Genomic DNA, 129630 nt, shown 5'->3' on the forward strand with positions numbered 1-129630 from the left:
ATAGTAGTTCATTTTCTGCTCTTGGCGTCTGCACTGATTTTGTTTATTGAGTATACTGAATGAATTCCTTAGTCGATAACCATTAGGAACTGATGCAGTTTTATAGTAACAGATATCCCACCTCTCCCGGAAGTTCCAGGAGTCTCCTGCATATTGATAGCGGCTCCCTGGCGTCCACAATTTATATACAATATCCAGGAAGTCGATTTTTTTGAGAGGAAGAGGAAGAGCAAGAGGGAGCATCCTGATCGGTCTCTCTCTTTGTGCTAAGTAGACCTACCAGTTTTCTCTGTGGGCGGGCTTTACAGTCGACCTCAAAAATAATGACAGTGTTGCTCGCTGCGCTGTTTGCAACAGTGACTTCTCTATTGCCCCTGGTGGGTTAAAATGTAAAAGACATGTTGAGGTGAGTGTAACAGGTGTCATTTGTTCATTAGCATAGCTGACGTTATTTAAACTAGCTGGGTAGCTGCTAAGGAGCTACTCTATTGATGTCCTACATGATGCCAAACTCCCTGTAGACTTGCTTAAAGTTGTAATAGAATTAAAAAAATTCCATGATTAATGTAAGTACATATTTTAATGTCAGATTTTCTGCATATCCCCAACTTGGTTTACAGATTAGACAAAATCACTAAACAAAGTATTACATACACCCTTGGAGGTTGACCGGGGCGGGGGGGGGGGGGCGTGGGTGCAGGGGTGCTACCTCCGCGAAATGAGTTTTTGCAGGGTGTAGTTATGTAGTACTATTGTTAATATTCTAATGTGTTCTGTACTTCTTTAAGTACATAATGTTTTACTCCATTTGTAACTTTTTTAACGATTTTCATCAAATTTTAGCTAATTGGGGCAGCTGCTTAATTGGGCCAAAATGTACTGGTTCTGATGTGTCCTAGTTAACCAGAATCCAGTGTATTTCCCAAATTCAGCTCAAGGAGGACAAAGGGGGCAGATACAAGGAAACACCACCACATGCAGATTCTCATCCAAGTCATAAACTATCTCGCTTGAGAAATATATTACTATTCCTTCATTATTGTTCATCTGACAATTCTTCTCTAAGACTACGTTGATGCCTTCTTTGAGACTATGAAGAAGGCTCACCCAACTTTCTCAAGGATGATTACAGGATGGGTGATAAATTGCCAATATGCTTCCATCCTGAAACTTGAATGGAAAAAGAAAGCGATAAAGCCAGTAGTGCAGTGGTTTTTGCTGTCCTTTCTCAACACGAGATCACTCCAAGTCCTATTTCAAAGGCTTCAGTGTCAGTCATGAGGGAATAAGGTACTCACTTGGAGCTATCTTACCAGAGGCCAAGTTTCCTATGGTACTATTTGAAACTGAGCTGAGTTGGACCCCAAGACTTCCCAATTATTAACATTAATTTGGCATTACCAAACGTAAAGTTAAAGTATTTTTAAAAAATCATTTTGCACTCTTTTGGGAGCTACTGAGAGTGAACTGAGGGCAACGATTTGCACATTGCGGCATTTGGAGGACTCTATAAGACATTCTGGGGTTTCTGAAAGTGCTATAAAAATGCACGCTCTTTTTCATGTGGACAAGACTCAAGCGAAGAACCAAAGTTCTAATGTTGAGCAAGAATGTGTTAAATACCGTTTGAGCATTTATAATTCCACCCAGCTCTACGCGGTACGACCTCCCGCCCTGCCCCCGGCGGCCTGGGAGCTGTCAACCCGCCCGTTCATTCTCGCGTGACTTCGACGTTGATCGTGATGAGATACCGGAAATGACGCTTGTTGTGGCCTGCTTGAGCCGGGACCTGGTGGCGACTATTCGTGGTGTGTTGCTTAGCGGCGGGTAATCAGTGATTCACGATGGGGGATGCTGTGGCAGCCGCCCCTGACAGGGAGATGAAGGTAAGTTGTGAACATCTGGTGAAGGAAACCTGTTGGAATTCACGGACGGGGGTAACAGGGAGTTATGATGATGGAGTGACGTGCTATGAGTGTGATGGATGAAGCGAGTAACGGATGAGGAGTGGGGACGAAAGCGTGGGTACGGGTGATGGTGCTGTCCTCGAGTGTGATTGTTGGCGGACAGAATGTGTACGTTAACACATTTTGAAATCTGCGTGGTTTACTTTCTGTTCACAGTTAACTACTCACGAGGACCAAGTTAATAAACAGTACTAAGTAGTTTTTGAGTAACTTGAGAAGAAACTTTATAATCTGCGTAACAGGGAAATAGTGAGCTATTGATTAGTTATTTCTAACTTGGGAGCAGCTCTGGGTGTACTAAAAATGTAGGTGAAGCTGCAGCAGAGGACTGCACGCATGATTATCAGCAAGACAGAAGAGTAGAAAATACTTAATGATCTCTCAAGTAGTGGATCAGATAAAACATCCGCAGTAATGTCATATCTGTAAACCTTGTCCACCATTATGAATTATGGTGGGTAATCGAACAGCTGGTTGAGGGAGTAGCCTCCATGAATATTCCCATAGTGATGGCAGGGCCCAGAACGTGCGTGCTGCAGACCTGGCTGTAGTTCTTCTGCTTTCTTTTATGGTGGGGATCTCAGGAGCAAGCTTAAATTTCACAAAAACTGGTGTTTAATCAAATTGATTCATTCAGTGTGATATTAAAAATTGGTTCGGAGCGCTGGATACAGTAAAGGCTATGAGAGGAGGCAATATTTCAGTGGCGATGCTGAAGATTTGCCCGCAAGCCTAGTGATTCCAGTACAGTTACAACACTGGCATCCACCCAACAGTGTGGGACATTGCCTTGATAAACCATATGCACAAAAAACACCCCAATCCAGCTGATTTTTGCAGGATCAGTCTTCTCTCAATCATGGCAAAGTAAAGGGGTAATTATCAGTGTTACCAAGTTGCACTTATTCACCAACAACCTGTTCACTAATGCCCACTTTTGGATTTCTCTGCTAAAGACCTTATGTGATTCTGTATATGACCAGGAGGATTGTTGTAGCCAAATGCTGCTCAGATGGAAAACTGTGTGGAACAATGCAGATGAAGTTTAATCCTGACAAGTGTGAAATTAGGCATTTTGGAAGGTCATGTATGAATGTAATTTATGTTCCTTAAGGTTGTCATAGTTGAAAGGGCTATTAAATGTTCCCAATGGCCTCAAATAGCCTCTGACAGCCAAGTCCAGCTCTTGGCCTTTATGTGTGGCTTAACTACCAAGCCCAGTGGAACCATTTCTACTGACAGAAGACAGGGAAAGGCAGGTTACTAGTGCCTTTAAACCAGTTGCTTCAGGCAGATGGGGCTCATAAGCTGTGCCTGGCAGCTGGACCAGGAGCAGGAAAACTCTGATCTCTAACCACCACTACCTTTTGGCTATACTCACTCATGGGGAAGGCTTCAGGAGTAAACACCGAGGGAAAAATCCAGAGTTGGAATCCTTAACGTTGTCCTACATTAAGTTCAGTGATGACTGGCAACTCCTGCGATGCTGCTGGTGCCAAACTGTATCAGTCTTTGCTGTTCCTTTGGGTTGATCAGCTGTGTGGAGGGGGGGAGCCTGCTATGTGGACAATGGCTTGCTCTCCATATCAGACTGCCCTGGCTTGTTTGTGTACTAACTTGCATATCACATAGACAGCTGGCACGCAACATCCATGGTCAATAGAGGGCCTCATATACGAAAACGACAAGCACAATAAGTGGTAGGACAGTGAGTAGTGTAGGATATAAGTCCATTGATCTTTGGAAATGGCAATAAAGCAAGCCAGTTTATTTGTATAGCACTTTTCAAACACAAGGCTGTTTAAAATGCTTTACATAGAACAATATATAAATTTCAAATTTCAGATAATATATAAGAATAAAATCGCACAAAGCTAGATATGATAAATAGAAGTTACAGTGCAGAGATTCTAATTAAAAGCTACAGCGAAAAGCAAAGTTTTAAGCCTTCACTTGAGAGATCATTGTTCATTTAGATAGCCAGAGGCTTTTTCCGGGGCTGAAATGACTAACACGAGGGGCCATTGCTTTAAGGTGCTTGGAAGTAGGTACAAGGGGGATGTCAGAGGTAGGTTTTTCACACAGAGAGTGGTGGGTGTGGAATGCACTGCCAGCGACACTGGTAGAGGCGGATACACTAAGGTCTTTTAAGAGACTTCGATAGGTACGTGGAACTTAGAAAAATAGAGGGCTATACGCTGGGGAAATTCTAGGCAGTTTCTAGAGTAGGTTACATGGTCGCCGCAACATTGTGGGCCAAAGAGCCTGTAATGTGCTCTAGATTTCTATGTTCTATGTTTAAGCTTTGATTTAAAAGAGCTTAAAGGGGCAGATTTCAGATCCCCTGGACGGCTATTCCAGATATGTGGAGCATAGTAACTAAAAGCTGCTTCACCATGTTTAGTTTTGTCCCTGGGGACAGTAAGTGGACCTGCCCCGGATGACCTGAGAGCTCGGGAAGGTTCATAATGCAGCAAGGGATCAGACATGTACTTTGGCCCCAGACCATTCAGTGCTTTTAAACCAGTAGTAATATTTTAATGTCAATCCTCTGATGGACAGGAAGCCAGTGTAGTGATCTGAGAACTGAGAAAGGTTGCAGGGTGGTGAGGAAGCATACGGGATGCAAGTCCAATCGAAGTCGAGCTACAACTTTATACAACAGTGGGTAGACCATAACTGTAGTAATACATGCAAATTTGATAGCCCTACGAGAAGAAGGATTTGGTTACAGTGAAGTGGAGGCAGAAGAGGTTCATCAGAATATTTCATTTATAAGGACAGATTGGTTTGGTTTGCTTTCCCTGGAGTGGAGACGGCTGAGGTGCCCTGTTAGAGGTGTACAGAATTGTGAGGGGATTGGTAAGTAGAGTAGATAACAATGGGGGTTGTCTAAAATACGAGGATATGGTGTTGCAGGAAAAGGTTTGTGAATCCTTTGCAATTATCTGGGGTTTTTTTTGCATTAATTACTCAAATTGAGGTCTGATCTTCATCTAAGTCACAGTAATAGACAAACACTATCTGCCTAAAGTAGTAACACACAAACAATCGTACTTTTCATGTCCTTCCATGAACACTATTCTTGTTCAGTGTTTTTCTTCTCGTGGACACATGAACAGAGACTTTAGCAAGTTCTAGAGATTCCTGCGGGTCTTTTGCTGTTACCCTTGGGTTTTTTTTTCACCTCCTTCAGCATTGCACATTGTGCTCTTGGTGTGATCTGTGATCATTCCTAGGGAGGGTAGCAACAGTACTGAATTTCCTCCATTTGTAGACAGTTTCTCTTACTGTGGACTGATGAACACTCAGGTCTTTAGGAATACTTTTGTAGCCTTTTCCAGCTTCATGCATCTCCACAATTCTTCTAAGATCCTCTGAAAGTTGTTTTGATCGAGGCGTGGTGCACATAAACAAATCTTTCTTGAGACGAGCAGGCTCTGTCAGTAACCTGACTTTGTGTATCCTTTTTATAGGGCAGGGCAGTTCTACAACCCACACCTCCAAACTCATCTCATTGGTTGGAATACCTGACTCCAAATGTCTTTTGTAGAAGGCATTATCCCAGAGGTTCACATACTTTTTTGAACCTAGACTGTGATTGTTTAAATGGTGTACTCCATATTGAGGAAAAGATGTACAATTGTTTGTTAATAGTTTAGCAGAATGTGTTTGTATTATTCAGATTCAGTTTATTGTCATTTAGAAACCACAAATGCAATGCAGTTAAAAAATGAGACAACATTCCTCCAGAATGATATCACAAAAGCATATGACAAAACAGACTAGAAAATCCACATAACGTTAGGCAATCCCCAGTCCAGAGTCCGGAGAGGCTACTGTGTATTAATATCGCGCTACCGTCTTAGCACATTCCCCGGAAAGGAGCTCCAAATCCACCAGACAAACAAGACCAATAACTAAAGCTACAAGACCTGCACAAAACCACATAGTTACAACGTATAGTTACAACAGTGCAAACAATAGCATAATTGATAAAAAACAGACTATGGGCACAGTAAAAATAGTCCAAAGATGTTAAAGGACTATAGATGAAGATCAGACCACATTTTATGAGTAATCAAACCAGAATGGTGTTGGTGCGTGGCCTAGTGGGCAAGGCATCAGACTAGTAACCTGAAGGTCACTGGTTCGATCCTCAGCTGAGGCAACGTGTTTGTGTCCTTGAGCAAGGCACTTAACAACACATTGCCCTACGATGACACCGGTGCCAAGCTGCATGGGTCCTAGTGCCCTTCCCTTGGACAACATCGGTGGCATGAAGAGGGGAAGGCCTGCAGCTTGGGCTACTGCCGGTCTCCCATACAACCCTGCCCAGGCCTGCGCCCTGGAAACTCCAGGCGCAGATCCATGGTCTCTCGAGACCAACGGATGCCACACACAATGCAGAAAACCAGGTAACTGCAAAGTGTTCACAAACTTTTTCTTGGAACTGTAGATGTAAGATTAGATGTAGAAGGTTTTGGTAGGATCTGAGGAAGAAATTTTTCATACAGAGAGTCAATGGAATCTGGAACCACCTCAGTGACAAGTTATTTAGGTAATGATGTTAAAACTGTGCACTGGGTGTGAATTAATTTGGTTTCAAAGGTAAGTTTAATGTCAGAGAAATGTATACAATATACATCCTGAAATTCTTTTTCTTCGCAACCATCCACAAAAATGAGGAGTGCCCCAAAGAATGATGATGATTAAATGTTAGAACCCCAAAGCCCCCCCCCAGCTCCCCCTCCCACGCATAAGCGGCAGCAAAGCAGCAATCTCCCCTCCTTTACTGGCAAAAAAGCATCCGCAAGCCCCCCCCCCCCCCTCCCCACCCCACCGAGCACTCAAGCGTGCAGCAAAGCATCAATAAAGACACAGGCTTGCAGTACCTCCAAAGACTACTCGTTTACTCGGTAATTTGACATACTGCAGGTTCTCTCTCTCCCTAATAAGGGAAAAAGAGGTGTCCCTGTTTCACAGTGCAAGGAGAAACATAGCAAAAAAACTCACTGATTTACGATGTTAAGTCTGTTGCATCGCTTTTTCCGAGCTCTGTGCCCAAAGAAATTAGGTCTCTGGGCACACAGCCAGCAGCCAGCTCGCTGCTTTCGATCTTCCCTGTACTCCCACGACACACCAATTTCCTTCGGAGGCACCGACCTTGAGTCCGACCGCCTCCAGAGCCACGAAATCCCGGAACCCTGAAGGCGTGCTAGTCTTCCAGGCTGCGTCCTTCGTATATCAATTAGCAGCCAGTCGTGAGACCCCGAGAGCGGGTCCCATTCCTGCAAAGAACTGAAGTCAGCAAGTAGCTCCAGGTCAGGGTCATCAAAAGAACCCTGAAAGGGAAAAATAGAGATATTAAAGCTAGAAATAGAGCTGTTTCTGAAGATGTAAGCAAAGGAGTCACCGTTAGGCTGCACAATTTACATCATTTTATTCCTGTAGTCAGTTTCTTTGTAATGAATACCAAAATACCATCAATCTTACAAACTTTGACTTTTTCCTTTGTTGATTGCAGCAGTTTTTCCCTGTTCAGTTTCATCAATCTTCTCTGATGTTTTGGTGAAGAATTCTGAAAATGCTTTTCCAGCATGCGCTGGTTTTATTTCAGTTTCAGTAAAGGTTCTAAGGTAGTACAACTGCTGCAACAAAGCTGATGTGACATCGGCTAGTAATTGTACAATCGTATAATGTTGATGATTGCCATGCTATCATTTATATCAGTGTGAACCTTTTGACACTGCTATCCAATTTGTCCTTGTTTTATCCGAAGGCCCAGCAACTTATACCAATGTATTTAATCCTCATGCATGGATTGTCTTGTTGCTTTGATGTCCACTTTAAGTTTTAATGGTTTAGTGAGTGTTGTAATGCTTGGTGTTTGAACATGTCGAACTTCCTTCTGCAGTACTTCATGTTTCGGCAAATGAAGAGAATCCGCGTCTTTCAGTCTCCGGATGAATTGCCGAAGGACAGAGTCAATCTCCTGGTCGTCTCCAATACTTATGGACTCACCTTTATGGGAGGCAATGGAGGCCTAAAAATTATCAGTAGTGAATACATTGCTTTGGCTGACAAGGAAGAAGGAAGTATAAATGAAATTAGTAAGTACACTGAGAATCTTTATTTCAGTATAATGAGCTAGACTGTGAAAAGCTTGACTGCTCCCTTTTAGCCAAGAGTAATGTGCATGCTTTGAGAAGGTTTTCTCTCAGACATGGGCACTGCACCTTTTGAGAGGGTGCTTTGGCCTCAGAACTACCTGCACAGGCTCAGTGGGGTTATTAAGATACCCCGGGAATTCTGAAAAGAGACTGCAATGTTTCAATTTATTGGATTACAGGGAAATTATTTGATTTATAGAGCAAGTACAGCATAAGAACAGACTTTAATGTTGTCCTGAACTAATTAAGTACGTGATGTCCGATTACACTAATCCCTATATCCTCTATTCTCTGCATATTCTTGTGCCTGTGTAAGAGCGTTTAAAATACTTTAATTGTATCTGCCTCCAGCACTACTCTTGGTAGTGCTTTCCAAACACCTACCACTCTGCACACGTGTATATGAAAAAGCCCTAGACATCTCTTTTTAACTTTCCCTGTTATGCCCCTAGTATTAGACATTTCAACCCTGGTAAAAAGATAGCTGTCTATCCTAATTTTATAAACTTCATTCAGGTCTCTCTCCCCTCGGTGTCGATTGCCTCAGAGAAAACAACCATTATTTGTTCAAGTCTGCTTGTAGCACATTGCCTTTAATGTAAAGTTTGAGGCAGATATAGTCAGGTCACTTTATTAGGTACCTCCTATACCTGACAAAGTGGGCATTGAGTGTACGTTCACAATCCTCTGCTGCGGTAGCCCTTTCACTTCAACATTTGACGTGTTGTGCATTCCGAGATGCTCTTCTGCACACCACTATTACAGCGCGTGGTTATTTGAATTATTGTTGCCTTCCTTTCAGTTTGAGCCCATCTGACCTCTCTAATCAACAAGGCATTTTCACCCAGAGAATTGCTGCTCGCTGATGCTTTTTTTTCACACCATTCTCTTTAAACTCTAGAGACTTGTGCATGAAAATCCCAGGGGGTTGGCAGTTTCTGACACTCAAACTACCCTGTCTGGCACCAGTAATCGTTCCATGTTCAAAGTCACTTGGATCCCATTTATTCCCCATTCTGATCTTAGGTTTGACCAACATCTGAACCTCTTGACCATGTCTACATGCTTTTATGCATTAAGTTGCTTCAGATGATTGGCTAATTAGATATTTAAATTAGCAAGCAGGTGTACCTAATAAAGTGGTAACTGAGTGTAGATGGAAATACAGAGGTGAGATTACAATCAGATGAGCTGTAATCTCAGTGAATTACTTTAATTCAAATTATTTGTATGAAGAAATTGAGTGTTGTGTGTCTTAAGTCTTCAGTTTCCATTTTTGGGGAAATAGCAGTTGTGTAGGCAGGATCAGAAAATGTCTGTCCACTCTGTTAATCCATCTATACTCAAATGGAATCATTGAGGGAAAGAAAGTGTGTAGTCATTCATTTTGGGTCTGACACAGAAACTAGATTTTCCTCTTAATGGGAAGTGTGGGATAACAAAATTAGTATTGGTACAAATTATTCATTTTCTGTGTCTAGTTCATAAATAAAATGGCTTTTAGGATATCATGCTCATCTCAAGACTTGTTGTGTTTGGAAATCAAAAGTGAGGAAGTGATGCTGTAGTTGCATAGAAAATTAGTTAGAACCACAGAAGTTGTATTGTTTTTGTGAAGCTTCTCAGGAAGAATGTTTTCCTTGGACTGATATTGTGCAGGTTTTGATTTTGGGGTTTAGAAGGTTGTATTGGTTATCAGAGGAAATTATGTTTAATATGATAGAGGCTCATACAGAAAATCACCTCCAGTGCCCAACTGAAATTTAGGACATTTGTCTTAAAATTAGAGTGAGGCCATTATAAAAGACCAAGATTTTTGTTGAATTAGAGTAACGTAGTACATAGAAACAAGGTTGGTTATTGAGATGAATTGAGTGCAAAATAGGGGTAAAGAACCAAATTCCACCTGTTCTCATGTTGAGTTTTGAAACTTGTAGTGTGGAGGCAAGCTGTTTGCCCCATTGTTTTCATACGAAACAAAATAGAAATATTGAGACTAATTCCACTTCTCAGCTCTTGATCCCTAGTCTAGTGGGTGACATTGGATCCATTGTATAACATTTTAAATATGATGAGACTTCCTGTCTCCATTGAACTTTCAGGTGGTGACATCCAGTCTCTCACTAATGTTGGCTGAATTTCTTTTTCTCAACTCTCCTTTCATCATCTTTCTTTAGATCTAAACCCATTACTTCATGATATCTATGCTGAGAGAAATTGGTTATTACAAATCAACCTCTCTTAGCCTCTTAATTTTATACACAAATTTTCACTTGGTATTTTTAAAAAAACAATGCTTGAGATTGCATTGTCTCAGAACAAATTTGCAGCAATTTGGGTTATTAGACTGTGAGGCAGTTTTGCTGAGTCTGGGTGACAGTGCTTATGAGGCCAGGATAGATTAAGTATAGAGGGGAAAGGAATTACCATCGTAAGTCTGCTTATGCCCACAATGAAGCATTGAGATCTCTCACTCACGTTTTTCTTTAAGAGGAGCAAGTTAGTGGAATTTCTGTTTCTCCTAGGCCACCAGCTACTTAGATAAAAGACGACCCTGGTGCTATACTATATTGTTTCTGTATCTTGAAGCTGTAATTTTGTCTCTATATAGCTGAGTCATTGAACAGGTTAAATCTTTTTGTGTTCCAGTTGAAGATGCACCTTTTATGTCAGTTAGTATGAAGTTCCCTGTGCACCACATTGCTCTCAGCTGTGATGAATTCACCCTTTCTGTTGCCATGGTGTCAGAAGAGCATGGACTGGTCATATGTTTCTTCGACGTTCGAACATTTGTAAACAAGGTGGGTGCTGGTTTCCTTCATGTGAACATAAACTTGCCGTCATTGCACACTTTCCTTCATCTAATGCCAGCAAAAGTAATCCATCGTACTTCCATTCACATGTTCCACACATTGTGTTGTGGCTGCTTTCATTGGTTAGAATGTTTTAGAACAGAGAAGTAGGCCATTGTTTCTGTGCTGGCTCTTAGCTATTACTGTCTGTTCCACCCATGTGAAACAGTGGGGCAAAAATAAGAAGTCTCATCAGTGTGTCATATTGGAAAGAAATAGCTAGTAACGGCTTTTTATTTTAAATGTGATTATGAAACTGTTGTCTGTAACTGGTTTATGTGTGTATTTTAGAGAAGAAAACCACTGCCTCTCTAGAAGTAATTCCAATCTTGCACCAACCTTGTTCTTTAATTGGCTTCTCAAGTGGTTGTATTACATGGGTGACGAAGTTGCCTTATCAGCTTCATTGGATTCACTCTCTGGGGTAGGTTGGAGAGTGAATACAAGCTATATTCATATTTAAAAGTTAGAAGGGTCGTTGGGTCTGAAGAATTATTTAATATTTGCCGCGCAGGACAGAGTACTGATCTTTTTCAGTATTTGTTCAACATGTGCTCTTGTCCTCCTTCATCGAACTCAAGGGCTCCCACACAGTATTGGTTCATGGCATAAACATGGAAATTCTAATCCCCTTCCCATGCTCTTCTGTCTCTTTCCTCCTTATGTTGGATTGTAAAAGAAATAAAAATCAAATTAGTGAAGGGGTAAACAGCTTGATCATCTATAAAAGAAATTTATATTGAGCTTAAATTCTGAATGCCAGTTAATTTGAATGTCTTATAATATATGTATATTAATATGTCTTCTTATCTCAGTTGCACTACTTTGATGGTTGATATTCAAATTTTTTAAGTCCATATGCACAGAGCTCCATGGCCTTACCATTTCTAACTCAAAGTTCAAAGTAAATTTATTATCAAGTACATATATGTCACCATGTGCAACCCTGAAGTTCATTTATTTGTAGGCATACTCAATAAATCCATTATAGAATAATAACTATAATAGAATCGATGAAAAACTGCATCAACTGGACGTTAACTGTTGTGCAAAAGACAACTGACTGTGCAAATACAAAAAGAAATAAATAATAAGTAACTAAGCAATAAATATCGAGAACATGAGATGAAGAGTCCATAAGTTGTGGGAGCAGTTCAGTGGTAGGGGTGAGTGAAGTTATCCCCTCTGGTTCAAGAGCCTGATGGTTGAGGGGTAGTGACTGTTACTCAACCTGGTTTGAGTCCTGAGGCTCCTCTACCTTCTTCCTGATGGCAACAGAGAGACGAGAGCATGACCTGGGTGGTGGGGGTCCCTGATGATGGATGCTGCTTTTCTGCGACAGTACTCTGTGTAGATGTGATCAGCGGTGGGGTGGGCTTTGTCCAAGATGGACTGGGCCATAAACACTACTTTTGTAGGATTTTCCTTTCAAGGGCTTAGGTGTCTCCGTACCAGGCTGTGATGCAGCAAATCATCATACTTCCACTACACATTTATAGAAGTTTGTCAAAGTTTTAGTTGTCATGCCAAATTTTCACAAGCTCCTAAGGAAGTAAAGACACTGCTGTGCTTTCTTCATAATTGCAATTACTGTACTAGGCCCAGGACAGGTCCTCTGAAATGATAACACTGAGGAATTTAAAGTTGCTAACCCTCTCCACCTCTGATTCTCCAGTGAGGACTGGCTCATAGATCTCTGGTTTCCTCCTCTTGAAGTCAGTATTCAGCTTCTTGGTCTTGCTGACCCTGAGAAAGAAGTTATTGTTACACCACTCAGCCAGATTTTTGTTCTCTATGCTGATTCTTCTCCATCGTCTTCTCCAGCACTGCAGTCGTTTGAGATCAGTGTGTTCTAATTTTTCTGTACCCTTGCTCTTCAATATTTCTTTATTGCTTCAACACTATGAACTTGGTTCTACTATCTTAAGTTTTCCTATTATGAGATCAGAATTTGAATGCTACAGGAGGAGGCTAGTCAGACCATTGCCTGCTTCAAGTTTAGTTTCTCCCACCTAGCACTTATCCCTGCAAGTGTAAGTGCTACACCTGTCCCTACACCTCCTCTCTTACCACCATTCAGGGCCCCAAACAGTCCTTCCAAGTGAGGCAACACTTCACCTGTGAGTCTGTTGGGGTCATCTATTGCTCCCAGTGCGGCCTCCTCTACATCGGCGAGACCCGACACAGATTGGAGGACTGCTTTGTTGAGCACCTCTATTCCATCTGCCACAACAGACAGGATCTCCTGGTTGCTACCTACTTCAACTCTGCTTCACATTCCCATTTGGATATGTCCATACATGGCCTCCTCTACTGCCATGATGAGGCCAAACTCAGGTTGGAGGAGCAACACCTCATATACCATCTGGGTAGTCTCCAACCCCTTGGTATGAACATTGAATTCTCCAATTTCCAGTAATTCCCTCCCTCTCTCTTCCCCCATCCCAGTTTCACTCTGCCTCCTCCTCCAGCTGCCTATCAACTCTCATGATTCTACCTTCTTCTACTACACAGTGCTTTCCCCTTACATTCCTTCTTCACCTTTCCTGCCTATCCCCTCCCTGCTTCCCCTCCCTCACCCTCTGATTGGTTTTTCAGCTGGCACCTACCACCCTTCTCCTTCCCACCCTCCTCCGCCTTCTTTATAGGGCCCCTGCGCCCTCCCTCTTCAGTCCTGACGAAGGGTCTCAGCCGGAAACGTTGACTGCTCATTTCCACGGATGCTGCCCGACCTGCTGAGTTCCTCCAGCGTGTTGTACGTGTTGCTTTGACCACAGCATCTGCAGTGTACTTTGTGTCAAGTTGAGTTATTCCTTTACTCCAAAACTCTACAATTCATTTTATTTTAAGGGTGACCCAATGGCCTGTTCAAAAACCCTTGCCAGTTCCATCAACTTCCAAATTTGTGTTAGTCCTTAAACCTTACTGGTCAAATTTTGGGTCATCTGTTCAAAGATCTTCATATCTAGCTCCCTGTAAACTGTCTGATTGTACCACTGTCAAGTTCATTCTGCGTGTGTGTTTTTATGCAATAACAGCAGTTTTGTTTTTATCGTAGGAGAAATCTCAGAAGCGACCATTTTTGTACTACAAGCCAGGAAAAAACTGTACAGTGTTGGATTTAAAATGGAATCCCGCAGTGATTTCCATCTTGGCAATCTGCATGTCAGATGGAAGCGTAACAATATTGGAGGTTACTGATGTTGTTAAACAACATGCCAACCTTCCAGCCACAGCTGGCATCACTTCATGTAGGTATTGTTTATTTATATGTGACTTGTTCCTTTTTCGTGCCTTGTGGTGCACTGGGCAGCATTTTTTTGCCATTTCCTTAGCATTTGTCTGTTTTTAACAAGGCTGAGTTGCTCGCTCGACACTCTCGCCAGCATGGATGGAAAGTGTGAAAGAGACTGGCCAGATTCAAACCCGGGGCCATTCGCTTTGGAGTCCGATGCTGATGCCACTGCTCCACTGGCCAGCTTTATACGTTACTTGGCACTCCTTAATAGGCAGTATACACCTTGATGTAGTGGGTTAATAATTTGATTTCAGAATTTTTCTAGAGTACTTACATTATAAAGTGTAAGCCATATATGTCAAACTCAAGGCCCGCGGGCCAAATCCGGCCCGCAGTGGAATTATCTTTGGTCCGCGAGATAATATCTAATTACTATTAAAGCTGGCCCCAGTAATCGAAGCGCCTATGGCGTATGATATGGCTAATGCTGAGTTTATTCAGGTACCAGGTTTTCAGGGTTTTTAGTGTTTATTCGGCAGTCTTGCTTGGCAGTCTTCTTCATAAGAAACGGAATTTATAAAGTGAAACACTTTGTAGTTATAGCAGAGACTGAGACACATGAGAGCAGGCTGAAAAAATGGAGGCAACGAAAGCTGCGTTCGCACGCGTCCAACTGATCCGGCCCACATGAAGCTGCATTTTGCTCAATCCGGCCCGTGACCTAAAATGAGTTTGACACCCCTGGTAATGTCATTGTGTTCACTACTTGTTGCTTCACTAGATTTTGTAGTGCATTTGTAATCAATCTTCATAATCTTGAATATTTTGAAATAATTTAAAGTGGAACTATGTGTTTGCATTTCTTGCTAAGCTCAACTCAAATTCCTTGAAAATACACAAATTGAATGAAGCAAAACTGATTTAATTCAACCACCACTTCAAATTACTGGCCACATGAGTAATCTTGGACATGAAGCCTCATATTACCAACCTCATCTAGGAGCGTGCTGTTGTAAAACGTAAAGTGATTAGGCTGAGATTGTAATCCATTGTTGGAAATTTAACATGCTGTCTCTGTCTTTGCCCCTCCACTTAACTCTCTCTCTCACCTCCCACCCCAATCTTGCCCCTCTTACATCTCCTCTCTCTAGTATGCTGGAGTCCAAAAGGGAAGCAGTTGGCTGCTGGAAAACGAGATGGAACAGTAGTTCAGTATTCACCAGTAAGTGGGTCTGCTTGCTCATATCTTCTAGTGAGTTTTTACTCTTCTCTCTAAGTCTCTGCATCCTCCCTCAGACCCTTGAAACCTTAACTCTCCTCCAATTCTGACCTTGTCTGTTATTTGTTACCTTTACTATCAGCTGCTTATGTCCCAAGTTTTTTTGGAATTCTGTACTGTACCCTTTTTAATTCCTTTTTTTAAGGAACATCCATGCAATTTAGACTAATTCTCTGAACTTTGGGATATTTACAATTCTCAATAAATATATAAATGTGTTTCAGTTGAGAATTGTAGGCAAAATCACATTGTGAAACATCCAGACTAATACACTATTCTTGCTTAAAGTTGAGCAGTGAAAAAATTTGTCTTGCATTACTACAGTGCATTGAGGCAATAGAAGGTAAAACAGAGTGTGGAATAAATGGCCACACATCGTGAGAGTTTAAGGAGTAGGATAGGGTGGAGCACCAGTGTTCAGGATAATCATGGTGGAGGTGTTGACCCTATCCTTATTAATTGCAATCTGTTATTGGAAAGTCAAGGACCCAGGAACTAGTTGCAAAGGGAGGTGTTGAGTCCAATTTCAAGGAACTTGGAGGTGTGTTTGTTTGGATTTATAGTATTGAAGGCAAAGCTAGAGGAATGCAAAGCTGTGGGGTATAACTTAGGATTGGAGATGTTGTCTTCAGGGTTGATGCCATCAATGCCTTTGAATAGAGTCATTTTAGCAAAAATCTAATACCCTATTCCTTAGAAAATGTTTTGAGACCATGTATCCATCAATGCCTTTGAATAGAGTCATTTTAGCAAAAATGTAATGCCTTATTCTTTTGCAAGTGTTTTGACCCATGTATCCTTTGAAAATTTCAAAATAGGTGTTGTAACCTTTTGCCATGTGAGGGTGTTAGATGAGGAACCAACGTGGTAGATGTTAATCATAGGTTTGATGTGCTTAATGCTTCTGTATTCTCTTATTGATTCCTTGAGTTAGTTCTTTCAAAATGATTGCAGAAAGGAGAGAGGTTGAGAGTGTGTTTATAAAGTGATATGAAGCTGCAAATAAAATAGCTTCCTGCAAGAGTTTATTTTTGTTTTGATAGTTTCAATTGCTTTTCAATTTATGGAATTCCATACATATTTGAACCTTTTTATTCCTGTCAACCAAGCAGTTCTTTATCTATATCCATACCTTGTTCTCAATACCATATACTTAAAAATTTGAATGCCAATATTTTGTGGGACCTTTTGAAAGGAACAAATAATCTGATCTTCTGGTTCTTGCTAATTTTTTCTCTTATTAGTGATACCTTCCAAAAGAAAGTCCGGTTTGCAATTTTTGTACTTTCAACATGATAGTAATTAACAGTTTTTATTTTCTTTGTAGATGTTGCAAGAAAAGAAGGTTATCCCTTGTCCACACTTCTACAGTTCAGATAATCCAGTTAAAGGTGCGATGTAGAGAATCATAGTTGTTTTATTTGTTATGCTGGGTCTCTGAGAGAGCTTGCTCCTTTCTTTCTGTAGGTCTGCATTGTTTTTCATCTCAAGTATTTAAATTGGTCTCTTTAGAAATGGTTTCCATCACTCTTTCAGGAATTATATGCCATTGGCCACTAAGTAGAAAGATTTGTGCTTGCATGTCCAAATTCTGTTAGGTTATCTTGAAACTGTTGGTGGACCTGCAGAGCTCACCTTTTTACTCCCTTCAAAGTGAGGTCTTTAATTTCTCCTCTATTTGCTCTTCATTCCAAAATGTGTTGTTCTTACTGACTTAATTGTATACAATGGTAAAATACTTTAATAATGATGTTGTACAGACTGTGGGGACCTCTGCTGGCAAAAATTTGTTAATTAGTTCTGTCTCATTTTATTTTTAAATCATTGTAGATTTCTGATTTTGAGCATCTGATTTATTGAAAATATCAGCAATTTCCCCCTACTGTGACTTTGTGAATAGAGATCTTTCAGTCCTTTGAATCTGTTTTGTCATTCATTTAGTTGTTGGCTGTTCATTGAAGGTAATATTCTGGATCAAATTTTATTAATATTTGCATACTTCAGTATGGTAATACAGCTATTTTGTATGCACACACAACTGACTGAGCTTTAACTATTGAATTCCTGAGTGTCAGGTCATTTAGTTAAATCAATTCTATCATTAATAACAGCATTTACTAGTTCGTTCTGCTGTTGGCCAACTGCACTGACATGCCATTGCTTCTCTCACTTTAAATTTAAACTTTAACTTTGGACTTGGATTCAACTATTGGGGTAGCACAGTAGTGTATTATGTAGGATAATGCTATTACAGAGACCCAGGTCCAATTCCTGCCACTATCTGTAAGGAGTTTGTATGTTTTCTCTGTGATCGCACAGGTTTCCTTCAGATGCTCCGACTTCCCCTCACATACCAAAGACTTACGGGTGAATAGGTTAGTTGGTCGAACGGGTGTAGTTGGGCAGCGAGGGCTTGTTGGGCTGGAAGGGCCTGTTATCATGTTGTATTTCTAAATAACTATTTAATTTGACATGATGAAGCAATAATATGAGGCTATATAATTAATGCTGTTAAATGATGTAACCTCTCCTCAATTTCATACTCCTTATTCTCTCCTTTGTTTATTTGTCAGCATTATGAATGTAATCTGTGTATAATTTGACATGTACAGTATATGCTTAGGACAGGTTGAATGGTGCTGCCAAAGAATTATAAAGATGATATCCAGAGAGGTGATGAATTTAGTCAAGGAGAAGAGGGAAAAGTATATGAAGCTTCACAAAGTACACTGCAGATGCTGTGGTCAAATCAACACGTACAAAAGCTGGATGAACTCAGCAGGTCGGGCAGCATCCGTTGACTGCTCAGTTCAACGGATGCTGCCTGACCTGCTGAATTCATCCAGCTTTTGTACGTGTTGATATATAAAGCTTCAGAAGTTAGGATCAAATGAAGCACATGAAGAGTACAAAGAAGCCAGAAAAGAGCTGAAGAAGGGAATTAGGAAAGCCAGGAGGTATCATGGAAAGTCCTTGGCAAATAGGACTAAGGTGAATCCCAAGGCATTCCAAACATCAAGTGCAAAAGGATAACTAGGGAGAGGGTGGGACCCCTCAAGGAAAAAACTTAAAGAGAACTTTGCTTCAGTATTTACCAATGAAAAAGACATAGAGGACCAGGAAATCAGCGCTGAGTGTATAACTTTGTTGGCGCGGTTAGAGGTCAAGGACGAGGATATGTTTGGTTTCCTACTGAGTGTTAAGGTGTTTGACAAAATCCCTCATGGGAGACTAATCCAGAAGATTAAGATGCATGTGGTCCGTGCCGAATTGGCTATTTGGATTCATAATTGGCTTGTGCATAGAAAACAGAAGGTATTGGTTGAAGGGAATTATTTGAGCTGGAGGTCTGTAATTAGTGGAGTTTCACAGGGACCTCTGCTGTTTGTCGATGTATATAAATGACCTGGATGAAAATGTAGATGGATGGGCTGGTAAGTTTGTGTATGATAACCTAGATTGGTGGGGTTGTGGATAGTGCAGAAGACTGGCAAATAATGCAGCACAATATAGATCAGTTGCAGGTATGGGCAGAGAGTTTAGCCCAGATAAAAGTGAGGTGTTGCACCTTGGTAGGGCAAATGCAAGGAGACAGTACACTGTTAATTGCAAGATCCTTAGCAATGTTGCTGGGCAGAGAGATCTTGGGATCCAAGTTCATAGCTCCTTGAAACTGGCTACACAGGCAAAAACAAGAGAAAATCTGCAGATGCCAGAAAATCCAAGCAACACACACAGACTGCTGGAGGAAGTCAGCAGACCAGGCAGCATCTATGGAAAAAAATATAGTCAACGTTTTGGGCTGAGATCCTTCAGCAGGATAGGTCAATGGGGTGGTTAAGATGACTTATGGAATGCTTGCTTTTATTAGTCAAAGCATTGAGTGCAAAAGTCAGGTGGTTACGTTGCAACTTTACAGAACTCTGGTTAGGCCACATCTGGAGTATTTCATACATTTCTGGTCACCTCACTAAAGGAAGGATGTTGAGGCTTTGGAGAGGGAGCAGAAGAAGTTTACCAGGATGCTGCCTGGTTTAGAGGGCATGTGCTATCATGAGAGGCCGGACAAACTTGGGTTGATTTCTCCAGAGCAGCGGAGGCTGAGGTGAGATCTGATAGGGGTTTATAAGATTATGAGAGACATAGATAGACAGGGAGTATCTGTTTACCAGGGTTGAAATGTCTAATATCAGAGGGCATGCATTGAAGGAGAGAGGGGGTAGATTCAAGGAGGATATGAAGGGTAAGTTTTTTACTCTGAGTCGTGGATGCCTGGAATGCGCAGCCTGGTATGGTGGTATAAGCAAATACGTTGGAGGCTTTTGAGAGACGTTTGAATGGGCATGTGGATGTAAGGAAGGTGGAGGGATATGGACATTGTGTAGGTATGAGGGATTAATGTTTGGGTGTTTTTGATTTGCTTTTTAGGCTGGTTGGGCACAACATTATGAGCCAAATAGCCTGTTCCTGTGTTGTTCTATGCTGTTCTCTGATTGTCTGTGATTGTTCTGATGTGAGAATGTAGGTGTATTTGTAACATTAGAAATCGCAAAGTCACATATCAGTGTTTCATTGTTTGTGTTTATTTATGGAATTGGACAAGTGCAAATTAAAAACTGTCAAATTTATTTTAATCCATCGTCGAATCTTCTAGCCCTGACGAAGGGTTTCAGCCCGAAATGTCGACAGTGCTTTTTCCTATAGATGCTGCCTGGCCTGCTGCGTTCCACCAGCATTTTGTGTGTGTTGCTTATTTTAATCCATATAGTTGGCCACTGGTAGGATTGAACAGCTAAAACTAATTGATTTCATGCCACAGGGATTTCAGTAATTGATTAATAGATTTGAAGATGACATCTGTCGTGAAGATGTACTCAGCAGAACTTGCGGCATTGGCCTGAGTTAGGTTAGATCAGATCAGAAAACCACAGACTTAATTTTAACTGTAGTTCAACTCTGTTTTAGTATTTGAGGCCCTTAGTATGCTTGAATCTCACATATGTGCAGAATTTCTTTTTGCACATCTTTTTAAATAACTATTCAATGCAAGATGGAGCTGGTTCAAAAGCTCAGTCATGGCAGGGCATTAGCACATTATGCGTCAAAATGTGCTAGAAATCATTTTAACATATGATCTACTGTAGCCTGAAAATCACACTCAGATTGTAAGATTTTGCAACCCCATTTCAAATTAAGTGGCACATATCTTTAAGGTGTTAGCTCATTGGTGTGATTTTGATATTTTGCAATTAACATCTGTTTTACTATTTAAGAGTTGCTTATTTATAAATCTGTTACTTTTCCTTTTGCAGTTTTGGATATACACTGGATCAGTACATATGTCTTCACTGTCGTGTTTGTAGCTGCAGATGGATCCTTGGAAACCCCTCCTGAACTTGTGATTATTTCCTTAGCGGTAGGTATTTTTTATGGGAATATTTGGTCTCTTTCCAGCCAGGCTCTGTTTGTAGGTCATCTATTTTTCTAACATAAAAATGTCATAAGCTTTTACCAAGTTCAAAGCACTTTCGAAATGAATGTACTTTGTTCTGGTACTATCCTCCAGCTATCCCAGTCCTGAAAATTAAGACTGTATTCCAAAGTGACCCTTGACTTCTGCAATGCATAAGTGATGCTCTTTTTTGGATAAGACTTAAGTTTGGTGTCCTTTCTATCTCAATTGAATGAAAAAAAAATCCATGCCTAAGAAGTGTGGAAGGTTTATCCAATATTTGTGTGGCCTGCATTGTTGACCGAGTGCCAGGTCTACAGAGTATATAGTTGAGTAAGAAGGTGGGCCTGGTCAGGGCAGATGTGCAGCTTAATATTGAAATAATTAAACAAATCCATTAAGTAATTCAGTGATGATGGCATGGCGGGTCAGTGATATATTGCAACTCTAGTATACGGAGGTGAAGATAACGTGAACAAGCTCAAAGAACTTGGGTTTCGAATTGATAAGCTGCTGTTTGAGATTTGTTTCACGAGGTTCTGTGCCTTGTATTATAACCTGCAGGATTGCTCACTCAAGGTGGTGTCACTCCAAGTGAGACAAGGACGAGGGATTAAGCAGGTATCATCGGGAGAATATCCTCCTATGCACTTGTTAAATATTTGTGACCTCGGATGAATAAGAGTGGACCCTGCAGGGAGGCTAAGCAAACTGACCATCCATTTAGTGTAGTGGACCATTTAAGTTGGTGAATGCAGAGGAGTGTAATAATAATGGAGATTTATGCAAATAGGACATTTGACATTGTTGTCTCAGCCTTGTTGCATGCTGGGTGTCTGGGTTTTAAGGTCCTTTGGGCTGGAGTTAAACCTGAAGTATCAGCAGAAAGGATCCAGTGCTGTGGAAGGAGGAGATTCTGGGGGGAGGGAGAAATATGGATTCAAATTAAATGATTGATAATTTCTTGGGTTTCTTCCTTAGTAGTGTGCAAATTGGCATTGATTGAATGCATCAATCAAAGCTGCATCAGTCCTCGATCTTTCTTGCTGCAATGTTGTATCTTATCTCCAACAAGCTTCTGGTGCATTGGAGCTAATCTTCAGACAGGGAAACTGTTTAATCTACATCAACTACACTGAAGCCCCAAGGTTACCCGCACCGTGCTAGTGGAGATGCTCTGAAGTTCCAAGGGCATGAAATACATTGTTGTTCTTTAACCAGAGGGAAATTAAGGAGTTCTATATCTTTGCGAAGTGAAAAGCAGGCTGGATTTGCAACAATAGTGAGAATCCAAAGTTCAAAGTAAATTTGTTATCAAGGTACATTTTTGTCACCATATATATTACCTTGAATTTCATTTTCTCATGGGCATTTACTGTAAATACAAAGAAACATAGAATCATTGAAAAACTGCACACAAAGACGGACAAACAACCAAAGTGCAATCGGCAACAAATTGTGCATATATATAAAACAAAATAATGATAATAAATAAGTAATATTGAGAGCACGAGTTGGAGAGTCCTTGAAAGCGAGTCCATCAGTTGTGTAATCGGTTCAATGTTGGTGTGAGTGAAGTTATCCACTGGTTCAGGAGCCTGATGGTTGAGGGGTAATAACTGTTCTGAAACTGGAGGTGTGGTACCTCCTTTCCTAGCAGCAAGAAGAAAGCATGGGTTTGGTGGTGGGAGGCCTTAATGATGGATGTTGCTTTCCTGGTACAGCACTCCTTGTAGATGTGCTCAATGGTGGGGAGAGCTTCACCTCTGATGGATTGGTCTGTATCCACTACTTTTCGTAGGCTTTTCCTTTCAAGCGTGGTGTTTCATACCAGGCCATGAAAGCAACAGCAAGAGTTGTGAACGAGACCACATGACTTTGATCAGATCCAATGCAAGATGGCTGAACTTGAATGAGACTTTAATTATTACAACATTTTCTTTATTTGAATTTGCCAAACATGTCTTTGATGTAACCATAAAATAACTAATGAAAATGAAAATTAGTGTTTTCTATCCTTGTGTCCAGACATTTTATGCCATATGCATAGTTTAAAGTAAAATTGTGTACATAGTTTTACAATAAAGTTTTTTTTTCCCCCCACCCCAGAAAAAGGATGAGAAGAAAGAGGACCAATTTTTGAAGTTTAGTGAACTGTGTTATGGAGTGACAACAGAGAGACAGCACCATTACTATCTTCACTACATTGAAAACTGGTGTGTGAATGATATAATTTTCATATCTATTGACTAAGTAGCATCTCAACCAGCAAGCATGTTCCAATTATCAATAAAGTTTCATCCTGCTTGGGGATTGAACCTTATGTCTATTAACATCATAGGAAAGGTTTGTTCTGTCACTGATCTTCATAGCTATGGCACTTGTTGAATATGTTCAGAAGTAGTGAGTATGTCTCTCCTTTCTTGATTTAAGGACCTATATATTGCACCTCTGAAACAGTCCTGAATGGGTTTAGTTCCTTTGGTCAATGCTGAACTTGGTATATTCCAAATGGATAACACTTGGACCTTTGAGAAAGATGTTTGTAGGTTGAGTTCAGTTCCAATCTTTGAATGTAATTTGTACTAAAACATAGAGAATGTTTTGAGGGTGATATTTCTGCAATCAGGATCCAAAAGAGCTATTTCATTTTTTTTGCAAATTCAGCAAGTTTGGCATACATTTCCATATGTTTGCCACTTTAATCAACTTTACTTAAGTTAATGTTCATTGACGTGTTGGTTTATTATTTGCAGGGTAAATGTCTATTAAATGTATATCATTAATGTCGAGAATCTGGGGAAATTCTGCTTGAGTTGCAGTCTAGCTGTTAGAGGCTATTGACTCTGTATTATTTCCCAGGGATCTTCTTGTTGCTGCTTCAGCTGCATCCATTGAAGTCAATGTCATTGCTCGGCAACAGGACAAGGTAAATTTTCTTTTAAAAAGCTTTTTTTTAAATAATTGGCATTAATTTTTGTAATGATTGAGAAAGTACTGGAATGAGAGTGGATTGAGCATTTAATCTTAAAAAGGCAGGTTGAATGAAACATTTAAAGCTTGGAATGAGATTGATAGGGTAGATTTTTAAAATATGATTTGTGGGATAGAACAAAGTGACAGGATATCAATGTAAAATGAGTAATTTAAGTGGGGTTTTTAAATCTCTGAAAACTCTTTGCCTGTGAAAGGTAGTTGGTGGGACTGGCTTTGTGTAGAAGTTAAAACAATTTGCATAAGCAAATTGAAGGGAGAAGTCGGATGAAAGGAAATGAATGACAAGCTGGCAGGATATGATTACGATAACATCAAAGTTCTTGTAGGATACAAGTAGTGGTACAGTCTTGTTGAATACCCTGTTTTGGTGTTGCAAGTTCTAAATCTGTGAGCCTCTATGTTCAGGTCAGCTGGGAGGTTTGGGTCCTTGAAGATGCAGCTCGGGCAGAACTTCCCGTGACCGAAAACAGTGATGACACCATGCCTGTTGGAGTTAGTATTGATATCACCAGTCAAAATCCCGTCAAAGTTGGTGAGTTTTGTGTATTGTTTATAGGTTGGAATGGTATGTTCAGTTGTCAGAAGAGGGGCGATAAAACATCTTGATCATTGAGGCAAGGGTGTAGATCCATTTAAGAGCTTGTTCATAGAAAGGTCTTTGCACCTCCTCATCTGTAAAAGTAAACTTCTTTCCTTTGCTCACACCCTAATTTGGTCAGAGTTATTCTGTTCCTGTAACATAACTGGACCTCTCAATCATAGGCATACGTCTATCAGAAGGAGGGTTGTGGGAGTGTAAATATCATGCACTAGTTGGTGCTGCAGTGTAATCTTAGGTGAATAATGCTGCCCCCTTTCTGCAAAACTGCATGCTGCAACTACATAGGGTCTCACTTAAATCATATAGTACAGGTTGATGTCCCAAGTGCTTTGAGCAGCTGTCTACGGCTCAACCTATTGCTATTTTCTTCTGTGAAATTCTTTAGCCAGTGTCCACCCTTCTGGAGTAGAATATGGCTGAGAAACAGCCCTGTTCTTTTCAAGTCTGGATGAAATAGTCCTTAAAATTAGGCTGCTTTTCCTCAGTAACGTGAGTGAGAATAGGCTACAGCGGAATAGTGTTGGAAAAGAGATTGAATATGGATGCCGGAGATATTATAAAAAAGAAACTACTGGAAGCATTCAGCAGATCAAGTAGCATCTTTGGAAAGCGAAGCTGTGTTATTATTTCAAGTTCAAGACTCTTCAGGGGCAGTCACATCAGTGAAATTCTTCTGAGGGCCAGCATGGACTTGATAGACTGAAAATCTTCTTTCAATGTTACAAGGAAATACTAAAATTGATAATGTATTCATTGCTGTTGGAATGAAGTCAAGTCAAGTTTATTGTCATTTCGACAATAAACTGCTGGTACAGTACACAGTAAAAACGAAACAGCGTTCCTCCAGGACCCTGGTGCTACATGAAACAGCACAAAACTACACTAGACTATGTGAGACAGCACAAGGCTACACCAGACTACGAAAAACAACATAAAAACTGCACTAGACTACAGACCTGCACAGGACTACATAAAGTGCACAAAACAGTGCAGGGCAGTGCAATAATTAATAAACAAGACAATAGGTACAGTAGAGGACAATTTACAATATAATAATAAATGATGTAGATGTCAGTCTAGACTCTGAGTATTGAGGAGTCTGGTGGCTTGGGGGAAGAAACTGTTGCACAGTCTGGTCGTGAGAGCCGGAATGCTTCGATACCTTTTGCCAGATGGCAGGAGAGAGAAGAGTGGGGTCCTTCACAATGCTGTTAGCTTTGTGGGTGCAGTGTGTGGTGTAAATATCTGCAATGGCGGGAAGAGAGACCCCAATGATCTTTTCAGCTGACCTCACTATCCGCTGCAGGGTCTTGTGTTCCAAGACGGTGCAATTCCCAAGCCAGGCAGTAATGCAGCTGCTCAGGACGCTCTCGATACATCCTCTGTAGAATGTGGTAAGGATGGGGGGGGTGGGAGATGGACTTTTCTCAGCCTTCGCAGAAAGTAGAGATGCTGCTGGGCTATGGAGCTGGTGTTGAGGGACCAGGTGAGATTCTCTGGCAGGTGGACACCAAGAAATTTGGTGCTCTTAACGATCTCAATGGAGGAGCTGTCAATGTTCAGCGGAGTGTGGTCGCTCCGTGCTCTCCTGAGCATCTCTTTTGTTCACATTCAGAGACAGGTTGTTGGCTCTGCACCAGTCTGTTAGCACTGCACCTCCTCTCTGTATGCTGACTCATCGTTCTTGCTGATGAGACCCGAGACCCACCACGGTTGTGTCATCAGCGAATTTGATGATGTGGTTTCAGCTGTGTATTGCTGCACAGTTGTGGGTCAGCAGAGTGAACAGCAGTGGGCTGAGCACACAGCCCTGGGGGGCCCCCGTGCTCAGTGTGATGGTGTTGGAGATGCTGCTCCCGATCCGGACTGACTGAGGTCTCCCAGTCAGGAAGTCTGGGATCCAGTTGCAGAGGGAGGTGTTCAGGCCCAGCAGTTTCAGCTTTCCAATCAGGTGCTGAGGAATGATTGTATTGAATGCTGAACTGAAGTCTATGAACAGCATTTGAATGTGTGTGTCTTTTTTGTCCAGGTGGGTGAGGGCCAGGTGGAGGGTGGTGGTGACGGCGTCATTTGTTGAGCGGTTGGGACGATACGCGAACTGCAGGGGTCCAGTGAGGTGGGCAGCAGGGTCTTTATGTGCCTCATGACAAGCCTCTCGAAACACTTCATGATGATGGGTGTGAGAGCAATGGGACGGTATTGAATAAGAACAAATATGCTGCCTTGATTCACTCATTACAATGATGATTGAACTCAAGGGAGTGAGTGTACAGTATTTCGTGAAATTATGAGCTGTTAAATATCCTTTGTAAATGTGGATTTTTACCTATTTATTTCTCTTGGCATCATAATAATCGATGGTTCCATATAATTTATCAAAGTGTATCAGTATTTTGTCACATTTGTAGTAGTAATGTGTTCTTTAGTTTCTTGTCCGTTATGGGAATAGTGTGAAAAATAATTTTGACTCTCAGGGCACGCAGCAAATTTGAATGTTTAAAGACATGAGGGAAAATGATACAACTGTACAAGATTCAAGTATTCAGTAAGTGTAGGCATGAAATGTAATTTATTTTTTGTTAATATTTAATAGTTGTTTTCATGTTGTTATCATTTAAGTCAGTTCTAAATAAAATGAACGTAGATTTGATCTAATAGTTTGATTAGTAGAAATCCTATCTCTTTTGCAAGTTTTGAAATTGATTCATTTGATGGTTTTGTAGGTGATGAGAAGATTTATGCTCCTTCTCCTATCTTGATGCTGCTCACAACCGAAGGGCTCCTTTGTCCATTCCACATGCTCAACTACAACCCCGGAGTGAAATCAGTAGTGAAGCCATCAGTATGTCCACGTCTCGAAGGAGAGCGAGAACCTCCCTCAAGTATGTACTAAATTTATAGAAAGCAGCAGAAATTCACAAAACAGACCTTTGTGCACAAAGAAAAGTTCATTTGCTTGTTACATGAAGTGATTTTTCACATTTGTTATCACCTTTTAGATTGAACCAATGTACCAGTAATAAAAAGAATTGACTCCATGCTGTTGCCAAAGCAATAGTGAGGAAGTACTTCACATTCAGGGATGGTTTCTTACAAGCACGTCATTAACTTAATTGGCTGCGAGTGCCCTCACATGAAAGTAAAAGGTGCTCAGGTGTTTTGCAAGGAATGAAGGATTTTATCTGCAAAGTTAAGATGAAGTTGATGGTGTTGCTCAGAGCATTGCCTGTAAGGTTGGTGGAAACTGAGCCTGTCAGGACTTTGATAAATGAATTGGATAGGCACTTGAATAAGAATTATTTGCAGGGGAAGAATGGGGAAAAGGACGATTTTGAATTATGCTATAGAGGTAGCCTGGGATGATGGGTTTAATAACTTCTGAGCCATGGTAATTCTTTAAGAGTACGAGAGTTTCTCTTGGGGTCAGTTTTAATCTTTTGGTGTCAGCATTGGTGATGTGAGAATGCAGCAACTAATTTAAGCACAAGCTCCCATAGCCAGCAATGTGTTAAAGGTGAGTTGTTTTGGTTTTGTGTGAATATTAGTCAGTATGTAAGGCAGAATTTCTATGTTTTGTTTTTTCTCAGTAGTATGATGTAAACTGTTCATCTGAGGTTAGATTGGGTCACAGTTTAAAAATTAATCCATATTTTGGTTGCTCTGAAATTGTATGTCAGCCTAGGTTTTTGCTTAGATCTCTGGAATGAGACTGAAACTCCTGATCATCCAATTTAGGGACAATGATGCTACCTTATTGACAGAGTTGTGGAACTTTTAAAATGATTCAGGATGCAAGAGTAATAAACCACTTATTCTGAGGCCTTGCAAAGTGTGGTGACAGGCTTATTCAGAATGTCACCTGGGAGAAGGGGCATGAGTTATGTGAGGAGATGAGAGAAACAAAGGAGCTTGTTTCGGTGGTGAAGTTTATGGGGAAATTTAATATTGTTTCAAAATCTGCAGAGTATTGGTGAATGGAGATAAATTATTTGAATTTTCAGCAAGGCTTATACTTAGTTACTTTGGAAACGTATGAATTTTAATGTGAATTTGGAACACTTTATTTTCCTTGTAGCTCAAACATCAGCCCCTGCTCCTGTATTGTCGCCGCCGCAGACTTCAACTGCACCGTCACGACCCTCTTCAAAAATCGTGCAGCCTGCTGCTGCTCATCAGTCACCTGCTTTCCCGTCATTGGGCTTGCCTGCTTTAGCCCGCTTTTCAAATAACACAATGGCACCTCAGGCTACAATAACGCATCCCGAAGCAGGTCCTGCAGATGGCACCAATGTTGAGAGTGGAACTTCTGCCACACCTACCACAGACTGGTTTCCCTCTAATACTCTTGGTTCCAGTTCTTCCTGGGACTCTGATGTAAATGACATTCAAAAACAAAAGGCTCTTGCCTCTCCCAAGTTTGTTCGGTAAGTTCTATCCTGTGTTTTTTCTTAAGTAGTTTGTGGAGTTACATTGAGTTCATTTCAAACAATTGGCCATTTATATAGGTGGGTCTTCCAATAATCATCCTCATGAAATCAGCAAATCCTCTGTTTTCCCAGATATTTTATCAATGTTGTGGTAATGAATTCCTTTAATTAGGTAAATAATTTCTTTTTCTGAATCCCTTAATGCTATCATATTGTTGAGTCTTGAGTGTCTCCCATGTAGAAATATCTACCCTTTTAGTTTTTATGCTTAAGGACTTGTATCACATCATCTTACAGCTTTTGGAAAAAATGCTCCAATTTTAATGTAGGAACAGGAGGAGGCCACTCAGCCCCTCATTCATCACTGTAAGAGCTGAGAACAGTGGTCGGCCATGTGCCGCCCCAAACTGATTTAATCTTGGCTTCCACTTCACCTTCCTGTTTGCCCCCAGAATACTTGATTTCCTTAAAGGTTATAAATATATCTCAATGTTAAGAACTGCCTTCTCCTCTTTGGTTCTCTTGTTCTCTGCCTCCCTTTTTTAAATGATACAGTGCAATATGGGGTAGACCACGCATTATTTGTCAAATGTACATACTTGATGGCCTAAAAGGTCTGATTGATTGTTGGAGGAAATCAGCAGGTCAGGCAGCATCTGTGGAGTGAAATGGACAGTCCTGATGAAGGGTCTCGACTCAAAATGTCAACGATGCATTTTCCTCCACAGATGTTGCCTGATCTTCTGAGTCCTCCAGGCTCGAGCATCTGCAGTGTGTTGTGTGTCTTGTTTACATTCTGAGCTGCTGTCTTCACAGTTTCTTGTTACATGAATAATTAATTGATTTTGTTTTCTTGTAGTTTCAACAGTAATGATGGTGTTTTCCATTGTAGGTTCTCAGATTTTGAATCAACAAAAGTTTTATCTGACGCATCAGTTGACTCAGTGCAGCAGCAGTCCAGCTCAGAAAATGAACTGCCACTTGTGCAGCCCTCAGCTCATGCACCAAAACCATTCCATGATGCAAGAACAATCTCTGCTGGTAATCACCACTTTTTTATATAACAAAAAATGAAAACCAAACTTGCATTCTGTTTTTGGTGTTCTTCCTTTGTCTTCTTTCTGTGTCATACACAGTCACACAGTGCACAAACAGGCCCTGCAGCCCAACGGATCCATGCCGATCAAGATATGCATCCAAGCCAGTTCCTTTTGCCAAATGTTCGGGATGACCTTCTAAACCTTTCCTATCCATGTACCTGTCCAATTGTCTTTTAAAAGTTGTTATTATTTCTGCCTCAGCCACTTTGTTGTACTTACCACCCTCAGTGTAAAAAGAAAGAAAAACAAAGGTTGTCCCTTAAGTCTTCTCATTTTAATTCTAGTTCTTGATTCCCCAGCTCCTGAAAAACGATGGAGTACGTTAATTCCATCTATACCCCTCATGATCTTTTTGCACCTCTAGAGGATTACCTCTCAGTCTCCTATGCTCCAAGGGTAGAAAAGGTCTTAACTTGCCTGACTTCTTCCTTTAACATATATACACACTTTAAAATATCCAGTGCTTCCTTTCTTACCTTTGTCCATAGTAAAAGCAGAAGAGAAATATTCATTCAGGACCTTGCCCATCTCATGCAGCTGGACATGTAGATGTTCGCTTTGCTCTTTGAGAGGTGCTGTACTCTCTCTGGTTGATCTTTTCCCCTTTAATATAAAATCTCTTTGGATTCTCCTTGTTCTGTCATGCCCCCTATTTGCCTTCCTAATTCCCTTCTTCAGCATACTCCTGCAACCCTCTCCTCTTACAGAGATTCACTTGGATCCCAGCTGCCTGTACCTAACCCATGCCTTTATTTTCCTTGCCCGAGCCTCAATGTCTCTCATCATCCAGGTTCCTATTCCTCACAACTTTGCCCTTTACTTTAATAGGAACCTGCAGAGCTAGAGCTCTCAGTATTTCACCTTTCAAAAGACTCCCATTTTCTAGCAGTCCCTTTGCCTCCAAACGACCTATTCCAATCATCCTTTCCAAGCTCCTATCATCCTATCAAAGTTTGTTTTGCCCCAATTTAGAACATGAACTTGGGGACCAGTTGTATTCCTTTTCATCACTATTTTAAACTGGAAGAGCTAAGGTAGCTGGTCCCAAAGTGCTTCCCCACCAGTCACTAGCCCATCCAATTACATAGAGTAGGTCAAGCGTTACTCTCTCTCGAGTAGGGCCCTCTTTGTATATTAGCTGAGGAAACTTTCTGAATACATCTAAGCCCTTAATAGGGTGGTAGTCCCAGTTTATGTTAGGAAAGTTAAAATCCCTTACTATGATAGTTCCTTTATTCTTGCAACACTCCACCATCTCCCTTTGTATTTTCTCTTCAAATTTCTGTTATGAAGTGGAGAATTATCATTAATTTCACCTGACAGTGTAAAAGAAATTTCAAGTCCTCCATGCAGGTAAAACAGCTGATCAGCATCTGCTCTGTCCAATCCTTCCAGAATCTTGTACGTCCACATAATCACAATCACTCATTCCGTTCCCTCACAAATGGCCACAACTGGAGTGTCATATTTGATTCTGAATTGAGCTGTAGACCCTATTGTTAGTGCTAATATTACAACAATTGATTTTCCCTTCTGCTGTGTTGTCTGGTTGTGCTCTAGTTCCATCTTCAGATTTGACAATTCTGATGTGAAGTTCATAGATTTCCATATCCTTTGTAAACTTGGGTCATCTATGCGTCACTGTCTTGGCCACTTTTGTCCGAAGAACCACTTACTTATCACCTTAGTTCTTTCTGACCAGTGTTGTCTCCCAGACAGCAGACAGTGTTTCCTTGTCTTCCCAGCCCTTTGTACTTCCAGTAGTTAAAACCCAAGACTTTGGAGTTCTTTCACTGCATCTTTACTTCCCTAGCACTCCATTCTACTTTTAGATATTACTTAAAAGCTCTTGGAGATATATCTTATTATTTGTCTATTTGGCTCAGTTTTGGTTTTTGTTAACATTCCTCTGAAGCATTATGGCATCCTTTTATGTTAAATATAAGTAATTCCATTCTCCTCCTTGGCCTGCAGTTTCAGAATTTGTACCTTAGAAACTGCAATTCTGATTCAGCCCATAACAAGTAAAGGGGGGGGGGGGGGGAGAAAGCAAATGATCTCAGTTTCCCCCTTCAATGTGGGAGGGGGTAAATTGACTAAACAGAACAGTTTTAAATCGTTTTCTTTTCTTTCTGAAGCTGTGACCCGAAGTGCATTGGGCTCTGCTGCTGCAATTCCTGCTCCAAAGTCTTGCCCTACCCAGGTAAGAAATTCAGAAACTGATTTGACTTGGAATAGTGACATTTGCAGCTCATATGATGAATTTAAATGTAAGGCACTTAATGGCAATAGAGTGCAAATTGAGCTTTATTTTTAAAACTCTTTGAAATAAATTGGTACTTTATTTCATTAATTTTGATATGACCTGGTGAGTGCTTCATAATGGGGAGACTACTCACTTCCCCACAAACAACTGAGCAAATCTTTAAAACCTGACTTTACAGAGGCTTATAATATCCTGAATGGCATGTAAAAGATGGATGATCGCAGTCTTTATTTTGCATGATAGGGCCATCTAAATCTAGAGGGCATAGGTTGAAAGTGAGGAGGGAAAGCGTGCTGGTGGGGGGGGGGGGTAGAATTTCCAGATGCAACATTTAACCATATAACAATTACAGCACGGAAACAGGCCATCTCGGCCCTTCTAGTCCGTGCCGACGCTTACACTCAACTAGTCCCACTGGCCCGCACTCAGCCCATAACCCTCCATTCCTTTCCTGTCCATATACCTTTCAAATTTTACTTTAAATGACAATACCGAACCTGCCTCTACCACTTCTACTGGAAGCTCATTCCACACAGCTACCATTCTCTGAGTAAAGAAGTTCCCCCTTGTGTTACCCTTAAACTTTTGCCCCCTAACTCTCAAATCATGTCCTCTTGTTTGAATCTCCCCTACTCTCAATGGAAAAAGACTACCAACATCAACTCAATCTATCCCCCTCATTATCTTAAATACCTCTATCAAGTCCCCCCTCAAACTTCTACGCTCCAAAGAGTAAAGACCTAACTTGTTCAGCCTTTCCCTGTAACTTAGATGCTGAAACCCAGGTAACATTCTAGTAAATCTCCTCTGTACTCTCTCTATTTTGTTGATATCTTCCCTATATTTAAAAGATATGTGGACAGAATCAGAATCAGGTTTATTATCTCTGGCATGTGATGTGAAATTTGTTAACTTAGCAGCAGTAGTTCAACACAATACATAATCTAGCAGACAGAAAAAAATAAAACATAAACAAGTAAATCAATTATGTATATTTAATAGATTTTTTTAAATGTGCAAAAACAGAAATACTGTATATTTTTAAAAAGTGAGGTAGTGTCCAAACCTTGTTGGTACTTTGAACCATTCTCTGGGATGAGTTTCTAGTGTAGTTTATCTTTGTATACAATGTGCTTGTTCCTTTTGATTTTTTTTACATGAATGTGGAAGTTGGATACAAGTTCATTAATTAAATTTGGGCTCTTTCTTTTGGCTTGTTAACAATAAATAAGTCAAATTTCATAATATAGGCTGTGTTCCACACAACCATCACTTTAGATCCCTTGCAGTGAGTGCCATGGCTGCTTGCCTAAGGCTGCTGGGGGGAAAGTATTATCCAGTATTAGATGTCTGGCTGCAGGTAACTTGTTTTCACCACTAAGAGTCGCTAAAACTAAATTAACTCCAGGTGACCTCAGTGTTACAGCCATTTGTGTTACAGAAATTTACTCATGGAATTCACAGATCACAATCCAAAAAATCTGAGTCACAGAATAAAATTCACTCTTAGGAGTTTTTGTGGAAGAAGTTAAAAAAATACATGAAAGAAACTAATTTTATTTGTTTGTTTCAACTTATATTTTTGTTGTATGCAAAGGTAATTTTGTTTTTTAAAGCCTGATAGGTTCATTTTGCTATCAGTGTTTTTTCCCCAAGAGTTTTCCATATTATTTACCCTCAAGGTGTCTGAAGCAGGGCTAGCAAATTTAAATTCCAGCTCTAACCCTAAATAATCACTGTTGTCTATTATGAATAATATCTGTAAAGTACTTTCTGTACTTTGATATGTTTTTAAAAGTGTATGTCACCATTCAAACTAGAAGCTAGAAGGTGATGAGCTTCAGCACATGCTTGTATCTCCAACCTTTTGGCTCTCTGTTTATTTTCTGATCCATAGGGCTTTTCTGGGAGTCAGAAATGGTGAGCAGACTTAATTCAAAGATTTCAATTTATTTTAGAGTACAAACAAACCTGCAAATACTAAGCAAACTAAATGAGGAGCTGAGAAATTATGCAAAGAGGAGAATGAAGGCGAAGAAATAAAGATAGCGCCTCTGAAAAATCCATCCCTTTTATAGATAATATAAGAAATTCCTTAGATAGGGATAATCTCACTAACAGGCTACATAACTAAAACAACTACATCACGTGGGTAATGTGCTAATACTTAGCCTGTGAGAAAGATGATAAATCGTTAGTTTAGCTGCTAAGCAAAGCACACAAAATGCTGGAGGAACTCAGCAGGCCAGGCAGCATTTATGGAAAAGAGTTCAGTCGACGTTTTGGACCAAGACCCTTTGGAGTCCTGATGAAGGGTCTCAGCCCAAAACATCAACTATACTTTTTCCCATAGTTGCTGCCTGGCCTGCTGAGCTCCTCCCACATTTGATGTGTGTTGCTTGGATTTCCAGCATCTGCAGATTTTTTCTTGTTTGAGTTTAGCTGCTGTACTGCTTTCTGCCAGTGAGTGGGGACATACTGTGAAAAATACATGAGTTTGTTTGTACTTTTTAAGGTATTGTTAAAAAACAGTGGTTTCCAACAACCTACAGCTGCTAACCACTCAAGCAACTTTCTTGTCAGTTTCCAAAACAAATCTCACTGGGTCTCCACCCACTTCCCCCAGCCCCCTATTTGCTAGCTACCAGTTATGCTATTCATCGTTATTGTTGACAGGAAAACATGTAGCATGTGATTCAATAAAAAAACCCAGATTTTGTGATACTGATTTCTAGGAACCCAACCTTTCAGTAATGTCATTGTTGTCTCTTTGTGGAAGATCTGCAGATTTTTCAGAGGACTTTAGTACTTTATGAGCATGAGGCAAATTAAGCCTTTCTGAAGACATTTATAATCAACAATTTGCATCTTGTATTCTCATATTTTCTGCCTGTCAAGATGGATCTGGTGGTTGATGCTTGTACCATCTAAAGTGAGAGTTGGGCAATTCTTATATTTAACAAAAAAGGGAAATATGTTGAGAGAGAGTGTTTTTGATCAGCTGAGTGAGTGGACTAGAAATTGTGCTGCTTTGAGGTTTTGCTTTTCTATAGATTCTGTGGAATAGAATAGCACTGGAAGTGGAATGAGAACTGTTCATTTACCATTCTCTTGTGTTGAACAAGCTTGATAAACTGGCTCATATATATAGCATGGTAACAACAGGCCTTTTAATTCAACTCATCCTTCCTGACCAAGTTGCCTGGCTGAGCTTGTCCCATTTGTCTGCATCTGGACTGTACAGCTCTTAACCCCTTTTCTAGACATTTTAACAGTGCAAATGGTACTTAAGTATCTCAATCGTACCCACCTCTACTACTTTCCTTAGCATCATCTGTGTGTAAATGTTGCACTAAGGTCTCTATTAAATATTTCCCCTCTTACTTTAAACCTGTGTCCTCTTGTTTCAGACTCCTACCCTGGGGAAAAGACTGTTGGTTCACCTAATCTATGCCTCTCATGAGCTAATGAACTTCTGTAAACTATTATACTCAAAGAACAAAAGATTCTAGCCTATCCAGCCTTTTTTTAAAAAATCATACAAGCCCTCTGACCTGGTAACATCTCTGTAAATACTTTTTAATGATATCCTTCCTATTCAGTGAATTGTATGTGATTCTCCAAATCGGAAGAGTGTCAATCACTGCTTTTACTTTCAGATATCTTTGTTAGAAGCTCTGTATTTTTTCTCTGGTTTTGCACCAGCTATTCATCATTTTCTTACGTTTCGTATTTTAATATAAGTCCTTACTTCATCTTGCGGTGCTTCTGATTTATTATGGGTACCAGTGTTTGCCAACGACTGTAAATGCAGATTGTTTTATCTTTTCTCTCAAGACCTCCACAACAACAAAGGTTTCCGCATCTGATCTGGAAAAGCAACTGCAACAACAGGCAACCTTGGACCCAGTGATGATGGGAATCATGGAGGAGGTGAGAATAGTGGGTTATGCATCTGGTTGTATTAGCTTACAATTTAGGACTTAGTCAGTTATTAACTATCTTTCCATTTGTAACATACACAGAATGCTGAAGGAACTCAGCAGGTCAGGCAGCGTCTATGGAGAAGAATGAGCAGTTAACATTTTGGTTGAGACCCTTCTTCAGGACTCAAGATACCTTTCTTTTTGTGTTAGACCAAATACTGCTTTGCTGAGAAATAGTCATCTCTAAGATTTTGAAATAGCTGAATTCATAGTAATGTCATGATCCTGTTATCTGAGGTCACTGTTCCTTATGACATATTGTTGAATTTTGTCCCTGAAATAAAATGCTGTATGAGCACAGTTATTTTTAAAATAAACTGCTTTAGCAATCTTGAAAGTAATCAAGCCTTAAGAACAGCTGTATATCGCAAAGCACAGCAGCCAGTGAAGAACTAGCCAATGTTGCAGTCTTACTTGCTGCAACCAATTTAGACAGCAAAAGATTTCCCAAATAATAATGTCGTAACAATCCAGTATTTTTTTGCTTTGAGTGATGCATTCTGGCCAGTCCATTAAGGTTTTCTCTTTGAAATAGTGCCAAGGAATCCTGTACTTCTCTACCTGAGAAGGTACACATATGCTCTTGTTTCATGGCTCTTTTTGAACTTGTGAGAGGCTCTCGCTTTCCTGCTGTCGGCTGAATTTTGGAGTTACTTCTCTTGGAGTTGTTTTGAATCCATCAACTTGGTGGGGAAAGGGGGAAGTAGTTGCAAAAGATCTTGTATTATTATTTGAAAACTCTGGAGCATTCTCACCAATTCCTGACTATTATAGTTGAACCAGCATCACCAGTGTGACTTACCTGTTCATTTTCTTGTGCTTCATGGGTTCGTTCTCATGCAAATTATCTGCTATTTGTCTGGTGTTACAACATTTTTTTCAGACCACTGCATGAACACATGAATTTGTTTTAGTACTTGTAACATATCCCACTGAGTAAAATATTCACAAAAAATAAGGAAATATTAAAACAACAAAAGAAATAAAACAAGTTAAAAAAAAACAAGTAAAATCAATGCTTTAATAAAAGCATTGTCTTTAAGAGTGGCTTTCAAGTAATGATTAGAGGAGGATTGGGAAAGATTTCCACAAGTATTAGCCCTTACTGATGAAAGTGCAGTTTCCACTTAGTGAAATGTGCAGCAGTGATGACATGTCCCATGTTATTCATGAGTTGTGATTGGCTGCCCTGAGAATATGAGAAGATTTCTTCTTTAACAATAACTTGTTCAGATATTCTTAGCTCTGGAATGCTAATACTCTGGTCTTTGTGTAGATTGCTCTTTTTCAGAAGGAGTTGGACGAGTTAAAGGCTCGCACAGCAAGTGCTAACTTTGTGATTGGCAGCCCAAACGACATGGCTAACCTAAAATCTGATGCAGAGTCATTCAACGGTTTCCTGTTGAAGATTAAGGAGACTACAGAGGCAAGTGGAGAGCTGAGCATCTTGGCTACTTTGTCCATAGCATTTGAATTTGAATTCAGGCGCCCGCAGATGTGAATGAGGAAAAGTAAATCTATTGGTTAATGTAAGCAATAGCTTTCCAAATTTATGGTAAATAATTATCAAGGCATGTGTCCATTCGAAGTTTGTGTTCCTCCCTCTCCAGACACTACCATATAACAATTACAGCACGGAAACAGGCCATCTTGGCCCGTCTAGACCGTGCCAAACGCTTAATGTCACGGTCTCACGGACCACTACCCGGTCTATTGAATTAGTCCAAAGCACTCTGTTTTCTTGTTATAACTGTCTTTTTAACAATATAGATTGATAACTGAAAAGGAATAATTGAATAATATTGGGCAGGTTTCTACTTGGTTCAAAAAGGTGAGAGCAGTTAGTGCTGCCAATCTACTACGAACTGGGCAACTCCAACTGTGTATTCTGCAGTCATCTGTACAATGAAAATCCAATATCTGCAATTGTTAAAAATCTGAAAAGAAAACAGAAATTGCTGAAAGTATTTAGTATATTGGGCTGTATCTATGGAAAGAGTTCCTGTTTCAGATTAAATCTGAGTGTTTTAGTGTTCTCTACTTTTATCCTGAGTCATAGGCCCTTTGCACCTCAGTCATCTTGCCTTGCCCCCTCCCCTTCATTCCTCCATCGCAACCTCAGTCCCCAGCATATTGTTACAATTGCTGCCTCCAAATTTAACGTATGTTGTTCGGATACAGACCATTTAGCCCAGTTGGACTTTCCTGGTGATATTCCATATGAGCCTCCTCTCCGTTCCATATGTTTTAACTTGATATGTGAGTCAGTCTTTCTGTTCCCTTTTCCCTCCTTGCTGGTGTAATTTTAAGAAATGCTGCAACTGTTGCCTCAACCATTTTCTATGAGTTGTAAGTTTCACATTCCACCAGTTTGAGCAATTTCTCCTTATTTTCCGATTAGATTTTGAATGGTTCCTTGTTTTGCATTGTACCACAACTAGAACATTCCTCTTAAAAATGGTGTTGCTTTAACACTGACCGTTTATAGACTATTTCACATCACTCTAGGTTTCGCTAGGCACTGTGTGTCACTCTTCCAATACACACTTGTGCATTTAATTAAGTCACTCCCCTCCTGTCCATAACACCATAACATATAGGAGCAGAGTTATGCCATTCTGCCCTTTCACTCTGCTCCACTATTCAGTCATAGCTGATTTTATTTTCAAACCTATTCTCCAGTCTTCTCCCCCTAGCCTTTAACCACTTTACCTATGAATCTCTGCCATAAATACTCCCACTGATGAGGCCTCCATAGTCTTTTGTGGCAACAAGCTCCACAGATTCACCACCATTTGGCAGAATCTCATCTCATTTTTAAAGGAACCTTCCGTTTTTTGGAAACTGTGCTCTCAAACCCTGATGGAAACATCGTCTCCACGTTCACTCAATCTAATCCTTTCACTATTTGGCAGGTTTCAATGAGATCCACCATCGTCCTTTGAACTCCATTGAGTACAGACCCAGAGTCATCAGCCACTCATCTGACATTATATACTCTGGTCCAAAAGTACAATGTCCTTTCAGGCATTACTAGGAAATGTGATAATTGGGCATGGGACACTTACCTTTGTCCCTCACTGAACTTTGATTCTTACTTACTGTTGATCTTCATCAGTCAGCAAGTTTGCTCCTGATCAACATCATACTCCCGATCTGGTCCTTGTGTGACCCTTAAATGTTCCCATCCCCCCCAACCCAAGACCTTAATCGTGTTTACGACTCAGTTCTGGCTGATGCTTTTTCTGATAGCATGAAATATCTCTGTTGCAGCAGAATATAATTTTAACATCTTTGAACTATTCACAATTTTTAAGAGGCTGTAGAATCAGTTACAGAATCATGGAAACAGGCCCTCCGGCCCAATCTAATGAAGCTGCCTGTATTGCCAAGCAAGCTAGTCCCATCTGCTTTCTTTTGACACAGAGCCCTCTAAACCTTCCCTATCCATGTATTTGTCTCCTGAATTTTCTGTTCTTAAAGCAACTGGTCAACCATTTTCCCAATAACAATAGACCTATGATTTCTCCATCTGATCTGGTTCCAGTTTTTTCCACTTGAATTCTGCATTCAGTTGTCTGTAAAGCTGATCCTTTTCCATTGAGGAAAGGCAATGCTACCAGTCTAGAAACACCTTGAATATGTTGTTAATTAGCTCCTTCATCTCTTGGTCATTCTCAAAAGAAGAGGTAGACCACTAGTCTTATAGGTCTTCCCAACCATTCAATATGATAATGACTGATCTAGGGTGACCTCAACTCCTGTCCTGTGCTGGTTTCCTATAGTCCTGAATTATCTCATCTTTCAAAAATAACTTTCAGAACAGTCTGGGGTTGTTGTTTGTCATTTAACATGATCATCGATCAGAGACTGGTGGGTAAACTGTCCTCAACACCCCTCTCTGTAACTGGATCTTGGACTTCTTAGCAGAAAGATTCCAGTCAGTCCATGTTGGCAGCAACATCTCAAGCTCCATCACATTGAGCACTGGTGCCCGCAGGGCTGTGTTAACTCAGCCCGCTGCTGACTCATGACTGCACTGCCAGATCCAGCTCAAACTTCATCTTCAAGTTCGCTGGTGATACAACAGTGGTCTGCCTCATCAGCAACGATGATGAATCAGCGTATATTGAGGAGGTGTAGAGGCTTGCCAAATGTTACGAGAACAACAGCCTGAGTCTCAACGTGAACAAGTCAAACTTCATGAAGGTGCAGGCCAGCCATTCTCCACTGCACAGTAATCGCTCTGCCGTGGAGAAAGTGAAGAGCACAAAGTTGTTTGGTGTGCACATAACAGACGATCTAACCTGGACCAACAACACGGCTTCATTAGTCAAGAAGGCACAGCAGCATCTACACTTCCTGAGGAGATTGAGGCATGCAAGGCTCTTTCCCCCCTCCGTTCTAACAGCTTTCTGCAGGAGCACCATTGAGTGTGTCCTGTCTGACTGCATGATTGTGTGGTGCAGAAGCTGCAAGGCATCAGACTGCAAGACCCTACAGAGGATCAGCAGTGTTTCCCTTCCCACCCTTTGTGACATTTACCAGTAGCATTGTATATGTAGGACCTGAAGCATTGTTGAGGATCCCTACCACACATCTCACAATCTCTGACCTACTACCGCCAGGAAGGAGGCATGGGGGCATCAGAACTAGGATTGGGTAACAGCTTCTTCCCTCAGGCTGTGAGATTAATAAATGCCCTGCCACCACCAAAGTCTTGTCACTTGGACAGTGAGCTGTTTACTTTGCTGTTTACCTGTGCTGCGTACTATGTGCAGTTTGAATTGTATTTTATTAACATTTGTGGTAATATTTTGTTTTATGTGTTGTGTATGATATATGTAATGTGGGTGCACCATGGTCTGGGGGAATGTTGTTTCGTTTGGTTATATAGATTGTCAGATGACAATAAACTTGAACTAGAGAATTTCGCAAATTCACCACTGAGTTCAGTTTAGATATTCCTACCTATAATTCTGTGATTATGTCCCTTGTTTGAGACTTGCAGGTTCAGTCCTGATAGTTTTTTTTAATTACAGAAGCTGTTAGTTTCACCACAGTTTCCAATAATGACAGGCTTCAAGACAGCTCACAAGCCTCAAATGCTTTGTGGCTCCTGAAGGCTGGGAGTTAGCAGGTTGTTTCTGAGGCACTGTGTGAGAAGAACCAGCTTTGCGAACTGCATCATTTATCTTCTTGTGGTCACACTTCAGCTGATAGTGATATTTTGGGGCCATGTGAATGGAGCTAATAGAGCAGATCAAGTGGTGGTCAGTCTAACAGTCTTAGAACCTGTCATGCTGTGAGTGATGCAGACATCTTTTTGGCCATTTGTTAAGATGATATAATCTAGCAGATGCATTGCTTAACCAGGCAATGCTCATTCCATGAAGCCAGCATTCCCCCTCTGGTATGCCCCTCCATAATAAAGTACACTGGCCATCTTGACCTTTGAAAATGGCCATCTGCTCAGTGCAGAGATATCAGTGTCAAACAATCTGCATTCCTAAGGTTTGTTAGCCCAGTGGCGTTCAGGTCTGCTGCTTTTCTGTCAGGCCACAAGATCCTAATATTCCAGGCTACGAGCTTCATCTTGTGTTTTTCCTCTTAACGTTGAGCTGCGGTTGCGTGTTATCAGGCTGGCTTCCCAGGTGAAGGTCCTGACTGAGTGACAGTTGAAGACTGGGCTCTGCTGCATTCTGTTAACGTTCACATGTCTGTAGCCACGCAACTATGTGCTACCCTCTCGTATTAGCCATTTCTGCCTTTGGAAAAGGTGCTGCCTGCTTACACTATCAATGTCTCTTATCAGCATAACATCATCATTGACCTGGTGCCTTTGCTAGGAAAATCTAAGCCCAGAAAGTATTCCTTAGAAGGTTTAAATGTTAAGAAGATATAATTCTCTGGCTTGTCCATCATTTTGCCGGAGAATTATTTTTTCTCAGAGTAATTTTCTTGATTGGATGTGATTTTTTGTTGTTGTTGATGAATTTGAATTTATTTTGTTCTACCTCTTTTTCCACCACCTCCATTTCAATAGTCCTTGCATGGAGATATGGGCACCCTGAAAACTGAGATGCTGGAAGGGTTTGCTGCTGTGGAAGATGCAACTGCACAGAACCAGCGAAGCATGGACAAGAATTACCTTCAGCTTCTTCGCCGAAAGCCACTTGATCCAAAGAGTGTAACTCAACTTAATGTATGTCACTGTTTGATGTTGCTAACATTGGCCAATTATATCATTCAGTTAGGGCATCAAGGCAAATCCCATGGTTTCTCATCAAGTTTCAACTTGGTAATAGAATTTATTTTATAAGCTGGAAGGGAACTGAATATGTATATAAAATGGAGAAATTGCTCACTTTGACAAGGTGCCTTTGCTGGGAATATCTACACCCAGAAAAGTATTTCTTCGTAAGTTTAAATGTTAGGAAGATGTGATAGTTTGGCTAGTCTTTTATTTTGCTGGATAATTACTTCTCCCCAGTGTCATGAAAGCATCATCTGTGGTGGCTTGTAGTCCTGGATTGTGCATATATCACACGTAGTTTTTGAGGTAATTTAGTTGATAAGTTTCTAAAGCAATTAGAGTGAAGGTCTGACCTACAATGAGGAACATATATTTCCTTTGTGGATTAAGCAGTCAAAAATCCTTCAGAACCTGTACTGAGGCTTAATTGATCACTAAGTAAAGCTAATCATAATTTGTAGATGGTGGCTACTACTCTGGCTGCACCTGAATTAAGGTTTGGAACTGGTATCTAGTTCTGGTGTTAAAAGGCACCATCTCCTGTTAATCATGCCCTTTCCCATTTGTAAGTTATGGTACAGTCTCATGGACTGACATTTTCTTGGTTCCACATTTGACCCAGCCTTGACGGTTTAATACAGTCATAAGGAATTGTTCCTTAACTGCATCTTGCCAAGATGAGTTTGTGAATTAAATCTCTAAGATGGAAAAAAACAAAAACTCTACAATTTTTCCATTATGTTATTCTTAATGTATGTTAGTGATTTGAATCTAATTGTGAAGGGGCTAAGGGCCAAATTGCCAAAGCTATAAAACTTAGTGGTATATTGAACCATGTGAAGGATAGTGATGCACTTCAAGGAGACTGGTGGAAAGTACAGATTAGTGCCAGATGATGGATGACTGAGAAAAGGTAATATAATATTTAAATGCTCTATTGTAAAAGGGGCAAAAGAACAGAGATCTGAGGGTATGGTGCATGCATAAATTGTTGAAAATGGCAGGTGATGAAACACATTGAAAGATCATGCTACATCCTGGACTGTCTGGAATATAAGATCAAGCAAGTTGTGATGGACTTTTACAGGAATATTGTGTTCATCTGACTCCCTCCAACTTTAGAAAAGATATGAAGGTGTAAATGCAGAAAATATTTGCTAAAAGACTCCAAGACAGAGGAACTTCAGAGTGAAGCAGCTGGAATTGTTCTAATTGAAACAGAGAAGATTGCAAGGGATTTTAATGGTAGTATTTAAAATTATGAAGATATTAGAGAGGAGAAAAGAGAGGAAGATGGTTCAAGAACTTCTGGACATAGCCTGAAGATGACTGGAAAAGGAACCCAATGTGATATGAGGAAAGCGACAGTGTCTGGATAGCACTAGCAGAGATGGTAAAGGTTATGGTATGGGGTCATACAGCATGGAAACAGACCCTTTGGCTTGGTGATTCTGCACTGACCATCTCAGCCAATTAGCCTAATCCTACAGTGGTCCATTTCATTCTTCTTACATTTCTGTCATCTCCTCACCTGCCATCGCACCTTCCTTTAATTCTGTCACTCACCTCCACAGTAGGGGTAATTTACACTGGCCAGCTTACCTACTATCTCGCACATCTTTGAGATATGGGAGGAACTGGGAGAACCTAGCGGAAACCCTTGTGGTTACTGTGCAAATTCTACATGAAGGACTGTTGGTAATGACTGAACCCAGGTCACCATGCCATAGAAATGGGAGCAGATTCAATTGAAGGAGTTGACTGAATACTTGAAAGCAAAAGAAAATTGAGAGCTCCTGGGAGAAGGGCAGAGGTGTGGGGTTAGCTGATTTGCTATTACATAGAGCTAGAATGGGCATGGCATGTTGACTTGCTGACTTCTATACTGTAAACATTCTGAAGTGGAGCCTCACTCCAAATGGTTGGAGACTTTTTCATTGATTTGCCTCACTGCTTACCTGGTCTCTAGCATCTTGCACAATATGAGGCTCTCCATTCCTTTGAATTTTAAACATGCAAAATGCTCAGCCTTAGAAATCCAAAGTCAAATTTTGCATACTGTACTTGAACCACTCTTCTGCAGACTTTGAAGTTTAAAAAAAATATCTTAGAAGGTGCTTGTTGCTGAAAGAGTGGCTTTTATATTACCTGTGCGTAGTTGTCGTGTGAAGGAGGTAGTGGGTGGCTGTGTTATTGAGTTAATCTAGCAGGTTTGGTGAAATTGAATGTCTTGGCAGAACAGTTAAGGACTTCATAGGTGTAGGGCCCTAGTGTTTTCTGAGGTATATTGGGAAAAGGATGGCAGATACCATTCTTTTTAATTTCTAGTTTGTTTTCAGGTAAACTCAGATTATGGGAGCAGTTGTAGTGGGGTCTGAGTGTGCAGACTCTGGCCAGTGAGGCTCCTTTGGATTAGCAATTCAGTAATGTACCATTAATAATTACATTTTGTTCCCATAAAAGTAAACCTTTGCTTCTCTCATCAAAGTCTTTATATTATTGACAAAGTGTAATCTCAGTGTTGTACAGAATACAAAAGACGAGACAAGCAATGAGTAAATATTTAGGTTGACTTCAGACCATAAATTCAATATATTGGTACATAAATGTTCCTTTTCCATTGAACTTCAGAGGAATCTTTCTGCGTCCAGTCAGAATGCAAAAGTAAAGTAGCCCAGACTTGTTATGGAGGACATTTGCACAGGAAAGGGAATCCAGTGATAAGTGAAAGCAGTTTAGCTGTTAGCTCTTTTATACTTACCAAGCACTTTTCTTGCTCTATGAGTATGATCGGAGAAAAATATTAAAATAATCTTGATAACCCTTCTGATTTGTAGGAAATACGCTCTCTGCATCAATATGTGAAGTTTGCAGTACAAAGCGTTAATAATATGCTGGATTTGGAATGGGAGAAATACCAGGAAAAGAACAAGAAACACAAGTAAGGGGGTTTAATGTTACAGTTTCATAATCATTTTTGGCCATGGTTCAGTGTCAGGCAGTTTTCAAATCTGCACTCCAGAGATTTTAATATTCGGCACTGTTGAAGATACAACCTTTTTTTTTTACATGATTTCAAAATTAGGGACCTGCCTGCTTCCTTTGGTGAAAGTAACAATCAGGACAAGAAGACTTATTTTATTGGGGGTGGGATGTGAGGAGAATGATTACTTAATCATCCCGTTGGTGTTTGAGCACGAATTGCCAACTGCATTTCCTGTCCTAAAACAGTAAGTACATATTGTAACTGCTGGTTAGGTGTCAAGGCAATGTGTCATGTACTGAGGTAAATAGTTATATGAATACAACTATCCTCAAATCAGGAGAGAACCAGACACTCTTAGCAAGATCCTGCTATTTGGCTTTTTAAGTTTTTTATTTCCCATTTGTGTGGCATTTTGTGCTTCATGATTGGAAAAGCCACCTCCTTGCTATTGGCTACTAGTATGGTAAGAAGATTGGAGAAGGGGAGATGTCATAATGTCACAACACATCTTTGCATAAATCCTCTTCAAGGCAGTTACTGACAGCTTTTTTTTGTTGCTACTGTTGATGTCCCCCATCCAAATTTTAATGGTGCCAGTGACTTGTGCTCTAATTCTAGGAGCAAGTTAGTTAACCAAAGAAGTAGAGCACTGTCACTGGAGGAAATGTTTGTGTAATTGAAAGCTAAGCATTATAACACCTTGAGTACAAAGATGTCTGGTCTCTTGAGTTCTGGGGTCCCAGGCTGAAAGCCTGTGTTAAACCTTCTCAGTGCCTTGCCATCCTTTTGAAAATATGAAATCAGAACTATGCACATTACTGTGTGTGGTCTCATTATACAAAGTTTGCCAATTTTCTTCTTCGTACATCAGCTTCTGTGTGTTCTACTTTACTGTTGTCTAAACTTGGACTCTTTCCTTCCAGGCACTTGCTTCTACCAGAGAGGGAAGTACTGTTTAATGCATTAGCAAGTCATCATGAGGTTATTAACCAGCAGGATAAGAAGATAAATGAGCTGATAAACAGCCTGCAGAATCTCCGCTTATATAATCAGACCTCCAAGTGGTGTGTGCCCAATGACAAATGTCTGAGTGACCAGTGGTATGTTTTCATATGTTCTTGTTAAGAATAAGATTCTCTGCGTTGCATTAATTTATCACTTGTGACTTGGACAATTGTGCGGTCATTTCTGATTGTGAGAGATGGAAGTTCCAGCTCCACTCCAGACTGCATACATTGGGCTAGTCTAATGAAATCCTGAGGTTGTGTTTACACCATCAGCGATGAGATGTTAGAAAATCTGTCTGTCTGCTTAGGATTTCCCAAAAATCATATAATCCTGTTTAGAAGAAGGGAAGGAGAGTTCTTTCCAGTGATGTGCGTTATAGTTATCTTCAACTTTAGTGAAATGGAAACTCTGGTCATTATCTTGTTCCTGTTTATGAGACTTTAGTAGACACAATTGAAATTAAGTTTTCCCTACCATTACACTTTTTAGAGTATCTTGAGCTGTAAAGCATTGAGATCATTTTATAAACCAAAAATAAAATCAGAAACTGCTGGAAAGAGTAGGTCAGGCAATATCTGTGGAAAGAGAAATGAGAGTTAATATCTCAGCTTAAAGGCCTTTATGAAAAACATATTGCTAAGGAGTATTTGACCTGAAGCTTTAACTCGGGTTTTCTTTTTACAGATGCTACCAGACCTGTTCGGTGTTTATAGCATTTATTGCTTTTCTGTCGGATTTCCAGCATCTGCATTTTCTGCCTTTTTTTTGTATTTGTATAATAGATAATAAAAGTTGTAGAAACTCATTTATAAATCAACCTTCACAATGCATGCCCTCCTAAAAGAAGTTAACCTGCCGTGATAGTTTCTGGATTTTGTTTTACACAATATGCTGAACACTTCCTTTTTGGCACTTGAGTGGATGTTTAGGGCTTGTCTGGAGTTTTGTTTTTCTATGTATGGTTTTTGAATTTCCATCTGCAAGTGGTATGCCTACTGAAAGAGTTCTAAAACTTTCTTAGCAATTGATTAGTGGAGCATTGAGGAAGGATGATTTCTCCTAACCTTGAGCTGATAAATGGAAGTTATTTTTCTTAATCAGCAATATTATTTGACCCATCAACCTCTCAGTTTCAGCAGTGCAGTGTGTTTAAAAGTGTAGATTTTATTATCCTTGACAGCAGTTGTCAAGATATTTATGTTTTCCAGCTTATAAACCTGATTGGAACGAGGTGATGCTCTTCAGGTTATTTTTGTAGATGGGTTGCTGACTCAGGGTAAGTATTGGTAAATTTGGCACAGTTCCTGTTGTTGCAGAATTGCATTGCATGGATATTGATGGCTGGATGAAGTTTGGCTCCTGAGTTAATGTATTTAATATGGTATTAAATTTTAGAGATCTGAGATTTCTCTATCACAATGGACCTTGAAGAATATTGTAAATGCTCTTTGGCAGTCCTGGGATGGATAAAAAAACTGGTTATGTCCAGAAAATATTTGTGCAGGCAATACTACTTGAGTCACTGTGTCCTGCAGGCTCGAAAGCATTTGCAAATTTGTCTTCCTAATCAAAATAGGAATCATTAATAAATTTGCGTCCCATCTAATATACATTCATCGTGCTCTTTTCCTTCAGCTGGAATACAGAACTGGAGATGCTTCGCAATGTTCTGATGAAAAATACTTTGGATTCTGCACCAAAGCTGACTCCAAGTAGCCCTGGTAAATAGTGCGTTTTTCCTGATTTATTTGTGGCGATGGTTATTATATATTTGAAGAGAACTTTTAAGTATTTATTTGTACAACATCACTAACACTGTACCTGCTTTCATATCATAGGCAAGATCTTTAAAGATCTGACTTTATAATTAACACCCATTTTAGATGATCTTGGGATCTGCAAGCTGATTAAGCTGATCTTTGCTGGTATCGTGTAATGCTCTTCTCTGCAAAGAATGGGCAAAGCTGAGGGAGATGTTGGGAAGAGTTAGGTGGACACACTTGACCTGTACGCCTGCTGCAGATCACAATACTTGTGCACGGACAGGTGTTGTGGTGCAAAGAAAGAAATTTGCTTTTGCTATACCCTTAAGTCATTAGGGTTTTGCATTTGACAACCAGTGAAATACTTATAAACTGTTTAGCTATAAGGGCCATGTTGCACATGGAATCGAATGGAAACTGTGTACATTTTTTCTTCGCTTCTTGTCTGCCTTTAATCTCTCCCTTTTCCGATTTAAACTTTGAAATTTCAACTTTATTTAGTCGGATCAGATATAATTATGGCCACTCTCAGAAGCTTCAGAAGGTTCCAGCCTCAATCCAGAGATTCAGGCATAAAAGCTAGATTCGTATTTCAGTGAGGGTAATGTTCATCAGATGAAATATGACTCTGCTTTGGCATTTTGGATCACATAACAAAAATGACTAATCATTAAGTTGTGTTAACAACAGGAAAATGAATCTCTGTACTTATCAAGACAGATGTTGATTCAATGGAACTTCACTGAATATCCTTTGGTGTCCAGTGCCTCAGAAAGTAGCAACTAAACTTGTAGAAATTTCAATTAATCTTTACAGTTTGACCAAAAAAGTTGCTTCAACTATGGAAAGATGGGAGAGAAAGATGCTGACCAAGAAATATGATTGATGAGTTTGGATTTGAAGAGCAAAGCTGGGGAGCAGGCTGCTGGAGATAAAATTGCTGATCTTTAAAGCTGAATCATTATAGCTGAACGTTGAGGAATAGGGTGAGGTTAAGGGGGAGAATCTAAAGAGAATCAATGTTTGAAGAATGAGGGATGTGTTCAGAAGCAGAACATTGATGGAGAATGCCTACCTAGCAAATAGCAACATCATGAAGCCAAATGAACTTAGCCTGTGTTTAAAAACTTCCCTGCAGCTGCTTAGGGTTTTGCACTTGACGGCCAGTGAAGTGCTTATAAACTGTTTAGATATAAGGACCATGTTGCACATGGAATAGGTTTCAAAAACAGCAATAAAAACAAATACTGAAATTATCAATAGCCACTCCCAGATCCATGGAGAATACAGACAATTCAGCATTTCAATGCAGCTTTTTATTTAAACTGGTTAACTCTAGATGATATAAGGAGACAAATAAATGTTAAACATGTCATCAAGAAAAAAAAGATAACCTGTTTAGATGCTACCACCCATTGGTCCGACCATTTTCTTGAGGTTTAAAGACAGTGCTCTAAGCTTTTTATTATAACCCAAAGAAAAGTATGTGGAATTTATTTCCTTTATCAATAGAGATAAAGGAATATAAAATCCGTAACTTTGTTTCACTGATCGGATCATGAATTGTTCCTCGTTATGGATAAGGCACGTGGAAGTAAAAATACCTGGACCGTGGGGTGGCTGCAGAGGGTATTTACAAGAATGGTAAAGCGATGAGGAATTTCTTTTCTGGAGAAATGGGTAAGAGAGAATGATTAGAGGTGTTCAGAATGATAGAAAGAATGAGAAAACATGCTTCAGGTTTAAGATGAGCAAAAAAAGCCAAGGAAATGCACGTTTAAAATATTGGTAATTGCTATCGAGTGTACGCTGCCTTCAGAGGGTGCTGGAAGTGGATTGTAAAGAACTTAAAATCTCAGGAATGCAGTGTTTTGGGAAGAAGCTCTTTCATTGTCAACTTGATCTCAAAGGCTAGGTTGTGTAATTCTGAGAACTGAATCAATACCTCTGGGTTGACTTACACCTCCTGATTATGTGCAGTGCCTTTTATGCCTTTCCCCCTCATTTTCAGGCAAAGTATCTCCAATGAAGCAATCTCAGCTACGGAGTTTCCTTTCAAAAAGACAGACTCCTCCTGTACGATCTACTGCACCAGGTAATGCCCATATTCTGGAAAATTCACAATGAGGTTGAAGAGGAGCTAGTGGGACAAATGTTAATTGTTTTAGAGTAGAATTATATTCATTTCAGCCTGATTGGCCAATGTAGTGGTCAGTATAGCTTGTGGGTAACTCCTGATAATATCTGTACTGACGTCAGCCAGGAAGTTATAACTATTTTTCAAAACTGGCATTTTCCATGACTTAAGAGCTTTGTTCTGGCAGAGATGATTGTGTTTGCTTGTGAATTTTCACTTCAGTGAGACATAATTGTAAGGATAAGTATGGGCAGATCTCCTGGATGTTTGGGGAATTGATGCATCTAATGTGATCTAATATCTAAACCCTTGTAAACCACCCACTCAAATCCACCTGCAGTGATCACTGTATATAATTGCACTTTCAGGACTTATAATAAAAATTTAATTAAAGATAAAGATTACCTTTATTTGTCATATGTTTATCAAAACATACAGTGAAATGCATTGTTTTTGTGTCAACAACCGACACAGTCCGAGGATTGTGCTGGGGGCAGCCTGCAAGGTTTGCCATGCTTCCAGCACCAATATAACCTGCCCACAACTTACTAACCCTAACCAAAGTCTTTTGGAATGAGGGAGGAAACTGGAGCACCTGGATGAAATGCACGTAGTCACGGGGAGAATTCCTTATAGACAGTGGCAGGAATTGAACTCTAATCAGTGATCACTGGCGTGGTAATGCAATTGCGCTAACCTCTACGCTATGGTCATTAATATATTTCAAATGTAGATCAAATCACCTTGTGCACTTAAACCCTCCTGGTCCCCTTTGATATGGAGTAGTTGTTTGCTTTTAACGACGACCGCAGTTTATACTTGCGTGACTGAGAGGAGTTAGAAACCCAGTGAAAGGTCAGTGGAAAGTTCTTAATAATACTATAAATAGCTCTTACCACCTTAATGCGTACAGCAGGAAACTCAAGTTAATGCTAATGCAGAATGCTGTAAACACTGAAGACAATTTTAAAATCAGTGTCTGCTGTTTGTTGTTTTTTAAAGAAAGCTCTCTGCTCTTTGTTTCATAGACAACATGTAAATTATCTAATTTAAATATATTCTCTCCTATAGCTAATTTGTCCAGGTCTGCATTTCTATCCCCAAAATGTTATGAGGAGTTGGAGGATTCAAATCAAACCATATCTGCACTGCCACATCCAGAAAAATCAGTTATTCAGACTGAAGAACCAGAGGAGGCATCATTCAAGCATTCCCCGGTTGCAAGACAGTCATCCTTTACACCGGCATTGATCACTGCACAGTCAACTCCCTTCAGCAAAGTTCAGCCCCCTATCCATTCAGGTATGTTTTACAGCCCAGGTACATGGAGGAATATAACAGTTTTGCATCGCAATTTCCCACCAGCTCAAAGTCCAAATTATTATTACGAATAATAAAATGTTTTTTGATATGCAGTCACTATTAGCGCATGGAGATGTAGCAGCCAACTTAAGCATAAGATCTTACAAATAACAGTGAAATAAGCAGCAATATAATTGTTTCTGATTTTATTTTAGAATATGGAGTTGATGGAGATATATATACTGCTTGAGAAAACCCTCCTGAACTTTCAAACAATGCAATGAGGGAAAGTCTGTGCCTGGCAATGAAATTTATTCTATTTTTATCCGTTAGTTGTTTATGAAATAAGGCATGCAATGAACTACACTGTTACTAAAATTTGTGCTAAATTTGAGTAAGAATGTCTTGGCATAACAGCCTATAAATTGTACAATAGATTAACCCCTTTCTTCTCTTCTTGACTTCCCAGCTGTAGAAGTTTCATGCATCTCGCATACGCTAACATCTCTGGTGCAGCTCATTAACTGAACTTTGCCCTTTCTTATGTATTAGGTACTTTCGCGTGGAAAGGTTTCAACATTGCAGAGGGTTATAAGATATTTGTTTTTATTAGTTATTAATTCCAAGTCAGTGCTAGTAATTGAAGGGGAAAGCCTACTTGCGCATCTCTGGGCTATTGTGTTTTTAAAGCAGCACCAACTCAGATCAAAAGGTTGTTTTAACGCAAGAATGAAGAAGAAAACAAAAAGAAACAGCCAATGGCAGTGTGCCAATAAATTTTATTTGAGGAGTTGCTCTTATTTTGCCCATGTCAATTCCTTAAATTTAACAAACAAAATAATCAAAGTTTCATTTTGCAATGATTTTTGTTTTACCGTTTACTATATCCAGTAGTAAAGTTCAGCTTGAGGACTGACTGACTCAAGGAGAATCTGCATATTTGATGTGGTTATCTTCATTTTCATTTTAATGCACCTCTAGTGTACTGTTTTTTATCCTTTTCTTCCAAAATGATGTCATGATTATGATTGTGATCTATGAGCCTTGTGATCAGCATTAAAATGATACTTCATTCATGCATAACCAAGCTCATTTCCCCATTTGCAATACAATATGCTAAGGTCTCTACCTTGTGCATCTCTAATTTGTTTTGTTTTGTCCAGTCCATTAGTTGCCTTCCTAAACTGTCTTTCCTCTTTTAAGATGCTCCTTAAAACTTAAGTGTTTTAAGTAGGTATAACTGCCAAATTCTGTTTTGTAATCACTTCTGTGAAGAGACTGAACTTTTGACAATTTGAGGGCACGATCAAAAATTAAAATGTTGTTAATTCCCATTGATTGTTTTATTAATTTATTTTCTTTCCCATGGCTTGCCACTACAATTAGTTCCAAAGCCAACAGGCAAGATGGTGAAGCAAGGACTGCTTGTCCCTGAGAAGCCGGTCACCAGCGTTCCAGCTGCCCAAGCTGCTGCCCAGGCAGCTGTTCGGAGACAGATGACTAATCTCGCAGCAGGTAGACAACTGCAGATTGTTACTGATGCTGCATTATCGGGGAGGGAGTATGGCAAACCTATGGGTTACATCTTGATTTGAAGGTCGTCATAAATGTATAAAGTAAATACAACCCAATTTAAATACCACATATAGACTTCACCTGGTTGCCAGAGATGACAGCCCTCTGTCGCACTGTTAAATAAAGGCTTCCTATCTTTCCATATAGTCATCAGTAATCCCATTCTTGTGCTTCCTGGTATGAGCAAGTAAATCAATGCAGAAAACTGCATCATTGTGTTTGACTATCAAGACCTCAAACTTGGAGTAAGACTCAAGAGTATACTGGGCATCAGTGAACCCTACCCTCCTGTGAGCTTCTGTGTTTTGGATTAGTTGAGGCATTCCAAAGCATTAGCAGTTATTTCTGTCTCTGCAAGATCCTCCAGACTCACTGCAAGAACAGCTTCCAGTCAAGATGGTGCCTGCGTACAATGCTCCTTTGGTCGATAACTTCTGAATAGATCATGAAACTATCTTTTTCACTTCTTTTATGTCTTCTACATTTGCTTCTTGTCTTGAATGTGATTCTGGAATTGATGGAATCTTTTTTTTGCTGTTTGGAGATCATTTGGACGCTTCAATGCTCTGTAGTCTCCGAGAGGATTCCATGGAGCAGAGGCAATGTGCACCAACCTTGTAGCAGGCAGACTGCTGGAAGGGGTGCAAGCTGATCCTTGGCTCCAATTTAAATTGACGAGGGAGATTGAAACGGGCATAGAGAGTGAGCGCTGGCTGCTTGCCTTTTGATCAGTTGCTCTGTACCCGAGAAGGGAGAGACTGCTGCTGCATCCGGACAGTGTTGGCCAGGACTATAGACTCTTACTTTTCAATCTTACAGTTTTTATATTGTGTTTTTTTTTGTCTGATCTTCTAGGATATTTTTGTGCAGGAGGGGGATTTGGGAGTTGATGCACCTGATCCATTTTTCTTGGCTTTTGTGCTGGAGGAGGGATTTTTGGTGGTTGATGTATCTGGTCTCTTGCTCGGTTTTTGTGCAGTAGGAGAGATTTGGGGATTGATGTGCCTGTTTTTGTTTGTTTGTGGGAGGTGGGATTTGGGGGTTGATGATCGTGCTGCCTTTCTTTTCCTTCTTGGTTTCATGTCTACCCAGAGAACTGAAGAATTTCAGAATTGTATATTTTGTATACAATTGTATAAGTGAATTTTTGAATAAACAAATCTATATCAGTATCCTTCCTAGCATAATATACTCAGCAGTGAGCCCTGAATTGCACTCCATTGTCTTTGTTAGGCAGGCCATTTCATTCACATGCCCACTGCCAGAAGCAGAAAATTCAGAGCTCCATCACAAGAAGAGGTCATTGGATGTTCAGAGAAAAAGTTTCAAGAATTTTCTGAATGCCTTGGATAAAATGCATTGTTCTGACTGATTCATGGGGATGCTTAGTCCAAGACTACTCAAAGCATAAAAGAAGGATTTTGAATCGTACTGAAAACCTCAAGACCATGCTATGGAAAACTGAGATGAAGGGATAATGAAAACCGATCATGTGTAAGAGATCAGCATTAGAGGAATGCACTGCTGTTGAGGTGAAGGGGCTTTGAGGGATGAGGAATAATTGAGTCCTTTCAAGGATTTGGAAGGAAATAAAGCATAGTTTTTAAAATGAAGTTATTGCATGACCAGAAGCCCATATGGAATACTATGCAGTTCAAGCTGACTATATCAGATGTGTACGACATCTTGCATACAAAATTCCATGTTGTGCAATTGGAAGATGGTCAGGTTATGGTAATACAGCTTCAGCATGTGTGACCACATTCTTCATTATTAGATTTCAGATGTACAATATTAGCAACTGCAGATTAATACTTTAATGATTATTTACTTTGATTTGTACTCTTTTTAACTTTAGTTCCAAGTGCTTCCCTCACAGAAATGGCAGCAAAGAATGCTTCTCAGTTAATGAATGCGCAAATGCTGAAAGAAACAAACCAAACTCCGAGCCTGTCAACTATCATCAGGTAAACGGCAGCATTTCTAAATTAAGATAAATAGATAGCGATGCAAATTAATATTATGGCTCAGACAGAATTCACTCTTTTTCAATTTACAAATTCAATAATTGCCATTTCCATTAATTAAAGTAACTTTACATTCTTTTTCCTCTATCACCATTGTTCCACATAAATATCCTCCATTTTGAAAAATTCAATGTTTGTATTTTTAGAGGAAAAGAGTTCCAAATTTCCCCAAACGCTCATGATGTTACCTAAACAGTGTAGCTCTAATCTTGTGTATTTTTATTCTGAATGGAAGAAATTCTTTCTTTCTAAATATGTTTACAATTTTTTAAAATTATCATTTTAAAGCTTTCAGTGTGACCACTTCCTTAATCATCATTGTTTTAGGGAATGCAAGTCTAATCCAAATCATCGAGTAATCATTTTAATCCTGCTATCACTATCTGAACCTGCAATGCTCCCTCTCCAAGGCCTGTGTGTTCTGTTGAGCTGGGATTCCCAGTACTATTGAGTATTACAATACAGGGACCAAAGTACAAATATGCAGGGCAGCATGGTGATGTAATGGTTAATACAATGCTTTACAATATAGGCAACAAGGGTTCAATTACTGTTGCTGCCCGTAAGGAGTTTGTGCATCCTCCCCTTGACTGCATGGGTTTCCTCCAGATTTTCCCATTTTCTCCCACAGTCCAAAGACATTCCAGCTGGTAGGTTAATTGGTCATTATAAATTGTCCCGTCATTAAGCTAGAAATAAATCAGGGGATTGCTGCGTGGCTCGACTCGAACGGCCGTAAGGGCCTGTTCTGTACTGTTCCTCAATAAGTAAAATAAATAAATAGCCTTTCTTGTTACAGTGGTTCCTTGGTCTTTTAAATCTTGTTTCTGTTTTTTCTCAGCATGTCTTTTTAATCACCTCAGTTCACTTTTTTTCTGTGGTTTTCTTAGAGTTTTTGAGTCACACATCATATATTGAGGTGCCTCAAACCACCATACCCTTCATCACCTTCATCAACACCATTTACAAGCATTTGGTCCTTGGCATCCTATGCATTGGTAATTTAAGTGTTTGTCTAGATAATTAAATGTTGTAAGAATATCCCTCTGTCATCCACTTTGGCAAGTTCCAAATTCCAACCGTGCTCTGGGTGAAACTTCTTAGCCCTTACAGAAGGCGGGGGTCCTTTAATCCTAGATAACCCTGCCTTGACATAAGGGTTTCTGACTATACCCACTATTTTTACTTTTTTTGCTTCCCATTGCCATTACCATTGAACTATGTCCAGATTCTGTAACCCTCCCAAAACTATTACCAGTTTTTCCTTGAAATCTTACTCATTTCCCAAGCTTTGAGATACTAGCTCTAATGTATCACTTTGCAGAAAAACTGCTTGATAAAGCTCTTGCAATGCACTTCTATGCCTTTTTTTAGATTAAGGATATTGATACTATTTGACATGGGTGAATGATGATCTGAGGGGTGTGCTGAAATTCTACAATCGGACCTGGATTTCTAATCTGTTGACTTTATTGAGAGTCACAACAGATGCCTGATTAATTTTCAGTTTTCAGATATTTTGGTTGATTGAAATATGAGCATATCTATTTCTAAAAAAGGATCTAGTGCTTTCCTGGTGTGTATGATGAATAAACTCTTCTCGGGCTTCCAGAGATCCCTGATGAAGACTGAGTTTGTCATCGAAGCATCAGGTAAAATCAATATTTGTACCTTGTTTGAAGCCTGAGAAGAGTTTATTCACATCTGTTTCTCTTTAGAAACTGTTCTGATTTTCTTAAACATAGATAAGAATATTTGAGATGTCTTCAGTAGTGAGTAAGATAGAAGTGATCTAATGTTCAGTATTTGTACGTTCAGAGGCATTTTCAGTGCAGTATTTTGTTAATCAATTCTGTTTGTTCTCTCCTCAGTGCATCTACACCAGTCTCAAACGCAGATGTTATTCATCAGGACTTGACGAAAGTGCCCTCAGACCAGATCAAACCAGTAAAGCTACCATTTATTCATTTCTTTAAAAATCTGTTTCTTGTACAGAGTTTTTTGACTGCTATCAAGTTGCTGTACAGTGTTGGTTTGGGGGTGGGAAATTCTTGATGGTGGCCATCCAGCAGTAGGGGAGCTCATTTGGCATTTGCGTGTGGTCACTTGAAATAGAACATATGTTCTCTTGAAATTTCCTTGACTTTTAAGGACGGTAACTAAGGAAGTTGTCAATGAAAAATGCAGAAAGGTGCACCAGGAACACTAGTGTACCTAAAAACAAGGTCACTGAAAGCTACAGCACAGAGCTGTATGTGTGCTAAACAGCAAATGCTGCTTGCTGTAATTAGGGCTTACTCCAGCCATATTTAGTGGCCAGTTGGACAGCTAGTAGTAAAAATAATGGTAAATACTTTATTGGTCCTGAGTGGGAAATTATTGGAGAATTAAATTAGGAGAGAAAGACTACACCCAACCTATTAGTGATGCTAAGGCTCGTTATATGGGTGCTGAAGAAGCAATTCACTATAACCGGGATGTGTGATCAAATGTTCATAGCAGTGGATGTAACTCGTCCTATAATATTGGAAATGAGTTTGAAAATTGGCCACACAAGCCTCTCAAAGATCTAGTAGGACGGTCCAGTAGAATGAAGATAGCCAATAGCAAAGGTTGGGAAATACCTTTCGTCCCACAATATTGTCTGGCAATTCCACATGTAACTGCTGCAGTTTTCCACAAGTTTCAAATAAGTGATTGCTAAGGAACAAGACGAATACTATGAAACTAACATTTTTTCATTAAAACTGAATGTTTTTAAAAGATATTTAACATTTGTATGTCTTGTTTCTCAATTTTAATACAATTTGAATTATTTTAATTGTTGAATTTAAATAATTTGTATTTGAGTATCAGTGAGTTTCAGAGACATGCATAATTTTAAATGTTTGACAGTCGACTAAGCCAGAGTTTTGTTTAGTGCTCATTATTTCATTGGCGAGGCTTCTGTCACTTCCTTTTCATCATCTGTTGACATTTATGTGCACAAGATGCATCGGACCTCATCACCGAGAATCAGACAGGCACTTCAGAGAAGGTTGGTGCTTCACTTTCTAAGTCGGAATTTGCACTTAAATTTGCAGGTATCTTCAATGGTGCCCCCTGAAACTGGATTAACTCTGTCAGAATCCTCATCAACATCATCTGTAAAAGGTTTTACCTTCGCTGCTCCCACAGGTAAGGAGAATGAGGTTTTTTTTGAGGGTCTGTTGTCATTTGCTTCTAGGGAAAATGATTTATAGTAATCAGGGTGAAGTGGGAAGTGATGTCTTTGTGCTGAAACAAAATAGAAGCTGAAACAATTGGCAAAGTGGTAACATCAAAGTTCTTTAGGATGCGATTATACTTCCTGAGAGTCCTTAAGTCCTGGGAACTGCACAGATAAAAGGTAAAGTGTTCTTCTTTGAGCTTATGTTGGGCAGCCATGGAACACTGTAAAAGGTGGAAGACAGATGGAAGTGTGATGGAAAATTGAAGTGACAGTACCAGAAGCACAGACTTCTACAGACTGAACATGTGTGTTCTGCAAAATGGTCAGCCACTCTGCATTTGGCTTCTCTGGTGCAGAAGAGACCATTCTGAAAGCACTGGATGCAATGCAGGCAATTGGTCAAAGTGTAAGTGAATTGCTGCTTCAGCTGGAAGGATCTTTTCTGTAACTCAGGGTGGAAGAATTAAAAGGGCAGGTGTTGCATGGAAATGTGTAATAAGAAACAAGATGACCAGCTAGATAGATAGAGAGTCACTGGTGGAATGGACTTCTTGGAATGCTGAAAGAAGATGGGGTTTTTTTTGGATTTGATTTATTGTCACGTGTTCCAAGTGCAATAAAAAGCTTGTTTTGCATTCTGTTTTTTACCGACCTGTCCCAACTCTAAAAACATACTTCAGCTGATTTCCTTAATTATTTACAAAATATCTGTGTAATTACCACCTTTAGATCTTTTGTTTTATTCCTGCACAAAGGATGAATGAACCAGGCACTCCTATCATATTCAGAAGGGCACCTGTATGCACCTTTCGCCTATAAGATTAAACCTGGAAGCTGAAAACTGGAAATTTTCTCAGTTGCATTCTTATTGCTAGCGTAAATGCAATGGACAAATAGTTTTCTGTGCCTTAAAATTCTGTTTCTGAGATGTGCCACAGATATCTAAATAATGGGTGCTTCTTTATAATCCAATGTACTGCTGATTCACTGGTTCCTCATATTTCAACCCATATCCAACATACAAAATGAAGATGTGTATCTTCTTCAGGTTGCCAATCCCCTGTATTTGCTAAAGTCAGCCACTCAGAAGTAATTTGTCCTTTTTACAGGGGGTCAAGTGCAAAATCTATTGAAATCTGAAAATGTCATTTCTGGAACCCCTGCTCCTCAAAAAATCTCCTCGTTTCCAGGAGCCTCTTCGTAAGTAACTTTTATGTTTGCAGAATATTTACAGAATTTGGAATTGTACATGAAAGGTTTGATAAAATTGAAAGCAAAAGTGGGCTAATCAGTTTTTCTTTTGCTTATCAAAGGTCATGTTTGCCTTTTAATCATAATTAAATAGGTGGCTTGGTCGTGTAGTGATTAGTGTAATGTTGCAGTGTCAGTGCCAGGTTCATTTCCTGCCACTGTCTATAAGGAATTACTACTTTCTCCCCTGACTGTAGGTTTCCTCCAGGTGCTCCAGTTTTCTCCCACATTCTAAAGACGTACGTGTTAGTAGGTTAATTGTTCACGTAATTGGGCCAGTTGGACTGGAAGGGCCTGCTATCATGCTGTTTCTCCAAATAAAAATAAACTAAAAATAACACTGGACAGCAAATTTTTTTCTAAAGTGTTGCTTCCTCAGAAATTTTTCATTGTTCTGATACCACTTGAAGCTGAACTCAAATATAATTTCAGACTACTTGTATCACATAGGAATTTGGAGAAACAAGAAATTAACTTTTATTGCTGATGCTTTGCAATAGTTTGACTAAACTAAAAATGTTTTATTAATGATTTTTGTTTGTACTTCGTGTCTGAGGCTTTTTGCTTAAGTGTCCAACCAGCATTAATGGATTCCAATTGCCCTGATGCCATTTCTCCATTACCGCAGTGTCTTGATGAAACCTTTCACCATGCTCATCACTGACTGCCAAGATTTGCAGGGAAGAAGTCTAAATGGGAAGGCAGAAAATGAGTCTTTAGTGACATGTTGCACTTCACGGTTTTGTATTCTTGAAGCATATTGTTAACCAGCTGCACGTAGTTTAGTGTTGTAGTTGCCAAGAAGAAAATCAGCAACATCCTTGAATGCCTTCCATGCAGTTTTCTCCTGTCCCACTAGAAGTTCTACAGATTGCCTGTTATTGATGACCTGTTTGACCAACAAAAATGCCTTTCTTAATCTTGGCATCAGTTATTCTGAGAAATATCTGTCTCAAATATCAAAGCCCTTCACCTTACTTGTTCATCACTTTCCCTTTTTTTTAAATGCTCCAATTTTATATGAAGAGGAGGCAATAATATCTTTGTTAGGTGTACAAGTGGCTTATGTGCCACATTTTTCTGCCCTAGAAGCAACTGCTTATGGAGTGGCTAATCCATGTTAATGTAATGAGATTTTTTTTAGCATGGCTGTCCCATTCACATTTCTAGTAGCAGTGTTACTACTTTCAGATCACTACAGATATTTCAGTTGTAGTTGCTGTATTGTATATGTTCCAACAAGACTTCCAAATTTCAGTGGTTTTCATTCATGTGTACTGCACAGCCGATTGATATTGATGGTGGACATTGCCGTTGTGCAGCAGCACAGCTTTCAAGCTAAGCACTGAAGTATCAATAAAAAGACGCTATTGTTGTGAGTCATGCTGGCACCCCAAAGCTTACCGAGGCATGTCTGGACTAGATAGAAGACTTTTCAGCTTACTTTGTGGGCAACGTTTTAGCTGAATTGAATTAAGAATTGAAACAACAAATATGGACAATTCCAAAAAATAGTACGTGATAGGGAAATTTCATGGTGATTTTCATGATCACCAGTATAAAATCCATAAGACACACCAAACAGTATCCTAGAAGCAAAATCTTTATTGTCCAGTGTAATTTGTGAAGGTGCTGATTACCCCATTAATTGCATGACTGATGTGGTTTCTTTGTGTATGTGCCATGTGATATCTGCGGTAATTTCTCTTCTGGCCATACTGGTACATCTCATGTATCTTATGAGGTGTCATTGGTGAGGCCCACTCCCACTGAATTAAGTAACACCAATGGAAATCTCAATCTCTGATATGATGATACAGATCTCTTTCTGAAAAGTATCTGTTGAATATATTCCCGATTCGGAAACATTCTCTAATGTTATTTTTCTTTTACAGTGGGTTTCGTTTTGCAAATCCAAGTACCACCTCCTTAAATGCTTTGAATGGCATCACACTGGGTAAGTCCTGGGCTATCAGTATTATTTTAGCTGTTTCTCAGGAGGCTTATTATAGTGAAGATTTCTTGAAAACATAACTGTTTCTCTGAATTGTAAGTCCCTCAACACTAAGTTTTCTTGGAACTATTTTATTCCTTGTATATTTCCATAGGAAGGAAAACTTTAATTAATAAAAAATTGAAAACGTTCCCAGTTTCTATCAATCCATTTTCTCTAAACCTTTTCTCTTCTGTAGGGACACCTGGAAGTACCAAAGAAACTCTTCCCACCAGCTTTGGAGTAACTAAGCCTGCCTTTGGATCAAATGCTGATATCCCCTTTTCCTTTGGGACCGCAAAGACCATCCCCAGCTCCACTTCTGCACTTGAGTCCTCTTTATCTGAGTCCACTACTTCTGGCAGTAGTGTTTGCACATGTTCAGATCAGGCGTCAGAGAGCCAGTTTACAAGTGGAACACCCACTGAGCCTGCCACTCTCGGTACAACAAGCCAAGCAGAGGCGCAGCCGTCAAGAGCCGAACTCCATCCTTCCAAGTCTGGGACTCGATCTTCCACAGCAGAGTTTCAAGCACCTAAGGTCCAGCAGCCTCAGCAACCATTACCCAAGCTTGAAGTGACACAGCAGCAGCAGCTGTTGCCGCCACCGCCGCCCAGGTCTGAGGGAGAGCAGCAGCCGCCACTGGCCAAGCCTGAGCCAGTACTGCAGCAACTGCCACCACTCAAGCCTGAAACATCACTCCAGCAGCAGCAGCAGCAACAGTTGCCACCAAAGCTTGAGCCAGCACCGCCGCAGCAACCGCCCCCCAAGCCCGAGGTGGTGGAGCAACAGCTGACGCCCAAGCCTGAGCCAGCACTGCAGCAGCAGCAGCCACCCCCCAAGCCCGAGGTACAGCTCCAGCAACAGCTGCCATCCAAGTCTGAGGTGGCACAGCAGCCACAGTTGCCCAAGCCTGAAAGCATCTTCTTTCAGGGCAGCACTGGAGGAGTCACGATCGGCAGCTTCTCTGGTCTAGTGGTCAATCAGACGGACGATGCCACCAAATTGGATAAATCTGCACAGGGGAGTTTCAGCTTTGCACAAACGCCTAGAACATCAGTGGCACCTCCAGCTACCTTGCCTTTTGGGAATGCCTTTCCACCTGCAAAATTAGATTCCACAGAAGCAACAACAGCTGTATCTGTTGACAACAAACAGTCTGGACCATTATTTTCCAATGTTCCTACAACCAATTCTGAATCTTCCAGTCTATGTGGTGGTTTGTCATCAGCATCTAGTAAGTCCAGTTCCACTTTTAAGCCTAACGGTTCTGTGCAGAGTCCTGCTTCTGTTACCGCAGCAGCTACTGTCCAAGGTTCAGCCTTCACAGGATCATTATGCTCTTTGGCTTCCGAAACTGCAATAGTTTCTGAAGCTTCGAAGCTTCCTACTTCCGAAGAGAAGAAAGAAATTGGCAGTGGGAGCCTCTCTGTTTCAAGTTCCTCTGAAAAATCAGCTTTGGAGCTAAAGAGTGTTCCACCAGCTTCAGCAGGTGCACCAAATAACACAGGAATTACAAGTGCACCATCTAGTCTTGTTTCACCAGCTGTTACTGTGACTAGTTCCACTGCTGTTCCATCTTCAGCCTTGCTAAGTGCTCCAACCGAAGTAGCTGTTACAACAGAATCCAGCCAGACTTCAGCAGCATCTGTTGCATCATCCATTGTTTATCCTCAGTCCACTGCTGCTGTTGTGTCAGGGAGCAGTGGTACCCCTGTCAGCACCAGTGCTGCCTTACCACAACAGCTTGGGACTTCCTCCCAGCCCAGCTTGGCGTCGCTCTTGGTGTCCCCACATGTCAGCTCCGGCACACCCGTGTCCGTGTTCAACCAAACTGAAAGTAAGGATGCATCCTCGGGACTAATGCTCAGTCAACAAAATTCATCATCCTCTCTAGGTGCTGTACAAGCCTCGTCAAGCAAATCTGATGCCACCAACTCCGCTTTTACAGGCAGTACCTCAGCCGTCAATTTTGGAAAACCAGCCTTTGGCCAGACTAATACTATGGGCTTTGGTCAACCTGCCAGTACCTCCAGTGCTGGGTTCAGCTTTACACAACCAACGTTTGGATCACCATCAGTCTTTGGTCAGCCCACTTCTGCTGCATCATCTGCGCCAACTGCCAGTCCCTTCAGTGGGCCGTCCAGTGCCAATGCATTTTCATTTGGCACCCCATCTTCCAGTAGCGGGGTAATGTTTGGGCAATCAAGTGCTCCTGTGTTTGGACAAAGCACCAATTATGGTCAAGCACCTAGTTTTGGATCCAACACGTCGGCAAGTCTTGCATCTGGATTTAACTTCCAGCCTTCAGGTAAAAGAGATTTGATTTAACATCTTTGTAAAATCGAGAGACATTTAGTCGGTAGGCAGGGTCTTTTTCCTAGCACCAATGTCAAATACTGGAGGATATAGGTTTACAATGGGGTGGGGAGGTGGTGTTTAAAGGAATGTGTGAGGCAAGATTTTTACACATGCTGGGGGAGGTTGTAGAAGCATTCAAGAGAAATTTAAACAGGCATATGAACAGGGCAATGTGGACCAAGTTCAGGCAAGTGGGATTAATTAGTCTAGCAGTATGTTCAGCATGGTCTTGGGTTGAAGGGCGTTTTCCTGTGAAACACTTGTATGTGTAACACTAATTGTTTTTTTTTCTTAGAACTAATAAATTATTGCATTTATATATCCTATCATTCATAACCACACAAGGGTCAATGAAAGTATGCGGTTTGCTCTTCCCTGATTTACCCAAAAGAAAAGTTGCCTAGGTCGCAGGTCAGTTTTCCAAACAGTTTGCCACACTTCTGACAGCTTGAGCATTAATAGATCTTGAAATGAGATGGATGAATGAATTTAAGATGCAGATCAGCCATGAGCTGATTGAACAATGACCAAGCTTAAGGTAATTTGGCCATCTGTTGTTCCTGTCTCTTCAGAATGTTTTGTAACAAGGAAAAGCCTTGACTTTATATATTGCATGTTTCTAAGAGTGAGATTCCCATTTGTCTCATGTAATAAAAGTATCATTGACTCTTCTGACTGAAGCTTAGGTGCAATCAAAGAGGCTATAATCACACTGTTGGAACAGATAGAGTAGATTATCCATAATGCAGTGGTAATGGAGGAAGAGAAGGTTTGGGTGAGTCAAGTGTCAATTTGGAGCATTGTTTTCTTTTTATTTTGTTTTGACAATCCAGTCAAAATTTGAGCCTTGGTGCTACGGAGAAGATTTAATCGTGCCTGAAAGCCTGTAGATGAGGCTTCAACAATTATGAACTAGCTTTTGCTCTGCTCTTAAGGCCAAAAGAATCGTGGAACAGTAATGGTAGCACAATGCTTTACAGTGCAGGTAGCACGGGTTCAATTCCCGCTGCTGCCTGTGAGAAGTTTGTAGGTTCTCCCTGTCACCATGTGGGATTCCTCCAGGTAGGTTTCCTCCCACAGTCCAAAGACGTACTGTTTAATCAGTCATTGTATATTGTCCCATGATTAGGCTCGGGTTAAATTGGGGGTTGCTGGGTAGCGCGGCTCGATGGGCCAGAAATGCCTATATTCAGTGCTGTATCTCAATAAATGAATACGATAGGAGTAGAATTAGGTCACTTGGACTATCAAGTCTGCTCTGTCATTCCATCTTGGCTGATTTATTATCCCTTTTAATCCCATTCTCCTGTCTTCGTGTATCCTTTGACACCCTAGATTAACCAAGAACCTACCAGCCTCCAGTTTAAATATACTTAGTAGCCGTCTACAGCAATGAATGTCACAGATTCACCATCCTCTGACTAAAGAAATTCCTCTTCATCTCTGTTCTAAATGGATGTCCCTCTATTCTGAAGCTGTGCCCACTGATCATAGACTCACCCACTATTGGAAACATCCTCTCCATATCCACTCCATCTAGGGCTTTCAGTGTTCGATCGGAATCAATTCTTCTAAACTTCAGCTTGTACAGATCTAGAGCCATCAAATGCTCCTCAGTATGTTAACCGTTTCATTCCTGGAATCATTCCCTGAGCCTCCTTCAGACCCTCTCCAAACCCAGCATATCCTTTCTTAGATAAGGGGCTCAAGCTGTTGACAATACTCCAACTATGATCTAATCAATTCCTTTTAAAATCTCAGTATTACTTCCTTGCTCTTATATTCTAGTCGTCTCAAAACAAATACTAGCATTGCATTTGCCTTCCTTACCATTGACTTAATCTTTATGGAATCCTGCACCCAAGTCCCTTTGTTACCTCTGATTTTTTAAATAATATCCTCATTTAGAAAATAGTCTATATAAGACAATTCTGGTAGTGAGTTCAGAAGCCTAATGGCCTGAGGGAAGAAGACCATTCTTGTCTTTGTGTTTTGGAGTCTCCTACCTGCTGCTAGAAAGTCAAAGACGATGCTGGCTGGATGGGTGGGATGCTTGATAATACTAAGGGCCCTGCATACACAGCGCTGCTGTTAAATGTCCCTGATGGATGGTAGGGAGACCACTGTGATCCTCACAGGTGTCCTCACGGTCCTTTGTAGGGACTTCTGGTTCGATGTGTTCCCATACCAGATGGAGATGCAGTTTGTTAGGATGCTCTCAATGGTTCTCCTGTAAAATTCAGTTGAGATGGAGGGGAGAGGGGAGCCTCACTTACTTCAATCCCCTCAGGAAGTGGAGGCACTATTGTACCTTTTTATTCAAGGAGGTGATATTGAGGGACTATGTGAGGTCATCTGTGATGTGAACTCCCATGAGCTTGGTGCACTTAACTCTGTCTGCGGAGGAGCCATGTATCCGCGGGGGGGGGGATGGTTCATCTGCACCTTCCTAAAGTCATTTCCTTGGTCTTCTCCACATTCAGACTTTGTTGTTCTCGCACCAGAGTCCACCAGCTGACTTGATGGAATTGTTTGAACAAACAGTAGAGGATCACTGAGAGCACTGTATGCTTGCAAGCTTTTTGACATGCCTGAATGGAAGGCTGACCAAGAAAAGCACAAAAGCCCACAGGGCCCTGGCAGATTGGATCTGAAATTGGCTTTGTGGTAGGAAGCAAAGGGGCAATTGATATTTGTGCTTGTGTTCAGAACATTGTTTCTGGTGGGATTTCACAGAACTTGCTTGAATGGTACAGACAAACAAAGGAGTCCTGAAACTATATGACCCCTTTCCCTTAATACATATGAATGTTGTGGGCTTAAATATAGGGATCATGGAACAAAGTTTGTATGTGATATAAAAACTGGCATGTGGTTGACAGTGAGGACTCAAGTTTAGGACTACAGGAAAATACAGATGGTCAGGTCATGCACGTGGTGATTTGCTGCAAGGTGGGGGAAACTGCTTAATAAACAGAATGGTGTGGACTTTGGAACTTTGAAGGTTTGCATCCGTAAAGGAGCAGTACAGGACAGGTTAGTGATTTAAAAGGGCATCAAGTATGTTTCCCTTTATTAGCTGAGGCATCGAATATAAGAAAGAGGTGAACTAAGCATTTGTTAGTTAGACCATTATTGGAATACTGCCCAAGTTCTGGTCACATTGCTGTTAGATTGCACTGGAGAGGGTACGCAGATGATTGATTAATGAAGCTCAAAGAAAGAGCAGGTATCCCAATTGAATATCGTTTCAATGTTTCAGATCTGTGTCTCTTCATCAGAACTGCTGAAGAGTCTCTGAACTGAAAAGTTAACTTTATTTCTCTTTCCACCAATGCAGCCAGAACTGAATATTTCTAGCATTTTCTGTTCTAAATTATGAGGGGTAAATGGAGAGTATATGGGATAGACCTATTTCACTAAGGTTAGAGATTGAAAGCTTGGTGGCATAGGTTTTGGAAGGGTTATTAGGAAGGTGAATATTTTTCCCCAAAAGGCAGCAGGAATTTAGAATTTGGAGAGAATGGTAGGGGCAGAAGATCTCATTAGATAAAGAAAAATGTATTAGGGTATGTACTGTACTTCAAGGGTCATAACCTGTGAAGCAATAGTCAAAGGTTTGAAAGATGGTATTAGGTTAGGTGGCACCTTTCAATTGGTATGTACCAAGGTGTGCTGAACAGCTTCCTTTATTGTAAGTATTTTGATTCTGTAATGCTGACCTTGCATTGGAGGACCAGTTATTGATGAAGCAGCTTAAAATTTGTAGAGTTAAGGACACGGACCTGAGGAGCATCTGCAGCAGCTCAGATTCCTTAAAACAAGCACAGTCATCTTTCTCTGTAAATTCTGCAGATGCTGAAAATCCCCAGAGTGACACACACAAAATGCTGGAGGAATTCGGCAGGTCAAGCAGCATCTATGGATAAATAAACAGCTGACATTTTGGGCCCAGGCCCTTCATCAGGATAGGACAACCTCCTTTGTGTTAGTTCCAGAATCGGGGTATTTCTCCTCAATTAGTTTGATTGTATAGGCACATACCTGGATAACTTCCTACTTTGCAAATGATACTGCTTTTTTTCCCATAAAGAGAAGTGAAATAAAATGAATTGACTAAAGACTTAAATTCTGTAATGACAAAGGGATGAGAAAGGGGCCAAGGTCTATCATATTCTTGCCACTTAAGACTGAAGATGGTTACATATCCCTCAAGCTTGTTTTTGGCTTTCATTTGCTGGTCACTGCATATTGTCTGGGGGCATGTTCATGGGCATTAAGCATTTGATTATGGTGGTATTTAGTTAGGTAATAAAGTGGTAAATGATTACTAAGTGTGCTTCAGGAATTAAACAAAATGGGGGAAGTACTCAGCAATGGTGAGCGAAATAGTTACTTTTTCAGGTACATAAAACACTTTCATAGAAAGCTGCATCAAATTCATATAATTTAACATTGATAAGTGGTTTCATTTAATTTCTCACATTGTCTTAATTCTTTTGTTAATGAAATTTTTCAGTGAGTTCAGTTATAAAAGTGTGTTTTCAGAGTATAATAAAATAGAAGCGAGAGTAGTAGTAATGAGTAATGCTGACCTCAAGGAGGGTTTCCAACCAGAAGCATTGATGTTTCCTGTCCTCCCACTGATGCTGCTTGACCCACCGAGTTCCTCCAGCAGGTTGTTTGTTGAAAGATGTTGCTCAATGTGAGGACAATTTCAGCCAGGCACATTAAAATGTTGTTGGAGGGAATTAGTTGGACCCCTGTTCAAGGAAGAAGCTGAAAGCTTTTCGATCTTCCTGATGTGGGATGGCACTGGAAGAGATTGTATGTCCATTGGAAGATGAACCGGTTGGGATCAGGAAACTAGAAACTGTCAAAGAAGTGGCAATATAAATGTGTAGGTACTGGATCACAGAGATAAACAAAGGTTGAGCTGGGAAGGAGAGTTTTGTAGGGCAAGTGCAGGTTGAAACAAGGGCTCTGTCTGGATAGTTCTGCCTGTGTGTTGGGCAGAAAGTAGAAATGGGCTGTGGCATGACAAGATTGAAAAACTGTGTAGATTAGGGAAAGGGAGGTCTGTGACAGTATGAAACACAATGGTCTGATCCAGGATCAAGGTTTCAAGAGAGAGAGGGTTGATGTAAAGTAACACCCTTTGAATGAGGTGATAATTAATGTCTGTATATTAGCAATTCTCCTTTAGAAAAGGAATAAACTAATGGAGCCTCATGCCCTTTTAGTTATAAATTATTAGGCACTGAAAACAGCACATTTTAAAATCCTACCTTTCTATCATTCGTCTTTTGTCTTAGTGAGTTTATTGTAGTATGCACAATTCCATGTATGCACAGAAAGTGCAGCGTCCTCACAGGCAGCTAAGCACCACTCACAAGAAAAATATAAATTAAACATAAATTATAAACAATTTTTGAAAGAAAAAATGCAATTAGAAGAAAAATTGTTTATTTTAGTGTAAAGTAATCTAAGAGATCATTGTGTTGCTAAACTCTAGTTATTAGGGCTTTTCTCCGTCTGGTATTTTATTTATTTCTTTCTGTGCTATTTTTTTCAATTAATTTATCTACTCTGATTCATTCTAAGGTCTCCTAAGTGCTTTAGATTATTTCACAATCTCTACATATTTTTTTGTTAGGTGATAGGCAGATGTCATGAATGGCAAAGAACTACACATACTGGAAATAAAATAAAGGGAACACTCAGTATTATCTGTAGAGAATTATATACATCTCCACTCAGTAGAGAGAAGGCTGCTTCTAGAGGTGAAGCTGCCCATTTTTCTATGCTATACCATGCCTGACAGGTTGGATTTCCAGCAAGTTAAGGTGATGACTATTTTTTAATTTGTAGAGCTGTACCAACAGGTACAACTTCCAGAGCAGTTTATTGCGATATTTATACAGCAAAGAAGTGCAGGTGAAGTGACAACTCTCTCCAGGGACATGTCTGAACTAGGCCAAGTTCTGTCACTTTACCCCAGCTGAATGCTGTGTACAGGTCCTAAAATGTAAATGGATATTTGGGGCTTGATGTAAGTTTGATTTGAAGGCCATTTCTACAAATTGCCATAAAGTAATAGATTGTTAAAATGGACTATTAGCTTTGATTTTAACCTAGACTTTGAAACTTGTTAACTGCTAATGCTGAGATGTTCCAAAGATGGGAGATGAGAGCAGTGAGCTATCTGTCCAGCAACACATTCTATGACACCAATTTGAGAATCACTACTTCTTTGCTTTAGTGAATAAGCTCTGCATGGATTGAAGCAGTTCAGATACACGATACATCCATCTAGAGACATTAGTCTTAATTTTATGACGTCAGTTGGGGAATTTAAATGCACTACATTTAAATCTGGGACTTTTTTTAAAGCAGCTTATATCATCGGTAACATGAACTATAAAAGTACTAAACTGTCATTAAATCCATCTGGTTTACTAATATCCTTCAGGGAATGTAGCTTGTATCTTTACTGGCTCTAGCTTTTTCGTGACACCAGACTCATCTCAGTGTAACTGCCCTGTAAAACTGCTGAGTAAAGCCCGTGTCCAGCTGGAGATGAGCAGGCCTGTCATGTGTATGTCCCTTGAACGAATAAGTAAAAAACAATTAAACTGCTGGATGTCGTTGGACTGCAGAACTTTGATCTGAAATGTTAGTTTCAGATAGTTCAGCAATATCGAGAGTAGGGCAGCACGGTAGTGTAGTGGTTAGTGCGTCATTTACAGTACCCACAATTACTAATCAGAGTTCAGTTCCCACCATTGCTTTTAAAGAGTTTGTATGTTCCCCATTTGGTTGCATGGGTTTCGTCTGGGTGCTCTGCGTTCTTCCCACATTCCTAAAACATAACTGTTAGGGTTTGTGTGTTGTGGGCATTTCATGTCCTCACTGGAAGTGGGGGTGGGGGACACATGCAGACTGCCCAGCTCAATCCTCACTGATTAAAAACGCACTTTATTGGAGGTACTTGTGACAAATAAAGCTGATGTAGAAGATCTTGCTGTCACTCTTCAGCATACAGTGGAAGTATTTATAGTGTTCTCAATTTACGTTGATTGATAATGTTCTTGGTGTGCCACTCCACACTGCTCACTGAATCAAAACCTGAGGAGCATGCTGAGTCATGAATCCCACCCTTGTGGAATACAGTTCTGCAGCTGAATGCCCAAGTTTGAACTGCTTTTTCTATATCTGCCTTAATTGATGTGATTCTGCACTGATAGATTGTGAAGGAGATCCACCTACTACTTGCCTCAGATCTAGTCTGGCAGGATAGTCGGTAATGCTGCTGCCCAGCCACTGTTGCGATGTATTGTTCTCCCCTTTCAGTACATTCTGTGCTCTTGCTGTTCTCTGTGTAGTTTCTAAATGGTCCTCAGTAACGATGTGTATCCTGGGGGAGAGCAATGGGTAGTACTAATTAATTTGTCCAAGTGTAATGAACTAACACAGTGGTGATATGACTGGACTTTGTGACACGATAACAGTAGCCACATTTAGCAGCATTGACCAATCTCGGATATCTTCATGTCCTTTGGTGATACTTACGCATTCTTCAGAATGTGTTGACCGAAAAACTATTGCAGTAAGGCATGGAGGGCAAGTATCATTCAGAAGATGAGGACCATTTCAGGCAATATTCTCAAGTTTTTTTTTGCAGAACTTGTCTGACCAAAATTTGTACCCCTGAATTTCTCAGTTCCATTCCATTTCAAAGATCCATTACGTTATTCTCACAGTCTGCTATTTTGTGTGTTTAGTTTGTATTTCTGACTAGAAGTATTGAACTGATCACAGAAAGGCTAATTGTGCCTAATACTTCTATCCTATCTCTTTCTTTAAGTTTTAACTATTTAGAGCATTTGGTGATCTTGGATGCAATAATTGATACTAGACTTTATTTCACCCTGCAGAATATTCAAATATTCTGCGTTATTAAAAAGGATTTCTCACACTCAGTACATTACAATACACACTAAAAATTGGTGGAACTCATCAGGTCAGACAGCATAAACAGTTGACATTTTAGGCTGAGACCCTTCATCAGGATGTCTCAGCCTGAAACGTTGACTGTTTATTCTCTCCATAGATGCTGCCTGACCTGCTGAGTTCCTATGACCATCTTTACAATTACTAAATAAGGCCCAGTATTTTGTGTCCAGTTGGTACATTCTTTCCTCCTGCATGCCTTGGCTTTGAGGATGGCACCAGGAATTGGAAGGGTTTCATTTATGTTGAAATGCTGGAGAAACTGAGATTGCACTTCGAGCGAAGTAATGGGATGATTTAACAGGGCAGCATGGTAGTGTAATGGTAAGCGTAACGCTTTACAGTGCCGGTGTTCGGGGTTTAATTCCCACTGATGTCTGTAAGGAGCTTGTTTATTCTCCCTATGAGTGTGTGGGTTTCCTCCATGTGCTCCGGTTTGTTTGTTTATTTAGCGATACAGCACAGATAGGCCCTTCTGACCCTTCCGTTTACTCTGCCCCAGCGACCCCCAACAACCTCAATTACAGGCTTCCCCCGCTATCCGCAGGTAGAGCTTCCCTATGAAACAGTTCGTAAGCTGGAATGTCGTAAAGTGAAGAAGCAATTACCATTTATTAATATGGGAAAAACTTGAGAGCGTTCCCAGACCCAAAAAATAACCTACAAAATCATGCCAAATAACAGTAACATATAGTAAAAGCAGGAATTATGTGATAAATACACAGCCTATATAAAGTAGGAATACTTTTCTGCAATCATTGCTGTACTGTCTAGCGTAGCGAAAATCTCACTACGTAGCGTGTAATCTCACTACGTAGCACTACTAGCATAGCGGATGCTCTCTTGGCAGAAGCTCTCTCTCCAGGAACCTTTAAGCTATGAAGCTGCCAAATCATACCAAATAACACATAAAGATACATAGCCTATATAAAGTAGAAATAACGTATGTACAGTGTAGTTTCACTTACCGGAATCGGGAAAACAGTGAGCACACGTGTAAATAGTGCGAACGGTGGACGCAGGCAAGTTCAATGCGGGGACAGTGTCCTTACTTCGTTGACCACGATTGAAACGCTTAATTATGTCCAGTTTTACGTTAATCGTAGCACCCTTAACTGTAACAGCATCAGGTTAGTCACGTTCCAGAGACATACGGGTTAGGGTTAGTAAGTTGCAGCCATGCTGTGTCGGTACCGGAAGTATGGCGAGACTTGATTACTGCCCCCAGCGCATCCTCGAACTGTGTTCATCGTTGATGCAAATGATGCATTTCACTGTATGATTTAATAAAGCTAGTCTTTAAAATAATGGAAGTATAGGACATATTTTCCCAGAGTGAATAGGTGAAACTTTTCATCAGTGTGAGGTGTATGTAGACAGAGGATAGCAATTTAAAATAATTGCCAAAGGAGCGAAAAGGTGACGGGGAGAAACTTCTTTATGATGTGGAACCTAATGTGTAATTGCCTGTATGCTTCCAAAGGGAGTACTTCATAAGGGAAAGATGCACAACCTCTTAAAAGGAATGGCACAGTAAATAATCTTACTTGTTTTAAGCTACAATTTTTTTTGTTTCTAAGCAAGTTTTAGACAGAGTCTTATCCAATTGCAATGAAACTCCTAGCTATATTGTCTTTGTGAATTGAATTACATGTCTGAGATACAGTATTCTTGTCATTTTCAGGTTTCACTGGTTCTTCGACAGGCAGTGTGTTTGGTCAGCCTACAAACACCAGCAGCGTATTTGGTCAGGTAACGTTCTGTAAACTTTGAAACACAACCACATTGAATTCCATTGTAAGCCGAGCCAGAAAGTGATCTACTCTTTCATAGGCTCATATAATCACAGGGTTGCTGAGCAGAAAATAATAGATGCTGGGAATATTCAGCAAGTCAGACAGCAGCTTTTGGAGAGAGAACTGGGGTTAACATTAGAGACTTGGTCTCATTCCTGTACTCATTGTTAAGATGTGACTATTATTATTCCCCAGAGATTGATTCTGATGTCTCATCTTATAATGCTTTTATGGTTTAGATGTGGAAATAGAGTAAACTGTAAACACGAGATAGTCTGTAGATGCTGGAAATCCAAAGCAACACATGCAAAATGATGGAGGAATTCAGCAGGTCAGGCAGCATCTATGGAAATGAATAAACAGTAGACCCTTCTTCAAGACTGAGTAAACTGTTCATTCTGAGAATTGTACTTCAGGATGTGTACATATGAACTTGTAAAGGTGCAGTGCTGACTAGAATTACAGTGAACAACTGAAATGATAATACTGATCATAGTTGAAGGTTAAATTTCTGACTTCGACTCCCAAGTATATCTATTGTTAACTGAAGCATAATAATTATGTGGCTTTTCGTGTCAATTAGATTTGAATTGTATTTATTTCACATGGACACCTCCTTACTGATGTTCCATTTCTCTCTTATTTGCTGTGCCGGTGTATGCAAAAAGAAGATGCTGATTTAGTATCTGTAGTATCCAATGTACAACAAACGAGAGAAAATCTGCAGATGCTGGAAATCCAAGCAACTGACACAAAATGCTGGAGGAACTCAGCAGGCCAGGCAGCATCTATGGAAGAGTACAGTCAATGTTTCGGACAGCTTTTTTTCTCCAGTCCTGCCTAAGGGTCTCAGCCCAAAATTCAACTTTACTCTTTTTCTATAGATGCTGCCTGGCCTGCTGAGTTCCTCCAGCATCTCGTATCTAATGTGCAACAACTCGTTTAAAGCTGTATCCTGACATGACTTTTTGTGACCATTAACCTACACTGGAGAAACTCAGCTGATTATTGCCACAGTCTCTTGTGTCTCCAGTCCCCACATTGGGTTGTAGCCTAGCAATAACTATATATTAAAATTCTCACCCTTGCTTGCATGCCCCTCTTGGTCTTTGCTTTCCCTTTCCCAGATTTCCTTTAGCCTTCTAGAATCCAAGTTCCCTGATTGCAAGCACGTGGCACGTCTCTGATTTCTATGTTCAGGTCCTGCAGCTGCATTTTCACTGTCAATTGCTCTTTTCTCTGAACTGCCCTTCCCAATTCTCTCACCCATTTAGCTTTTTTCCCTCCAACATGTCCTTAACCTATTGTTCATTTGTTCTTCTGTTGCTTTGTGGCTTAGTGTGAACTTTCATCTGACAATACTCCGCTTTAGCACCTTTTGGACAATTGGTACCTTTTAGGTGCTATATAAATTTTCTTTGTCCAAATGAAGGGTCTTGACCCAAAATGTCAGCTGCCCAATTTTCCTCCACAGAAGCTCCCTGACCTGCTGAGTTCCTCCAGTGTTGCTCAAGATTCCAACATCTGCAGTCTCTTGTGTTTCAATAAGTTTTGCTGCTAGCTTGGTTTGTCAAAAGATTAAGTTAATGCATAGCTGAATTGTCACTATTCCCTGATTCTACAGAGTGCCAAGGGAACAGTTTTTGGCTCTCCAACTGCTCCATCTGGCTTCTTCAGTGGGTTGGGGGGAAAGCCAAGCCAAGATGCAGCCACTAAAAATCCATTCGGACAGATAAGTTTTGGAACCGCTGATTCTTCAAGTAAGTTTAATTTTTGTTTGTGGATTTTCTGGTTAATATGCTTAAGAACATAACAGTATTATTTGCATTTTTCAGCTTAATTAAGTCAGCAAAAATGGATTCCATTTCACATCTGAATATAGATAGGTAGTGAGACTAGAGCGGATGGATGTTTTATTTTATGTTAATGTCATTTTAATATATTGTAGCGGTGTGCTACACGCAGCGCTGCAATAACGACACGGAGTCGGTGAGCTGCAGTTACAAAAGAGGTTTATTCAAACTTCGCGGCCTCGCTTTAAAGCCTTCCTGATCGCACCCTACCCGGGCGGGAATGCTGTAGGGGGCGCATATTCACAGTTCCGTCCCGCGCACGGGCTTTTCCCCTTGCTGGTGAAGCAGGCTTGGCGCCCTCTTTGGGACCTGCCTCAATGCCAGCGCGCGCTGCTTTGTGAGCCGGTTCGAGTGCGCTGAGAAGTGGGTCACCACATAAACCCCCCCCCCCCCCAGAACCGGCGATACACCCCCCAATGTCCACAGTCTGGGTCGGACTCTGTTTGAGAGGTCTGCCTCTGCACCGCGGTGCCTGAATCTTGACCGGCTACGCCAAGTCCACATGGGCCGGTTTGAGTCGGTCCACCGTGAAAACCTCCTCTTTCCCCCCAATGTCCAGCACGAATGTGGACCCGTTGTTTCTGATCACCGTAAACGGCCCCTCGTAGGGCCGCTGTAGCGGTGTCCAGTGTCCGCCCCGTCGTACAAAAACGAACTTACAGTTTTGCAGGTCTTTGGGTACACAGGTCGGGTTCTGCCCATGCTGTGAAGTGGGTATGGGGGCCAGGTTACCGAGCCTCTCACGTAGTCTGCCCAGGACTGCTGCGGGTTCTTCCTCTTGCCCCCTTGGCGCTGGTATGAACTCTTCTAGGACGACCAGGGGTGCGCCGTACACCAACTCGGCCGACGAAGTGTGCAGATCCTCTTTGGGCGCCGTGCGGATTCCGAGCAGGACCCAGGGAACCTCGTCCACTCGGTTAGGCCCTTTGAGGCGGGCCATGAGAGCCGACTTCAGATGACGGTGGAAACACTCCACTAGTCCGTTTGACTGTGGGTGGTAGGCAGTTGTGTGGTGCAGCTGTGTCCCCAAAAGGCTGGCCATAGCTGACCACAGGCTGGAGGTGAACTGGGCGCCTCTGTCGGAGGTAATATGGGCCAGTACACCAAAGCGAGATACCCAAGTGGCAATCAGTGCCCGGGCGCAAGATTCGGAGGTGGTGTCGGTGAGCGGGACCGCCTCTGGCCATCTTGTGAACCGGTCCATGATAGTGAGGAGGTGCCGCACTCCTCGCAACACTGGCAGGGGGCCCACGCTATCCACATGAATGTGGCCGAAATGCCGGTGGGTAGGGTGGAACTGCTGCGGCAGAGCTTTGGTGTGCCGCTGCACCTTGGCTGTTTGGCAGTGCATGCACGTTCTGGCCCGTTCACTGACCTGCTTGCGGAGTCCGTGCCAAACGAACCTGTTGGCTACCATCCGGACGGTTGTCCTGATGGAGGGGTGCGCTAAGTTGTGAATGGAGTTGAAAACGCGCTGCCGCCAGGCTGCCGGAACGATGGGGTGGGGTTGGCCGGTGGAGACGTCACAGAGCCTACGGGGAGGTCCTGGAGCTGCAAATCAGAGACTGCAGTCCTGTAACTAGGGATCTCCTCATCTGCCTGCTGCGCCTCCGCCAGTGCTTTGTAGTCTACCCCCTGGGACAGGGCTTGGATGTTAGGGCGGGAGAGGGCGTCCGCCATGACATTGTCCTTTCCCGAGACATGCCGGACATCCGTCGTGTATTCGGAGATGTAGGACAGATGTCGCTGCTGGCGGGACGACCAGGGGTCGGATGCTTTCGTGAACGCAAAGGTAAGCGGTTTGTAGTCCGTGAACGCGGTGAAGGGCCTACCTTCTAAGTACCTGAAATGCTGGATTGCCAGGTATAGCGCCAACAGTTCCCGGTCGAAAGCACTGTATTTGAACTCGGGTGGTCGTAGGTGTTTGCTGAAAAACGCCAGGGGTTGCCAGCGACCCTCGATGAGTTGTTCCAGCACTCCACCGACTGCCGTGTTGGATGCGTCCACTGTGAGGGCGGTAGGGACGTCCATTCTGGGGTGCACTAGCATCGTGGCGTTTGCCAAGGTTTCTTTGGTTTTAACAAAAGCGGCGGCGGACTCCTTGTCCCAGGTAATGTCCTTGCCCTTACCCGACATCAGGGCTAACGGGGCGCATGATTCGGGCCGCTGAAGGGAGAAAGCAGTGGTAGAAATTCACCATACCCACGAATTCCTGAAGGCCTTTGATTGTGTTGGGTCGGGGGAAATGGCGGACCGTGTCTACCTTGGCGGGCAGAGGGGTTGCCCTGTCTTTAGTAATCCTGTGGCCCAGGAAGTTGATGGTGTCGAGCCCGAACTGGCATTTGGCCGGGTTGATTGTCAGGCCGTATTCATTCAGTCGGGCGTAGAGTTGACAGAGGTGGGACAGATGCTCCTGGACGACTGCTGCTGGCTATGAGGATGTCATCCAAATAGATGAAAGCGAAGTCCAGGTCACATCCCACCGCGTCCATTAACCGCTGAAACGTCTGTGCGGCATTCTTTAGGCCGAATGGCATGCAGAGGAACTCGAAAAGGCCGAAAGGGGTGATGAGTGCGGTTTTGGGGATGTCATCCGGATGCATCGGGATTTGATGGTATCCCCAGACGAAGTCTACCTTGGAGAAGATCCGTGCGCCGTGCAGGTTTGCTGCAAAGACCTGAATGTGCAGCACAGGGTAGCGGTCCGGTGTTGTAGCCTCATTCAGCCTGCGGTAGTCGCCACATGGTCTCCAGCCCCCTGTTGCTTTGGGCACCATGTGCAGGGGGGAGGCCCATGGGCTGTCGGACCGCCGTATGATCCCCAATTCCTCCATCCTCTTGAACTCCTCCTTCGCCAGCTGGAGCTTGTCTGGGGGAAGCCTTCGAGCACGGGCGTGGAGGGGTGGTCCTTGTGTCAGGATGTGGTGTTGTACGCCGTGTCTAGGCATGGCTGCCGTGAACTGCGGCACCAGAATCGATGGGAAATCCGCCAGGACTCTGGTGAAATTGTTGTCGGACAGCGTGATGGAGTCTAGGTGTGGGGCCAGCAACTGGGCTTCACCCAGGGAGAATGTTTGAAAGGTCTCGGCGTGGACCAGTCTCTTCCTGGGCAGGTCGACCAGTAGGCTGTGAGCTCGCAAAAAATCCGCTCCCAGGAGCGGTTGGGCTACGGCGGCCAGTGTGAAGTCCCACGTGAACTGGCTGGAGCCGAACTGTAGCCGCACCGTACGGGTGCCATAGATCTTTACTGTGCTGCCATTCGCGGCCCTCAAGATGGGACCCGGTTCTCTGTTGCGGGTGTCGTAACTCGTCGGAGGTAAGATGCTGATCTCGGCTCCGGTGTCGACCAAAAAGCGGCGTCCCAACTGCTTGTCCCAGACATACAGGAGGCTATCCCGATGGACAGCCGCCGTAGCCATCAGCGACGGCTGGCCCTGGCGTTTCACGGGAACTTGCAGGGCGGACTACAGCGGCGGGCTTCTGCACCCCACCGTTGGTGGTAGAAGCACCATTGTTCGTTGGTCTCCTCACCCCTGCCTCTGGGGTTAGCGGGCTCTGCGGCCGGGCCTGGTCTGGTTTGCTGCTGGGAGTGTGGCCTGGTGATCTGTGCGACGGACGCCCCACTCTCCTTCTTGGCTTTCCACAGCACGTCCGCCCAGGCCACCACCTTCCAGGGGTCACTGAAATCCGCGTTGGACAGCAGCAGGCGTATGTCCTCGGGCAGCTGCTCCAGGAATACCTGCTCAAACATGAGGCAGGGCTTGTGACCTCCGGCCAGGGACAGCATCTCGTTCATCAAAACCAACGGTGGCCTGTCCCCCAAACCATCCAGGTGCAGTAAGCGGGCAGCTCGCTTGCGCCGTGAGAGTTCGAAAGTCCTTATGAGCAAGGTTTTGAATTCTGTGTATTTGCCGTCCGCTGGGGGCGAGTGTATGAACTCCTCAACCTGGGCGGCTGTCTTCTGGTTGAGGGAGCTCACCACGTAGTAGTAACGTGTGACATCCGAGGTTATCTGCCGAATGTGGAATTGGGCTTCTGCTTGCTGGAACCATAGGTGAGGTCGCAGCGTCCAGAAGCTTGGCAGTTTTAACGAAACTGCATGAACAGATGCGGCGTCGTTCATCTCCGGTCCAAATATCATTTGGGTCGTCAGGGTCACCAATTGTAGCGGTGTGCTACACGCAGCGCTGCAATAATGACACGGAGTCGGTGAGCTGCAGTTACAAAAGAGGTTTATTCAAACTTAGCGGCCTCGCTTTAAAGCCTTCCTGATCCCGCCCTCCCCAGGCAGGAATGGTGTAGGGGGTGCGTATTCTCAGTCCCATCCCATGCGCGGGCTTTTCCCCTTGCTGGTGAAGCAGGCTTGGTGCCCTGTTTGGGACCGGCCTCAATGCCAGCGTGCGCCGCTTTGTGAGCTGGTTCGAGTGCGCTGGGAAGTGGGTCGCCACAATATTTCATATTTGTATAATTTATATATTTTAGATATATTGTAAAATAATGTTTTACGTAATTATATTAATATCACACGAAATATTAAAAATGGCTTTGAAAGACAGACTGTTGGATAAGATGTTCTGCATTGAGGGTTTTAGATCAGTCCCCACAGAAGAATTCTGAATGTTATGGGCTTAAATCTCCCACTTCATCTACTTAAAGGACAAATTCTAAGGTGACATTTTAAGTGGCAGCTCTCAAGTATTGCTTATCGTTTTGTACATGCCATTTTTTAGATCAAGGATTAAACTAAGCCCCCATATGGTGCCTTCCATTTATTTAGAAGGTCATATCACAATATTTAAACAGCAAGGAAGCTTTCTCTGTTATTCAATAAATATTTGTCCTCAACCAACATTGTCATAATAGATTATTAATCTGTTATCTCATTTAAATGAAGCTTTCCCTAGTTGTTTAAGCAAATATTTTGTCCTCAACCAACGTTATCATAGTAGATTATTAAACTGTTATTTCAATACATTTATTGAGACTTGGCAATACACAAATTGCATGCTGTGTTTCATTGAACGCAACTGTGACCACACTTTGAGACTTTGTGAAAGTTACTGCAGAAATTGAAGGCGTTTTTTGACAACAAAGGGGAAAAGATGTATGTTTTGGTTATACATCTGCAGAAATTGAAGGCTTCCCTTTCCATTTCTTTTATATTTTGCAGAATCTCCCTTTTCATAACTCCTACCAATGTTGGTGCAGTTGAGTTGCTGCCTGACAGAAGTGCTTTTTTTTAAAATGGAAATACAGAGATTGATATAACAGGGGACAGTAGTTAGAATCTCTTGTTGGAGATGATCATTCCTTTTCATCTTTGAGGGCAAATATGTGGTTATTTCAGTTATGGCCTCACAGCATTGTACAACTGTTAGAAAACCTTAAACTCCAACCCCTTACCCTCTTGTTACATCTGTCTACGAACTTTTTGTGATGCATGCACTAGAAAATCTAAATCCCTTTGAACTTTTCTCATTTCTAATCTCCCACCATTTAGATAATAATCCGCCCTTGATTTTTCTTACTGAAATACATGAGTTCACACTTCCCCAAATTAAACTGCAGTGGAATATTGGAAGATGACATATTTCCATTTCCATTGTCACCTCTTTCAAATTCCTAGGATGCAGGCCATCAGGTGCTTGTAATTTATCAGCTTCTGTTCCCATTAGTTCTCCACTACTAGTTTTTAAAAATTCAGTAGAATTCTGATAATCCGCTATCCATCTATTCAAAAATCCCAGAGGTTTTGTATCTGTCTCACTCCGTGGATCCTGGTTCCTGCATTCCTTTCTACATACCAGGACCCTGACCCTGACCCAGACCCAGACCCATCAACGGAGGTCTGTGAGTTGGATGTTCATGCGGGCAGAAAGGAGGCTACCTAGGCGGGAGATAAGGTATTGCTCCATCGACCTGCGTGTGGCCTCATCTTGATGGTAGAGGAGGCCATGGACAGACATGTCGGAGTGGGAGTGGACTTCCTTCATCCACTATCAACTCTGCCCTCCATCGCGTCTCCTGTATTTCACGCACCTCTGCCCTCACCCCATCCCCCCGCCAGCCCACCAGGGATAGAGTCCCCCTGGTCCTCACCTATCACCCTACCAGCCTACAGATCCAATGCATAATCCTCCGTAACTTCCGCCACCTCCTACGCGATCTAAGGGATCTAAGCTCCTAAGGGAGCTCCCTACGCGACTCCCTTGTCTATTCATCCCCCCCATCCCTCCCCATGGACCTCTCTCCGGGCACTCATCCCTGCAAACAGAAGAAGTGCTACACCTGCCCCCACATTTCTTCCCTCACCACCATCCCAGGCCTCAGACAGTCCTTTCAGGTGAGGCACCACTTCACCTGCGAGTCAACTGGGGTGATATACTGTATTCGGTTCTCCTGATGTGGCCATTTATACATTGGGGAGACCCGCCGCAGACTGGGAGACCGTTTCGCCGAACACTGGCACTCAGTCCTCCAGCAGTGGCGCGATCTCCCTGTGGCCACACACTTCAATTCCACAGACCACTCCCACTCCGACATGTCTGTCCATGGCCTCCTCTACCGTCAAGATGAGGCCACACGCAGGTCGATGGAGCAATACCTTATCTCCCGCCTAGGTAGCCTCCATCCTGCCAGCATGAACATCCAACTCACTGACCTCCGTTGATACCCCTGCCCCCCACCCTTACCCCCATCCCTATCTATTATTTTAATCTGGTTCGCTTTCTCTCTTTTTTCCCCCCTCACTATAATCTCTCCCCCCAGCCCTACCTTTCTTTCTCTTTTATTTTCCATAATTCTCCACCTTCCCCCCTAGCCCATTTCCCTCCAGCCTATCATTTCCCAGCTTTCTACTTTATCCCTCCCCCCTCGACCATCCCATGTTACTTCATTCCTGATGAAGGGTTTCGGCCCAAAACGTCGTTATTACCTCCTCCCATAGATGCTGTCTGGCCTGCTGAGTTCTGCCAGCATTTTGTGTTTTTTACCTCTCTATCCTGAGGCTGTGCCCTCTAGTCCTAGACTCCCCTACCATGGGAAACATCCTTTCCACATCTACACTGTCTAGGCCTTTGAGCATCCAAAAGGTTTCAATGCGATCTCCCCTTCTCCTTCTAAATTCTAGTGAGTACCGACCCAGAGCTATCAAACTTTCCTCATATGATAACCCTTTCATTTTCAGAATCATCCTTGTGAATCTCGTCTGAACCTTCTCCAATGCTAGCACATCTTTTCTTAGATGAGAAGCCCAAAACTGTTTACAATACTCAAGGTGTGATGTCACTAGTGCCTTATAAAACCTCAGTATCACATCCCTTCTCTTGTATTCTGGACCTCTTGAAATGAATGCGAACATTGCATTTGTCTTCCTCACCACTGACTCAACCTGCAAGTTAACCTTTAGGGTGCTCTGCACAAGGACTCCCAAGACTCTTTGCATCTCAGATTTTTGCATTTTCTCATTTAGAAAATAGTCTGCACATTTATTTCTTCTACCAAAGTGCATAACCATGCATTTTCCAACATTGTATTTCATTTGCCACTTTCTTGCCCATTCTCCTAATCTGTCTAAGTTCTTCTGTAGCCTACCTGTTTCCTCAACACTACCTGCCCCTCCACCAATCTTCGTATCATCTGCAAACTTGGCAAGAAAGCCATCAGACTTCCAATATAACTGGGAGTCCTGCCATGTGCAGAAGTTCGCTGATGACACGGCCATAGTGGGGTGTGTCAGGAATGGACAGGAGGAGGAGTATAGGAAACTGATACAGGACTTTGTGATATGGTGCAACTCAAACTACCTGCGTCTCAATATCACCAAGACCAAGGAGATGGTGGTGGACTTTAGGAGATCTAGGCCTCATATGGAGCCAGTGATCATTAGTGGAGAATGTGTGGAGCAGGTTAAGACCTACAAGTATCTGGGAGTACAGTTAGACGAGAAGCTAGACTGGACTGCCAACACAGATGCCTTGTGCAGGAAGGCACAGAGTCGACTGTACTTCCTAAGAAGGTTGGCGTCATTCAATGTCTGTAGTGAGATGCTGAAGATGTTCTATAGGTCAGTTGTGGAGAGCGCCCTCTTCTTTGTGGTGGCGTGTTGGGGAGGAAGCATTAAGAAGAGGGACGCCTCACGTCTTAATAAGCTGGTAAGGAAGGCGGGCTCTGTCGTGGGCAAAGTACTCGAGAGTTTAACATCGGTAGCTGAGCGAAGGGCGCTGAGTAGGCTACGGTCAATTATGGATAACTCTGAACATCCTCTACATAGCACCATCCAGAGACAGAGAAGCAGTTTCAGCGACAGGTTACTATCGATGCAATGCTCCTCAGACAGGATGAAGAGGTCAATACTCCCCAATGTCATTAGGCTTTACAATTCTACCGCCAGGACTTAAGAACTTTTTAAAAGCTATTAGTAATGCTTTTTGAGATAGTGATTTAGATGCATATCATATTTTTTTACTGAGTTAAGTATTGTATGTAATTAGTTTTGCTACAACAAGTGTATGGGACATTGGAAAAAAAAGTTGAATTTCCCCATGGAGATGAATAAAGTATCTATCTATCTATCTATTTATTCCATCATCTAAATCACTGACATACAGTATAAAAAGAAACAATCCCAACACCAACCCCTGTGGAACATCACTAGTCACTGCCTTTTATTCCCTTTTATTCCCACTCGCTGCCTCCTACCAATCTGCCAATGCTCTAACCATGCCAGTAACTTGCCTATGATACTTGGGCTCTTAGTTTAGTAAGCAGCCTCATGTGTGACACTTTGTCAAAGGGCTTTTGAAAGTCCAAATATACAACATCCTCTGTATCCCCTTTTATCTATCTGATCTGTAATTTCCTCAAAGAATGCCAACAGGTTTGTCAGGCAAGATTTCCCCTTAAGGGAATCATGCTGACTTTGTCCAACCAAGTACTCCATAACCTCCTCCTTAACAATTGACTCCCAACATCATCCCAGCCACTGAGGTCAGGTTGCCAGGTCTATAATTTCCTTTCTGCTCCTTGCCACCATTCTAAAAAAGTGGAGCGACATTTGCAATTTTTCAGTCCTCTGGCACCATGCCAGCGTCCAATGATTTTTGAAATATTATTAATGCCTCTACAGTCTCTACCACTATGTCTTTCAGAACCCTAGGGTGCAGTTCATCTGGTCTGGGTGACTTATGTACCTTGGGTTTTTTAGCTTTTTGAGCACCTTCTCCTTTGTAATAGTAACTACACTCACTTCTCTTCCTTCACTCCCTTCAATATCTGGCATACTGCTAGTGTCTTCCAGAGTGAAGACTGATGCAAAAAACCTGTTTTGTTCATCTGCCATCTCCTTGTCCTCCATTATTGTTACTCAGGCCTCATTTTCTAATGGTCCTATATCCACTCTAATTTCTCTTTTTTTTATATACTTGAGAAAGCTTTTACTATCGACTTTGTTGTTTGCCAGCTTGCTTTTGTATTTCATCTTTTCCCTCCAAATGATTCTTTTAGTTGCTCTCTGTAGGTTTATAAAAGTTTCCCAATCCTCTTATCTTCCCGCTAATTTTTGTTTTGTTGTATGCCCTCTCATTTGCTTTTACATTAGCTTTGACTTTCCTTGTCAGCTACGGTTGTACTATTTTGCCATTTTAGTATTTCTTTGTTTTTGGAATACATCTATCCTGCACTTTCCTCATCTTTCCCATAAACTCACACCATTGCTGGTCTGCTGTCATCTCTGCCAGCATCTCCTTCCAGTTTATTTTAGCCAACTTCTCTCTCGTACCGCTGTAATTTCCTTTTCTCCACTGAAATACTGCGACATCAGACTTCCTCCCTATCAAATTTCAAGATTGCCTATAGAAGCTTTTGGCAATATAAACTTTTTCATTTGATCTAATGATAGATAGCTGTGGGTATGCTACTCTTTTAACTTCATATTACACATAAACTATATTTTAATTTTTAAGAAGTTGGTCTTTTATTTATTGTCATATCTTTACGGTAATTTTGCATTTGGCCATCTTGAGTTCAAGAGCTGTAATGTTGCAGCTATATAGACCTTGGTCAGACCCCACTTAGAGTACTGTGCTCAGTTATGGTAACCCCACTGCAGGAAGGATGTGGAAACTATAGAAAAGGTGCAGAGGAGATGTACAAGGATGTTGCTTGAATTGGGGGGCATGCCTTACGAGAACAGGTTGAGTGAACTTGGCCTTTTCTCTTTGGAGCGACAGAGGATGAGAGGTGTACAACATGATTAGAGCCGTTGATTGTGTGGATAGCGAGGGTTTTTTCCCCAGGGCTGAAATGGCTAATACAAGAGGGCACAGTTTTGAGGTGCTTAAAAGTAGGTACAGAGGGGATGTCAGGGGTTAAGTTTTTTATGCAGAGAGTGGTGAGTGTGTGGAATGGACTGCCGACAACGATGGTGGAGGTGCATACAATAGGGTCTTTTAAGAGAGTCCTGGCTAGGTACATGCAGCTTAGAAAAATAGAGGGCTATGGGTAACCCTAGATAATTTCTAAAGTAAGTGTGTGTTCGGCACAGCATTGTGAGCCAAAGTGGCTGTATTGTGCTGTAGGTTTTCTATGTTTTTGTCTCAGTCCTCCATGCTTTCTTACAGTACTTTATTCATATTTAAAGACCTCTTTTCAGCTGGACTGGATCACTCTCAGCTTTTTACATAAAATGTGTCATGATCACTGTTCCTGAAGATTTCTTAGTATAGCAGCATGTAGAAAATAGTGATGTGATCTCATTGAAATGCATAAAATTATTACAGCCTTGGCAGCTTGGATATGAGATTGATGTTCCCCCTAGCAGACATCAGTCTTAAATACATAATGTCATCTAACCGTGACAGATGAGAATTTAATTTTGTATAGTAGGTCATGAATTTTTGGAATTCTCTGCCTAAGAGGCTTGTGGACACTTAGTATGTTCAAGACAGATTTTAAAATTAAATGCATTTTTGGATTTGCTATTGATGCTTGAGAGTGGCTGTGGGGTCTAGCATCAGCATTATCCTATTGAAAGACAGAGCAGGCTTAAGCGATATATTTCTGCTTTATTTCTCCTCTCACATCATTTTCTTAAAAAATTTGCGAACAAAGTTGAGCATGGTGCAACATTTCTACTTTCACTCTTGTGGAAAGAGCATCTCTGATGAAGCAGTTGAAAATGGTTGGTTCTAGGGCAATGCCCTGAGCAACTTTCGCCCTCCAGTATCTGCAACACCATCCTTTGGATAAGGTGAGACTTCATTGAGGCTGCATGGTAGTGTAGTGGTTAGCACAACACTTTATAGTACCAGCGACCCGGGTTCGATTCCTGCCCGCTGCCTGTAAGGAGATTGTATGTTCTCCCCATGAGTATGTGGGTTTCTTCCAAGTATTTCAGTTACCTCCCACTTCCCAAAGATGTACCAGTTGGTAGGCTAATTGGTCATTGTAAGTGTCCCGTGATAGGCTAGGATTAAATTGGGGTATTGCTGGGCGGCGCAGCTCGAAGGGCCGGAATGCTCTACTCTGGTGCATGACAATAAATAAATATGGCTTTAGCAGGGCCCCTTATTCTCACATTCTCACCTCACATTTAGAATTTGGATCAGGATTGTGATGAGTTCTAGAGCCAAGCGGTTGTTGCAAAACCTAAACTGGATATTGCAGCGGAGGTTATTGGATTAAGTGCCATTTGATAAATGCTGTTAATGACACCTTCTGCCACTTTGCGAACAATTGAGCGGCTGCTGATCGGGTGATAATCTGCCAAATTTAACGGAATGCGACTAGGCTGTTTTCCACATAAGCTGCCCATGTGTATTCTAGTGTGCTTTATTTAATAAGCAGTGAAGACTGGGGATACTTAATTGGACCAAAATTGCAATTAATGTACAATTTATTAATTTTGCCATGCAAACAGTTGGGAACAGGAGAAGGTTGGCTAGCTCTTTGAGCCACTGTTCAATATTATTATGACTGATCTGAATGTAATCTCAACTCTGCATTCTCACTTATCCTGGCAACCTTTCACCCCCTTCCTTATCTAGAATCTATCTACCTCTGTCTTTAAATATTGAAAGGCTGTTTCCACTGTCCTTCAAGGAAAAGTTCAAAAATTTGTGACTTGAAAGGAACAAAATACAAGATTATACTACATTTGCCATATCTTTGTCCACTCGTGTTGTCTATCTATTACCCTCTGTAATTGAAAGCTGCTTATGTGGTATTCTGAAATAAAAACAAGATACTGGAAATACTCAGCAGGTCAGATAGCAGGGAGGAGGGAGCGAAGTTAACATACGGTATTTTGCCTGATAGAAGAACTGTAAGTTGTAGAGGGAAAGGATCTGGATCAGTGAATATTTTGGTCTCAATCCTGCAAGCACGTATTCTAGCCTGCCTCTTTAATGCAGTATTGTGTGATAGATGCATCAACTTTGAGACAACACATGAAACCAAAGGTTAAAAAGCATTACAACAGAACTCTTTGTAGTAGTGTAAGGTGTTCATCTGGTAAAATCAACAAAATAATCCAGTAAGATCTCATTTTCCTTGTGAAAAAATTTGCTGTGAGAACTTGCCTATCATTCAGCAATTAAATAGAGCACAGAGCTGACAGAATAATCCTGACTCTTAAATAATCAATTAATAATCAGATCTCCTTAAATCAATCAAACAAAATATATGATGGGACCTAAAATGGGAGAGTGATGCCAAGTGGCTTTGATTTGTAGCTATGCTGAAGTGTCTTCTTTACAGATGCATCCAATCTGTTCGGGAACAGTGGTGCTAAGGCTTTTGGCGCTTTTGGAGCAGATCAGAAGTCTCCAGGCTCATTCAGTGCTGGTTCCAGTGTTGCATCCCAAGGATTTGGCTCCTTTTCCACTCCACCAAAACCTGCAGGTGATGAATACAGGTCTTTTGGGGCATGGTGGTATGTTCTAAAAAAGGACTTTGATTGGGAGATGAAGCTGTGATTTTGGGAAGGTGATGATGAAGCTTAAATGGCATATTTAAGCTTATTTTTAAATGTTCTCGATTTTTGGTAACTAAGTGATGAAATATGTATGTTTCTTCCATCACAACGTCTCACTTTTCTGCTTAGGTAGTTTTGGTGCTGCTCCAGTGTTTGGCAGTTCTCCAGCCTTCGGGGGTGCCCCAACTTTCGGTGGATCACCAGCGTTTGGTGGGTCACCAGCTTTTTCATCTCCTATGGGTTCCTCAGGTGGGAAGGTGTTCGGTGAAGGAACGGCAGCTGCCAGTGCTGGAGGGTTTGGGTAAGCTTCAGATACGTTTGGTGTTGGGGTGGGAGGATCTGATTTCTGAATGATATTGTGTATAATATGCAGTCATTGTTCCATATGAAAATTCCATGACATGAGTAGAATTGAAGAGAAATGTATATTTTATTTAAATAACCTACAATTGACAGTAAGTTAAATGCAAGATTCTCCTGATCGGAAGGGAAGCTCAGTATAATATACAACAAAATTAGCCTTGTCAGGTATAATCCCTACATTCAGTTTTGCAGTTTATCTTGCCACTTTGCTTCACTAGTCAGATTGTGTGCACTAGGTTAGTACGGATTAATAAAGAGATTGAATTAAAATGCTGAAGGTTAAGAAAATTACCTTAAAATTAGAGCTGGGTAGTCAGGTGTGAAGTGCTGGAAATCTGGAGCCCTATACGCACATCCAATCCCTCTCCCCCTACAGTGAAAAATGCTGTTTAAGGTGATAAGTTGAAAATTTTAAGACCGTGATTAAATTCTTCCTCAGACAAGAACTACGTAGCTTTGGGGAGTTTTTGGGTATGTGGAAGATAATAAGAAAGAGGAATGGGACAGGTGGGACAGTTCTATGACATGACAGCTCAGTAATGCAAAAGTGGGCTGTGCATTGCTGCCTCCTCTACACTTGTTCACACCACAGAAGTCAGTCTTCAGGTGATTTAGTTGACTCCATATGCTGTCAAGAAACAACTGAGAGAATTGGACATAGACTGTGGGACCAGACAACATCCCAGCCACACTTAGCTAAGCTTTTCCAATATTGTTTCAACATTGACATCCATCTGACAGGTGGAAAATTGTCTCAGTTACAAAAAACTGAGCGAATCTTGCTATAATTACTACCCAATCAGAAAAGTGATGAGAAGTGTTATTTGTTTGTTTATCTAGCAGTGCCCCTTCCAGCCCTTTTGAGCCATGCCACCCCAGCAATCCCCCAACAGCCCCAGTTAACCCTAACCTAATCATAAGACATATTGTGCACAGTTCTGGTCACCGAATTATAGGAAATATGTCAACAAAATAGAGAGAGTACAGAGGAGATTTACTAGAATGTTACCTGGGTTTCAGCACCTAAGTTACAGAGAAAGGTTGAACAAGTTAGGTCTTTATTCTTTGGAGCGTAGAAAGTTGAGGGGGGACTTGATAGAGGTATTTAAAATTATGAGGGGGATAGATAGTGGATAGGCTTTTTCCATTGAGAGTAGGGGAGATTCAAACGAGGACATGTTGGGAGGGGGCAAAGTTTAAGGGTAACACGAGGGGGAATTTCTGTACTCAGGAGTGGTAGCTGTGTGGAACGAGCTTCCAGTAGAAGTGGTAGAGGCAGGTTCGATATTGTAATTTAAAGTAAAATTGGATAGGTATATGGACAGGAAAGAAATGGAGGGTTATGGGTTGAGTGCAGGTCAATGGGACTAGGTGAGAGTAAGTGTTCAGCACGGACTAGAAGGGCCGAGATGGCCTGTTTCCGTGCTGTAATTGTTATATGGTTATGACAATTTACAATGACCAATTAACATACCTGGTATGTCTTTGGACTGTGGGAGGAAACTGGAACACCCAGGGAAATTCCACGGGGAGGAAGTACAGAGACTCCTTACAGACGGTGACAGGATTGAACTCCAAGCTCCGACTGTAATAGTGTTATACTAACCACTGTGCTGCTGTGGTGCCCACATGTTACTGGCTGTACTATCAAGCAAACCAATGCTCAATTCCATTTTGCCAGGACCATTCTGCTTCAAACCTTACGGCTACATTAGTCCAACTATAAACAAACAGCTTAAGTTCCAAAGGAGAGGCAAGAATGACTTGATGTCAAGGCAGCACTTGGCAACATGATTTCAAGGAACTCTGACAAGAAGGGTCATTAAACACTCTAAAACTCTAATCTATGTACTTCTAGTAATATGGCAGCACACTCAAATGCAGCAGCTTCTGCGGGGGTCAACCTAAGGTATTAATGTCTTTTTTAAACATATCATTTATAATCACAAAACCCTGCTGGACATTAAAAAGTTGAAGTACTGCAGGTCTACCCCCATCAGCGAGTTGCTCATTGGCAGTGTAGCCGGGCTTGCTACTGCCTGGGACAGAGAGGCGTCGGTGTGCGGGGGTGTGCTGCTGAACAGCGGATGATCATCTTGGTCGCTTTTCTTGTGATCGCAAGACCCTGTTGGACATAGATATGGACTGCTGAAAGTCTGGTGGCAAACAGCTAGGGGGTGGTATGGTGTCACTTGTTTGCAGCCGCCCAGGGCAGGCATCAAAGTCAGGTACTCCACCTGAATACCGGAGACAGTGTGACGAGGCATCCATGCTGGAGTCAGTGCTCCCCCCAAGCGCTCGCTTGGCAGAAGACAAGCTGTATTGTGTTTAACTGCAGACTTGCAACATTCAGGGACTTGGACTAAATATTTTTGTGTGACTGTGTTTTACTGCTATCTTGTATGTGCTTTACATGCCTTGTACTGTGGTTGACTGTTGGTACTGTGTTTTGTACCTTGGCCCTGGAGTGATGCTGTTTCGTGTAGATGTATTCATGTATGGCTGAATGACAATTGAACTTGAACTGACAGCTGGAATTACAAATAGTACAAAGGCAAGTGTTTTTTTGTTTTGGAAGTGAATCATCTGTGACCTAACAGATCATTACAGGTGAAGCTTGGGCAGATTCCTGGGCCCAATATCTTTGGCTGCTTTATCAATGTCAAGTGAGGGTGTTTGCTGATGATTTCATTATGTTTAATTCTGTTTGCAACTCATTAGCAAATGACACAGTCCCTGCTTGCATTGATTAATTGACTGATAATAGGAATGGAGTACTTGTGGCCAAAAACTGCCAGACAAGTTATCTTTGACATTCAATGGTCCTATCATAGCTGGCTTCCTCACCTTTAACATTCTGGGTGCATCATTGAGCAGAAACATAACAGGGCCAATCACATCAATACTGCGATCACAGGAACACATTGGTGGCTTAGTATTCTGGGGCAAATGATGTTCCTCTATCTGCAAACCTTGCCAAGATCATAATAGAATTACAATCTGCTCACTTGTATGAGTGCAGTTCTAACACCCAACGATGTTGTCACCTTCAAGGATGAAGATGATTAGTTGAGTGGTGCTCCATTCAGCATCTTAAGCATTCATTCCCTCCAGTACCTGCACACCATAGCTGCAGTGAAACGGTCAGTTTGTTTCCTCCTTTTCAGCAAATCCATTCCTCACTGTTACAAAGGCTAAGAGCTTTCATAACATCTCAACTATAGTATTTGGACTACATCTTGTATTAAATTTATTTATCACAGTTGCACTACCAGTAATTCCTCAATGTCAACCCTCACTTGACAAAGTGGACAGTTGACCAATTATGTCTTTGCCTTCAGCATGTCCCTAGCTATTGACCGCTTACCATCAATCATCAATGAAGTGATGAAAGCTCTGATTTATTCATACTGTTAAAGAGTCAATAATTTTCCTTTTACTGCCTAGTTGAGTTCCTCCTATTCTGATCTGGTTATGCCCTTGCTCCAAGCATATACATAAATTAAGTTCCAGAGTTAAAAGAGATTGCCTTGATGTCAAGGCAACATTTGACGTAACTCGTAGAAAGATGACTGATGACCATGATACCCATATAAACGAATCTCACCTGCCTGCTCAATCTCTGCCTGATCATGCGTCAGGCTGATTTCTTCTTAAATATTGCTATTATTCTGTTTCCACTTTGTCTGGCACCACCCATTCTTGGTGTCAAATAAATCTTGCCTCATAATTCTCCTTTAAATTTTACCTCTCTCACTTTAAAGCTTTGCCCTCTAGTATTTGACATTGGCACCCTGGGGAAAAATACACTGTCTTTCTACTCTATCCGTGTCTCTTATTATTTTATACGTTGCTATCAGGTCACTCCTCAGCCTCTGATGCTCCAGAGAAAATGACCCAAGTTTGTCCAACCTCTCCTTGCAACTAGAATTCAAATCAAGGTAACATCCTGTGAACCTTCTCTACATCTTTTCCCAGAGCCTCCACATACTCCCTGTAATACAGTGACCAGAACTCCACACAACTACAAATATAGACATCATTCTGATTTCTGGACCAATATGTAGAGGCAAGATCATTGTTGAGACTGCTGAAGATAGCTGGGTCAAGGATTCTGCTCTAAAAGAACACCTGCATTGATGTCAAAGACTACAATAATTGAGAGAGGCAAGAATGGAGATTGTTGAAGCTTTGGACAGAAATCTCTGTATCCTCTTAAGCAACAGGCAAAGTCTCAGAGGACTGGAGAATAGCAAACATTGTTCCTCTGTTTAGAAAGGCAATAGAGACAAACCAGGAAATTATGGGCCATGACACTTCCATCAATGGTAAGGAAATTGGAAAGAGCCTTAGGGATTGTATCCGCTCACGTCTGGAAAAACATAGACTTATTAGGAATAATCAGCTAGGCTTTGTGCAGGAGAGAACATGCTTTGCAGAAATCTAAATGCTTAATATATAAGTCACCGAGAACAGATGAACTGCACCCTAGGGTTCTGAAAGAGATGGTGGTAGAGATTGTGGAGGCATTAGTGATGATCTTTCAAAAATCATTGGACTCTGGCATGGTGCCAGAGGACTGGAAAATTGCAAATTTCATTCCACTCTTTAAGAAAGGAGTAAGGAAGCAGAAAGGAAATTATAGACCAGTTAGCCTGACTTCAGTGGTTGGGAAGATGTTGGAGTCAGTTGTTAAAGAGGAGGTTATGGAGTACTTGGTGATGCAGGACAAGATAGGACAAAGTCAGCATGGTTTCCTTAAGGGAAAATCTTGCCTGGCGAATCTGTTGAATTGTTTGAGGTGATTAAAAGTAGGATTGATAAAGGGGATGCGGCAGATGTTGTATATTTGGACTTTAAGAAGGCCTTTGACAAGGTGTCATACATGAGGTTGCTTACCAAATTAAGATCCCATGGTATTACAGTAAAATTACTGGCATGATTAGAGCACTGGCTGATTGGTAGGAGGCAGTGAGTGGGATTAAAAGTATCCTTTTAGGTTGTCTGGCAGTAACTAGTGGTGTTCCACAGGGGTCGGTGTTGGGATCGTTTCTTTTTATGCTGTATATCAATGATTTAGATGATGGAATAAATGGATTTGTTGCCAGTTTTGCAGATGACTTGAAGAAAGGTGGTGGGCAGGTAGTGTTGAGGAAACAGGAAGACTGCAGAAGGACTTAGACAGATTAGGAGAATGGGCAAAAAAGTGGCAAATGAAATATAATATTGGAAAACACATGGTCATGCAGTTTGGTAGTAGAAATAAACGTGCAGATTGTTTTCTAAATGAGGAGAAAATCCAAAAATCTGAGATACAAAGAGACTTGGGAGTTCTTGTGCAGAGCACTCTGAAAGTTAACTTGCAGGTTGAGTCGGCGGTGAGGAAGGCAAATGCAATGTTAGCATTCATTTCAAGAGGTCCAGAATACAAGAGCAGGGATGCGAGGCCTCAGCTTGAGCATTGTGAACAGTTTTGGGCTCCTTATCTAAAAAAAGATGCGCTGGCATTGGAGAGGGTTCAGAGGAGGTTCACAATGATGATTCTGTGAATGAAAGGGTTATCATATGAGGAACATTTGATGACGGTCCTGTACTCAATGGAATTTAGAAGGATGGGGTGGGGGGTCTCATTGAAACCTTTTGAATGCTGAAAGACATAGATGGAGTAGATGTGGAAAGGATGTTTCCCATGGTGGGGGAGTCTTGGACAAGAGGGCACACCCTCAGGATACAGGGGCGTCCTTTTAAAACGGGGATGTGGAGAAATTTCTTTAGCCATGGGATTTGTTATCACAGGCAGCTGTGGAGGCCAGGTCAATGGGTGTATTTAAGGCAGAGGTTGATATGTTCGTGATAGAGCGTGTCATCAAAGGTTACAGGGAGAAGGCCAGGGAATGGTACTGAGGGGTGGGGGGGGGGGGGGAGGATCAGCCATGATTGAATGGCAGAGCAGACTTAATGGGGTAAATGGCCTAATTCAGGTCCTATGACTTATGGTCTTAATGAGTGCCGTTTTGAGCTGAATTCACATTTCGTGAGAGATGTTCATCTCAGTGTGTGAGATGTTCTTTTTGGTGAGTCCACGCCCCAGTATTTCAAAGCCTAAGGACACAAATCCCCCACTAACCTCCACCCAGAAGGATGTGAGAAGACTTTGAAGAATGGCACAGCAGTGCTGCAACCTCCAAATGGCCCTGCAAGTGGCTTGCTGGTTCATTGGTTTCTATCTGTGTATTTACTATTTTTCTCCATAGTATTTATTTTAACCTACGTGGACAAGAATATTTCATCATTACTGGGGCAGAATCCTGGAATTCAGCAGTGAATACCATTGTTGGTGAGCCTTTATCAAATGAACATGAGTAAGAGCAAGGCCAGCACTGCCTCTTGAGTACCTTGAGCTCAGAAATAATCTCAGGCTTTGCCTGTGATGTTAACATCCTGATAATTAGATTTTAAGATCACATGGGCATAAATGGCAGAGAAAATGTTGGAAAAGCTCAGCAGGTGCATGTACGGAAAGAGGAACAATTAAATATTAAGGATTAATTGCCATGTTGCTTTAGGACTCTCTGTTGAATGATTATACTTCAGTTATAAATAATTTCTAAGAATTGTTATTTTATTTAACACAGTTTTGCAAACAATCCCAATGTACAGACGTTTGGAAGCCTAGCAAATCCATCCAATGCTGCAACATTTGGATCTGTATCACAACAGGGATCGGCATTTGGCACACAAGGAACAAACTTTTCAGGCTTTGGATCTAGTGGAGGCGGTAAGAACTCCATGCTTTCAACTGAAGTTGGATTTGAATAGAGTGTTCTGTTTCAGCATTTTACGGCACAACAGACCGCGGTCTGTCCAATTGCCTTTTGCTGCTTTTCAGTTTCTACCCCTCTTTAATGTTGTGCTCTCTGCATATTTTCTCCTCATCTCTTTCTCAGTTGTTAATCTATCTTGCTACTAAAGACATTTGTACTGTTTGCCTTAGATTTCTGCAAGTTTAGCATTTGCACTACAGGCTGGATCAGAATTTTTCGGTGGGTTTATTGGTGGCTTTTTACAGTTATACCTCCTGGATTTGGAAATAACTACCCTACAATCTCTTCATAATTTTAAAATCTCCTTTGAGGCCAGTCTTCTATTAATTTCCTAGAACCAGCCCATTCAATATTTGCTGATGGATTTCACTTGCTCATTTTTGCTATTAACCTTGTAAGTTCTTCTTGCACTTTCTTTATCCTCTCTGTAATATCGAGACCAGAATTGTACCATACACGTGAGTGTGCTTTAACCCAATATCCTGAGATGTTTAATTCCCAGTCATTTCCACCCTGCAGTCATATTTCTGTAATGGCCACTATGGGCATTCAGGTAAAGTGCCCTTACTCTCATTGTCCTTTGAGAATTAATTAATCATTGTGTCCCTCCTGCACCATCGTTCAAGCCATATATTCATCCTAACTATTCTGCTGTTCCTACTCTGACAGGGATGTGACACAGATAGCAATCCTGGGATTGCCTTTATCTCCCTAAATTCCTCTTGTTAGGACTTCATTCAATTTTATTTGCCTCCCATGTCATTGGTACCCACATGCACATGACCACTGGCTGTTCTGTACTTGACTGAGTGAATGTTCAGTTTTTTTTGGCATGCTGCAGATTTAAAAAGAATTACAGAATGAGCACTTTTTGGAGTTTTTGAACTTAATACAGCACTTGCCATTTTGCTTGTTCCTTAACCTGTTCAATCCCAGAGAGTAATTATTGATTCAATTTTCAGTATGAAATATAAACTAGCACTAGCACAGTAGCATGTCTCTAGATAGAAAACATTATCAAAGAAAATATGACACTGTGTCACACAAGGTGATGTTAGGGAGGATGACCAACACCTTGATAATTGAGAAACTATGTAACAAGCATCTTAAAGGTAGTTTAAGGAGAGAATGACAGAGTTTTTGGTTAGTTTAGATAGTTTAGTTCATTATCTAAGGATAAAAATTTGAGGCGGGCACATTTCGATTTGGAACAGCAGAAGGACACTGACTGTGTCTGCCATTCAAAAAGATCATGCCTTATCTGGTTATACTTCAAACCTTGCACTTCCTTTTATCCCTCGAGTCCTTTCACCTCCTTGTTCATCAGTAATCTTTTTCCCTCTGCCTTACAGTTATTCAAACGTTGTTTTAATCCCCTTTTGAGGAAGAGTTACAAAGATAGGGGGAAAAAAATCTTAACTTATGGGATTGGGAACCTGCTGTGAAGAGCTAACCATGTTTAGTTACTGAGTATAGTCAGGATAAAGATTCATAAGGTTTTTGACATCAGGGATTTCAAGGTATGTGGGATTGGACACAAGCATGGTGTTAAGGAGACTAGCCAATAACAAATTGAATGGATGTATGAAGCAATTCATTCTTTAAAATATTCTGATAACTTTCCCAGCAAACTTGAATTGTTGCATTGTCAAAAGTATTGTCTTTGTAATGAAGCCTTAAGTAAATCCTTCCCTGACATCTCAAATAGATGTAAAATCTCCTGAGACTATTTTAAAAGTAGTAGGGGAATTAACCTGGTTAACAGTAATCATTCAAGCAGTATTATTGAACATTGGATGATACCTAGTCATTTGTTTGATTGTTGATCACTTCTGGGAGCATATGTGCTTGTTGTCTGCCATGTTTCCATGGGTTATAACTGACAAAATGCAGTCACTCTTATAAAGCAGAGTCATCCTAATATTGTGAAAAGCACTCTCAAAATACAAAGTTTTCTTCCTTTATATCTGAGTGTTGGGATAAATCTGTTCACAGCAAAGCTAATTTTTTGAATATTCTTTCATTATTTGCAGGGTTTGGAAGTGGTTTTGGATCCACAAATCAGTAAGTAATGAGGCTGAAAGTTCATTTCTAACTGATACCAGAACCTGGAATCGTATTAGCCTTTGCCTGCTGAACAAGCTGAAGCTACAAAAAATGTCACCAAGCCTTTACAAAAGACATGTTTCCTAGTTTTAGATTACAGATGTTTTGACTTGCTTTTATAAACTGTGTATCTGTTATTTTCTGTTTCTGCTTTAAGAGAATTGTTCTGTTTTGATACCTTGTTTCTAAATTCAATAAAGAATTAATCTGTGGAGGAATATACTTTATTATACAACTGTTAGGAGGTGGAAGGCTGAAGACTTAACAAATTAATATCATTTTCTTATTCTTGAATTTCTAGAGGTTTAGCATAGGAATAAGGAAGCAACTGAATAAATTGGATCTTCTTTTCATAACATAGGGTGGATAACCATTGTTATTTCGGTTAATGTGGAGTTTGATTTTGTTCGCATGAGTTGAGAGTTGAGTATGATTTTTCTCTTGTGCAAACCAAGTTTTCAGAATATAAATAGTAAGTTAACCTGTTTTCTTTCAGTAGAATTATCTCGCTCTTTGTCTACATGACTATGGTTTTTCTGAGGTGGCAGATAATTCATTCAAACAATGATGGATACTTACATATTGTCTTCAATACATTATACAAGTGCTACATTATCGATCAACATTTGTCACTTTCCTTTGAAGTAGTGTAGTTGTGAAGTAAAATATCACACATCTATTTCAAATAGATTTAACATCTGTTTAATTGGTTTGGCTGCTAAGTGATTCGGTCATTTCCAAGAAAGACCCACTAATAACTTGGTTCTTAATTCCAAAGTACTTATTGCCATGGTGTGAGCTATGATGAACCTGTTCTTGACTGCAGGCTATACTAGTAGGTTTATACTAGTGCATTTGACCAACTAACCAATTCATCAGACTTATCTATATTGCAACCAACACACAGGGCTAACACATCTGTTTTATAGTGCAAATTAAGCAATAACCCTCAACCTTTCGCAACCATCTGCTCTCAGATGTGTAATTCAATGATTACTTCTCATTTTAGTGAAATCATTGTTATGTTATCTCTCATCATGACTCTGTAATTATAATGTTCCAATAGTTCCGTTATATTGTAACTGGCGACTTTATTCTGCCCATTTAACTCTCCTCAGGCTGAGGCTGAAGAAAGCTCTTCTCCAGTATATGCCCTTGGATAGACCATTTAGATCAAAGAGCTTGGTTCTATGATTTAAGTTCTGGGCAATTGTCCCTTTATATCAGGAACAGTCAATGTCCAATTTTTGCTGTGTTTCCTACACTGCAGCTTTTAGATTGCAAACCTGTAGTGTACAGTGCTCTGGTCCTCTGATGGGATTTTTGTCTAATCATAAACACAAGAGATGCTGGAAATCCAGAGCAAAGCACATAAAATGCTGGAGGAACTCAAATGAATAAGCAGATGTTTCAGGGTAGAAAGAGGTATAGTTAAGATAGCCATAGGAATCAGTAGGTTTATAAAAGATGTTAGTAGACAGTTTGCCTCCAGAGCTGGAGACAGAGTTCGAGAAAGGGGAGAGAAGTGTAAGAAGCAGACCGAGTGAATTTAAGGGCAGGGTGGAAGTTGAGGGCAAAGCAAATGAAATTGACAAGCTCAGCATGGGTGCATGAAACAGCCCCAGTGCAGCTGTCAGTGTAGTGCAGAAAATGTCGTAGAGCATTTCCTAGGAAGGCTTGAACATGGACTGTTCCGCATAGCCAACAAAAAGGCAAGCATAGCTGAGGCCCGTGACTACCCCTCAAGTTTGGAGAAAGTGGAAAGGCAAAAGGAGAAATCGTTGAGGGTGAGGACCAGTTCTGCCGGATGGAGGAAGTGGTAATGGAGGGGAACGGGTTAGGTCTTTTGTTGAGAAAGAAGCAGAGAGCTTTAAAGCCTTCTTGTTGGAGGATAGAAGTGTATTGGGACTGGTTATTCATGGTGAAAATGAGTTTGTCGGGACCAGAGAATTGAAAGTTGTTTAGAAGATCGGGAGCATGTGAAGTGTCGCAGATGTAGGTGGGAAAGGACTAAACCAAGGGGGATAGAATGGAGTTCAGTGGGACAGGAGCAGGCGGAGACAATGAGCTTACCTGGACAGTCAGGTTTGTAAGGGTATGCCCATTTTATTTTGATTTATCTAATCATGCTTTATTTAGCCACAGAATTTCTGCTGTCTTGGGCTCACTTAAATTGAATTTGTGGAAGTCTGTTCTGCAAAATAAGGTGAACCAAGTCAGAGGCTGGGTATCCTGTGACAAGTGCCTCGTCTCCTGACACCAAATTTCTTCCCTGCAATTTATAAAGCACAAGAGTCTGGTGGAATACTCTTTAATTGCCTGTGATTGAGCGCCAGCACCTCTCAAGAAGCTTGAGAATGCTATTCAGCTGCTTGATTAATTGATTGACACCTATCAACCACACTCTTCATGCTCACATACAGTGGTTGCAGTGTGCATTGTGTCTAAAGTTACTTGCCTGCACTACTACAACATCTCATAAATCTACAACCTCTGCCACCCAGAGGATGAAGGCAGCAGATACATGGTGACATAGTTATCATCTTCACATTCTTCTCCAAATTGTACATCATTGAAACTTGGGTCAATCGTCATTACCATGTTTAAGTACTGGAGCTCCTTGTCCAGCAGCACTGTAGAAACACCTTCACCAAAAGTTACGGCAGTGGTTAAAGAAGGGTCCTCATCAGCATTTTCCCAAGGAAATCAGGATAGGTAATAAATGCTGGCCCAATCACTGATGTCCAAAAACCAAAAAAGAATATAAAAAGAACTGATATCCCCAAGTCCATCTCACCCATTTCTAGTGGGAGATCTCAGCAGCAAACCAGAGGAGGTCCATCAATCATAATTAACTGTGCAGACCAAAGAGAAAAATATGCAGATCAAATAATATAAACTAAGTGGTTTTTGCACTTTCTCCGGGGAATTGTCTCAGTGATGATATTTATATAATCCTAATTAGATCATCATCAGATCAAAATGTGCATCTTAAGTACAATAATAATGATGTCTAAGTCTAGGATTGAATGCTTGGTGCACTATACCTTAATTCAAAATCACGTACTACTACAATGTCCCAAACACAGAAACAGCCCATTTAGACTGATTCAGCAAGGATGGTGTTTATGCTCTGTATGCATAGGCTTCTTATATGCATAATCAAGATATTGAGTTGCTTTCTCTCTTACACATTTTTCTCACTTCCATTCAATCTTCAACTTTACCAGGAGTCAAAGGGGTTCACATTTCAATCTCTCTGTATGGAGGTATTTTTCTTAGATTCCATACTGGATGTTTTTTTAATCTCTGCAATCCCCTGCAAATGGACACATACTCTAAATCTACATAATCAAAATATGTTTCATGGAATATTGACCTCCAGCTTTCATTGTTCAGCTTTAGGTTTGTTTAAATGGTGAATAGAACACCTTGTGCAGTCTTCATTGATAGTGATAGATTGAGTGAAAATTGACAATTTGCTTTGGCAAGTATGCTTGCTAGATAAAATTGGATTTATGTAAAATAATATGAAACAAAGACAAGCATTCTTCAGAAAATGAGCCTCAGATCCCTTTATTATATATTATGTAAGAGAAACTGCTCCATTCAGAATTACCCAATTCAACTGAACAATATTTTTTATAGTAACAACTTCCCAGTTTATCTTGGATACTATGAAAACTGTAACACTGTCACTTTTTGAAAGTGGTAGAAACCCACTCTGGAATATCAAAACTAAGATACACAAATCCACTCTGGCCTTGTTCCAGTGAAGAACTTCAGGAGCAAACCAGGAGAGGCAAAAATCAAAATAAATTTATTACCAAAGTACACAAATGTCATCATATACAACCTTGAGATTCATTTTCTTGCAGACATACACAGTAAATCTAAGAAACACGATAGAATCAATGAAAGGCTGCAGATAACAGGACAAACAACCAATCTGCATAAGACAAACTGCAAGTACAAAAGGAATAATAATAAATAAGCAATAAGTATCAAGAACATGAGATGAAGAGTCCTTGAAAGTGAGTCCATAGGTTGTGGGAACAGTTCAGTGATGGAGCAAGTGAAGTTACCCCCTCTGCTACAAGAGCCTGATGGTTGAGGGGTAATAACTATTCCTGAACATGGTGGTGTGGGTCCTGAGGCTCCAGTGAGAAGTGAACATAACCTGCATGGTGGGAAACCTTGATGCTGCTTTCCTTCGACAGCACTCCATGAAGATGTGCTCAGTGGTGAGGAGGGCTTTACCTGTGATGGACTGGGCTGTATCCACTACTTTTTGCAGGCTTTTCCATTTAAGGGGCATTGCAGTTTCCATACCAGTCGGTGATGCCATGAGTCAATATACTCTACCACACATCTATCAAAGTTTTAGATGTCATGCCGAATCTGCAAACTTCTAAGGAAGTAGAGCACTGCCATGCTTTCTTTGTAATGGCATTTATGTGCTTGACCTAGAACAGATCCTCTGGAATGAGATCACCAGGGATATTTAAAGTTGCTGACCCTCACCACCACTGATCCCCCAATGAGTTCTGGTGCATGGACCTCCAGTTTCCCCCTCCTTAAGTCAATAATCAGCTCCTTGGTCTTGCTGACTTTGAGTAAAGAGGTGGTTGTAGTGGCACCACTCAGCCGAATTTTCAGTCTCCCTCCTCTATGCTGATTCATCACCACCTTTGATTCAGCCAACGGCATTGGTATTGTCAGCAAACTTAAATGTAGCATTGGAGCTGTGCTTAGCCTCACAGTCAGAAGTATAAAGTGAGTAGAGCAGGGGGCTAAGCATACAGCCTTGTGCACCTGTGCTGATGCAGATTGTGGAGGTGATGTTGTTGCCAATCTGAACTTACTGGGGTCTGCAAATGGGAGAATCCAGAATCCAATTACACAAGGAGGTATTGAGGCCATATTGATTAGTTTTGAGGGGATGATAGTGTTGAATACTGAACTGTAGTGGATGAACATCCTGACGTATGCATGTTTGCTGTCCAGATGTTCCAGGGTTGAGTGGAGAGCCGGTGAAATGTCATCTGTTGTTGACCTGTTGTGACGGTCAGCAAATTGGAGTGGATCCATGTCACTTTTCAGACATGAGTTGATGTGTTTCATGACCAGCCTCTCAAGCACTTCATCACAGTGGATGGATACAAGTGCAGTTGGATGATAGTCATTGAGGCAGGCTACCATGTTCTTCTTCAGCACTTCAGCCTATTGTGGCTGTCAAATGAAAGTACTAACTCTTGTTTCCTTTAATTGATACTTTCTCAAAGTGAGCTTCTTAAAAAAGGAAGTGGTTTGAGAACTGAATATGTGCTAAAACAAAGTTTAAAATTTCATTGCAACACATACTGTACTCATAGTTACTGGTTACTGAACGTTATACTTTCCATTCTTCAAAGATGGGACACCCAAAAGTGTGATCAGAAATGGTTTGTGTTCCCCAAAACTGCAGAATCTAAAGAGTGATACAAATTCTAATCTCTGGGCTTTGTTGAGGCAGCCGACTCCTGTTGTCGCCACTGGTGAGAAGGAACATGCTGCCAGTAGGGATGGGGAGGAGGATATTTCTACAGTGCTTTTCTTTCCAAAGTTCATCATAGCCTATTAAATATACTTTGAAGTTCATTCTAAACATTGGAGATGACAAAGAGAATTCCTTTGCCTTTTGAAGTAGCACCTTGGAGCCATTCATGTGACCATTCACCTCAGATAATTGGCATAATCTAATGTAACTGACAATACAGCACTATTTATGTACTGTTTGGATGCATATCTCAGGAGTGGGACAAAATCTTCTGACTGTAATTGTGATTAACTGCCAGTGATCACTTTGAGATGGTTGAACAGGAATTTAAGTGTTATTTTAAAAGGGGACTACATTTTCCTAACCCACTTCCACCCTATCCCCACTCTCTTCATTGACCAGTTATCATTGCCTCTCGCTAGAGACTGTTTGACTGGATGTTGGGCTGCCTTTGTATATATTTGTTTAAAGCGGTAGTGTTTGCTTTGTGGACTTGATGGTTTATGCTGCCTTTCATTTTCAGCTGATTTGTGCAATATTTTGGGGGGTTGGTGGTGGAACAACAGAGAATACACCAGAAACCAATTTAGTAACTTTTGAAATAAATTTCCCTAATCTTGTGGAAATTCTTTTGCTTTGCCCTCTCTTCTCCTACCCCCTTCCCTCTATCAACAATTCATATAAATTTAAATACTTTCATAAAATCTTAAATTTTGTCTGTTCCACAACAAAAGCAGCAATCTTATTTTACTACTGACTGAGGTATTACAAATTAATGAAGAAACTTTCACAAGAAATAAACAACATTAGGGAATTGAGTTGAGAGTTTGAAAAATGCCTTTAGTGATGTAAAGGCATACCACACCATAATAAATTACTTTCACCCATTAAAATATCACTGCTGCTTGAAGGTGTAATTAATTTGAGTTGCAAGTTGGGTTTCACATTGACCTTTGATATTATGAACGACTTTGTTTAATTTTTCCTCAATACTTTTTCTCTTTTGCAGGTCCGGTCAGTCATTCACAAGTGGATGGAGGGGCTGAATTCAATGCAACTTTGCTTTGAATAATTAAAAAATATGTTATATATAATGCATATATAAGTATTCATTTATATATAACATATATACTTGTATAATGTATATAAATATACATGAAGAAATGGTATTTGGTACGACAGGAGGTACCATAATTGGTGTTATTTACAGTGAGTAAAATGCAAGCCTTTTGAACTGGCAGGTTACTGTGCAGTGCAAGGCGAAGTCGCATCCTGAGGAAATTATGTGGGGGGTGGGAATCAATGTCACATGGTGTCATTAAAAAAATACTGTATTTTGTCAAATAAAATTCTTTTTAATTTTGGCCTAACTTCCCATTTTTGTTGATGAGATGCTGCTGAAGGTTTAACCCTTTATCCTTTTAAGTCTTCCACAGTCACAATGTTCCTTTTTTTTTCTCAGAACGATGTATGAATCAATTGCTTTTCCGAACACCTCTGTGAAGATATTGCAATATTCAGTTTCAGAATGTGCATTGCTCCCTCGGTAACAAGAAGAATTTGAATTTTTGTAAAGGCTAAGTTTTCAAATCATGTGCAAGACCCAAGGGACGATGTGTTAAAGTTAGAAGGGATGCACAGTCATGTTCAAGAGCAAAAAATAGATTTGAGATCCTGTGGTTTAATGTTTCCTGCAATCTCATGATATTCTGAATTGCTTCATGGTTGCAATGTAAATGAAGATCAAAGCAAACTGCTGATGCTCGAAAGCTTCAAACAAAATGGTGCTGTAAGTTCTTAACAGGCCAGACTGCATCTGTGGGAAGAGAAACAGAGTCAATGCTTCAAGTCAGAAACACTTCATCAGAATTAAAAGGAATGAATTACCTTGGGTGAAGGCTGCAGTGAGGACAGTGAGGTGCTGTTCCTCAAAGTACTTTCTTGGTCTGTATCAGACACCAACAGTAATATTAGCTCTGTTTGTTTTTATCTCTGTGAGTGGAGGATATGCCTAGTCTGACTGCCTTTGACTGTGCTTCTGCTGTGTATCTCCTTCATTCTTTCATCTTACATTCTCACCCTCCACCTGTTTCCATTGGCTTATGGACCAGGTACCCTGGTTTACAGCTTATCCCCACTTTTACCTTGTCAGAGACAAGCCCTTGCCCACCCTCTGTCGTCTTTTCAGTTCTGACAACGGTCCCTGACCTGAAACAGTGACTCTGTTTCCATTTGCATAGACACAGCAAGACCTGCTAGGTATTTTCAGCATTTTCTATTTTTGTTTTATCTACAATATAGATGCTATTTTTAATACTCAATTGCTCTGCAGTGATCAAGTCTTTGAAAATGTTTACATATTTTTCATGTTTATTTGATTGCTCATCAGAAGGTTAGGCCCTTCAATAAAATAAGATAGAGCATTGCAATGTTACTTCCATTCAAGGCTGTCAGGTAGGAATGTTCCAGTGGAGCTGGTTATGCAACAATTCTTCACCGTTTTGTACACTATAAGTATTATGTCACTGTGGTGTTGCCCAAGTAAAGGATTCCCATTTTGATGTTTGAGCCCCTGCTATGGAATCATGTGATCGTTCCCTCATGCAATGTTCCTGTGTAGAATTGTGGAACCATACAATGCTTCCCTTGAGTGTGATGGGGCCATACTTTGTTGTCCCATTGAGAAGACTCCCACATTCCTGTTACCACTATATCTGGAAAGTTGCCAGAAAAAATAGAATAAAACAGGCTGACCAGAAAACAATCACAACATTAATGCAAAGTCATATGAGCCTTTCTGAGAATTTTTGTAAAGCAGTGGGGTTTGATTAACCAGAATTATTAGAAACTGCTCCTGCATCCAATCCTGAAAGTTTATCATGCTGCTTTATCATATCAGATTGTGCTGTCCAAGTTCATGAACCAGGCGGTCAATGGTTCTGATACTCTTTGTATCAGAGTGTGTATTGTGTATTACAATGTGTATTGTAATCAGAATTGTAATTCTGATACAATTACAGCACAGAGAAGGCTGCTGAGGGCAGTATACGTGACTCTACTAGCCAAAGACTGAAGATCTCTGTCAGGAATAAGGGCCTTCTTTGAAGTGGCCAATCATTTTTAGAATGGAGTTTGAGGGAAGTCTTAATGGAAGTAATCTATAGAAGAGAACTGAAGAACTATTTGAAAAAGGAAAATAATAAGGCTATGAGGAGAGGACATGGGAATTAATTGGATAGCTTGTTTAATATGCCAGCCCAAGTACTCTGGGGTTAACATTCTTTTATCCTCCTAGGAGGGAGAGATGGCATCCAGTGATGCATTAAAAATTGCCTCAACTTGCCACCTGTTAGTAGAAACTATTCCTAAGTAAGTCTTGATGGAGGGCAGGAATCTCTTTTTAAATACAGAAGTCATTGCAATCAATCGACTCTAACCTTTTTTTATTTAAAGGGGTAAGTCATTAGATGGTCAGAGAATCCAGTCTAAAATAGGAGATTTTTCCACTATATAATTTAAAATGGCGAGTAATTATCTTTTCACCAGCCACAATGTTAAATTCACTTTTCCTCCTTGAAACACTCAATTGTTTGAAACTAAAATTTAAACAGTAACAGTGCAAATTTTAATTTATACAATGCAGCATATTGTGTATTTGCTTTTGGAGTGACTGCCTCATTTATTATGGTTTGATATCTGCAGCTACTGCATATCTATTGCAGCAATATCCATCAACATGTGTCTTTTGTGTCTAGTCCCTTTCTAAAGACCAATAAAATTAGTAATCTTTAAGTTTTACTTCTGCAGAGAATATACTGTTAAATTTATCATTTCAGCATTATCCTGGCCAGCAATGCATTTTTTGGTCAATGTCAGCTCATTTAAAACTCTGCCTGTGTCACAACCTGTTTTAATTCCATTTGTCCATCACTTTTGCACGCTCACTAATTTGCATTTGTTTCTGATCGAGCAGAACATAGAATAGTACAGTACATACAGGCCCTTCAGCCCATGGTGTGCCAACCCTTTAACCTACTCCAACATCGATCTCACCCTTCATTTCCACATAATCCACCATTTTGTTTCCATCCATGTGCCCATTTAAGAGTTGTTTAAGCGTCTCTAATGTTTCTGCCTCTACCACCACCCACGTCCCATGCACCCATCATTCTCTGTTTAAAAACCTCTGACACCCCCCCCCCCCCATACTACCACCAATTACCTTAAGACTATGCCCTCTTGTATTAGCCATTTCTGCACTGGGAAAAGGGTGCTAGCTGTCCACACTATCAATGCCTCATGCACTTATATCAAGTCACCTCTCAATCCTCCTTCACTCTAAAGAGAAAATCCATAGCTCGCTCAATCTTTCCTCTAATCCAGGCAGCATCCTGGTAAATCTCTGCACCCTCTCTAACACTTCCACATCCTTCCTATGATGAGGTGTCCAGAACAAAAGGGTCACATTTAATTTTTTTTTTCATCCCACTTTCAGATGTCTCTGTGATTCAGCCTTCCATATCATCGTAACATTTTCCATCTCAATGACTTTCAAAAACCTCTGTATTCCTCCAGTCATGCCTTTTTTTGTATCTCACTGCCATTATTATCTGTGGCTTCACTTACCCAGGCCAAAGCTCTCTATTCTCTCCTCTGCCCTTCTGTGACCACTGGGGTCATGTAAAATATTTTACAAGTGTAGCTCTTTTAATTGAAAATCACAAAACTGCAGATGCAGGGAATCTGACACACTCACAGAAGGTCCCAAACACGAGAAGATCTGCAGATGCTGGATATCCAAAGCAACACACACAAAATGCTGGAGGAACTCAGCAGGTCAGGCAGCATCTATGGAAAAGAGTAAACTGTAGACATTTCAGGCTGAGACCCTTCTTCAAGACCGAAATGTTGACTACTCATTTTCCATAGATGTCACCTGGCCTGCTGAGTTCCTCCAGCATTTTATGTGTGTTGCATACAAAAAGTGTTTGAAATACTCAGCAGATCAGGCAGCATCCCTGGGGGGGGGGGGGGGGGGGGGGAGCGGTTAAAAACCTAAGTCAAGTTTATTGCTATATGCGTAAATACATGTATGTACAGGTGCAATAAAAAAAATCTTGCAACAGGCACACAACATCAGATAAGCAGCACTCACTTGCAAAACAAAATATACACAATGTTTACAAAACATAATACAGTTATATTTTTAAAGCACATAAATTGATTATAGTATTGCTAAACTAATGATTAGTGTTGTGCTGCTTGGTTCAAGAATCAAATGATTGAAGGGAAGTAGGTTTTTGAACCTACTGGTGTATGGGAGTTTAGGCATCCATAACTCCTGGATGGTATCCATAATAGTAGCTGTGAGAAAGTGGCCTGGATGGTAGGCATCTTTGATGGATGTTTCAGCCTTGAGGTTGCGCCTCCTGTAGATAATGCCGATGAAAGGAAGGGGTGCCCGTGATGTATTGGGCTGGGTCCACAGCACTTTTCAAGTCAAGGACCCTTAATCCAGACTGCATTCAGTTCTGATGAAAGGTCTTTGATCTGAAATGTTAACGCTTTGTGTTATAACACAGATTTTGCCTGACCTGCTAAGTGTTTCCAACAATGTTATTTTTAAAGCTTTTGACTGAGTTTTAGGCTACTTATCTATGAATCTTCAACGACAGTCTTAGTAGACAACAGCAGTTTAAGTGCATTTTGTTTTTAATGCGCCAATAAAATGTACAATATTTCCCTCCTCCCACTTTCCACTGATCCCATCATCAAGTATGTGTTTCCCTCCTCTTCCCCCCTACCCCCACTCCCTAGGCAGCTCTCTTGTCCATTCATCTCTCCCACTGATCTCCCTCCTGGTACTTATCCTTTCAAGCAGTACAAGTGCTTAACGTGCCCCTACACCTCCCTCACTACCATTCAGGGCTCCAAACAGTCCTTCCAGGTGAGGCGACACTTCATTTGTGAGTCTGTTGGGGTCATATACTATGTGCAGTGCTCCAGGTGTGGACTCCTGTATATTGGTGAGACCCGATGTAGATTGGGAGACAGTTTCACCGAGCACCTACGCCAGAAAAAGCAGGATCTTACATTCCATCTGTGTAGCCTCCAACCTGATGGCATGAGCACCAATTTCTTGAACTTCTGGTAAATGGCCCCCACTCCACCATTCCCAGGTCCCATTTCTCTCTCCATATCTCCTTACCTGCCCATCAACTCCCTCTGGTGCTCCTCCCCCTTCCCCTTCTTCCATGGCCTTCTGTCCTCTCCTACCAGATTCCCCCTTCTCCATCTCTTTAACTCTTTCCTCAATTAACTTCCCAGCTCTTCACCCTCCTCCCTCCGGGTTTCACATATCACCTACTTCTTTATACCACTTCCTCCCCTCCCCCTACCTTCTTTACTGACTTCTCATTTTTTTTCCAGTCCTGATGAAGAGACTCAGCCTGAAACATTGACTGTTTACTCTTTTCCATAGGTGCTGCCTGGCCTGCAGAGTTCCTCCAACATTCTGTGTGTTTTACTTTGATTTCTGGCGTCTGCAGATTTTCCCTTATTTCTGTCTATTAAGTGTACAAGGAACATTACTTCAAAGAATAGAGTCATGTCATGTGATCAGGCTGCAGTAAAGGTTTAACTTGAAAGCTAGCTGATCAATAAGATTATGTGTGCACAAAATCAGGAAGTATGATACCCCCAAGTTAGAAGTTGTGGCACAGTGGTGCTAAATGAGGTTTGGTGGTTGAGAATGTAACTGTCTGTTTCCCCTAACACATTTACAAACTTGCTTCTTCCATTATAAGGGATGTGAAATATTTTAGCAGTTTGTATTGCACCATCTGTGAGTCACATTTTACTAGAATGTAGTTGATTGCTCCAAAGTTCAAAGTACATTTATTGTCCAAGTATGTATACTGTATACAACCTTGAGATTTGTCTCCTTACAGGAGCCACAAAATAAAGAACCCCAATAGAACCCGTTTTTTAAAAAAAAATCATATAACTAATGCGAGGTGACAAAAAAAAAACAAATTGTGTGAACAATTAAAGTAAGCAAATAATATTAAGAACTGAAATTCACAAAAGTGAGTTCAGTCTCGAAGCCAGTCATGGCCGATCCAGGAGCCTGTTAGTTGCAGGCCACGGGGTCAGTTCAGCACAAAGTCAAGTAAGCCTCATGGAGCAGTGAAGCTGAACACCAGCCCATACCCTGCCTCTGGCCCTGACACTCTGACCCGGCACTTAAATCAGTCAAACTTTAGGTCATTCAACTCTCTCAGACTTTGATATGCTTTTGGGCCTGGGACCCACACCTCAATTCAGCCCATACCCAACCTTTCCAATTTGGCCCGGTGATCAAATCAGTCCAACCTCCGTTTCTTCCTCGCTTCCAGGCCCGGGCTTTGCCTCACCTTGGTTCTGCCACTTTGAGTCACCTCCGAGTACACTCCCGTAACCAAACATTGCCTCGTTCCCCACTGTCAGACCTGTGTCCTGCTGCCTCCATTTGGCCTATACATGACACAGCGCAACCATCCTGCACCTTTGAGACTTCAGTTCACACCGAAAAAAAGCCAGTTCATACAGCTGGTTCAAAAGCTCAACTTGAAAAAGGAAGTACCAGGTGCAGGTATCTTTAAGAATATGCTATTATGACACTTGTTAAAGAATATGTTAACTAACGTGCTCTTCCTTCAATAGGGAAACCTTACTGAAGTATTTTCAGTATACATGCTAATCACAGGGTTCTGCAAGAGAAATAAAATCACATCTTGCATTTTTACCACAGATTTCAAAACTTTACATTTTCCTAAAAGGCTTTTGTATCAGTTCAACTTTTGAAGTTCAACAACCAAACTCACGCACCTGACCTGCTGAATTCTCCCAGCACTTTGTGTGTTGTTTTGAAGGTTAATCACTGTTCCAGTATAGAAAAGGTGGCTATCTATTTGTGCACAACCTCTTGGGCAGCAGGAGTAAAATGACCAGATTTTTTGTCTTTGACTGGCAGAATGGTTTCCTCTCCACCAGCTAAGAAAAAGTGCAGCCCGCTGCACTGCAAGGTAAAATAACTGAAGATGTAATATTGAATTTGATTACATGAGGAGCCCCAATGAAGATGGGAAGGAGAAGGCCGAGCAGAGAGCAGAAACCAGCAATCAGGATCTGACTGTCCTTCAGTTGAAACAGGAGTGGACCTGTTCGTGCTGGGTGTACGTCAATATGATCCAAAGGGAAGGGACTTCTAGATGCAATGAACAAGGTTAGGTGTTTGAAGTGCCTTCTTTCAAATTAGTTCTTAAGCTTCTGTTGCCATTTTCTAATTGACTATGTTGAATTATCAGGAGTCCCTGAAAATTTTACAGTATTATCATGAACCTCAATGTTCCACACAACAATGGAAAGAACTGTGTTCAAGGTAACTTGAGTGATAATATGATTGAAAATGTCTGATTTTTTAAAATGTTGCTGTATTAGATCAGGTCTGTCTTTTGAATCCAGGGGCTTTTAACAAAAAAAAATGAACAAGTATAGCAAAGGCAAATAATAAGTGGCAAAATTGGAATAGTTCAATATATTCACCTGATCCAATTCGATGGGGGAATCCATTTTGATCTCTGTTCCTTGGCTCACAAGTGCATCAAAGCAAACATCAGTATCCATTGGACCAACCATATGATTCACCTACCCAACATCAGCCTCTCAAAAATAGTTATTCTTTTACAGAGTGCTGCCACAGGAAAAGATTACCAAGCAGAGAAAGGAAGTGATTCAAGGGATGTGTTCAGAACTTGGGGAAAGTTCAAAGTAAATCTATTATCAAAATACCATGTACAAAACTGAGGTTCATTTTCTTCTGGGCATACTCAATAAATCCACTAACATAGAAACAATGAAAAGACCACACCAACAGGCCAGACAGCTAGAGTGCAAAAGACAACAAACTGTTACAATGCAGAAAAAGATAGGCAATAAATATAAAGAACATGAACTGAAAAGTCATTGCAAGTGAATCTATAGGTTGTGGGAACAGCTCAGCTCACTTTCCTATTCAGAATAGTATTGAAATCCTCAGAAGTTTGTATTTCAGTAGCTCAGAGAATTCCATGATAAATAGGAGAAGTGCAACAGCTTCTTTGTGCCCCATCAGTTCTCATTTTGACCTCACCAATCTCCTCAGTGCCCAGAAAGCTGGAGTAGAAGCATGGCAATTGTCAATCCCAAGGAGCAGCCCAAGAAGAAGATGCCATTCATTGGAAACTTAATCAAATGTTTGAGGCCTGGCAGCTTGTATTTCAATTACCCGTTTTCTTCAGATTTTTTTCATAACCACCAACTTCAGGTTGCGACCACTGCTGCTCTCTTTTGGGTGGCAAGTGCTAGTAATCTCACTTAAAAACCATCCAGATCTATCTTTTATTCCCTTACTTGCTGCATTATCTTGCTTTGGGTCCCTTTTGTGAATTGGCTCATCCTGGCACAAACTTTCCCTTATGTCTGTTGCTTTTCTCACCTCTGCATCTGCTTGAAAACTGCTGTACCTCAAGCAAGAAATTAGGATTCAGGCAAATACAATTAAAAACAGGAAAAAAAAAACAACTCAACAGGTCAGGAAGTATCTAGTGAGAGAATCAGAATGAATGTTTCAGGGCAATGACCTTTCATCAGACTGAGAGAAGTGAGACAACATGAGACTGTTGATGCTGGAACCATAGTCGGCTGGAGGAACTCAGCAGATCAAGCGGCATCTGTGGGAGGAAGGGATTGTCAACGTTTCAGGTTAAGACCCTGCCTCAGAGACAAGTGCTTTAAATTGCAGAGATGAAGAGGGATTGAAAGAACAAAGCACTGTTAGTGTGGAAACAGTTCAGGTGACAGTGTTTTCAGAATTGCCTCGATGAATGAGGGCATTGGGGGCAATTGGGTGAGGAGGAGCAAAAGAAAAGAATGCATTTCCATTCCATGAAGGCCGATTTATTTGATATTGGTGATTACAATATTTAGTCTCAGAAGCTGCATTGTACCTAGATGGAAGGCGAGGTGCTATTCCTGAGCTCCTGTTGCACTTCATTGAAGCAGTGGAGTGGAGAATTAAAGTGACTACTGGAAATTCTGGGTCCCCTGTGAACTGAAGAGACACGTTCACTGAAGCAGTCATGCGGCCTGCAATTGCTTCATCTGTAGTCAAAGAGACAAAGCTGAACACTGAATGCAACAGGTCAAGCTGTAGAAAGAGCTGCTTCATTTGGAAGACCTACTTTGGTCCTGGAAGAAGTACAGGGATAGGGGTTGTATAAACTGCAGTTTTGTGGGAAGATGCCATGAGAAAGTAAATGTTTGTGCATAATGAAGGTCAAACCTGGGAGTCACAGAAGGAACTGCTTACTTGGTATGTTTAAAAGGAGAACAGTTGAAAACAAGGGTCTTGATGAAGGATCTCGGCCCAAATGTCTACTGTTTATTCTTTTCTATAGATGCTGCCTGACCTGCTGTGTGTTTTGCAAAAGAAGCGGTGTATCTTTTTGAAGGTGACAGAAATTACGGGATAATCTGTTGAATGTCGAAACCGTGCAGTGGAAGACGAGGACAAGGAAAACCACATCTTCTTGGTAGGAGTAGAGGTGTGAAAGTGGAGGGGACACTGTGAGAAGTGAAGTATTTTAAGGAAGCAAGATAACATCTCAGAAGCTCCAGTGTGGAAAGTCTTGACATCTGACAGATATGATGATGACTGAGAAACTGGGTGAATAGATTGGAGCCCTTACAGGCAGTAGGATGAGAGGGAGTGTTATTGACAGTTGTGAGAATTTCTGGGCTACTAATAGAAACATGGTTGCTAGCCAATCTAAGATAAACATGGAAAAGTTAAGAGTGGAATGATGTTGGTACAGATGGTGTGAAAATGAAAGAAATGTGCAGGTTGGCAGAAATAACAATATTTCAAAATACCGTATGATGGAAAATGGAATTGGAAACTATCAAAGTGACAGAAGACATCGGAGATGATATGGATGGAAATGAGAAGGGACTGAGCTAGGGAAGGAATATAGTCGAGGTAGGAGCTGGGATAAGAATAGGCTGAAAGACAGTTCTGAGTGTGGATCTTAGAGATGAGGAAGTGGGCTGTGTAGAATTGAAAGATTTTAAAGCTGGGGCCCATAGAAAGAAGACCTCCAAAGGAAGTGAATTTCAAGTGACTTCTGTGAGACAACCGTCTGATGGTCATGGTCCAGAGAAATTAAGGGTGAGTAATTGAGATTTGACATCTGACCTCTGCAAGGCAAAGGTTATTTTGCCAAATCAACTCCTTTGTCAGATGGTTTTATAATAATGCTGGAGTTGGTTCTTAGTAAGCAGAGTCCTACAATTTCAGCGGTGGGTATGTTAGAGTAATTAAGGATGACCAAAACAATTGAGAATGTCAGTATCCTGAAGGCTATCAACAAGGAATAGTTCCAGAATAAGTGAGAGGCTTGAAAGAAGGGACTGTTCAGAGTCAGAGTTCTGGAGATGGAAGATGGTCCATAATCTGGATTGAAGACTTCTGACCAAACCGGGACTAATCATTCAGTATCAGCAACTGTCAAAATGAATTGAGAAAATGCAACAAAGGGTGGGGCCAAAAAGGAAAGAGATGGGTTGGACGAAGGTGACATGGGTGAAAATTTCAGAGGAGCATTAGAATACAAGTGTTGTTGATACCACAGGAAAGGGAAAAAAGTCTTTTGTTGGAAGTCTAAATCTGGCAAAGGATAGGATGGAACTGTGACCCAGAGCAGCTTTTGAGAAGGAATGTTAATATTGTTGCAAAAGGAGGTCAAGAGGATGCATGTGCTGGGGCCAGTTGGATAGATTGACTGGATTTGTATGTGGACGTATCAGGTAAGTATCCACTTTGGTCTCTCAGAACAATCTTATGGACAATTAGTTATTGTATACTCCATGGATTCATCCTTCATATTGCCATTACTAAATTGGTTTGCCCAGTCTATGTTGATTAAAGTACACCTTAGTTACTGTATAACCTTGTTATAAGCACCTCTAATTTTCAACCTTTTAATTTCTTGTAAATTGCCCCTAGTGAATAGGTGAGTGGTAGAATTCAAGGAGAATTGATGCAAATTTGAGGAAAATAAAATGATGTTAGTGTTTGATTAGTATAAGTGGGTGTCTTTTATAAAAGACTGAAATATATTTCAGTGATTCTATTACACTCATGCTTGTCTAAATATCAATACTTTGTCATCTCTACATATTTAAGACCATAAGAACATAAAACATAGGAGCAGAATTTGGCAATTCAGCCCATTAAGTATGCTCTGTTGTTGTATACTTGATTTTCAGAAGGCCTTTGCCAAGGTGCCACACATGAAGCTGCTTAACAAGATAAGAGCCGTTGGTATTACAGGAAAGCTATGACATGGATAGGGGATTGGCTGACTGGCAAAAGGCAATCAGCCAATAAAGGAAGACTTCTCAGATTGGCTGATGGTGACTGGTGGTGTTACTCAGGGGTCATTGGGACTGCTTTTTACGTTATATGTCAATGGTTTGGATGACAGAATTGATGGCTTTGTGATCCAAGTTTGCAGACTGTATGAAGATAGATGAAGGAGCAGCTAGTATTAAGGAAACAGGGAGGCTACAAAAGGACTTAGACAGATGAGAAGAATGGGCAAAGAAGTGGCAGATAGAATACAGTGTTGGAAACTGTATGATCATGCACTTTGGTGGAAGGAACAAAAGCATAGACTATTTTCTAAATGAGCAGAGCATTCAAAAATCTGATGTGCAAAGGAACTTGGGAGTCCTCATGCAGGTTGTGGATAGTGTAGAAGACTGGGAAAGAATACAGCATGATATAGATCAGTTGCAGATATGGGCAGAGAAATGGCAGATGGAGTTTAACCCAGATAAATGTGAGGTGTTGCACCTTGGTAGGGCAAATGCAAGGAAACAGTACATTGTTAAGGAAGGGCAAGATTTTTAGTAGTGTTACTGAGCATAGAGATCTTGAGATCCAAGTTCATAGCTCCTTAAAATGATAAGTTGCAAAGCTTATGGAATGCTTGCTTTTATTAGTCAAGGCATTGAGTCAAAAGTCAAGAGATGTTGTAATTTTATAATACTGGTTTAGCCACATCTGGAGTATTGCACACAGTTCTGGTCGCCCCACTATAAGAAGGATGTTAAAGTTTTGGAGAGGGTTCAGAAGAGGGTTACCAGGATGCTGCCAGCTTTAGAGAGCATGTGTTATCATGAGAGGCTGGTAAACTTGGGTTGTTTTCCTCTGGAGCGTCACAGGTTGAAGAGAGATCTGATAGAAGTTTACAAGATTATGAGAAGCATAGGTAGAGTGGACAGATTTTCCCAGAGCTGAAATGTCTAATACCAGAGTCCATGCATTGAAGGTGAGAGGGGGATGTGAAGAGTAAGTTCTTTTTTCACTCAGAGAGTCATTGATGTCTGGAATGTGCTGCCTGGTGCAGTGGTATAGGCAGATACGTCAGTGGTTTTTAAGAGAAGTTTGGATAGACACATGGATGTAAGGCGGATGAAGTGATATGAACAAGGTGTAGATAGGAGGGATTATGTTTGGGTGTTTTTGATTTGCTTTTTTGCTGGTTCAGTACAACATTGTGGGTCAAATGGCCTTTCCTGTGCTGTACTCTTCTGTTTTATGATCTAAAGGTTAACTGGCAGGTTGAATCAATGGTGAGAAAGGCTTCTGCAGGTACTGCTATTGACAAATATACCAGAGATATTCCCCTCCTGTTTGTATACACACTTTTTTAAAATCAATAAAAAGATTGAAAAAAGAAAGAGATGTTGGCATTCGTTTCGAGACGACATAATATATGTAATGCTGAGCCTTTATAAGGGACTGGTGAGGTCTCACTTGGAGTATTGTGAGCAGTTTTGGGCAACTTATCTAAGAAAGGATGTGCTGACATCAGAGAGGGTTCAGAGGAGGTTTACAAGAATGATCCTGGAAATGAAGGGTTATTGTTTGAGGAATGTTTGGTGGCTCTGGGCCATACTCACTGGAATTTAGAAGAATGGGAGGGGGGTGATCTCAATGAAACCTATCAAATATCAAAAGGCGTAATCAGAGTGGATGTGGAGAGGCTATTTCCTATGGTGGGGAGTCAATGATCAGAGGGCACTGGCCTCAGAATTAAGGGACGTCCATTTACAATGGAGACGAGGAGGAATTTCTTTAGCCAGAGGCTGGTGAGTCTGTGGAGTTAGTTTCCTCGGGAAGCTGTGGAGTCCAGGTCAGTGGGTGAATCTGGAATTTAAGGCAGAGGTTGATAGTTTCTTCATTCGTCAGGGTGTGAAACCTTACAGGGATGAAATGGCAAGCAGACCTGATGGGCTGAATGGCCTAATTCTGATCCTATATTTTATGGTTTATGGCCCAAGATAAAAATATACCTTCAACAACAAAGGGCTTGGCAGAGGATACACTTCTTGTGGCAGTTGATAAAATTCTATCTTCCCCAGAACATACTGGTGCCATCACAGAGAACATCCTCACATCAGCCATGACTGTCTGGTTTGGCGCAGCATGCTCTCACAAGATTTGAAAACTCCAGCAAACTGTCAGGTCAGCAGAAAAAGTCGCTGCGGTCTACCGTCGCTGTACGTGCCCAGGACAAAGAGGCAGGCAGAAAAAATCATTGAGATCACAAAGCCACCTTGCAAACTCCTTTTCCAAAAGCTGCATTCTGGAAAGCACTATAGGGCTCTTAAAATGAAAACTTCATGCCACCTTAAAAGTTTCTTTCCCCAGGCAGTTAATGTGATCTATCATTCCAGTCAACCCCCATCTCACAGCAATGTGCTGCAAACACTTTAAACCATTGTCTATACACTAATCTCTAATTTATTTTTATATAATCATTCTTTATGATTGTTAAATGTTGTTGGCTTTGTTACATGCCGTGCAGTATTCCTGATACAAGTACATGTGTAAAATAAATTGATCATTCATAGAATAGCTAGGAGGATATCCATAGATTTACCTGTTCATCAGTGGCTGTTTGGTAAAGGTAAGCCCTGGCCTTTGTTTTTCACAGTGTCACAACCAACAATGGCCAAAATTGTTAAGCTAGTTATGGATATATGTAGATACGGAAATAGACTATTCTGTAAAATGAACCCCACGGCACTTTCCCACTCTATCCTTGCATCCCTTGACACATATTCTGCCCAGAGTTCTATCTAAGTTCTTCTGGGATAGAAAATTCCAGACACCCAGCCCACAGTGAAGAGATTTCACCCAATCTCAACACTGAACACCTGATACTTTATGGGGAAACTGTGACTGTGTATGTATGCAAGAGTAAAGATATCCCTAGGTGAAATTTGGATTTGTAATATAAAGTTTCTTCCCCCCCCCCCCCCCACCCATTTTCATCTGTAATAAACTAATAGGACACAAAGCAGGTGCCACTGATCTGGTCCCCCTCAGAATTTGGAGGAGCTAAAATTAACCTTGACTTCAGAACTGGTCTCAACATGCATCCCAGCTGTAAGCTAATTTTAGAAGTGAAATGTCTCCCTGGCCTATTGCTTGTCCTTGGGAACAGAGCCACCATATATTAGGAATTTGTTACACACAGATCCCTAATGTGCAAGTGCAGCAAAGGCACTATTAGATGTTAGCTGATCACAACGTTCCGGAGACACTATCTTCAGAGAGGTCCAGCAGAGGGAATCAGACATGGAGATTCTTCCACTGTCATGGTTTCAAGTTAGTGAATAGAATTAGGTCAGATTTGATGATATCAGTTTGAAATACACGTAGTAAATGAGGGCATTGGGTAACTTTATGAATTTGTGTGTCAGCTCTTTTGAGGTGCTTAAAAAAGCACAATATGCAGCAGATTTAAGAAGGCTATTTAACCGACTAAGTTCTTGCCTGGTCTTTCGAAGTTAATCACACAGCTCTTCATGCTCGTCACGACCACCTCTGTTTCAACTTGTTATGCACATTATTTTTCATTCATGATGGTCTGTTCCTCAAACTATCAGTAGAATATTGCAAGAACACAATATGAATATACTTCATCTCCACTCAATTTAGCCATATTTTAAATAGATAATTCTTTATCCTAGATTTACCATGCCAAATTCCAAAATTCTAAAGCCTCATCACTGAACATTTCTTTCTGAACCAGCAACTCCTTATTTTGCTTTTCTCTCTGGAGTTGCCAGTGTTGTGATCCCAAATCCAGGGACTGATTGTGGATAGGACTTATGGGTCCAGTCCTCCCAATCTTGACTTGAAACGTTAACTGTTTATTCCTCTCATAGATGCTGCCTGACCTGCTGAATTCCTCCAGCATCTTGAGTTCGTTGTTAAAGATTTCCAGCATCTGCGGAATCTCTTGTGTTTAGGACTTATGGGTGAGGTTTAACCTCGATAAATCCTGTCGATTTATCCAATGCACACATTTTTTTTTGTTCGGCTTCAGAAGGATTATTTTGTATGTTTGGTGTTTCACTCATCACCAGAACTATCTGAGATTAAAACTGGGTGTTTCTCTGTCGGGCACTTCTCCAGACAGCTGAGAACCCAGTTGTTCACTTGCAGTGTTTTGGTCTGGGAAATTTGGTCCTTGGATCAGTTTTGTTTTATAAGAGCTTGCACATGAGTTGGCCAGTAACTCCCAAACCTTTCAATTTACTATGTCCCAGCTTCTCATCTCCCCTTTCTTCTTCTTTCTGCCATCCTCCTCCTTACACTGTTGTCACTCCTCAAGTCTATCTACCTCTCACAAGAATTTCTGCCATCCCCCAGATCAGATGGCAGCATCATAACATCCACCTCTAAATGGCAGACCTCTTGCTTTTTCCGGTGGATACTGCACATGACCATCATGATGCCACTATCCTTTCTATGAGCTACTGGAAGAAGAACAGAATATTTCTTAACTAATTAATTAAAACATAGTTATCAATGAAGGAGTCTTTTACTGCACATCACAATTCCAATGTTTTTAAACATTTGGTCAAAAGTGTAAGTATGCAAATTCATTTTTCTTTTACTCTTTGACCTTTACTAACTAAAGAATGATTTTTTGGAGAATTCTATTGCTGAGAATTGGGGGGTGATTCTCCAGCAAAAAGGGCATAGTATTGCAATTGTTCCATTTGTTAATCAATTGTCACAGACTATGTGCAACTTTGATTGCTTCCTTCTTGTTCTCTTCTGTCAATTCTGGAGAATTCTACCCAAGGAATTTCTGCAGGAGACTTACAGAGCAGGACTACTTACAGCTGACTTGGAATTTTTGTTTCTCTGTGCCCTTGGGATGAAGTGAGTGTCTGACAAGGCTAACTTTCATTGCCTTTTCTCCTGCCACTGCACACCTGCCCCTGGTTCCCCTTGAGAAGCTAGAAGTGAAAGTCATGCAAGAAATTGCTTCCCCAAGTGACGTTGGAGCAGAGGTTCCAAGATTCTTTTTTAGCAATGCTGCTGTGAAGCACTTTGAATCAGTTTACTACAATCAATGACCCTATTTAATAATAATATTAATAACTTATTTATAGAGTACATACAACAATGTAGTTCAAAGTGCTTTACAATGTGATAAAATGCAAACATGAAAATAAGGTAAGTTGTCATTTGACTAGAGATCGTGGCTAATATACACTCAGTGGCCACTTTATTAGGTCTTTCGCTGCTGTAGTCCATCCACTTCAAGGTTTGACATGTTGTGCATCAGAGATGCTATTCTGCACACCACTGTTGCAGTTCGTGGTTATTTGAGTTGCTCTCACCTGGCTGTCAGCTTGAACCAGTCTGGCCATTCTCCTCTGACCTCTCTCATTAACAGGGCATTTTCGTCTACAGAACTGAGGCTCACTGGATGTTCTTTTTTGCTTCTTGCACCATTCTCTATAAACCCTAGAGACAGTTGTGTGTAAAAATCCCAGGAGATCAGCAGTTTCTCAGAGATCAGATACTCATACCACCTTGTCTGGCACCGACAATCATTCTGCGGTCAAAGTCATTTAGGTTATATTTCTTCCCCATTCTGATGTTTGGTCTGAACAGCAGCAAACCTCTGAACCATGTCTGCATTGATTTGCTGCCACATTATTGGCTGGTTAGATATTTGCATTGACAAGCAGGTGTATAAATGTACCTAATAAAGTGGCCACTGACTATAATGTACATATGTCAGTTTGATTGTTTCTGTCACTTGGAAAGGAACATCGTTTTTTTCCATCCGCTTGCTTATGTTGCACTTCTAAGTAGAGAAGGTTGCAAATCTGTGAAGTGCCTTGACACGTTTCTCCAATGGACCTGTGAATAGAACACAGTGGATCTATTGAAAAATTAAGTTCTTCACAACATCAAGTAGCTTTTCTGGAAATTTGATGGAAACCTGAAGGTGCTGTGGTCTTTGAGCCTTCTGTTCCTGCAAGTTTGTTTTTCCACTGGAGTCTGGGTTACAGTTATCAGACTGGAAAGGGGTGACACAGTGGCCCAACTAGTAGAGCTGCTGTCTCAACACTCCAGTGACCTGGGTTTAGTCCTGATCCCCAGGGCTTTCTGTGTGGAGCATGTCCTCTCAGAGATCAGGTGAGCTTCCTCTGAATACTAGGTTTTCTTCCCACAGCTCATAGACATACAGGTTGATAGGATTAAATGCCCATTGTAAGTTGCCCCTTGTGGCCATGGGAGAAATTGAGGGTGGTTCATGTGGTTCATGGGAATGTGAGGGGTGTGAGGGTATGTTTATTGTAGGATTAATGTGACTGGGTGCTTAATGGTCAATCTAAACCCAGTGTTGTCCCACTGTTTAAGAAAGGCTCCAAGAATAAATCAGTAAGTTTTAGGCTGGTGAACCTGACATCAGTATTGGGAAAGTTATTGGAAGGTAGTCTAAGAGACCGGATATGAGTGTTTGAATAGACAGGCATTGACTGGGGATAGTCAGCATGGCCTTGTGCATGGTAGGTTGTGTCTAACCAATCCTGTAGAGCTTGTCAAAGATGCTATCAGGAAAGTTGATGAAGGCAATGTAGTGGATGTTGTCTACATTGCCTTCAGCAAGGTATTTTGACAAGGTCTCGCATGGTCAAGAGCTTTAATCGCTTGGTATTCAAGATGAGGTAGTAAATTGGATTAGAGAAGCAGGAGAAGCCAGACATGATTGCCTGGCTGACTGGAGGCCTGTGACTAGAGGAGTGCTGCAGGGATTGATGCTGTATCCCTTACTGTTTGCCATCTATATCAATGATCTCGATGATAATGTGGTCAACTGGATCAGCAAATTTGCAGATGACACCAAGGTTGGGAGTGCTGTGGACAGGGAGGAAGACCATCAAAACTTGCAGCAGAATCTGGACCAGTTGGAAAAATGGGCTGAAAAATGGCAGATGGAATTTAATGCAGACAAGCACTTTGGGAGGACCAACCAGGGTAGATTTTACTGATTGAGAAGTAGGGCACTGAGGAATACAGTAGAACAAAGGGATCCGGGAATACAGGTTCATAATTCATTGAAAGTGGCATCCCAGGTAGATAGAGTCATAAAGAAAGCTTTTGGAACAGTGGTCTTCATAGATAAAAGTACTGAGTACTGGAGTTAGAAAGTTACGTTGAAATTGTATGGGACGTTGGTGAAGCCTAATTTGGAGTATTATGTGCAGTTTTGGTCATCTACCAATAGGAAAAATGTAAATAAGATTGAAAGAGTACAAAGAAAATTTACAAGGATGTTGCTGGGTCTGGAGGAATGACTGAATAGTAGAAGATTGAGGGGAGATTTAATAGAGGTATGCAAAATTATGAGGGGTATAGTTAGTGTGAATGCAAACAAGCTTTTTCCACTGAGGTTGGGCGAGACAGCATCTAGAGTTCATGGGTTTGGGGTGAAAGGTGAAATGTCTAGGCGGAACATGAGGGGGAAATTCATTCAGAGGGTGGTGAGACTATGGGCAGTACAGCCAGTGCAGGTTTAAATGTCAACATGTAAGAGAAGTTTGAATTGATACATGGATGGGAGAGGTATGGAGGACTAGGTAGGTCAATGGGACTCATCGTCATTAGGTCGCATCTGGAATTTCCAGTTGGCGGACGATTTCCCTCCACGCCGCTCTGACATATTGGGAAATCATATACTCAGCAGGTTACAGCAGTGGTTTAAAGAGAACACCACCTCTTGCAGTGGATGACCAGGACATCTAAGTGCCTTGTCGTGCTCTTAGTGCTCCACTAACGCCTGCTGGCCTGCCTTCTGGACCATTGGACCATTAATCGGTCTCCTCCGCTCTATCTGCCAGGGTCAGACTTCACACGCTGGGATAGGCAGATCCCCTACCTCACCGAGGGCCGAAGACCCGTTGGCTATCCTCACCTGGTTTGGCCCGTCTGCCGAGATGAATTTACCGGGGTGTGGCTGCTGCGCGTGTTACAGCTGCTTAGAGCCACAGGTGAGAGCTGAGTGCCAGGTGGGGACCAAAGGTGGACGAGCTGTCCTGAAAAGAGTTTAAATGGTATAGATAGATAGATAGATACTTTATTCATCCCCATGGGGAAATTCAACTTTTTTCCAATGTCCCATACACTTGTTGTAGCAAAACTAATTACATACAATACTTAACTCAGTAAGAAAATATGATATGCATCTAAATCACTATCTCAAAAAGCATTAATAATAGCTTTTAAAAAGTTCTTAAGTCCTGGCGGTAGAATTGTAAAGCCTAATGGCATTGGGGAGTATTGACCTCTTCATCCTGTCTGAGGAGCATTGCATCGATAGTAACCTGTCGCTGAAACTGCTTCTCTGTCTCTGGATGGTGCTATGTAGAGGATGTTCAGAGTTTTCCATAATTGACCGTAGCCTACTCAGCGCCCTTCGCTCAGCTACCGATGTTAAACTCTCCAGTACTTTGCCCACGACAGAGCCCGCCTTCCTTACCAGCTTATTAAGACGTGAGGCGTCCCTCTTCTTAATGCTTCCTCCCCAACACGCCACCACAAAGAAGAGGGCGCTCTCCACAACTGACCTATAGAACATCTTCAGCATCTCACTACAGACATTGAATGATGCCAACCTTCTAAGGAAGTACAGTCGACTCTGTGCCTTCCTGCACAAGGCATCTGTGTTGGCAGTCCAGTCTAGCTTCTCGTCTAACTGTACTCCCAGATACTTGTAGGTCTTAACCTGCTCCACACATTCTGATTAGATGGGCCAAAGGGCCTGTTTCTGTGCTATAGTTTTCTATGGCTGGAGGACCTGTTTCCGTGCTCTAAAAACTATCTTATGGTGTCCTGCTGACTCCACCCACCCCAGCAGTCACCTGTTCACCAATCTGCCCTCAGGGGACACGACAGATCCATTGGCTGCACGTCATCTCTGAAGCTTCTATCCAGCTTCTCAACAAAATTCACTCTGATGTAATACCCTAACTGTCCCTGCACAACATCCTTTAACGGTCTTCCCTGCTCTCCTTGTTCTGTTGATAATTATTGAGTCTGTTCATATGTTCACATTTATTTAAGTTTGATTATTGACATCTGTGCATGTGACTGTTCTGCTGATTGTTGATTGCTTGTGGCTATTTACATGATTGTCTTGTAGAATTGTTGGTTGCTATTGTGTTGTCCTTTATGGTATTGTCCTGTTTTATGCTTGGCACCAAATCACAATTAATACTGGTATGTTTCACATACTGGCAATAGAGTGATTCTGATTATGGGTGAATGAAATGAATGTACACTCCAGTGCGAGTTCTGACTGGCACAGAGTAGAAAGTGAATGTCAACTTCCCTCCAGTACTAATATGTGACTGCACCCAATTCCTTTGTCCTGCAATATTCAGAAGTATTTCATTGGCCATAAAATATTTTGAAATGCTTAGCAACACACACAAAATGCTGGAGGAACTCAACAGGTCAGACAGCATCTATGGAAAATGAAATGTTTCCAGATCATTAAAAGAACTATAGAAAAAAATTTGAGCTGCATTTTCTATAGTACAGTAATTACATGATGCAAGTTGTTAAATTGAATATTGATCGGATATGCCGGAACTATTAATTTGCTACTAAACAGGGTGGCCTGTTCAAGGTTGGGTTTATAGTTTAGTGTCCGAATGAATATTAAATTGGAAATGTGTCACAAACCAGAAAAAGAGGGAAGAATTCCACTCTCACTTTGAGCATTAGAAATGGTTACAACTCCAAAAGATAATAAAGGCAGAATTGGGGGGAGGTGTGCGGGTGGAGATGGTGGCGTTGTGAATCTGTGATTACACATTCTTGGGAAATGTTATAGATTTGACTCGGAATAAAGGGTCTTTCATTCCCATTGTATCTTTCACAATTCGAGGTCATTCCCCTGTCCTACACAATGACGTGTTTCTGAAGTGTAATCAGGGCAAGAAAGGAGGATGCACAATTAAAGTATCGCCCACTCAGTATCAGTATTTTTCAGAGTTGAACATTGTCCAGGACACCTTGGAGAATGTCTCTGGTTTTCTTTGAATTCCTAATAGTCTACCTGAGTCGGCAGCGTGGATGTCACATTCTCCTGACAGTCCAGCATCCCTGGTTTGTTTGGTGTATCAGTGGATAAGCCTCTGGCATAAGACACAAACACAACCTTGTGATTCAGAAATGGGAAAGAAACTCGTTTGGCTACCAACTGACTGAATCTGTGATGACAAATGGATAATTCCTTCCCTTGACAACAGACTGATCAGTCACTTTATTTCTTGCTCAGCAGCTGCCAGTGATAATTAAAAGCATGCTGTTTGATTAGTTTTCTGTAATCTCTTACCATCTTTCATTTTGGTGCCATATGCCCTCTTTCAGCTGATTTCAGCTACACAATACTGCAATTAACCAATTCAGCAATTAATATAATTATGATTTAGGATGTGGATAATCATTAATTGGCAGTGTTCTTTACAGTTGTATGAAATATTTTCAGAATTATTCTCCAATATTACTCATTAAAGATGAAATGTTTGACAGCACTTGGATATCCCTGCTTTTCATTGAATTGAAGTGAATGCAACTGACAGAAATTAATAGTCAAATTCTCAGAATGATGTTGTTATTCACGAAAAAAAAAACCATTGATAGCAATTCAATATAACCATATCATAAGCCATTTTGGGATAGCACAGTAGCATAACACTATCTCGGCCCGAAACATTGACTGTACTCTTTACCATAGATGCTGCCTGGCCTGCTGAGTTCCTCCAGCATTTTATGTGTGTTGCTTGGATTTCCAGCATCTACAGATTTTCTCTTGCCTGTGACTATTACAATGCCATCTTTCACCTATTACAGAGCCCGGCTTCACCTGTCACCCACTTCCCTGTACTTCTCCCTCCCCTCGCCTCCACCTTCTCCCTCCCCTCGCCCCCACTTTCTCCCTGCCCCTGCCCCCACTTTCTCCTTCTGACTTCTCCCCTTCCTTCCCAGTCCTGATGAAGGTTCTTGGCCTGAAACGTTGACTGTGTACTCTTCCCCATAGATGCTGACTGGCCTGCCGAGTTCCTCCAGCATTTTGTGTGTGTTACAGTGCCAGCGACCTGGGTTCAATTCCCGCTCTGTCTGTACGGAGTTTGTACATTCTCACCGTAACCGCATGGGTTTGCTCTGGGTCCCCGGGTTTCCTTTCACATTCCAAAGACGTGGGGGGGGGGGGGTGGGGAGGTGGGGTTAGTAGGCTAATTGGTCACGTGGTGTAATTGGGTAGCAGGGGCTTGTGGACCAGAAAGACCTGATACTGTACTGAATCCCTACATAAATGAGTGAATACACCCTTGTACGAAGGTGGTGCACTCCTTCAAGATTATTGCAATTGAAATTAAAGCAGATCAGTACCAATTTTTCATGCATCTACCTTCATAACTGTTGTTCTGAAGGTGGATTTGAGAAGAGTGGGCTGTGGCTGGATTTGTTGAGTGGTGCTCTATGAATAATTCCTCACTTTAGATGCTATTACTTTGTATTCCTTTGAGCTGGTAAAAATGTCCAAGGGTGTAATGTGGGAGCATTAGTAGACAAACTTCTAGCAAGCCAAAGTGGTTGTAATTGATAACCAATTGAAGGAAGGGGTGGGGGGGGGGAGTGTAGAATCTTAATGGCATGTTGCAAGATTCTATGGGCAGTGGAGGGTGATTAGAAGAAGCAGCTAATTAAATTTTCATGATCTATGAAGACTGATTGTTGATTAAGATACCAGGAAAACATCCATACACTTAAAAAAAAATACACTGGGAATTTTAATATCCACCTGAAAAATATTTTTATACATGGATTTACACCTCCAACTATGCAGCACTTCAGTTTTCTTTTGGTTTTCAACCAGTTCTGTGTGCTCAGGATTCCAGTATGACTCCAAACCCACGGCTTTCTGACTCAGGGAAATCCGCTTCCCTTTGTGCTACAGCTGTGTATGAGAATGAGAACTTGAATGACATCATTAATTCCCTTCTGCACATACCCTTCTGTTTTCTGACCCATTTTAACCTGTACTCCAACAATACTTACTTTTAAAGTTCTCATCTTGAAACCTTTCTGCATTCTAGCCATCTCCAGCTGTATAACCCACAAATTTCTCCACTTCTCCAGTTTGCCTTCCTGAACATCCTCTAGTTCATTGCTTCATTTATTGGTGACCGTGTCTTCAACTTTGTGACCTGAAATTCAGGTGTTTCCTCTTTCAACTTCACCATCTCTCTTCTCTGTATAACAGTTTTTAAAACTATCACTACTGATTAAGTTTTTGGTTATTGGCAACAGTGCAATTTTGTTTGATAACTGCTCTATGAAAAGCCTTTGGACATTTTATAATGTTAAAGGGGTTTCATAAATACAAGACACAGTGGCTCAGTTGTACAAGGCTCCTCCAGGTTACAAACGCCTGGGTTAAGGACAAGTCCAATGTACAAACAAGCTCCCGTTATGTAAAATTCAAGAGTCTGACATACTATACATAGGTATGTTCTCTTCCCCCCCCCCCCCCCCATTAGTCCTATGTGTCATGTTTTGTAACTCCAAAATGAATCGAAAGACACAGGAGCCTGAGGATAGTGTGTATACTTTTTGTTTTTAACTTTTGGTGAAGCGTGTGCCTATGACATGGTGGCATGATGTCATATGCCATTCCTATACTTTTACAGGTAACCCATTATGAATTATGTACAATAAACAATGCTTAATCAAACAGTATATTTACAATATTACTCAAATATTAAATGCACAACACTCTTTCCTACTTGGAAATAAATCCAACTCAATATAGAATGCATCTCAACTCAAATATGTAACATTGCTTTCTAGTCATCTAATATATACACACAGTATACTGTACATAGATGTCCACAGTATGGTAAATTTTAAATTGTCCCATTTAGGCCTAAAGGTGTAATTGCTGTGGAGGATTTCTTCCTTTTGTGGGATAATGTCTTCCTTGACCAGGGAGGTCACACAGCTTGGCAGGTGAGGCTTGTGGCTGTGAACCAGTCTTAGGTTTTGGGACCTGCTCCATGGTAGTTCTGGGACTGCAGGAAGTGGTTCTGACTGTTCTGAATACCTTTCTTCTGGACATGTTGGCATCCCCGACAGTGCTTTGAGCCAATGCTTTCATCTTGACCACACCTAGTTGACCGAGATGTAGCTCCTCCAACACTTTAGCTCTCAGCTTGGGTGGTAAAGCTCTCAATCCCCACATAAGACAACCTCCGTCAAGGGCAAGTTCACCCCAGCACTGGTAAAAATGGGGGAACTGGAAATTCTGCTGCACATTCCAGCCACATTGAGTTGCTATGAAGACCTGGACAGTGTGGGATCTTTTGTGGTTTCCCTTTGGATCATCTCCCTATGGGGAGACTTTCGATTTGCGTTAGGAAGAATATATCAAGAGCAGTGTCCTCTTTTGTAAATTTTTCATGTATTTCCTTTTCCA

General features: G+C 41.2%; 1 protein-coding gene across 2 annotated transcripts; it reads left to right on the forward strand.

The window, feature by feature from the left end:
• The first annotated feature begins 1772 nt into the window (after positions 1-1772).
• On the forward strand, positions 1773-105039 carry nup214 (nucleoporin 214). Of its 2 annotated transcripts, XM_073052406.1 has the most exons (36): positions 1773-1886; positions 7885-8080; positions 10790-10941; positions 14051-14243; positions 15382-15452; positions 16837-16900; positions 20822-20925; positions 23071-23177; positions 23824-23890; positions 24364-24490; positions 27283-27441; positions 28635-28983; positions 29879-30027; positions 32225-32289; positions 36190-36285; positions 37615-37764; positions 42385-42543; positions 45432-45535; positions 46504-46680; positions 48224-48309; positions 50363-50446; positions 51560-51790; positions 53177-53305; positions 55224-55332; positions 57264-57339; positions 58476-58569; positions 59713-59803; positions 61750-61811; positions 62047-64158; positions 73906-73973; positions 75642-75777; positions 88627-88770; positions 88973-89144; positions 95842-95984; positions 98064-98094; positions 104685-105039. In XM_073052406.1, exons 1-36 carry the CDS (start codon positions 1845-1847, stop codon positions 104719-104721), a joined length of 6336 nt encoding a protein of 2111 aa, XP_072908507.1. In that variant the 5' UTR covers positions 1773-1844; the 3' UTR covers positions 104722-105039. The 2 variants fall into 2 exon arrangements, with proteins under 2 accessions (XP_072908507.1, XP_072908508.1); XM_073052407.1 differs by lacking the exon at positions 88627-88770.
• The last annotated feature ends 24591 nt before the right edge of the window (positions 105040-129630 follow it).

This window comes from Hemitrygon akajei, chromosome 7 (assembly GCF_048418815.1).
Source record: "Hemitrygon akajei chromosome 7, sHemAka1.3, whole genome shotgun sequence".
NCBI lineage: Eukaryota > Metazoa > Chordata > Chondrichthyes > Myliobatiformes > Dasyatidae > Hemitrygon > Hemitrygon akajei.

Excerpts from the sequence above, each read along its gene's own strand:
- nup214 (XM_073052406.1), top strand. The coding sequence starts at position 1,845 with ATGGGGGATGCTGTGGCAGCCGCCCCTGACAGGGAGATGAAG. Across the intron at positions 23,891-24,363 it reads TTGCTCGGCAACAGGACAAG|GTCAGCTGGGAGGTTTGGGT; the intron begins GTAAATTTTCTT and ends CTCTATGTTCAG. Across the intron at positions 98,095-104,684 it reads GGTTTTGGATCCACAAATCA|GTCCGGTCAGTCATTCACAA; the intron begins GTAAGTAATGAG and ends TCTCTTTTGCAG.